General features: G+C 37.0%; 1 long non-coding RNA gene across 1 annotated transcript; it reads left to right on the top strand.

The window, feature by feature from the left end:
• The first annotated feature begins 71,479 nt into the window (after nucleotides 1-71,479).
• Nucleotides 71,480-131,444, top strand: LOC137849758 (uncharacterized). The gene is made up of 4 exons (XR_011092062.1): nucleotides 71,480-71,728; nucleotides 76,549-76,587; nucleotides 128,193-128,316; nucleotides 128,403-131,444. It is a non-coding gene; the product is annotated as an uncharacterized lncRNA (long non-coding RNA).
• Nucleotides 131,445-144,179: the final 12,735 nt, after the last annotated feature.

The following is a 144,179-nucleotide window of genomic DNA, read 5'->3' as shown; positions in this document are numbered from 1 at the left end:
ATAATTGTTCAGGACTAAAAATCATATAATAAAGTAGATTTCTAAGTGTTCAGTGCCCTTTTATACTTACAGTTACGCTCCATTTTCTGAATTTCTGATTTGCATCTGACCTGCAATTTTTTGGCACTTTTGGAAGTATTTTTGTAGTTCAATGAATTGTTTAACTCCTATATTAGGTGATTTGGAGGGTACCTACACTTACTTGTTTGCTGACTTGTTTCCATTTAAATTTGTGTTCTATATGAAATAAATTACATGTTTTATTCTCATATCAAAGATAGCATTAGCCCACAACAGAAAGTTGGGAAGAAAAAGAACTATTTTTGAAGATGTAAAATAAATAAATAAATAGAGTGTTAAAAGTGAAACCCAAAGAAATAGTCTCCAACTCAAAAAGCCCCCATATTAGCTTTCCTCTAATCCAAACAGGATTTTTGGAAATTCATATTTCCAACTTTTACTTGAATATTTAACTTTATGATAAAAAACTACATAAAATCCAGTAGTAAATCTCATGATTAATGGGGCCACATCTGGCCGGTGGATGGTCACTAGTGGGGTCCCTCAAGGCTCCATTTTAGGGCCAGTCCTCTTCAATGTCTTTATCAATGATTTGGATGTAGGACTAGAAGGTGTTTTGAGCAAATTTGCCGATGACACCAAACTTGGAGGAGTTGTGGACTCTGTTGAGGGTGGAAATGCCTTGCAGAGGGATCTGGACAGATTGGAGAGCTGGGCGATCAACAAGCAAATGAAGTTTAACAAAGGCAAGTGCCGCGTCCTGCACCTGGGATGGGTCAACCCTGGTACAGACTGGGTGATGAGACACTGGAGAGCAGCCCTGCATAGAGGGATCTGGGGGTTGTGGTTGACAGCATGTTGAATATGAGCCAGAAGTGTGTCCAGGCAGTCAGGAAGGCCAACCATATCCTGGGGTGCATCAAACACAGCTAGTTGGTCGAGGGAGGTGATTGTCCCACTCTACTTGGCGCTGGTCTGGCCTGACCTTGAGTACTGTGTGCAGTTCGGTGCACCACAGTACAAAAAGGACATTAAACTGTTGGAGAGTGACGAGGATGGTGAAGGGCCTAGACGGGAAGACGTATGAGGAGCGGCTGAGGGCACTGGACCTGTTCAGCCTGGAGAAGAAGGCTGATGGGGGACCTCATCACTGTCTACAACATCCTCACGAGGGAGAGTGGAGAGGCAGGCAACCTATTCTTTGTAAACACCAGTGTTAAGCTGAGGCAGGGGAAGTTTAGACTGGACATCAGGAAGAGGTTCTTCACCGAAAGGGTGCTTGAACACTGGAACAGGCTCCCCAGGGACGTAGTCACTGCACCAAGCCTGTCTGAATTTAAAAAGTGTTGGACTGTGCACTTAGTTACATGGTCTAAACTTTTGGGCAGACCTGTGCAGTGCCAGGAGTTGGACTTGATGATCCTTATGGGTCCCTTCCAACTCAGGATATTCTATGATTCTATGATTCTATGATTCATGTAGGGAATTTTTTTGCTACACTGAAATATTCTGACTCCTAGATAAGACTAAGGAGTGTGTGTGCTACAAAGCTGCCTGTAACACTTGACCTAAGCCTTCCAGGGATTTATTGAGAGCAGAAGCTTAATCGCCATACAGAGTGATTCTTAGAATGATCCTCTCTCTATTTACAATAATGACATCCAGGGATACTGGACTCACTAAACTAAAGATAGCCTTGGTTCTTACCTTTCACTCATAGAAAAAATGCAATGTTGGTTTAGAAACATTTTTACATTAAAGAATTACAGCGGAGAAAAAAAAAATAAAAAGGTTCTTCTGTAAGAAGTTAGAGAGTTTGAGGGTGCGACAGAAAAATGCAGGAGTCAAACAATTTTCTTCTACATCCTCATTTTCACTACCCTCAAGAAAATTGTTTTCTGACATTGTGTCTAATGTCAGTGGTTTGTAAGATGAACTCCAAGCACTCCTAGATATGGGACAATTATTCAGTCCTGGTACCATCTATATATAGTTTGACAGTTTGGAGAAACTGTCTTTACTGTAGACACCAGGATATGCATAGTATCCAACACACCATGCTGCAAATGGTGAATGTCATAATATAAAATTGTCTGACAAATGTCTTAATATGTTATTTCATTTTTCTGTTATTGTTAAAATTTAAATGAGAAAATTTTGCTTTTTTACTGGAATTCACTAACATTTCTGTTAAATACTTGAAAACTTTTGCTTTTTTGTTAATGTAAATATAAAAAAAATGTTATATTTTTATTTTTCAGGGAGCTGTGGGATTCAAACATCAAAAAAAAAAGTTTTTTCATTTTAATGTTTGTGAGCAGTATTGAGCAAAAAAAATATTATCCTGAGTTTTGTTCCTACATTCTTGTTTACAGGACACTGAGTTATTCAATCTGCAAATAAATGTAGAAACGACTTAGACAATATATCAGAACCAAGAAATGTAGAATAATGAGCAGACAAAGTTGTCTTTGAAGCATATTTTATAGAAATCATAATTAGTGAGGGAAAAAAACAAAACACTCTTCATTTCCTAGTTAAACTACTTGCAATTTATTATTCTTCATTATATGAGTCTCTAACTACAGTGAGGAATCATCTTTGCTTAAATTATTCCTTCCATTCCTATAGTCATTCTTCCTCTTTATTTTACCAAAACAGATGCACAGCAATTTCCTGTTATTTAAATACCCAAAAGGCTTCTTGCAGATAGTATAACTGTTCAAAATCTTCACAAAACTACATTGAGCCAGTATGATTTTGATTGTGACAGGCAAGCTGTAGTGATTAGAAGGCCTGTGAAATCCTAATCGTCAGGGAGTTGGTATTAGTTACTCATTTTTTCATCACATTCTGTCTAAATTACAGCAATCCAATAGAACTGGAGAACATGGAGCTGGCAACCTCTAGAAAACTTATCTACAACCTCATCAACAAGAACTATGGCACAAGAAAGCTATTCTCTGTTTCTCACATTCAAGAAGAATGTTAAGTCCAGTTAAAAATCTCTATTCTTACCTTCCATAGCATATACTGATACTTTCCAAAAATCGTCTAACACCTCAGAGCTCAGCATGTGGCTGATAAACTTGCAATTTCATTACAAAAGAACTTTCTTTTGGAAATAAAAAATTCACTTTTCAGGAGACAGATGTTTTTACTATGATATGCAAACAGTTGCTTACAACTTTAATTGCAACCTATTTGTGTAGGCAGTCTTCAAAGTCAAACACCCTTGAGGAACATAGAATCAGTGATGACGTAGATGATCTGGAAGCATCTATTCAGCTTGCATACTTCAGCTTGCAGTAATTTAATTCCATTCACATGGAGCTGAGGCCAAACTAATAGGTTTATGACCCCATAAACATTATTATTTCTGGTGCAATGATGCAAAAATATATATAGCTTGCTTCTTAATTTGAGTGGTAAAATGACATGGCACTTATGCGATGTGTCTCGTGTCTCATGTCTCAAACATGGGTCTCATTTTTACATTCATTGAGAAATATTAACAATTGTTTTATAACTTTCTTGTCCTTAACTACTTTATTTTCTTTAACTAAGTATCTCTAATGCAGACTGTAGTGCATACTCTTAAAAAAGGCTGAAATAAAACTCTGGATAAATAAGATACCTCATGCAAAGTTCTAAAGACGTTCTGGCCACTCTGAAACAGAAAGTGAACAAGTAACAGATATAACTGCATCAATAAATGAACTTCCAGATGGTTCTGATAGTCTTAATATCAAAGAATGAATGAATGAATGAATGAATGAATGAATGAATGAATGAAAGAAAGAAAGAAAGAAAGAAAGAAAGAAAGAAAGAAAGACAGAAAGAAAGAAAGAAAGAAAGAAATTTAATTGTATAACAAACCAAGAGAAATTAACTACCTGCCTGGTGAACCTATTGTCTGACTTTTCCAATCTCATGCTTGGTAGCTATTCATATTTTTAGAAAACTCTCTCACTGCTGGGATTCTTATTAAGACATCCTAGTTGAGCAATGAGATTTTAAAAAACCAGGAAAGCAATATTCAAACATATATGGAATGTGTTCAGCAGTTACATCCCCCTCAAAAAAAAAATAAAAAAAATATATATATATATACATATTTTTTTCAAGCATAAAGGATCATTACTTTCAGTAATTAAGTGAAGATTCCTCCAGGATAGAATTGTATGCTGTTGTTTTCACTAATTACAATTTTGTTAAGAGTACTAGGCTTTAATTTACCACAGATACTCTATTCAACTTGAGTATAAACAAACATTTTATCTTGGATTATAATTGCTCTTTTCCTCATGCAAATTATATTTTTTGAATGACAGTTATTTTCTGTTGAGAGTTATCTATGCTAGATCTATTGTTTCTACTGAGATTTGCACCTCCTAAGGAAATTTGTTTTTATCTGCTCTTTATTCACATGCTGCAGGATGCAAACACATATCATAGATGTTTCCTTGAGTCCACGAGGAACAGTCACCCTCAGACCTAGCGGACTCTACTTTTCTCTTAGGCCAGTTTAAGGAAATAATTGTTGTTTATTTGTATAAGGATATAATGTGGTCTTTTAGCGAGATTACTAAAGGATTTGATTTACACCTCCAAGATGTATGAAATTTGTTTTGTTAAGTTTCTGCTGATTTTCAGCCATAAGCAAGATGTATACCCTTGCAGGGAAAAGTAGTTGTCAAGTTTCCTACCTGTAGGACTGGGACATACCTCAGAAGATCACTTAGTTCACCTTGTGCCTCAAGGCAGGAGTGTCTCTAACTAGGTCGTTTTTCAGAGAAGTGCTTCTTGTCATGTCTTGAGACCCACAGCTGTACAGGCAACACATTTCAAAACTTCGTTATCTTTAATAGCATTAGAGTTTTTACCCACCATCTAATATAAATCTGTCCTGTTGCAATTTAAAGCAGTACTACTTGCCTTGTCTTTCACAAGGATGGAAAGTAGTAGTATTTATGTATATGAAAATTGTCATTATGTTCAATTTTCCTTTTTTTCTCCTCTTCTCAAACTAAAAATCCTTTTTCTTTCATGTTTGACTTTTAATCATTCATATTATTCTTCAGCAGACTATCATCAGTTATTCTACATCTTTAAATTAAGTGCAACACAGAGCAGGAAACAGTGTTTAAACTGAGACATTTTCAAGAACTAATGAAAAAGAACTATTTCTTGTTTTGCAACTGATTTTGCCTTTTTTTTTTTGGGGGGGGGGGGTGTATCAAATCTGACTGTGAAACAATTTTCTACACCATGTTTGTTTCTGAGTTTCAAAGATGTAAGTGATTCCAGAGGCTGAAGATCAGTGAGGTATTCAAATAACTTAATCTGATGCCTCAATGCTACTGAATACTTCAAATCACTTTTAAAATCTAGGTTGGGATAAACATTTGCAGGTATTTCAGTGCCTAAAGATACAGTAGATGATTGGACATGTTTTCTAAAGTCACTAAGAAGACAATCCTGATGCAGATCCTTATATTTCTTTGAGGATCTAGACACAGCTGAATGATTCGCACTGATAAGTGCAGGATATAAGAATCTAAGTGTTTCTTAACAGAAACTATCTGCATCTTTTCATATCAAAATACCACCAAAAAACTGCTAGAAAGCAGCTCTGCAGAGAAGGGCATAGAAATCTTGGTGGACAAAAAGTTAATCATAAGTTAGCAATGTGTCTTTGTGGCCAGTGTTATTCTGAGGTGCATTTGGAAGAGTGTTTCCAGCAGGTTAAGAGATGATATCCTCCCTCTCTGCTCAGCCTTGGTGTGGCCTTATCAGTACTGTGTCCTGTTCTGGACTCCCTACTCCAAGGGAGACATGGAGCTCCTAGAGAGAGTCTAGCAGAGGGCTATGAAGATGATTACGGGACTGAAGCATCTCTCTTATAAGGAAAGGCTGGGAATGATCAGTCTGTTTAGCTTGGAGAAAATAAAGCTGAGAGGGGATCTTATCAATGTATTCAAAAGAGAGTGTCATCCTCTTAAAGAGGATGGGACCAGATCCTTTTCAGTGGTGCACAGTGACAGGATAAGAGTCAATGGGCACAAACTGAGACGTAGGAAGTTCCATCTGAATATGAGGGGAAAAAAAAATCTTTACAGTGAGAGTGCCAGAGCTCTGGAAAACACTGCTCAGAGATATCTCTGGAGATATTCCAAACCTCCCTGCAGGTGATTCTATGCAGTGTGCGCTGGTGCTTTCGCAGGAGGACTGGACCATCTCCAGAGGTCTCTTCCAACCTCAACCACTCTGTTTCTCCATGACTGGTTTTTTAGAAATGTGTTTGGAATTTTTCTCTAATTTTGTTTTAAATGTATATAAAATGAAGGGGAAAAGTTAACAAAATTTTAAATAACTCTTTGGAAAGCACTTTGTTATCTCAGATATAAAGAGTTACATGTGTCCTAATTACAAACATTTAAATAAGTTTCTCTTTAACTGCAAAGAAGCAATGGTTGGATGGTAAAATAACCCTAAAAATGGTAAATAAAACCATCAACAGTTTCTCAAGAATAGCTACCAAAATTTAAAATGTTCATATTCATTGTCTGCTGCTCTGTTACAGGTAAGAGAAATTTTATTTTGATTTCAAAATATGAAATTCATTAAATTGAGACACTACCTACTTTAATCAAAAAGATACTAAATACATTTTAAATTATAGAAGTTTTCACAGCATAAAGTTATCATAGCTTTCTAAACACCTGAATGGATAGTAGTGCATGCAGTGGTGAATAGAAGGCAATTCTAAACTGAGTTACTGGTTTCCCGAAAATACATGTAAGCTATTAAAAAAAAAAAAAAAAAAGAGAGAGAGAGTGCTTAAGAAAAAAAAAAAAGTGCTTGAAGTCACTAGAAATAGAAAAGAAAGAGGCATGCTAAGTAAAACAGGAAAATGGACTAGAAGTTACCTGCCTCCAAGGTAGTGTTTCTGAGATCCAAATATAATCAGGAATTTCCCTGAAGACTTAGAATTTCTTCTGACTGCAGAAGACACAATTTTAAAGAAACGGATCAAGGTACTCAACCTAAAGATTTCTACAAGTTTTACCACTGTGATAATTTAATGAATCCTCATCTTACTTGCTGTACTTTATAGCTGCTGATAGTTTGAGAGAATTTGAGCAAACCAAAATAAGCCCTCTTTTAAAACAAAATGTTTCCCATCTCCTTTTCTCTATTATTCTCCTGCCTGCTTTCCCCAAACCATATCACTCAAGAAGTCACATACACAAATCAATTTATCTGACACTGTGATCCTTTCTAGTACATTTCTTCAGATCATCCAAATAATGGAAAAGATGTCTCATCCCTATCACTATCTCAACAAAACTCTCTCCTAGAAGAATATAGATGGATATAGAATATAGATAGATACAGAATAAAGATTGTCAGATTAAACTAGGCTGTAGAGGGATGACTTCTTCTACCCCTATCCGGTTCATAAAGTCCTATGACAAATTGGCCACTGATGGCCTCCACGTTAACTATTTGAACTCCTAACTTTCTAGGAAGGTGGAAATAATATATCCACATCCTTACCTGTAGAATACAATATAGAGCATGTACCAGTGTTCACATAAATCTTTCACAAGGTTACACCTTTCTGTCAAAGTAATACCCTTCATTCTGCATCACAGTCCCTGAGCTACCATCTACAAGCCTTTAGTGAAATGTGCAAAAAGCTAAGAGATTGAAACTCCTATTTTCTTTTGAGAGTCTCTTCTGAGCTTAAGCAGCTACTTTGCTCTTTCTGTCATAAGAAGAAATTATGGATTTGCTTCTTTCTGCTGATTTTTTTTTGTTCCAAAGGGGATTGGACCAGGGAAATCTATTAAAGTTATAGAATGCAGAAGTTGCAAATAAGCCCATGATGACAGAGGTATCCCATGGGAAGAGAACAAGTGGAATTTGTTCCTTTATTGTTCCTGTTTTTAAAGAGAAGTGAGTAGCTAATGCACTGCCATAACACTTAAAAGTGGAAGAAAGAAATATTCCTATTAATGCAGTAAAGTATTTGAAAGTGCTTTCCACATGTTTACCCACTTATAGATATCAATTTTGAACGATACATTTATCAGCTTACCTCACAAGATCAGGTTAAAGCCACAAAAGGGCAAAAAAATATACCTACATTTTGCTGGTCCATTGACTAATGGGGAAACACTTTTTTTTTTTTTTTGAAAATGTTTATGTGCGTTTATTTCAAATGTTCTTGCTGGGTTTATTGTAGCAGTCTTGTTGCTCTGATTTTTTTTTTCTTCTTCCTAGTATCTATGTTACTTCTCAAGATTATTATGAAATGACCTTGTTACACGTTTCCATTCCTTCATATGAAATGTCCCATTCACTCTCATTCATTAGATTTCTGCCACCTGATTTTGTATCTGTGATTTTTTGTTACTGTCATTGTTTTTTTGAAGGATATAACAGGCTACAATCAAATGTTTTCTTCAAAGTGAAAGTCTGCTCTTTGGAGGGTCACAACACTTCTTCACAACTTGTGAGAATAAATTTTATAAAAAATCTATAAAAATTCAAAGATTTGATACTTCAATATCTACCTATATATAAATATATATCTACCTGTTTAGAGGTATTTTCAGTTTTGCAATAATGCAATATGTTACTTGTCTATCAAGCACCAATACTATTCTTAAAAGAATACCTCCTGAAAGTTGTTTAATTTGAATATGAACAGGCAAACAAGATGTGAAAACTCAGTCAAAAAAGCTGAAACTCTCTTTTGGTTAATGTTTTTGCAGTGGTAAGCCTAGGGGGAAGCTGGCCTCCTACAATTAACTTACTATTTTTTGGAAACTTTGGATTTATCAATTGAGTTTATCCAATCCCAAAAGTTTATTCACACAAGACTAAATTCCAACACTGTGATGCTCAATGGATATGATTGAAATTAAGAATATTATTAGTACACGTTTAAAAAAATGAATCATCAACATTCAGGTTGAATGAATTTCAGTAGCATCTATGAAACTCCTCTACTAACACAACTATTACTAACTAACTATTACTACAACTATTACTAACAAACTAGGGAAATGAGAAACTACAAGAAGACTAAACAACACTTTCCCCCCATCCACCTACTTCCGCGTCCTCTCCTCAAGCATTACAGACAAATGGGGAATGGGGGCTGTGATCAGTACCTAACACTTCATCTTTGCTGTTCCTTCACTCCCTGCCCTGGCTTCCTGTGGGGTCTCTCCCACCGGGTGCCGTCCTTGCCAAACTGATCCTGCATGGGCTTCCCACAGGCAGCAGATCTTCAAGAACTTCTTCCACACAGCTCCATACCATGGGGTCCATCCTTGAGGAGAAAACTACTCCAACATGGGTCCCCCACGGGCATCAGCATTCCCCAGGCCCCCTGCTCCTGTGTGGGCTCCTCTCCACTGGCTGCAGCTCTGGCCCGGGGCCTGCTCCTGCAGGGGCTCTCCATGGGCCACAGCCTGCTCCAGGCCACATCCACCTGCTCCACTGGGGGCTCCTCCACCGGCTGCAGTGTGGAGATCTGCTCCATGTGGGACACATGGGCTACACAGAGACAGCCTGCTCCACCAGGGGCCTCTCCACAGGCCACAGGGGAACTTGTGCTGCGTGCCTGGAGCACCTCTTGTACTCCCTCTGCACTGACCTTGGTTCCTGCAAGACTGATTCTCACTCCTCTCTGCCAGCTGCTGTTGAAAAGCAGTTTTTGTTGTCATTGTTTGTTTGTTTGTTTGCTTTTCATTTCTTAAATCTGCTTTCACAGAGGGGTAAACGACATCTCTTACTGGCTTAGCTCTGGACAGCAGCAGGTCCCTTTTGGAGCCAGCTGGAACTGCTTCTTGCCTCTTCTCAGAGGCCACCCATGCAGCCCCCTGCTACCAAAACCTTGCCACGTAAACCTAATATAGACAGAAAAAGACAGAATTTTCCTGATCACTTCTTATGCAATTTAATATATTACCATACACACCACAAATAGAAAAATAATAACATTTTCAAATTAAAATCTGTCTTATCTTAGGTGATAGCCTGCTTATTGTCAGAAAAGTGTCTTAATCATGGAAAACTGAAAGTAAGAAAACATAAATTCAAAGAATAATGCAACACCAGAGACATTAGAACATATCCAAAGAGTGGTAATTTCTTTGAATTAAAGGGAAGAGAAAAACTTGAACAGGTCTGATTGAAAGGGGTGGATAAATTTAATTAACACCTTTTATTCATTTCCTCTCTTAAATCTTTAATTATTCAGACAAATTTGGATATCATGTGAGTTGGTGTAAGAGGCTTAAGCTCTTAAATTAGTTGCCATTTTTAATATTGTTAAATCCATGCATTCATAGTGTGGCAGGACTGCTGTAATGAGCTATACCAAAATAAATATATAAATAAATAAATAGAAATCTGTATCCTTTCTGTGTACTAGACAGTCTTTGCCAACTCTCAGACACTGTGGCAGCAATGATTTATTCAATCCAATCAAATATGTAGGACACAAAAGCAGTTCTTCAGCCAAAAAATCTGGAACAAATGGATAATTGAAGGGAAACCTAGGGACAGCCCATTGGAAGACAGTACAAGGTAGGTTTACATGATTTGGTTTAAAATTCCTACCAGTCAACCATTCCCCCCTCCCCCCCCCCCCCAAAAAAAAAAGTCCTTATTCATTTACATATGCAAATTACTGGTGTGAGGAAAACTGTTGCATTGGTAACATTTTCATCATGTACTTCACAGATGGAACTGGACTTGTGCATCCCAGAAGAGTGAATAATCAAATGAAAGGGTTTAGCTTCTGTCTGGAGGACTTCAAAATCCCATAGCCTTCCTTGGCCTGATCTACTTTCTAGTGTGCAGTGACCTTAAGCATTATCGCTAAATCTTTAGCCTTAGAAACCCTAAGCCCTTGAGAGCAGCAACATGCTATATGTGAAGTTGAAAAGTAAAGAGCAAAATATATGAGAGCTTTGACCTTTATGTTGATCTACTAATCCTAGCACAAAATTTATAATTGCGGCCCATTGCTAGAGCCTTGGAAATTTGCCTGTTCAGTTGAATCACAGGCACAGCCCAGCAGCTGTTCTAGGTAGCTGGGCAAAATTGCTGCAGTCCTCCCTTCCCATGAAATATACACATCACTCAGACAGCATCATTGGTGTTTGTTCCTAGAATACATGAATTCAGAAGAAAATAGACATTTTAGAAGAAAACCAACAAATTTGTGAACATTTCAGAAGAAAACGGACAAATTAATAACTCCTGTTACAATTATATCCTGTAAATCTTCTTAGGTTCCCAGATCTTGTTGCCTATCAGTGTTGCCTATAGGTGATAGGCAACACTGATTCTATGATTTGTCAGTGAAGATGTATATCACCATACTTTTTCTGACTCTACTGGCTCTATTCTAGTATGTGAAATACATTTAACTATTTTTGAAACTCATTTTAAATGTGGTGGCTTCTGTATCATTTAGCTATACTCTAAAGTCCTGACAATGTTAAACTTTCCTTTAGAAAAGAAGAACAAGAACATGACCTATATTAGCTTTGATTCTGCCTACTATATGCTTCCTGTTTTCAGTGGAGAGAACCAATATAAAATCCACAACAGCAAGAGAAGGTAATACAGAAACTTTTGAAACCACATTTTTCTGATGAAATGTTAATCATTTTATGATTATTATTTTTTTTCAAGAGAAAAGAAGATTTGGTGTTACTGAAAGAAGATTACTGGATCATTAACATACATCAGAAAATATAATCACTTTGATGAAATCAATGAAAGTTTAGGAGCTTTCAACACCTGATAATCTGATGCATTCCTTGTATCAGTGCAGCTACCATTACTGTCTATATGGGATGCGAATAAAAGGTTTGTGGCATGTTTATAATTCATATTGCTAGAGCCTATCAGTTATTTAAATTAAACAGATGAAAAGAAAGGAATTGACAATTTACAGCCTTTTTAGTATTTGATAATGATAAGTACTAATGATAGTTAAAAACCACCTACAAGGAAAAACAAAAAAAAAAAAAAGAGAGAGAGAGAAAGGGGAAAAAAATACTATTTGAAAGTGCACAGTTTATTTTTGAGGCTGTTACATAACTGTAGGAAATGATTATAAACTGAAGTTACAACCCATTTGATTTAGCTGTCATTGGATATGATACTTGTAACCAGGCATACTATCATAATCATCACTCAGATGTCTCTGCATTACACATTATATTTTTCATGCTTTTAACCATCCACTCTGAAATGCTGTAAAATGAACCTTCAGAGATCATACAGAATACAGTAGTGACAGTTACATTATGTTTCTTTGTGGATTATAAATGTACAGATATAATTTGTTCTAATATACTCCTGTGAAAGGACTGTTCAATATGTAACAGTGACCCTGAAGGTTTTATTGTTTTCTTTATTTGCAGGAGAAAAAATTGACATCATAGTTCATAGACAAGCTTTTGCATATTAGAGAAGTTTGTTCAAGAGATGCTAAAGTTTCACTATAACATTAATAAAATACCCCACCTCACTCCCCACTTCAGGAAACGGGTATATTTAAAGAACAAACTGTAAATACCAACTGTATACATTTTTCCTCAGAATAACTGATTTAATTTTCAGGCAAACAAAAATATAATAGTCTGCATGTCTCTGAAATGTCAAGAACATTTTCCTTTCAATGTTTGTATAGATGCCATTGCCAGACTGCCTCAAACTCTGGGTAATTCTTTATTTAGACAATAACTGTCAAGCCAATAAAAAAGGATTCTAAATGACCTGAAAGGCCTGAAACCCTTGAACAAAAGTGTTGTGTGTGTGTGTGTGAGAGAGAGAGAGAAAGGGATGATGGCTAAGACAACTATGGAGTACAATGGAATTAAAAAAAAAAAAAATCACTCTCAGATCACTCAGAAAGAAGTTTGCTCTCTCTGATGTTGAGCTTCTGAAGTGATGGTGCATGAGAAGCAAAAGCGTAATTGATAATCAGAGTTGTGAGAAGCTGCTTTTCAAACTGAGCAGAAAACTCCATTTTACATCTATTTAATCACAAAAAGTCCTAGAACTTCTGATGTGTCAAAAAATATGCCAGTGTACACATTCTATCAAGAACTTGCATCATAGTTCTGCAGTCAGGGAGGCTCTCCTACTGTTACTCAATTCCTACTGCCAAAACAGCATCTCAGTGCTATCATCAGTATGTCAATGAATGAAAGAAAGAATACTACCGCCTTTATTGTGGGATCAGGTATTTTCTTCTGAAGCAGAGTTAGAGGTGTTTCATTTCAAGTATTTATGTTTTCAAGTTGCTGTGGAGTATGAGGCTTTAGGCAATTAATTAAATACATAGTGGTGGAAATAGGAGGCTCACTAATAGCTTGTAGATAGTTCTATTTTGTGAATCCTAGTAGCTACAAAATGCTGTACCAAAGCACTTAAACTGTCACTCTTTCCACCTTGCCCACCCCTAAGAATATAGCCATTTTTCTAACTGTATGAAGTAAGCTTTTTTCTTACCATTTTCATCAGGAAGATTTATTATTCTCCACTATTTTGAAACCAATACAGTCATTTGCATTTCTGCAGTAAATATAAAAGGCAACCTTTCAGTTGTTCAAGAGCACACCACAAAATAATAAAACATACCTTAGTTTCTTGATGCCAAAATGTCATTAAACTTAAGTACACCAATGCATAAAGGAGTGTATCTGCTTAATTGTTTTTTGAACCAAGGCCCAAGTATCTTACCTAGAAAACATTTAAACACTGGAAAATCTTTTCATTTGTTTTAGTGGCCTTTGGATAACTTCCAAAATAACTAGACATCATGAAAGTTCTGTAATACATCTGCTTAGTTAACTAAAGTAGAAATCCATTGAGCATGGATTTTGTCTTCCCATTTCTCTTTCTGAGCTCTCATACCTCATATTTAAGGTCTGCGTTTACAAAAGAAACTGAAATAAAAGTTTGTAGAAACATTGTATTGTCTGATCAATTGCATTGTATCTTAAATTCTGCAGTATTACAACGAACAGCATTGCAATGAAACTTGTAGTGCAAAACAATAGTAGATATTTACTGTTACTTTCATTATATTTAATTTATTAGCTAAAAACTAGCTGCCCAGAGAAGTCGTGGATACCCCATTCCTGGAAGCGTTTAAGGCCAGGTTAGATGGGACTTTGAGCAAGTGGTAGATGTCCATGTCCATGTCAAGTTGTTGGAACCAGATGATAGTTAAGGTTCCTTCCAACCCAAGCCATTCTATGATTCTACAATTCTGAGTGCTCACACCCCATTATGTGATTATACTGCTCAGTAACAGGCTTAATTCTGGCACAGACACAATGGTCCTAGACTATGTCTGACAATGGTTGCAGAAGTCACAGAGCCCAGAAACTATTTCCTGTGGGCAACTCAGAAATGGCCATCCTCTTTGGGGATAGGCAAGCTGGCAATCACAGTTGATAAGATGGCCTCAGGACCACCACAGAGTGCACTATGACCATTTTTATATTTTATATTTTTAATGGCAACATAAAGGGACAAGGACATCAATAACATTTGTTAAAGACATTTGAACCGGGTTCTTAAAGAAGACTTTCTGCTACTTAGGAGGATGCTGTATCATAGTGGAACACCACAAGACAGCATACCCTGTGAGTCAGGTCCCATCATGAACTTCTATCAAAGCATTTAGTACTGAAAATATTATGCTCTGAGCTGATTATTGACTCAAATGACCATACATTTGCTCTCAATTGTAATGGTTTTATTGTGACTCTCATTTAGATATTTTCTCCAGAAAGACAAATATCATTATAAACACATCACAGCTTTCCTCAGAAAAGTAAGGTCTAAGCCTTGATTGTTGCAGGGGAAGGGTAGAAGACCTGGTCACAGTCTGATGGTTTAGTTGAAAACCAATTGATATAAAGCTAATGTTATAGTATTTTCCTGTCTAAGCCTGTGTGTTTTGAACATTACAGATAGGATCACAAACCAGAATAACATTGATTTATTATGGTTTATCAAATCATTATTTTTCAGCTGAGCCATAGGCAACTGACTGGGGACAAACAGCATCATCTCCCAGCTGTAAATTGAAACATATTAAATATAAACCATGCTCATGATTACCATGTGTGTTTTTTTTTTTGTTTTGGTTTGGTTTGGTTTGTTTTTTTTAAGGATTAGAGGAAACATTGGTCCATTACCTAAAGAGAACGGTAACCTCACAAACAGGGACATAGACAAAGCAGAGTTGCTTAATGCCTTCTTCACCTCTGTCTTCAACATTGATGATGGTCTCTGGGACCCCACATGCCCTGAGTGGGATTGTGACTGTGAGAATGATAAACTCTCAGCCAACCCCAGGGTTGTGAAGGATTTCCTACTTCACCTGAATGCATCTAACCCATAGGGCCCAATGGGATTCAATCCAGAGATTCATCAGAGAGCTAGCTGATGTCATCATAAGACCTCTCTCAATTTTTTTTCTATGGTCTTGGAAATCTGAAGAGATTCCCGTTGACTGGAAGCTGACAAATATTGTACCAGTTTTCAAGAAGGGCAAGAAAGAAGACCCTGGTAATTACAGGTGTGCCAGTCTCCCTTCAGTGCCTGCTAAAGTTATAGAGAAAACTATTCTGGGAGTTATTGAAAAACACCTGAAGGTCAATAAGGTCATTAGTCATAGCTAAAATGGTTTCACAAGGGAAAGGTCCTGTTTAACAAACCAAATTTCTTTTTTTGAAAAGGTCACCCATCTAACTGACAAAGGTAAGCTGGTTGGTGTAATATTTTTGTATTTATGTAAAGCTTTACATACTGTTTCTCACAGTATCCTTCTCGACAAAATGTCCAGCATAAAGCTAGAAAAATACATAATATAAAGGAGAACAATTGGCAGATGGTTTGGGCTCAAAGTGTAAATGGAGTTACATCTGGCTGGTGTCCAGTCACTAGTGGGGTTCCTCAAGGCTCCATTTTAGGGTCAGTTCAAACTATTCAATGTTTTCATAAATTACTTGGATATAGGTCCGGAAGGTGTGTTGAGTAAGTTTGTGGATGACACTAAACTGGGGGGAGCTGCTGACTCCATCAAAAGTAGAGAAGCCTTCCTGAGAGACCTTGACATATTAGAGGGCTGGGCAATCACCAACAATATGAAGTTTAACAAGATGAAGTGCCTGAATCTGCACCTTTGAAGGTGCAACCCTGAGTATATCTACAGACTGACAGATGAGAGGCTGGAGAGCATCCCCACAGAAAGGGACCTGGGTGTTTTGGTTGACATCAGGTTGAATATAAGTGAACAGCATGTCCTGGCAGCCAAAAGCGACAACCATATTCTGGGGTGTGTAAAGCATGGCACTGTTATCTGATCAAGGGAAATGATTGTCCTACTCTGTTCTGTGCTGGTGCAGCCTCACCTTGAGTACTGTGTACAGTTTTGGGCACCACAGTATAAAAAGGACATAAAACTATTACAGCATGTCCAAAGGAGGGCTACAAACACGGTGAAGGGTCTAGAGGGCAAGATGTGTGAGGAACAGCTGAGGTCACTTGGTTTGTTCAGCCTAGAGAAGAGGAGACTAGAGGAGTGGAGACCTCATTGTGGCCTATAGCTTCCTCATGATGGGGAACAGAGGGACAGGAACTCTCTCTTCTCTCCAGTGATCAATAGGACTTGAGGAAATGGCATGAAGCTATAACAAGGGAAGTTCAGGTTGGATATCAGGAAAAGATTCTAAACCTGCCATGTCAGCCCCCAAATACTCAGTTATCTGCTGTTTCATAAACAGCTTTTTCAGTCAATTTAACCTTATTTTATTTAATCCACGTTGCCTGTTCATCTTGTCGTTTTGCTATCCCAATCCATGCCTTGAGAATTAACCCCTCTTCTCTATCAATAACTACACAATTCACATAGTTTCTTCCATTATGCATCAGCTTCACATTCTTCTTTGTATTAGAAGTTCAGATGAAGTGTCTTTAGCTTAAAAGTACAGATGCAGAGGTATCTCATCCAGAACATAAAAGGTTCTTTTATGCCCACAAGAGAACCTGTCAGAAATATGGGCATCTGTTACATTGCTGGCTAGCAAGGACACTAAAAAGGTGCATATATATTTACATACATACATACATATATATATATATATATAATGTATAAAGGATCAGAAAAAGAAATAAAGAAAAAAAAATGTTCATTAATGTTGGCTTGCAGTAACAATTTATTAAGAACACCAGGAAAATTCCAAAGTGGTCCAGTTACAGTAGATCGATGAATTACCACAAGTAAATGCCTCTGAGTTTTCTGCCCCTTTCTTTCCAAATATGAAGCAAATGAACATAGTGTAAAAAATCCCAAATAGTTATTTTTATTGTCCCCTAAACTACTGGCCAGCTTCAATTCTAACTGAGATTTAGCTACACAAATTTTCTCCCTACAATGCTGAACAGCATCCCTGTAGTCTTCCTACAACCTCCCTTCCTCCTATTACTAAAGGCTTCAAACTTGACTACTTCATGGTCACTATGGCCAAGACAGCCTCCAATCCTCACTTCACCCTTGAGACCTTTTCTGTTCAAAACCAACAGATCTAGGAGGGCGCCTTCCCTAGCTGTCTCCCTTTGTACCTATACCAAGTTTTAGGAATTTCCTGGACCTGTTATTATCAGCTGTGTGGCTCATGTCTGGTAAGCTAAAGTCCCCCATAAGGACAACGGAAGCTGATCTTTGGTGTCATAATCCTAGTTGGGTGGTCTATGGTAGACTCCACAATGACATTCCCTTTATTTGCTTATCCCTTAATCCTTACTCAAACCGTGTCATCACCAGCTGCAAGCTCCACACAGCCCAGCCCCAGCACCATCCCCTTGCCTTGCCTGCCCTGCCTGTCCTTTCTGAAAAGCCTGTAAACCATCCATTGTAACACACCAGTCACAGGATTCTTCTTACCAAGTTTTGCTTACGTCAGTGATGTCCTAACTCAGATAGATCCAAAACTTCTAGTTCCTCTTGCTTGTTCTTCATGCTGCATGCATTGGTGTAGAATCATGTCAGATGTGCTTCATTGCACCCAGTACTTCATGGAGCAGACCAAAGGATCTCACTATCACACAGCCCCTCTGATTTTGGCATGCTATCCCATAGTTTATCGTTGTTGGACCTGGTTTTATCCTTTTCCCCTTTCAAACTTAGTTTAAAGCCCTGTCAGTCAGCTCATCTAACTCCTGCACTAAATCCTCTTGCACGTCTGAGAAAGGTGCATCCCATCAGGTGCCAGTAGACCTGGTGTCAAGTAGACCATGATCAAGAAACCCAGAATTCTGCCTCTGTCACCAGCCTCTGAGTCATATATTGATCAGCTGGGTCTGCCTGTTCCTTTCAGTACCGTTTCCTTCCACTGGAAATGTAGAAGAAAATACTACCTGTGGACCTGATCCTTTAACCAATTGCACCCAAACCCTGAAGTCCCTTTTCATGACCCTTGGTCTTCTCTCTGCTACTTCATCACTACCAATGTGAAAAACCAATAAAGGGTAATAATCAGAGGGGCATTTAATCAATTAAATGATTTTACTTTCATAACATATGCATAATGGAGACCTTTTAAGAAAAGTTTAACTTACATGTATAATTATGTTTGTATACATAGGACTATAAGTACAATCACTATTTCAAAGGTTTTGTTTAAACTTGCTCTTAAAACACATAACATGCTTTAATTACATGAAAAATATATTGGAAGAGAAAGAATGGTCCTATCTTATTTCATTGGTTTGCACTACTATAAATCCTTTGCCTTTTTTTTAATCTCTTTCTAGTGTGCCTTCTTTCATTTTCTGCAGTTTTTTTTTTTTGTTTTTTTGTTTTTTGTAGTTATGCAATAAAATAAAAAGCAGGCTTCTTTTCACTTGTTTTTCATCATAATTACTGTTTTCATTTATCTTCATAGAGGCTTACTTTCAGATTACTTCAGACTTCCGTCCTTCCTCTGTATTTAAAACTCTCTAACTGTTCAGATACCACCTTGTGAGGAGAGAAAACTATATGTAACTTTATGTGTTCTTTCTTATCACTGCTGTCTGAGCACTTTTAAGAAGATGAAGCAATGAGTCTACATACTTGTCATATACAATCCATACCCTCATTTTCTTCCAAAGGGAGAAGAGTTACATATGTAGCTGTGCTTTTTTGTGATACAGAATTAACTTCCAGAGTTTATATTAGTTTGTTGTTTTTATTGTTGTTGTTGTTGTTTTATTTTGTTTTGTTTTTGACAGAGCACTACGAACTAATTCCTCTAGACCAACCATGAGATACATTCCCTCAAGAATACTGGGGAGTACATGTACAACCCTGTCTTTTCAGGCTATTCTCTTTGTCTTTTGCTGCTTTGCAGCAATGCATAAAGAGAAATATAGCTTAATGTAGAAATGGAAGGCACTGATTAATTTATTTTCAGCAAACCAAGATAAATATTTGATCCCTAGCAAATGTATTAGGATATTTAATTTTGTTCAAAAATTGGCAAGACAAGACAAGTCTTAGTTTACATATATAAATGCCTATATATGCTCACTTCACAGGACATTTTCAAATTCACCTTTTCATACTACTCAATAATAATAATAATAGTAGTCTGAACATATGAAACAGGCATTTTGACAATATGCTGTTATAAGGATAAGATATAATCAGAATAACAAATTAAGAAGAAATCCCGTTCTTTTGTAACTTTGCCTAAAACTGCAACATTGCAGAGCTGAGAAGGTAAATCAGCTTGATCTATTTTCAGTGTAATTTACATTTTATTATATTTCATACTTATTTCATGAAAAAAAGAGTTACAGCAGCAGCTCAGAACAGACAGAATCTTGCATAGCATTTTCTGGGCTTTGCTTTGAGACTTTTCTTGATCTTCTAGAGACTTATCTGAGATTGTTGAGAGACTCAGGAACACGCTGAAGAACCTGATGGTACCACTGCTCCCAGGTAATGACAGCCACCTGAGCTCTTACTTCTGGCAAGTTACTTAGGAAGCTGTAGCAACTTCTGAAAAGCTGCCGCCTGACCTTGACCAAAAAAAAAAGAAAAAGAAAAAAAAACAAAAAAAACAAAAAAAAAACAACTTAAAGCCTTTATTGCTGATCTCTGATTAGGGATGTTAAAACATCTTTTGAGCCAGTGCTAGGACCGTAGGACCTTTAGGCTTACAGTACAGCTAACGGATAATGAAGAGTTTGTACAGTAGTTTGCAAGAAAGGAGTTGGCAAGTCTGCTCAGACTGGCTCATGCAGCCCCAGCTATGGCAATGATATGCCACAGGGCCCAGTCCCTGTAGTTTTTAGAACATCTGCCCCTGTTATCTGGAGGGCTTTGGCTCAGATGGTGGTTCAGAAAGAGGGTGAAGCTCTGCAAGTTTCAGGTTGTAAGGGAATGCTATTGGATAATGCTTTTATTCTGGCTGAGTCTGACACACACACTCTCAAAGAAAGAAACAGGCAGTGACAGCAGTGGGAGAGTTCTTGCTGCAGAGGATGGAAGCCCCTATCTGTTGGCCTGACCTGTCATCTAGGGTGGTTTGCTGCTTTTCAAAGCCATGCATGGGGGATGTTGTAGACAGGCCACTAAGGCTCATCAAGCCCTCTGTTATCCCCTGCTGCTTTTCCTTGTGGCCTCCAAACAGCACTGTCACTATAGGTGACAAAGAAAATATCAAGCATGACTGTATGGCTCTGGGATCAAGACTGTGGGAAATGAGGTGATGTGTACTCAGTTCATTCAGGGAAAAGCAAGGACAGGATGGATCCTGAGGATCAATGAATGGTTGCTCAGCTGATGTCAGAAATCTCTGAGGATTAACAATTGCATGGAAGAGACAGGATCTGCCTGATCAAGTGGGGCGAGTCTCTTTGCCAGTGGGCTGGCCAATCTGGTAGAAGAACTTTAGACTAGGAATCACAAGGGAAGGAGGAGAATCATTAACAATCAAGTAAAGTAGTGGTGGACAGTGTTATGTGAGCAGAAAGGATCTCAAAATTGACAAAACAGGGATGAAGTGGTGTTACCCCAAGGGTAGATGTGGAAATCTTGTTTCAAGACCAAGAACATGCTGGCTGATCAGTAATTCTTGCACTGGTGTATTCATCTGAACAGAATTATTTCAAACACCTACCGTGTGTACTTTTGCCACTTGAAGAGCCTCTGCATAACTTTGGCTGTTTTCTTCATGCCAAGGTTTCACTGTTTTCCACATGTTCATTAAGATTACCTTAGACTTCTGGTCATGTGCAATTTTCACATGCAATTGAGTTCATTGCAATTTTTGTGTGATGACTAAAAGTTTGCAAAAATCACTCTTACTTGTACTGATAAGATAAATTTAAAAAATCATAGAAAAAAATATTTTTTACTCAGAAATTGCTTTGCAGATTGGTCTGCTGACTGTCCTGAAATATCCCTGAATATACCCATTTTCCCAGGACATTCAGAAAAAAAAAAAAAAAAATATATATATATATATATATGTGTGTGTGTGTGTGTGTGTGTCTGTGTTTCTGAGTTTTAGGAAGAAAAAAAAAAAAAAAGATGAGCACAGCTTTTTCATTTTTTTTAATATTTTATGTATTTATGATGTTGGCTTGCTTTTGCCTGGAGTAAAGGTATTTGGGCACCACTATGACATTAATTGGAAAAGAGTTTAGACTTCATTCCTAGAGATTGCAGTACGAGTCTATATTTAAAATAATAATTATAACAACTTTAATGCCAAAATTTTAATTTCCCTCCCTCTTGAAAACCTAGGTGTTCAGCCTAAAGGCAGCAAAACACAGAAATATGAATATAAAGTGAGAATATCAGAAATAAGAATAAAAAGTGAGATCTTTAGTCACCTAAAAGAAAAACCTACAACTTGAATCTTTTGTTCTTATGTATGTTCACTAGCAGTATTTGCTATTGAGAAACAGGAAACATCATTACTTATCAAACTAGGGAAATCAAATTTTGTCTTATGAAAGCTATGTTTATTCAATACATAAAGGACAAGCACTGTTCAACTTCTGTTTAGCCATGTTTTAGATTGTACTCACACCAGCAAAATGTTAAAAGAATTTTCCTTCGAGAAACTGGGACAAAGTCCAAAAGCATGGCTAGCTATCCTCAGTCTGTATCTTCAAATCACTTCTCTGTTAATTTATGTGCTAATTGCTGTGAGACTACTACTGATCACTGCTGATTAAAAAAAAAAAAAAAATCACATTAAAACCTATTTCAACCTTTCACTTATCAGAAAATAATTTTAGAATTGTTCGGGATTTCTGTCTGTCAGGATTTCTTCTAAACTGTAAAATGAGCCCAGTTCCCATTTAAGAAAGTAAATTAAGTTCTGCAGCATAATTCCTCTTCTTTGTAATAATACTCCACAGTGAAAGATTTACACTTGAAGTTTGCCTGTTCTCTTTTATTAGTACAAACTGTCAAAATGAAGTAGTATGAATTTGAAGACAATAGGGCCAGAATTGCCTGCAAGTGGAGGGAAGAAGGAGACTGTGTCAGGTAAAAGAGTGTGTTTTAATTTTGTGATTGTAATGAAAAAACTCTGAAGTATGGATCATAAAGTTAGGTTGGACACCATGTCTCTCTTATATGTCATGTCCTTAATGGCATAAAGAATTATGATTACGATTATCCATGCTCTATTTGAGCATCATACTCTGTGTCAAGCCCTCCCACTGTAATAGTAATTTTAAGTAAGAAATTTGGAGTGCAGAAATTGTGCTGAAGAAATCTATTTTTTAATTAAAAACAAAACTCATTTTTCAGAGGCTTTTCTGTGAATGTATAAAACAAAAAATATGAATGTGTGAATTAGAACCTTATCTAATGCTGGATCTATTTTTTTCCATTTGTATTGCTGTTAAGGAAATTTCAAGGAGGAAATGTTTCGGAACAGTTATTTAGTATCACGAACAGAAAATGTTTGCCACATATCAGCTTAATGTATTTTACTGAAAATTTATTGAATGCTGTCCTTAAGAATTGATTTTCAGATACAGTGACAAAGACAATTTCACCTAGCAGGGCCTAAAGATTTCTGGGAACTGGCCTTAACAGAGGTCATAGTTTCATATACAATAAAATTACTAGAAGAGTCCAGACCTGAGCGAGTGTTGATATATTGTGCTATTTGTATATTATGCGCTGCTGAAGACATTATAGGAGGAAGGAATACTTCAGAGCATGCCATGGAATTAAAAAAGAAATTGTCACTTTGAGTTGAGAACAAAGAAATAATAAGAATCTAAAAGACATCTGGTAAGCCTCTGAATACCTGTCAGAAAAATAAATGGATCATAGACTGTCCAGGATCCTTTAATCCTAGTTTAACTAATCCTGTGGTTTCCGTAATCATAATAATCATTTATGTAAACATAGGAATAGTTTATTCCTATGGACACATTCAAAATATAATATCTTGCATAAATTTTGCATCCAAACATTTAAATGTGCACAAAATATTTCAGTTACAGAACAGAATCAGCACATAACTCTAAAATTATCAAGTGTAGTCTGTATGTGAAACAGCAGACAACATCCATTGGTTCAACGTTATCAAGTCCAAGACAAATTGTATTATCTAGAGGAATGCTTAGTTCTTTGGGGCTGGTATACTTTCCAAGGTAAATTTTATCTACAACTCAAACTTTGTGCACTCTCAAGAAAAGGATTTACAATCTTTCCTTTTGCAAGGTTAAAAAAAAAAAAAAAAAAAAAAAAAAAAAAAAAAAGGATTATTTCTAGCTTCAGTGTATGAATGTCTGTTACTATATTGAATGAAAACAAGGCAGAAATTTCAAGGTAAGCTTCAAAAACCTCACTGATAAACCATCTAAACCATATTACTGCAACACACAAAGTAGACAATTTTCACAAAACCCCATAAGATAGTTTCTATGTACCTATGTTCACATTTTGAAGTCAAGAAAAAAACTGAAGCAGTCAACTGTTAAATTCAATCAATATTGAAGTATTGGCTTTAGAAAAGATTGTGAAAATAGATTGATGAGTATCTGTTAATGTTTCAGGAGTCTTGCATAAATAAATAAAAAATATGTATCAATTAAACACAAAACAAAGATTAATAAAAGACATTGAAATTAAATCTTAAATTATAATTAATTAATCTTTTAGTTTTTCCTTTAAGAAAATGAAAAATGTGTACTTTACAGAAAACTGTGATATTTTAAGTTGTTTTCCATTCAGAAAATTTTCTCAGACATTGAAATAGAAACCTTCATAAAATTAGTGTAGCAGGATAAGAGCATCGAAAATCCAAATCACCTTCAATACATGTTGCCTAGCCATCAGCTTCACCTTCAACTAGGTAAAAAAAATTCTATTCAGTCTACATGATCATATCATAAATTTTCACATAAAATTATCAGTGTTCTTTATAGTGATAGAAAGTGTCAATTGAGGGAAATATCTATATCTTTTCTTAATATATATATTAAGTTTATGCTAAATTCTGTTTATACTTACCACATGAATGTCCAAAAATGTATGTAATGAGTGGAAATCCAAGACTTACCGAATTTATTGGGTTTTACCCCATCTAATTCAGATACAAATATGTGTGAGCTGACATGGAGGGGAATTTGTGGTTTGCCACTGTGGTAAAGGCACATTGGCAATATTTTCTACTATAGTTAAACAGAAAATAATTAGCATAACTTTGGAATATCTTTTGTCATTGTGTTTTTACTCTCCTTTATTCAAACTAATTAGGCTGAGCTAGTTAAAAAGCTACTAATGGTTTCAATGACCCCAGTTTTGGAAATTTCCATTTAAGATAGGGATTAATTGATCCTTTGCAGAGAGGACTGTGGTTTTTCTGATTTTGGAAATCAGACCATTCTGATACTTCCAGATGGGGCCCAGCACGTAGCATAATCAAAATTACTAGTCACATTTTGAAAATCTTGGTTAGAGGTGTCTAGACCTCATTAGGAGTACTTTTATTATTCAGAACTTGACACTTCATTACAAGAAGCAATGTGAGTCCAACGTGTTGTTGTTGTTGTGTTTTGTTGTTTGTGGTTTTTTTTGTTGTTGTTTGTTTTGTTTTTCCATAGTGCAGATTATTCTCTGAACAGCAGCAACAGCAAAACACTCTGCCCTTGGTGGCTGCATCTTACAAAGTCATGACAGATGAAAACCAGCAAAATGAATTCATGTCTGATGGGCTGTTTTTGCCACAACAGCTGTGCTTTGAAGGTGGGCAGTCCAAGGAAGTTAAGTTTGGCTCACACAGAGTATTTGGCTCTGAATCAGTTCTATGCCCATACGTGTGAGCAAGCCAAGCCAGTAGGAATATTTTGGCATTACCTTCTGGCTGTCACAGTGACCTTATATATCACTTTATGCGTTCGCCCTGTTGTACGCATATAATCAGTTCCAATGGATCGACTAATGTTTTGGCAGGAGTTTACCTTGGCTCTGGCTTTAAATTTTCTGTCTCGTTTGTACAAGTTGCATTCAGCATTCATTTGAAATTCATTAACATGTATTTAAGAATAATATATATATATATATATATATATATGTTCTAGTAAATGGGAAAAGGGATAAATCAGAGAATAAGTTATTAAAAATAAAGTAAGCAAAGAAATTGATATTGGAATAATATTAGTTATTTTTTGTACATCAAAATCAACAGAACACTAAAAAATTGTTCTATTTGCTAAGTTTACATGATACGTAAATCAAATGTATAGGGGTGTGTATGTATTCATGTGTATACATATATTCATAAGTAGGCATTTAGATGACTGTACTGAATGATGGTATAAGAATGATAAAAAACAACAAACAAAAAAACATTAAAAAAAAAAACACACACGTAAGAGTAACTTCTTATAAAGAAAACAGTGGAGTTTAATACCTTTTGTTGCCAGTACTAGAGCTTGTTTCAATATTTCACTGGATATTATGTTCTTTACTCAGCAACTGTCAGCTGTGGATTTAGGGTAGGTTCAGTTACATAGATGATGTTGTTTTGACAGAGCAGTGTCCTAAATAACCCTTCCTACTGTTAAATTAATCTGTTGAACAATTGTTATGAAGGTAGAAATATTTACTACATTGATTGCACATAGAGTATTAAAAGAAAGATCTTTGTGAGTTCCAAGTTTTGTCATTGTGTTACTGATATTATAGTTACTGGGATGAGAATTATTTGTCATGTGTTTCATAAATTGTTAAATTCTTCCAACTTCTTTCTTTTCTTTTCTTTTCTTTTCTTTTCTTTTCTTTTCTTTTCTTTTCTTTTCTTTTCTTTTCTTTTCTTTTCTTTTCTTTTCTTTTCTTTTCTTTTCTTTTCTTTTCTTTTCTTTTCTTTTCTTTTCTTTTCTTTTCTTTTCTTCGCTTCGCTTCCCTTCCCTTCCCTTCCCTTCCCTTCCCTTCCCTTCCCTTCCCTTCCCTTCCCTTCCCTTCCCTTCCCTTCCCTTCCCTTCCCTTCCCTTCCCTTCCCTTCCCTTCCCTTCCCTTCCCTTCCCTTCCCTTCCCTTCCCTTCCCTTCCCTTCCCTTCCCTTCCCTTCCCTTCCCTTCCCTTCCCTTCCCTTCCCTTCCCTTCCCTTCCCTTCCCTTCCCTTCCCTTCCCTTCCCTTCCCTTCCCTTTTCAAAAAACCTGTGTGTTTTAACTTGTTATCAGAGATTATTCTGTTTTTAACTTATTTGGATACAAGATTTGAATTGATACAACTAAGCAAGGAATGTATAACTATGGCATGAACATCCCGCGGAAAATTGTGCATTCACTGCATTTGATATTTCACCTAAAGTTCATATTCAGATAATATGAAAAATGAAAAGTAAACATGGAAACTCATAAAGGATCATTACTTTAAACGATTTGTTCCTCTATTAAAATACATGGAATGTGTTTCATGATAATTATAGGAAAATAATACTCTCTACACAAATAAAATAATCTGAAAGAAGCTTCTTTGCTTTATTTTACAGTATATTTTACCTCAGTCTTGGATAAAACATCTCTTGAAAAGTTCAAAATCTAGGTCCATTGAGTGCCTCTTCACTCTTCTGAATTGTGATGAGGACACACAGCAGGGATTAGATTGAGGTCACCAATTGATTTGATTTAGGATAATTCACCATCAAATAGTGGTAACCTTTACTGTGACCTTGAGATGGACTGAAACCAGTAAGCTGATGACTAAGAAGAAAAATAAAATGAAGAACATGTCCTTTCTCACTTTCTTGAGCAATAATGAATGAAAATAATTTAAGCAAAATTTTAAACAATCACTTCTTTAATAACTCTGAAATCTGAGAATGAGCTTTCATTGTTTCAACTAGTGTAGCTTGTTGGTTACTTTGACTCAGGTTCATCCCGCCAACAGTATAGTTGAAACAGAGAAAGACATCTCTGTAGTGGAATTCAGACCTTAAACTCTAAAGACAGTTACTGAAACTTAGGAAAGATGACTCCAAGTTCAAATTAATTTTGTATGTATTACTAAAAGAGATCTCAAAGAAAATATTTACAGTGCTATATTTTTTCTTTGAGATGTGAGATAATGAGTATCTCATACATGCATACATGGTCTGTTCTGAAAGTAGTAGGAGTGGCTTTTTCCTGGGTGAACAGGTGGATGAGAGGCGATCTGAACATGCAGGATCGGTGGGGGGGGATATTGGGAACGCTGGGAAAAATCGACAGTCGGCTGTCAGCTGTTGAAGAGAGCAGGTCGCTTGTACTGTGAACACCTGTCGAAACACCTCGTCACGGAGAATCATGGAGCGTTTACTGGAGCAGTGATACACGATAAAATTTTGTGTAAAGCTTGGTAAAACGGGCAAAGAGACTCACAATATGATTAAGGAGGCCTACGGTGATGCTGCCATGGGTAGATCAGGTGTTTTTGAGTGGCACAAACTGTTCTGAGAAGGTAGGGAAAGATGGAAGACGATGTCCGCTCTGGACACCCTTTGACCAGCAAGACCAATGAAAATGTGTTGTGAGTGAATAATTTACTGAACCGTGATTGCAGGATGAGTATCAGAATGATTGCTGATGACTTGAGCATTCCTCAAACCCAAGTTTTTGAGATGGTGAAACAAAACTTAGCCATGAGGAAAGTGTGTGCGAAGTTTGTGCCGAGAGTGTTGTCAGAGGAGCAAAAGGCCAACCGGAAAGTGATCTGCCAGGATCTTCTTCCTCATATGAATGAGGAGCCCGACTTTTTGGACAATGTAATGACCGGTGACGAGATGTGGGTGTTTGAATACGACCCGGAGAGTAAGCAGCAGAGCACAGAATGGCACACCCCTTCTTCCCCATGCCCCAGGAAAGCACGAATGAGTAAATCCAAGCAAAAGTCCATGCTCATTTTTGATTGACATGGAGTCATCTACAAAGAGTTTGTACCACCCGGACAAACAGTTAATGCAGTTTTTTACATGGAAGTCCTCACAAGACTGCGACAACGCATTGCTCGTGTCCGCCCAGCCATCGTCAACAATTGGCGGCTGCACCATGACAATGCGCTGAGCCACACAGCATTCCGCATAGTGGAGTATCGAGTATCTTGTCCAGCACAAGGTGGCAACGCTGTCTCAGCCTCCCTACAGCCCCGACTTGGCCCCGCCAGACTTTTTTCTATTCCCAAGAATAAAATCGACGCTCAAGGGGAAACATCACGCATCGGTAGAGGCGCTTCAAGAGGCCATGACAAGGGAGCTAAACAGCAATCCGGTCCAGGCGTTCCTGGAGGCATATGAAAACTGGAAAACTCCTTGGCAGCAGTGTGTAGATGCAGAAGGGTGCTGCTTTGAAAAATTCTAATCTTTTGTTCTACATGTAAATTAATAGAATCACAGAATCACAGAATCACAGAACTGTAGGGGTTGGAAGGGACCTCGAAAGATCTTCAGGTCCAACCCCCCTGCCAAAGCAGGTTCCTCAGAGCAGGCTGCCCAGGTTGGCGTCCAGACAAGCCTTGAATATCTCCAGAGAAGGAGACTCCACAACCTCCCTAGGCAGCCTGTTCCAGTGCTCCATCACCCTCACCATGAAGAAGTTCTTTCGCATGTCAGTGTGGAACTTCCTATGTTCTGAGGAGATCCCCTCTAAGTCTTCTCTTCTCCAGGCTGAACAGACCCAGGTCAGACCCCATCAGTGGGATGAGGGGAGAGAATCAGAAGTGTAAAATTAATCCTTGATTAGTTTCATTATGTAGCAAAATAGTTTTTCTTAGGAATATTTTGCAGTATGGACTTTTATGGATTCAATGGCCTTCTATGGACTTTTGATGAACATTTGATAGGGGTACCCTCAGACACAGATGAAGAAATTATATCTGTGTATATATCACAGGATGGGAATGGAGGGTGGTGCTTAATGAAGATTTATTGGATAGAGTAAGCCCTAAGTATGTTGCAAATGATATGGAATAAGGAGTAAATATTGTACTATGCCTGTTCAGTATGAAATAATTTTTCTTCGTAGCAGTCCATATTGTGCTGAGTTTTGGATTTGTCACTAAAAGAGTGTTGATAACACAACAAGGTGTGTTATCTCTCACTGTATACTCTCAAGTATGCTGCAGGTGGGCAACAGACTGAGAGGTGACACAGCCAGGACAGCTGAACCAGGTTGACCAAAGGGATATTTCATAACACATGATAGCATGCTCAATAATAAAATTCAGGAGAAGGAGGAGGAGGTGGGGCTGTTCTTGGTTATGAAGTTATCTTCCCAGGTAACTGTTATCCTTCTTTCAAAGAAGTGTCTAAACATCTTCCTGTTGATGGGAAGTAGCGAATAAAGTCCCTATTTAGTTTTTCTTGCACATGCAGCTTTGTTTCCCTTATTAAATTGTCTTAAACTGAATGAGTTTTTCTTAATTTTACACTTCTGATTCTCTCTCCTCATCCCACTGACGGGGGAGCTAGTGAGTGACTGGGTCATGCCTAGTTATCACATAGGGGTAGCTAGGGTCAATTCACTACAAATGCACACAGTAGAAAAGTGGCCCGCCTGACATAATTTGATGAGAAAAAAAATAGATGTTATGCTTATATGTGTTCTTCCTGTTTTTACTGCTCTGTTGGTATAACAGATTGCCAAAATTTTGACTAAAGATAGTAAGATGAAATGTAAAAGACATTTAATTTCCACTGTGAATTGGTGTTTTCAAAACCAGAATGGTTTTAGGACTTCAGTATGCCTAGATGGAAATTTGTGATAAATTCACCTATGAACTCCAGTGAAAGAAGACAACAAAAACACTGTTTAAATTATCTATATAAACACAAAAATTTACATTTCCTAGCTTAAAGCTAAAAGTCAGAAGGCTAGTCTAATTTAGAACCTTGAATCTCAGTAAGAATGGAGAGTTTCTCCAAAAGGTGGTTTGTTTCACGTAGTTAGACAAATAATCACTTTCTTCCATCATCTGTCTTTATGCCTTGACTATTGATGTCTGGTACACCCATGATTTAGTCTACAGGCTAAGGTCAGCCTCAGCTCAACTACGATCTGGAGAAAATCTGTCATCTCTTTTAAGCTAAGCATCTAGGCTTTCTCTAGGTCATTTCTAGTCAATGAAGAGAGAAAACCCTTTGAAAGATTTATCCTCTCATTAAAGAGGTACATAACACAGGTAGAAAGAAATGTACATTCAGGTTGCCTCTTTGTCATTGACCACTGAGGCAATGTAGAGACCTAAATTAGGCTATGTTCCCAGCAAGTAAGCTGGAGGACATGAACTCAGGAGTGAGAGCGCACAGTAAGACTCAGTTCCTCCAAAATATTTAGATCCGAAATATTTTGGTATCAGTGAAGTTAGCCAGGTAAGTTAGCCAACACTTTTAAGGATTCAGGTTGAAGTTATTTTTTAATATTTTCAAGGTTAATAAACAGTTCTCTACTCAAGGATTCATGTCTGTTGTCAATACATGGACCAATTGTGAGAGCACAATCACGTGGCTTCATAAGAGCAAACACTTGAAAAGTTTTAATATTATTCTTCAGTTCTGTATAGTACTTGGGATTTAATTCTCAGTTACATGTAGTGACTATTTCTACCTTTTACTTTTCAAAAAAACTTCCCCACACCTAAAGAAAACAAACAAACAAACAAAAAAATACCAAAGATTTGTGCGATTTTGCTTTAGTAAGTTTATCATTCTGTATGCAATATCTAAAGCAGCCAATTACACTTTGGCAAACTCTGAGAAGCAACATATCTAATGAAAGAAAATGCCTAATATTAATGGATTGAGTAGTAAAAGATAGGCTACACAGATTAACTACTCAATCTGGAACAAACTACAGGTATTTCAAAAAGATTGAATAAGTACCCAAACTGTATGAAAAAGAAAGTATTAAGAAATATTTTAATCCAATAAATAAGTAAATAAATGGAGGAAAAAGACAGATCTTGGTCTTTCTGAACTCACAGGGAAAACTGACTCTTTCTTGCCTTATTGAGACAGAATTTGATCCTCAAACATCAGATGTGACTTATTTAGTGCTGTAAATTATACATTGGTAAACTGATATAAGTGCATACAATTTGGTGATGGTTAGAAACCAATGGGTGAAAGGTTAGGTTTCAGCAAGAGAAAGAAACCAATCAAAGGATTTGTGAAAGGCTACAGCAAGATTTCTGTAGAGTTTTGAGATGTTTTAGATAAATCTGATTTGCCCTAACATACACAAACAATTGCCTAAGAGCCTAAGGACAAATGCTTTACTATTTCTGAATTACCATTTCACTTTGATAGATTAATAAAACTGTTTCTGAGGTTATGACCTTAGGAAAACATGTGGAAAAATAATGGTCTGCATTAATTTTCCAGGAATAGCTAAGTCAGATCAATATAATTAATTTTTAAGATGAGCAACAGTAACAAAAATTAAAGAAAATGCATAAGAAACCATACATGTAACTTGACCCAGGAAAGCTTGTTTTGCTCTGATGATATATTTTGTTAAGGTAAACACAGATAATATCAAATCAATACAAAAAGAAAAAAACAACAACAACAACAACAAAAACTCATGCCCAAACACCATGTCCAAACACAAAGATTAAAATAATGCAGGGGAGATCTAACAGATACTAAGGAAATTTTTCTATTGCAAAAGGAGTTGGCATTGAAAACTCTTTGCAGTAGTTCTGGAACCTCCACTGCTCCTTGTAGCTTTTTGTTAGGGACGGTTAGGGTATATTTGTTTCCTTATTAGGGAAATGGATTATACTGAAAAATAGTCATACTGTCTATATTTATATTAGTAAACTAAAAAAGACCAGGGATGGATGAGATGACAAGCTTACAATCCTGTGACATACACATTTCTGTCAAGCACAGAGAAACAGACAATCCTAATTTTATTCATTGTATGGACAGATCTATTGTGTATGATATTATGGTTCTAGGAAAATACCAGATAAAAGAGGAATGTTATACCAGTACTATCATATTAAATTTATCAGGAATGCATATGTATCCATCTAATCCTATGAATCAAGAATTAGTAAATCACAGATTTACTAATAAAAATAGTGTAAAGGAAATTAAAGGAAAAAAAAAATGAAGAATTTTTAAGGATGGAAAGCTCACAATCAACCCTTGCATTACTAAATTACTAAATTACTAAAACTACTATATGCTTCCAGGCTATAATATATACTAAAAACTGAAGTTTCAGTTTCAACATGATTTTCCTTTTTCTTCATGATTTTCCTTTAAGAATGTTTTCCATATGAAAGTGTTTTGCCACCTTTCTTATCAAATACAATGTGAAGAGGGACCACATTTTTCAGCATACTTTCTCTATAAGCCTGCTGAAGATCTGACCATTATTATTATGGTATAATAAAAAAATAACAAATATGTCAGAAAACATAATGCTGAGAAAAACAGTATTATCTTAAAACATTTATATATAATCCATCACTACTTGTTTTTCCTTCTTTTGTTACAAATATAGACTTGTGGAATCTGGAGAACAAGACATCAACTGCTTCAGAGGAAAAAAGCAACATGTAATAGGAAAGTAGTTCAGACGCATTGAGGAAGAATAATTGAAAGTAATGACTTTTCTGTATCAACAGAAAACTATTTCCATAGCAGACCCAAATAAGTACAAATGGAGTGCTATGTTTTTGTTTTGTTTTGTTTTACCCAGTACACAATTACATTTAATATTTATAACACAAGTTTCTTAAATGCAATCTAGCACAGAAGATGTTGGAACTTGATCTGACTTTTCCTTCTGTCAAAGTAAAAAACTGCCTTTAAGATGAGTGAGAATTATTTCAGACTCCTAGATAATTTTAATGTATATATAGATGATAATAGTTTTACTGAAAGTTGGTTAGGCTTATGAGTGACTTCCATTTATCAATTATTTATCAATTATTTCTCTTTTAGTACCAAGAGACGGTAGAATTATTAGATGTTACAGTCATTACATATTACTCTAAAATCAGATGAAGGGCATATAAAGTTTCTTTCAAATTAAAAGATTTTCATTTTAGCAGATTGACCTAAAGCATCTCTCATCAATGTTTTATAATCAAAAAGTTCAATGTCCTCCCTCATGTAATTTCACTAGAATAAGTTAAATCTAGTCAAAAATAGTCAATATATTAAAAATTTTGCATATCCTTGATTCCTACAATGCTTGAGATATTCTTTCTTGTAAGCATTCCTATTTCCAATGGGAAAAACAAAGCAAAACAAAACAAAACAAAAAAAGTGATTTGTGTAAATTGCATGCATGTTACCCCTGGACAAATGAAATACTGTCTATGAATAGTCTTTAAGTTGATAGATGAGATTTCTCATTTCCATCTGGATTTGTTTTTTACTTCGATTGTATAAATAAAAGTTATATCTGCACAATCTATATACCAGCGATGCAATTCAGCTCCTATTATGAAACATGCTATATGTTTTCTGGAGTCTTAAACATGAATTACCTGTCTTGCAAATTTCCTAATTAGTTCAACCAATTTTCTTTCTGTCTCCAGGTAATATGAGCCAATGATCTGAATCTGATGTTGTTAACAGAATAGAGTGCTGAACAAATGTTTTAGGTCACAGTCTGTTTACAGCAATAGAAAGAGTGCCTTATTTGTTCCCTAACTTTTACATTTGGATTTCTTTATTAGTCAATAAAAAATAATAACCTTACACTTTCATAATGATTCACATCTATTTCAGAGTATCCAGCCATCAGCTTTCAAGGGAATACTGATTTTAAATGTAAGACTTCAGTATCAAAAGACAAATGCATTTCTACAGCAATGTCCACAAGACTGCCAAACTATCTACTTGTCTGCGTTAAAAATATGAATTTGAAAACCACAGTTTCATTTCATCCAAGTTAGTTTCTGCTCATCTACAACAATTAAATTGTCTACAACAATTTAATTTCATAATTAAATAAATAAAACTAATAAAAACAACCAAACAAACAAAAAACAGCACTGATGAATAGAACCTGAATTTGTGACTCCATCCAGTCATCTTTTGGAATATGCTGTATGGTTTTGCCTCTTGAAGTGTAACTCATATTCTGTAATGGAATATTTCCTTAATAGAATCACTGACTGTAATGCAAAGCTGATTAAGCTTTGTGGAAGTTCATACTGTGAGTATTTTTGTGGGATCAAGGAATTAACATAAAATTCTTTTCAGGACAAGATTCATTCCCATGCCTAACTTCAGCAGTGAAAATAAAAAATAAATAAAAATTAAAAAAAAAAAAAAAAAAGAGAGAAAAGTCATAAAATCCAGTTCTATGTTATTTAGTAATAAAATGGTGCAGGTAGGGTGCTGTTCCATTGATCTGCTGGTGGGAGGAGGTGAAGAATTTCCCTTGTATCACTTCGGTTTTCAGTCACAGAATCACAGAATCATAAATGGCTTGGGTTGGAAGGGTCCTGCCATGGGCAGATGCCACCTACTTAATAACGGTGACAAGGACCTTGTCCAACCTTGCACTGAACACCTTCAGGGATGGGCATCCACAACTTCTCTGGGCAACCTGTTCCAATGCTTCACCTATGACTGAAGCATTGGAACAGGTTCCAAACCTCTATAATCTAAATCTCACATCTTATAGTTTAAAATCATTCCCCCTTGTCCTGTCATTATCTGCTCAAGTAAAAATTGTTCTCCATCTTTAGAGACTTTAATATTAGACTATTAGATGTAGATGTAGACTTTACTCCCTTTAACTATTGAGAGGCTAGAATGAGGTCTCCCTGGAACCTTCTCTCCAGCAGGCTGAACAGTCCCAGTCCCAGCCCCAGCCTTTCTTCATAGGAGAGGTGCTTCAGCCCCTTGCGGCCTTTCTCTGGACACATTCTAACAGATCAACATCCTTCTTGTGCTGGAATCCCCAGACCCGGCTGCAGTAGTCCAGGCGGAGCCTAACAAGGGCAGAGTAGATGGGGACAATCACCTCCCTCGACCTAATGGCCACTCCTCTGTTAATGTAGCCCAGGATGCAGTTGGCCTTCTGGGCTGCAAGCACACACTGCTGGCTCATATCAAGTTTTTCATCCACCCACAAGTCCTTTTCTGCAGGTGTTGTGGTTTAAACTGGACGGCAGCTAAACACCACGCAACAGTTTGCTCACCCTCCCCCCTCCTTCCGTGGGATGGGGGAGAGAAATGGAAAGTGAAGCCCGTGAGTTGAGATAAAGACAGTTTAATAAGACAGGAAAATAACAACAACAACAACAACAACAACAACAACAATAATAATAATAATAATACAATGATGATAATAATAATGTGTACAAACAAGTGATGCACAATGCAATTGCTCACCACCCGCTGACCGATGCCCAGCCTAACCCCGAGCAGTCTGGCCCCCCTCCCCCGGCTAGCCACCCCTATATATTGTTTAGCATGACGTCAGATGGTATGGAATACCCCTTGGCTAGTTTGGGTCACCTGTCCTGGGTCTGTTGCCTCCCAGCTCTTGCTGCACCCCCAGCCTGCCCGTTGGCAGGACAGAGCAAGAAGCTGAGACGTCCTTGGCTTAGTATAAGCACTACTCTGCAACAATTAAAACATTGGGTTGTTATCAGCACTCTTCTCATCCTAAGCCAAAATATAGCATTCTACCAGCTACTCGGAAGAAAATTAATTCTGTTCTAACTGAAACCAGGACAGCAGGACTGCTCTCACATCTAAAGGGCTGTTCTTCTCCCTGTCTGCACTCACATCATAATTATCTGTCTGCTAGTATATCTAATTGAACGATTCTGATCAACCCTTTGAGACTTTTCACTGTTTTGGATATTTGACATACGTATATCAAATCATAAAACTTGCCAAAAAAAAAAAAAAAAAAAAAAGAAGTTCTTTCCTTTGTGAAAGAAAAAAATATCTTGACTCCTTTAATTGTTTTTCTCTGTGATTTTGTCTTTGGCACAGACAACAGAATAAGAAAAAGGAATATCTCTTTTATTGTGTGAAAATTTAAGTTTCTTTAGTTTAGTGCAACCAGGGCAGAGCAAAGGGATTTTTTTTTTTTTTTTTTTTGTTTATGTGTGTGTAGGCATTTATGTTTTTCTTGGTTGGTTGTTTTTTCCTCACTTAATTTGTCTTTACCTTGGTACACAAGTTTTTTCTTAGTTTTGCTCTTCCAGTTCTCTCCACCATCCATGAGGAGTAAGCTAACATCTGGGCTGGGGTCAACCTACTACTAGTTGAAATGATAATTTTAAAATTACATTAAAATATAAATTTCAGTTAGATCATGCTCATGAAATTCAGTTCCAAATCTCAATTTTGAATAATTCAAAAGTTTGGTATGCGTTATTCTATATATCGTTCTCTATTATAACAAATATTCTTTGGTTTGCTTAAGTTATATGATGTTAATATACATACATGTAAAACATTCAGACATTCATTCCACAGACTATGTACCAATGCAGAGGAACTATGTCCAGCTATTAGATTCCTAAAGGATTCTCTGTTGGCATAGTTGTACTGATAATTTTAAGATCTTCTAATATTACTGATGTGAAAATATTGTTATGGATTTTAAATTGTTTTGCACATTTTTGGAGTCTCACTCAAATGTTTTATTTCATTTTTCCTTGCTACAGGGTTTATTTTTGAGTCAACAACCATTTGCATTGTGAGAGTGACTGACTTGACAAAAGAACATTATGCTGTTTGGATTTATTCATAAATGGAAATATAAAGATTTAAAATGGATAATTGTATATTGGCATATGTTTGTGCAATTTCACAGAAGATTATTTGAAGCAACTTAAAGAAAGGAAGTTGTAAAAACCTTTGGTACCACCACAGGCATATTCAGAGGGCAATCTTATCCAATTAAATTTAAAATAAAGGCAAGATGTTTCCACAAATACTGTGTATCGTATACTCGTGTCTTCCTTTCCATGGAAAGAGAAGGCACTCCTAGTGCTATCAGATAGTCACCACCATGGCTCCAGCAGCAACCTGTTGCAGGGGGACTGCAGCAGTGGCTTCCGTGAGAAGAGCCCAGCAGCTGCACCATGCTGGAAAAGAGCCAGTTCCAGCTAGCTCCAAAGGGTCCTGCTGCTGGCCAGAGCCAAACCAGTGAGTGACACTGGTTGTTGCCTCTGTGAGAGCACGTTATAAGAAAGTGAAAAGAACTGCTTTTCAACAGCAGCTGGGAGAGAGGAGTGAGAACCAGCCTAGCAGACACCAAGTCAGTGCAGGAGGGCAGGAGGTGCTCAAGGCACTGCAGCCTGTGGAGAGGCCCCTGGAGGAGCAGTTTGTCCCCCTGCATCCCATGGGTCCCACATGGAGCAGATCTCCATGCTGCAGCCCATGGAAGAGCGCACACAGGAGCAGGCCCCAGGCCAGAGCTGCAGCCCATGGAGAGGAGCCCACGCAGGAGTAGGGAGTCTGGGGGGAGCTGCCGCCCGTGGGGAACCCGTGCTGGAGCAGTTTGCTCCTGAGGGATGGACCCCATATTACAGACCCATATTGGAGCAGTTCTTGAAAAGCTGCTGCCTGTGGGAAGCCCATGCAAGACCAGTCTGGAAAGGACGGCATCTGGTGGGAGGGACCCCACATGGAGCAGGGGCAGAAAGTGACCATGAAAGAGTGGTGGAGACAAAGCGTTAGGGACTGAGTGCTGCCCCCATTCCCCACTTCCCAGTGTCGCTCAGGAGTAGGAGATACAAGAGGGTAGATGGGGGGAGGGTGTTTTTAGTTTGCTTTTAGTTTCTTACTGCTCTAGTCTGCTAGTGGTAGGCAATAAGTGATATTAATCTTCCTTATGCTGATCCTGTTTGGCCTGTGACGGTAACTGTTGCATGATCTCCTTGTCCTTATCTCAACCCCTGAGCCCTTTTCCATCATATTTTCTTCCCATTTTTATTTGAGAAGGGTGAGTGAAAAGTGGCTGTGATGGAGTTTAGCTGCCCAGCAGGGTAAAACAACCACACTGTTATACCAGCATTATTTTCAGAATTAAAAGATCATCAGGCAATGTTTACTAGACATTTCTGAAAGCAGCTGTAAACCTCTCAGGATTTGTAACCAGGAAGCAATCTCTCAAAGCAATCTTTCATGAATACTTTAAGTTTTCTCTTATGGTGGTTGTACCCTGCTGAGCAGTTAAACTCCACCACAACTGCTTTCTCACTCCACCTTCTCAAAAGAAGAGGGGGAGAAGAAATTCTGATAAAAAAAAAAAAAAAAAAAAAAAGAAAGAAAAAAAAAGAAAGATCACAGGTTGAGATAAAGAAAATATAATTAAAGAGAAAAAAAAAGAAAAAAAAAGGCAAGCAAAAGCTACACAGCTACACATAAGCGAGGAGGTAAGAAAACAATTATTCCCTATTATTCCCTATATCCAATCACCAAGCAATATTCAGCCACATCCTGGGAAGCGGGGCCTCAAGATGCATAGCATTTCTGTGGGGAGGACAGACGTCTTCATAACAAGACTCCACTGAAAAGAGCCTGTCTCCATCTTTTTTATACTCCCCCTTCTGCATTTTAAAGACACTGATCCACCTGAACCTTCTCTAGGCTGAATAGTCCCAGCTCTCTCAGCCTTTCATCATTAACATAGGTGCTCCAGTGCTTTCATCATCTTTGTAGCCCTTTGTTATATTTCCAGTATGTCCATGTCTCTCTTGTTCTGTGGAGCCATGAACTGGACACAGTACTCCAGGCATGGCCTCACTAGAGCTTAATAGAGCTAAAGGATCACCTCCCTGAGGCTGCTGACAATACCTTTGCCCGATGCAGCCTAGGATATTGTTAATGTTCATTGCTGCAAGGGTACATTGAAAGCTCATGTTCAACTTAATGTCCAGTAGGACCCCCAGGTCATTCTGTCATTCTGTAATTTATCACTTAATAGTTATAAATCAGCAGCATTAAATAGAAATGTGAACAGGTTAAGATGAGCATTCTTCTTACCATCAAAGATAATTTATAACAATCTTTCTTCTCTGAAGCTTCCATACAGACAAGTATTTTATTTTATTTTATTTTATTTTATTTTATTTTATTTTATTTTATTTTATTTTATTTTATTTTATTTTATTTTATTTTATTTTATTCTAAGAATCTTTATTTTGATGGAAATACAATATTTTGTACTTTAAGACCTATCAAGCTGATACTGCTTATGAAATATATATCTGAGCATATATTGCCAGATGCATGCATTCTTTCACAGGGAATGTGAAGCTCATTAGACTACATAAAGATATGTGTGGTTTTTGTTTTGTTTTGTTTGTTTTTGTTTTGTTTTGTTTGTTTGTTTGTTTAACTTTTACACTTAGTTAGAAGCAGGCTTAAGTTGCAGATTACACTCAGTGAGTATTATACTGCCAACACCTAAGTACTTTAGAGGAATAGTAGCTGTGTATCTTGAAAAGCTAGAACCTATTAAGATTAAATTAAAGAGAATTACTAGACTCATAGATAAAATCTCATAGTCTCAGAACATTCATTCTTCCTCTTATATTTAAAGAGAATTTAAAGAGACTGAATTTCATTCAGCTAGAATTTCTAGATGTTCCTTTAGTACGGGAAATTTGAAATATGTGTTAAAAATGATGTAGAAGAGCCACAAAAAAAAAAAAAAAAAAATCTTATTTAATATTTGCAGTCTATGAAGTCATCATATTTTTTCTCCTACTGTTTGTTTAAAGAATAAAAGTAATGGTGTATATTTAATGTATATTTGATAAACAAAGCAGAATGAATGACTAAGCTGCAGTTTCCAGTCAATCTGAAGTATAAACTGTTGATAGAATTTCCATGATACAAACAAACAAAGCTGCATTATGATCGGTGCAAAAGGAAAACAAATTTTTAATTTTACTACCTATTATAATACAGTGTGCATTCTTAAATTGCTGATAAACACAATGAAAATCTGGAACTCTTTCTCAGGTCTTTATCCATGAAGAACAAGTCCTGAGTACTATCAAATTGTGTTTAAGAAGACTACAGACACCTTGGATTCCCTAAGTTTGGTGAACCCTTCTGACGATCATGTGATGATTCCAGGAAAACTTCCAGTATGTTTATGATTTCAAGTGAAGAAAGTTTTTGCTGTGCTGGGTTATGGGCAAAAGAGCAGTAGGGACTCAGAGATGTCAGACAATTGTGTTTCCTTTGCTTACTATCACAGCAGTATTTTAAAAGTTGTGATAAAGGAACATCAGTGCCATAAAGTCTGGGCTTATAAATATCAAATAAATTACACTGATACAAAAGATACACTGTGTACTGTGAGTACAGATACAGAACATCAGCGTACATGATATTTATTCTGATATTTCTTAAGAACAGGAGTAGGAAAAAAGATAATTTAGAAGAGTAATGATGACTTTTGTCTGTAAATTTGTGGTTTAAGACAAAGTAAGTTTTCATGGCTACCTTCTGATCTACCTAGCAAATCAGTGTCTAACATCAAGGATAAAGTTGAAGAGTGTGTTCTTGTTTGTTCTTGTGATGATTCCTCTGAAATGGAGTAAAACAGCACAGATCCATTCTGTGATTCTGTGTTATGTATTACAAGTAACTAGATAGACTACTGAAGTCCTTTCTAGCAGGACTTCCAGCAGAGTTGCTCTGTTGTTTACAGCTTGTTTAGGAAGCTAAAGAAGCATGTTGTCTTATAAAATGAATAACCTTGAGTTTGTGGTTATGTACCCGTGTGATCATGAGAAGAAGACTGTAGCTTCAGCAGACACAATTATATTGAGATGATGGAGACCTGACTAATACATATAATAACTATATAGCTATTCATATGACCAGCCACTACAGGAGAGATCCAGTTGCCTAAATATAGTAATCTTTTGCTATTACTATTGCTATTGCTAAAGTAATCTATACAGTAATCTAAGTTTAGGCATCTTAAGGTATCTGAGGGCTGTTCGTAATCTCATTGCATATTACAAAAGACCTGCAAAAAAAGATTCAAGCCCATATGAAGTGGCAGCAGTTCAACAGGCAGAATACTTTAGGGCATGTCAAATTACACTAGATGCTTGTGTTTAGGCAATGAAACTGAAAACCATCTGTCAATGCAGTGTAAGCCAAAGGGCTAAATTTAGCCATGTTAGCTGTGTGCCTCACCTCCCTTTTGGTTCTTTTGGAAATAATAAAATATTTTTTCTAAGATAAACTAATTGAATGTTTCGTATTTAATATCTGTGTATTCACTTTACATCTGTACAAAGCAATATATTAGTATGTACTCAGCTAATGTTTAGATTCTTCTTTATGAGAATATTGAGGGGCCACAGTCTGGCACACTGGTTAATGTGGCTACAGAGAAATGAAAATGTAATAATATGTGGCGGAAGTCATGGCAAAGTTGTCTCCTAAACAATCAACCACAATTTCATCTACTGAGCTTCTGTTAGTGGGATTAAACATTGTGATTTAAAAAAAAAAATACTTCAGGAAGCTTGTGACAATTTGATCCCCACTAATTTTTTCCTGATTCCTATGGTCACTTCATATCCTATTAAGGTTACTTAGTTGGAAATGAGGTTCTACAAGATCTTCTGTGAACCATTTTTACTATGGCAAATTAGAGATCTGAGCAACTAGAGTTTTCTTAAAAGTCTTCTAGGTAGATGCCATTACAGCTGAACACTAAGCATCACTCAACTAAGAAAGGATCTAGATAACAGAATGTCCAAACAGGTAACCATTTGTTTGTTAAAAGGGACACTTAACAGTAGTAACTAATAGTAGGACAGTGTGTATTTGGCCTGTCAGCAACTGCAGAGAAGACAAGCCAGGGCTCTAAGAATGTGATTCCCAGTCAAATGCAGTGCCTGCATCCCTTCCCTCATGCTCTCATTCCTTACTATTCTAGATCACATACAGATTAAAAATGAAGTAGTAAATTCTTAAATGTCTACATTACTTTTTCTCCCTGTTGTTTTTTTCCATGGATAAATAAATAAATAAATAATATCAGCAAGATTAGAGGGATATTTATAAAGCTAAACAATAAAATGAAAACAAAATTCATAGTTCTCCTTATTAAAAGGATACTTAATTACCTCAAAGTGAAACATCTATTATATTTAATCTGGTAATAGAAATAGGGAAAAAAAAAAAAAAAGAAAAAAAATGAAAAAAAAAGAAGCTTAATTAATCAGAGTAACTGAATGCAAACCTGAAAGCAGTATCTATTAACTAGGAAAGAAAAATGACAACATAGCAAAGTGCTATATGCATTATTAATTGTTATAGCAGATTCTATTAGCACAACTGGATTGAAAGGTCCTTTGAAGTTGTCTTCATAAGCTCCTATTTTCAGTAATCATAAATCAGTTATGAAATATGATCATTAGGTAAAATACTTGGCATACTTAATCTCAGCTGTAAAAATTATTTTAATTTGTTCAGATCCCTACCCCTAAGGTTTCATTGAATTGTTTCTAGGATTTCTCTCTTTTTTTTTCTTTTTCTTTTTTTTTTTCTTTTTTTGTATAAATTCTGAGATGGAGAGGAAGGAAGGAAGGAAGAAAAGAAGGAAGGGAGGGAGGGAGGGAGAAAGGAAGGAATTTACCAGCTTCAGATAACTGATTTTCAATCTGCTCTCAGAGAACAGATTGTACAGAGCATTTTATTCTTACTATTATTCTCACAAAGAAGTCTTCAGGGTGGTTATTTGGTATTTTAAAGCTGATAACTCTCAAGAACTAACCTTTCAAAATTGCATAGCATATAGAATGTACTATGGTATTTTAGAATATGTATATGATTGGAAAAGTTTTATAATTCATGTTAGACAATAGCTAGTATTTTAACACTATTTGCACATTAAATTATTCATGAAACAGCCTCCAATCAGGGAGAACTGAGGACATTTTTCCTAACATAGATGGATAAAATAACAAAACTGGAAATTCTGTTATTAAACCTAGACAACAGGTACAAAAACAACATATGGCCATAACCTTTATGGGGTTTCAGCTATATATTCCTCTCACCAAACTGTTTCTTTCTTTTTTTTTTTTTTTCATTACAGTATTTAATCCCATGGTTTGTATGTGTGTGTGTGTTTTGTGCAAAGCCCGCGCATGCCACTGTGAGTTCTAATTTAGATTACCATTAAAGAAAATTAACTACAAAAATCATTTGCTGGCTGAACTTCAAATGCATCTTCCATTATAAAACATGCTACCGGCTGGTAGTTGAAATGAAGATTCAAAGCTGATTTGAGTTGATTCAGAGTTGATTCCAAGTTGAAATTAAGATTCAAAAAAGATTGTTGTTAAAATTTGTTTATTTTCCAAATAAAAACAAATTTTTCTTTCAATTGTAATCACGTCACCTCTTCTGTTTCTTCTCAAATTATTGGGATATTCAAAAGAAAATGTCTTTACTCTGTGAGAAAAAAAACTGATTGGCTCCTGCTGTTCTATGTATCCATCTGTAGTCTGGAGGACCTAGACCAGGGGATGCAGATTCAAAAGATTTAATTTACCTTCTTCTCTGGTTGAGGAACAAACGCAATCTGTGAGCATGTGATACTCATTTAATGCTCCCCAAATTCATGCATGGAATAGATTTGATTTCATACATATAAAGTACATATAAAGCTGAAAATTTCACCAGTGATTTTGAATTAATCTTGTTTTCAATGATTTTGACTGACATTCTTATTGCTTTACTGCTAGCATAAAAGCTTATGATACAGCAGAGTCAATAAGTGGAATGAAAACAGTAGTTTCACTGACAGTGAACTTCACTCAAGAGAGGATGCCTTGATTACTCTCTGTGTGTGGCAATGACAAACATTTTCAACAGCAGAGAACACTTCACAAAGGCAGGGATGCAGCACACAGCGACACTGTGCTTGCTGTCTGCTAGGACCTTACAAGGTGGCCTTTGGGAAAGAGCAGTGACACATCTATCTCTGCTTTTGAATTTCGCTGGCTGTGATTTTACCCCACAAATCTGGCAAACCAACAGAACATTTGTATTCTTGTTCCAAAGATTACTGCCTCCAGTTTTTCATTGATATTTCAAGGAAGAGTTTCTGAAAGGACATACTACCACACATACATACGCAAAGATTAATATGCAGGCAATTTCCTCAAGAAACTGGCTGCTCTTGGCTTGGACTGGCACACGCTTCGTTGGGTTAGAAACTGGCTGGATAGCCGGGCCCAAAGAGTCGTGGTAAATGGAGTCAAGTCCAGTTGGAGGCCAGTCACTAGTGGCGTCCCCCAGGGCTCGGTGCTGGGGCCGGTCCTCTTTAATATCTTCATCAATGATCTGGACGAGGGCATTGAGTGCACCCTCAGTAAGTTCGCAGATGACACCAAGTTAGGTGCGTGTGTTGATCTGCTCGAGGGTAGGAAGGCTCTGCAGGAGGATCTGGATAGGCTGCACCGATGGGCTGAGGTCGACTGTGTGAAGTTCAACAAGGCCAAGTGCCGGGTCCTCCACCTGGGATGCAATAACCCCAAGCAGAGCTACAGGCTGGGAGATGAGTGGTTGGAGAGCTGCCAGGCAGAGAAGGACCTGGGAGTGATGGTGGACAGTCGGCTGAATATGAGTCAGCAGTGTGCTCAGGTGGCCAAGAAGGCCAACAGCATCCTGGCTTGTATAAGAAACAGTGTGACCAGCAGGGCTAGGGAGGTGATTGTCCCCCTGTACTCGGCTCTGGTGAGGCCGCATCTCGAGTACTGTGTTCAGTTTTGGGCCCCTCGCTACAAGAAGGACATTGAGGTGCTTGAGCGGGTCCAGAGAAGGGCGACGAAGCTGGTGAGGGGCCTGGAGAACAAGTCCTACAAGGAGCGGCTGAGGGAGCTGGGCTTGTTCAGCCTGGAGAAGAGGAGGCTCAGGGGCAACCTTATCGCTCTCTACAGATACCTTAAAGGAGGCTGTAGTGAGGTGGGGGTTGGCCTGTTCTCCCACGTGCCTGGTGACAGGACGAGGGGGAATGGGCTTAAGTTGCACCAGGGGAGTTTTAGGTTAGATGTTAGGAAAAACTTCTTTACTGAAAGGATTGTTAGGCACTGGAACAGACTGCCCAGGGAGGTGGTGGAGTCACCATCCCTGGAGGTCTTTAAAAGACGTTTAGATGTAGAGCTTAGGGATATGGTTTATTGGGGACTGTTAGTGTTAGGTTAGAGGTTGGACTCAATGATCTTGAGGTCTCTTCCAACCTAGAAATTCTGTGATTCTGTGATTCTGTATGAATGTATGGGGTAACTGGAAGGACAACAGTGATGTAGCTGAGGATACACCTAGCATTGCTAACATTAAATCACAACAGAGTAGCAGATTTCTGACTATAAAATAAAATTAGCAAATAGGCACTATGTTGATGCAAAGCAATTTTAATAACATGCTAATGATGTCAGTGTAACTGCTAGGTATTAATAAAAAGTAGTAACTAATGTATAATTTCTGTATGCATATGTATCTATACATAGTTGGACAGAAAATATTTTCAATTTTTTTATTTTATTATTTTTTTTGTATACTGACCTATTCCATATCACCCCAGAATGGCTGCTTCTTCTACATTTAGTTTGTGGTAACAAAATACTAGTTATTATCAGGAAACCACAGCACAAAGGCTGTTGAAGATAATAAAGGGCTAGTAACCAGGACCCCAATGCTATAAGTAAAGATCATGGTGTAGGCCTTGAAAACACGTGCACATGATGCTGGTCACCCTAGGGCTATAAAAATGTGTCACAAATGTTCAGTTAGTGTTCACTAAAGGAATGTCGCTTTGTGAACTGGGAAAAAATGGTTTTGAGGAAGTCAGAGGAATCAAAGAATAAATATGCAACATACATAAAACATCCATATATAGTAAGACTCATGTACAGCAAGGAAATGTGAATCAGTGAGGAAAGATAATGAGACTGTTAGCAAATATAGTTCTAAGCAAACCAAAGCACAAGAGGGAAAAAAACCTCCATCAACATCATATATTTCTTGCAAAATGATTCAAAATGTTGATAACACTGTAGTTGCATATCTTCCAGAGGAAGACTAGTGCCTTTGACCTTAGCAACCTGGGCACACTGCAGATTGCCTAGCACCAGGGAAGAGGGTAGATACTAGAGTATTTGTCTTTATTGGTTTTAAATCTGTCATTATAAGCTGTAATAATCATTCACTGAGACTGGCTGAACAATATCTCCTTGATTAGATTGATAATACATCAATTAATCTAACAATAAATCCTTCTGTATATAAGGCATGTTTCTTAACCCACATAAATTCCATTCAGTCCTTGGTCTAGTACCTTGCCCTTGAGCTTGCTTGTAATTTACATGTGTCACTGTGATGCCAAAACAGCAGAGTGACTCAAAGTGTCCATAATTTTATTTATGATTTAGCATTTATTGTAAGTATTATTTATTTAATTCATTTAAATCAATCCCTTAGAAAATTGTATTCAATTACCGAACTGAATTGTTCTACAATAGTCTCATTAATTATAAATGCAATTTCCATGTCTACTACATATTTATTTCCCAATACTTGAGGCAATTTTAAAAGCTTTATGGGGCATTCTTTGGTCCACATTTTAATACAGGCTGTGGCTTGTAATCACTTCATCAACACAAATAAAGCATTGTTTCATTTTATATTAAAATTGTTTTAGTATACATTGTTCAGAATGTATATTAACATTCTGAATTTTAGAAACACAATCAGGGAATAACTCAGCAGATAACAAAACTCATTTATAACTCTCAAACGTTTAGAATTTGAGTTTATATAAAGAATATAAATAAATATTCAGTTTAAAAGAATCAATGTAAGTTGCACACAAATATCACAAATATCATAAAAATCTTGTAAATCATCATGGCCCTACTAAAACAATATTACAATGCTCATTTATGTGTGTGATGTCAGTGACTATGTCCGGTTCCAAATGTACTGGCTACATTTTGGCTGTAGGAAAAGCAATCTATTTCTAAAAATAGCTGATGAGGGTATTGCACCTCCAGCTTAACCAAAAGCAAAATGCAAGTATAAATAAAGAAATAAAAAGACTCTAAGAAACTAAAATAATCTGAAACCAAACAGGGGGTTGTGCTCAATGAAAATAAATACAACAATATTAAAAATATTTATTTTTTTACAAATAATTTTCACTTGTCTCAGATTTATTTGCTTTATTTTTGGAGTTTCTTAAGAAAAGAAAGTGAAAGTGAAGATCTCCAGAAGTAGAGATGTTGAGCATGCCTGTTATTTTACTTGATGGGTGCCAAAAGCAGTAAGAGAAGAGTGACTATTTGTGCTACCATCCCCTCCTGGGCAGCAGATCTGCCAAACATAACCTTAGACTTAGCATAAGCCAGGTTATCTGTAGCCTTTTCTCCACATCTCTATCTTCACAACTACAAGTCAGAATAGGATGTGAGCATGCAGCACTCAGTGTCTGAGAGGCTGAGAAAGCTGTTAATTCAAGCCAAGAATACATTTTTATTTTCAGGAAAATGTGCACATACTCTTGGATGTACAAACACATTCCTTTGAATGGAACCTAAGGGAAGAAATTAGCAACATGCTGTTTTCTATATGGTTATTTCTCAGAGTGAACTGTTGGGGGGAGGAGTATGGAAGAGAAGGCATCAGTGAAAAAATCACAGCTTTCAGGACACAGCCTTTGCGGTTATAGAGAGAAATAGAAGTACTGTTCTGTCTCCAAACTCCTTCTTTTGTCTTTGTCAGCTGATTAATACAAAAATAATGCACTGGTTCATATCTTTGTAATTTTAATGAAACATGTATTTATACATATTCTGTTTATACGTAGTCTGAAACTATACTGTACTCCACTCAGTCCTCTTCCTATTTCAGTATCTGAGTGGCAGATTGAATCACTACTATGCAAATTCTGGATTGAAATGTTAGACTAATAGTCTGATTTCATTATTCAGACTTGACAGAAATTAGATGAATGTCATGGATGAAATTAAGGAGTAAATAACTTGAAAGGGATAATAGGTGTTTTCGCCCACCCCCAAAAGCACTTGAGAACAAAACACACACCAGGTTTTCACATGTTTTTCTGTCTGTTCTTAAATAGTTGGATCTGAAAGGAATTAATGTGGAGCTCTGTGTTTGTTTGTTTGTATTGTATTGTTTGTTTGTTTTGTATTTTTATTTGTTTGTTTTGTATTTTTTTGTTTGTTTGTTTTGTTTTTATGGTAGATGACACACACAGGCCCACCAATTTCCAGTTTTAGAGAAGTAAAGTGACAGCTGTGGTTCATGTTTTAAAGTTATACACTGTGATACATTTTGGCTTACTGAACAACTTGGAGTAGAAGATAATTCTCCATTCCTTCAGGAGCAGCCATTGGATTTGTTTTAGCTCACAGATTGCTCCTGGAAATAAAGAGAAATGCAGCCATACAACACTTACATGCCACCCATGTTGGGACACTGATGGAGGGATAGGTACTGGGTCCACAAACTTGTTCTCCCTGAAGAACATAAAACAGAAAAGAGTAAGCCTTATAAAAGCCTTCATAAACTTTCAAGATTGCGCAGTGTTAGAGACTCCACTTTTTTTTATCTTCTACTGGATTAAAGACCAGACTCTGCACACCTGACAAACATAGCACAAGCTTTTTAGTGAATTATGGAGAATGAAGTTAGTTCTCTCATTTAATTTGTAATATTTTCAATATTTTTTTTCCAAGTTGGACATCTGATCAGTTTTTATGAATGTCTTTGTATAGGTCTTTCTACACTAATTAGACCTTAATTCCACAATAATTTAAAATAAAGTGTTCAACACATGAAGGTTAGCACTATGCCTTGGGTATTCATAAATAAATAAATAAATAAATAAATAAAAGTTGGTATTCTGAGCAAGAAATAGAAGATAGCTTTAGAAAGTGTGATTTTTAATGCCATTCTGCACTGTCATTCTTACTATCACATCCGATCTTCCAGCTTTTAAACAGCTGGTTTAATAGGTTAGTTAAATAAGCTATTTAATAATACTTTTTTCTTTCTAAAAAAATACAAGGACACTATTATAAGAAATTAAGATTTAAATGTCCTCATCCCTATTTAATTTCGTTCTATGTTACGAAAGTTTTTATGCACAACTCATTCTTCCTCTGTCAGCTCAACTATTCAGTAAAGCTTGCAATGCTTTTCCAATAGTCAAAGTACTCTACTGCCATCTTAAGGCAAGCGGGATGCTCTGACTGTGCAGTAGGTGCTGATGCTGTAAATGCCCACTACTTAAATAGACCAATTAACCTCACTGTTCAACCCACCAAATGCCACTTTGGTCCTTATGTCACTGCGGAATCTGTGCACAAATTACTATGGTGAACAGCACATTTAGTACTTTCAGTGTTACCGGGCTGCCTGGATAATCTTCAAAATGACAAATCACTGTCTGAACGATTAATTTTCTTTCTGTCAAGTCTGGAAAGATGAGAGATTTTGGGGACATCGTACAACATGTCAAGGAAATGCCAGCTGTCTCCATAACATCTCAGTGTTAACAACGGAGTGAGATTGATGATTCCTACATAGTGCTATTTTTCATAACTTTAACAAATCTGAATTCCTCAGCAGATAAAGTAATGGGATCTGTCAGTCAGCATGAAAATACTCAGAGCAGCAACAGATATTTAAACAATCAATATTTTAACACTTGAAGGTGGTTGCAATAAACTAAAGAAACTTAAATTTTCACACAATAAAAGAGATATTCCTTTTTCTCATTCTGCATGTTGTCTGTGCTAAAGATACAATCACAGAGACAAATACTTAAAGGAATCAGTATATGTTTTTCTGTCACAAAGAAAAGTACTTCTTCTGGCAGGTTTTATGATTTGATATACATGTGCCAAGTATCCAAAGCAGTGAAAAAGTGTCAAGGGTTGATCAGAGTCATTCAATTAGGTATACTAGCAGTAAGAATAGATACTTAAGGTATTAATGCAGACTGGGAGAAAAACTCATTGAGAGCAGCCCTGCAGAAAAGGACTTGTGGATGGATGAAAAGCCAGCAGTGTGTGCTTGCAGCCCTAAACACCAACTGAATCCTGGGCTACATCAACAGAGGAGTGGCCATTAGGTTGAGGGAGGTGATTGTCCCCCTCTGCTCTGTCATTGTGAGGCCCCACTTAGAGTACTGCATCCAGGTCTGTGTCGCCCAGCCAAGGATGTTGATCTGTTAGAATGGGTCCAGAGGAAGACCATAAAGATGATCAAGTGGGTAGAGCACCTCTCCTATGAAGAAAGACTGAGAAAGCTTGGGCTGTTCAGCCTGCAGAAGAGAAGGCTCCAGGGTGACTTCATTACAGCTTTTCAGTACTTAAAGCATGCTTATATAAAAGATGGAGAGTGACTTTTTACCTGGGCAGATAATGATAGGACAAGGGGAAAGTATTTTAAACTAAAAGGGGAGATTTAGATTATACATTAGGAGGAAATTCTTCTCTCAGAGGGTGGTAAGGGACTGAAAGTTTTAAGTAGTTGGAAGTTGTGGGTACCCCATCCCAGGAAATGTTCAGTGCCAGGTTAGATGAGGCCTTGGGCAACCTGGTCTAGTGGGTAGCATCCCTGCCTATGGTAAGCGGATTGGAACTAGATGATCTTTAAGGTCGCTTCCAACTCAAGCCTTTCTATGGTTCTACAATTTGCAGACACATTTTGATAGTGAGGTGATTTTTATTTTTTTTTGGTAAAATTTAGTTATGAAAGCATGCACCTTTGAAAAATATATTGCTCGGATGATATACTTTGTGCACTTTTTTGAGCCCCTCACCATCCTCCCCTTTTTTTCCCTCTTTCTCTCCTTTTGCCTTTACTATTACTCTTTACTATAACAGATCTGAACAGGATTTATTTATTTTTTTCAGGGCTAAATTATTAAAGTTAATGTAAGCTGAACATGTTGTTTTGATTTATCTACATTCTGAAAGGGATTGTATTGTGTCTCATTCTTATATAGATTGTTTGTGAACATCTTCTGTACAATAAAGGACAGATAAAACTGCAGACCTATTGAAGGTAACAAGCACTATCAAAAAAATTGTTAGTGTCCCCCACACCCTTTGACAGGGTGTCCATTGTCTCAGAAAGATGGACTTTCTGTATAGTGGTAAACATATTGTTTTGGAATTCAAAAAATATTTCCATATCAAGAGTTCTTATGCTCTTAATTATCTCTGGATACTATCAAAGGCAAGAGGTGGGATAGATGTACCTTTAATCTAATTCTGTTGAGTGGCTTTTTTATTTTTATAGAAGAAACAAGAGTGATAAAGAATACCAGAAGTAAAGAAATATTTGTAAACAGATAAGCTGTAAAGATATGTAGAGACTAGCTACAGAAAACAAATGCATGTTATTTATGCTTTTGAGCTCTTCAAATGGGATTCATTTTGAAGTTAAGATGCTTGAAGTTAGATGGCAGTATGTAGGTGACCACATGAGATAAGTCTCTAAACAAAATTACAGTCATTGGAGTGCTGAGATCCTATTGTATTGTTTCACTCTTTTCCCTTTTCTCTTTCTTTCTTTCTTTCTTTCTTTCTTTCTTTCTTTCTTTCTTTCTTTCTTTCTTTCTTTCTTTCTTTCTTTCTTTCTTTCTTTCTTTCTTTCTTTCTTTCTTTCTTTCTCTTTCATTCTCTCTTTCATTCTCTCTATATATCTTTCTCTCTTTCCTTCTTTCCTCCTTTCTTTCCTTCTCTTTCTTTCTTTCTCTCTCTCTCTCTCTTTCTCTTCTCTCTTCCTCTTCTCTCTTCCTCTTTCTCTTCCTTCCTTCCTTCCTTCCTTCCTTCCTTCCTTCCTTCCTTCCTTCCTTCCTTCCTTCCTTCCTTCCTTCCTTCCTTCCTTCCTTCCCTTTCCCTTTCCCTTTTCCCTTTCCCTTTCCCTTTCCCTTTCCCTTTCCCTTTCCCTTTCCCTTTCCCTTTCCCTTTCCTTTCCCTTTCCCTTTCCCTTTCCCTTTCCCTTTCCCTTTCCCTTTCCCTTTCCCTTTTCCCTTTTCCCTTTTCCCTTTTCCCTTTTCCCTTTTCCCTTTCCCTTTCCCTTTCATCTTGTTTGGTATCATTATTTTTTTTTTTATTTTCCTTTCTATCTGTGAGCTTTTCTTCCCACCAACACTATCAACAATATATATATAAATATATATATAATTTAAATGTATAAAATTCCTTTATCCTTCCATCTCTTAAACCCCAGCTTGCCCTATTTTATTAGGTCCTTCATTATGCAACAAACAATGTGCATAATGCAACCAGGAATGCACAAAGTGTTAACACTTCATAAATTTCTGGACATTTTGTCCTTGTTTCTTCTCTATGAAATCTTTAGCCTTTTTACTTTTACCTCTTTCATTTTTACCCACAAGTGCTTTGTAAAGATGAAATACAAAAACAAAACAAAAAAACAAACAAACAAAACATCACTCCTGTCTGCTTTTTTTTTTTTTTTTTTAAATGGAAATAGCAAAATAACAAACAGCCATAGAGCCATGCAAAGCTAATTCTGTGTACCATACAAGCAGAGTATGAGTCCCTTCTTTCTGCCTTCTTACTTTCTCTTATTAAAAAGCTAGAAGTCAGTCTTAAACTCAGGGAAGGAAGGAAAATGAATTCAAACCCCTGAAATATAAAAAACCTCAAAAATATACCTGCAAAACATGGAGTCAGGGTTGAAAACATTTGCTGAAGCAGTACCAGACTAAAGATAGAGGCATCACTTAAGCTCTTTTTTTCCTACTGAAATCTCCACAGCTACTGACCAGAACCAACTTTTCTGAGCTGATAAGATCTGACAAGATCACAGTTTGTTGTGGAATAGCTTCAGGCTACATTTTTTGTTGTTCTTGTTTCTTTACTTGCAAAGATTTGGAAAATGAGATAACAGCAACAGGAAACAAACCCAGATCTTGTACATAATGCTGCAGACCTGTAGAACTGGTTTAAATGGCAGAAATAAGTTTTATTTACTACTGTATTTAAAAGACAAATACATATATAACATAATGTTCAAATGGATGCTGCATATTCAGTTCACTAGACTTTCTGATGGAATACACTGGTGTGTCATCAGAGAAGTAAAAAGAAAGGGATGGATTTACACCATGTAAGAATATTATTCTCTACCCCTTGTTATGAAATCTTTCCTTAAATGCCCTCATGGATTATTCCATTACACATATAAAGAGTTCACAGCCTATAATAAACTGGCAACTGTTCCTCTGAAACGAAACCTCTAGAGAGAACACACACAAATATTTAGAAGAGAGACAGCTTGTTCACTGCTGTCTTTTCATATGATTTTCTATTTGGAAATGAAGATTTGGATTAATTTAAACTAATTTCAGATATCTGTTGGAGGTATGCAGTTTCTCTAGCTCTTTAGTTCAGGTACCAGAATTTCTATGTGGTCAATATATTCAGAGTAATGGCTTCTCCTGGCTTTTAGTCTTTACATTCAGTTACAAGGCAACAACCAACCTAATGACTATTTTTATGTTTTTTCTTTGTGTGTGTGTGTTTGATTTTGTTATTGTTTTTAGTTTTGTTTTGTTTTTCACTATAATGCTGGTCACTGGTAGGTCTCATACTCTCTTTTAAGAGTATTTTAGAAATTGGACCAGAAGATATATTTACAGAATCACAGAATCACAGAATCATTTAGGTTGGAAGAGACCTCCAAGATCATCGAGTCCAACCTCTGACCTAACAAATCCTCCACTAAACCATATCACTAAGCTCCACATCTAAACATCTTTTAAATGCCTCCAGGAATGGTGACTCAACCACTTCCTTGGGCAGCTGATTCCAATGCCTAACAACCCTTTTAGTAAAGAAGTTTTTCCTAATATCCAAGCTAAAACTCCCCTGGTGCAACTTCAGCCCATTCCCCCTTGTCCTATCACCAGGCATGTGGGAGAATAGACCAACCCCCACCTCGCTACAGCCTCCTCTAAGGTACCTATAGAGGTTGCCCCTGAGCCTCCTCTTCTCCAGGATAAACAACCTCAGCTTCCTCAGCTGCTTCTCATAAGATTTGTTCTCCAGACCCCTTACCAGCTTCGTTGCCCTTCTCTGGACTCTCCAGAGCACCTCGATGTCCTTCCTGTAGTGAGGGGCCCAAAAGAGAACACAGTACTCAAGGTGTGGCCTCACCAGAGCAGAGTACAGCAGGACAATCACTTCCCTGGTCCTGCTGGAGGACTAGCCAAGGAAGCTGGAGGACCATCCTCCAGTCTTGCTGGAGGACCATCCAAGCCAGGATGACATTGGCCTTCTTGGCCACCTGAGCACACTGCTGGCTCATATTCAGCTGACTACCAACCAATACTCCCAGGTCCTTCTCTGCCAGACAGATAATTACAGAATGATCTCCTATATATCACTGGCCATCAGAAGTGTTTCAGAAATCTTAAGGAATCTTACAATAAATCCACTGACTTCTAGCGAACTTAAAATTTAATACTTAAAAACAGCGTGTCCCAAGGATAGGGAAAAACGAACAAACAAACAAGCAAAAATCACCAAAATTGAAGGCTTAAGGGAACCTCTAAAGGCCATCAAGTTTGACACCCTGCTCTATACGGACCTAGCTTCAAAATCCAGACAAGTTAGGAAAGCCTTTATGGATGAAGATTCCACAGCATCTCTGCTCTTATGCTTGTCTCATTGTGAAGATTTTTTTTTTATACAGGATTCTAATTTCCCTGTTGCAACTTGTGACCATTGTCTTGTTGTTTACCTTCAAGAAAAGTCTGCTTAAAGTCACTTTCATCCAATTTTTAACCTTCCACCTTTAGATATATGGCTATTATTAGACTCATGATCCATTTCTTCTTGAGATGAACAAACCATATTTCTTCAGTTGTTTCTTGTATGTCCTGCATTCCATTTATCAGCCATCTTAGTGGCACACTGACAGTTGTCAATGATATTTTGCTGATATCTCTTTTATAACACTAGGCCCCAAACTTGACTATTCCTGATGCAGAAGGGTCTATTTCTTTTCTTTTTCTTTTTCTTTTTCTTTTTCTTTTTCTTTTTCTTTTTCTTTTTCTTTTTCTTTTTCTTTTTCTTTTTCTTTTTCTTTTTCTTTTTCTTTTTCTTTTTCTTTTTCTTTTTCTTTTTCTTTTTCTTTTTTCTTTTTCTTCTTTATATCTTTTTCTTTTTATCTTTTCCTTTTTCTTTTTCTTTTCATTTTCTTTTTCTTTTTTCTCCTTCTCCTTCTTCTCCTGCTCTTTGTGGAATATTGTATTTGTGGGAACATGTCTAAACTGTTTTCATCATGTTTCCAGGAGTCTAAAAAAATGAAAGAAAAACTATTAAATAATCCCATAGTAATCTCTAATCTTTTTATATATACAGTGCCAAGTTGATCACATAACCTAAAATGGATGTCTTTTGAATCTTATCATTTTGATTTTTTTTAATTTTTTTTTTAACCAGATGGTGAAAATGCCACAAGTATGCTCCAGTATTTTATAATGTAAGCTGCATGTATTGCCTCATGTACAGTGACATACCTTTGTTAGTGCTCATGGTTTGCCAAAGAGTGAATTTTATTTGAACAGTGGATTGCTCACACAGTGACAAAAGTGGTATTCATAAAGATACAACTTATGAATCAAAAAAAATAAATAAATAAAATTAAAAAAGAAAAATATTTCAGTTTTTCATTTATCTGCATCAAGGAAGAACAAGACTCAAACTGAAGAGTCTATAAAAAAGGTCTTTTTCTGTTCCATTATTTCAAAATATATGCATATTAAAGTGAAAAAGGTATGTGTGTGAAAGTTTATGAATATGTGCACGTATTTATATAATTGCTAATGGACCCACCTTTTTCACATGTATTGAAGAATAAATTGCTCTAAGAAGTCTTAAAAAAGCTATATTCAGCTAAATCTTCCAGGACTTGGCCATTGTTTATAAATTCTTTTAGACACAGAAATTATTTTACTGCCATCTTTGTAACAGCTTACTTCTTATCAGAAACTATTCTGATTTTTATCTTTTGTACTTTATATTTAGTGTTTTATTGACTTCTAGACACAAGAACTAAAAGATATATTTCAAGCAAAAAGGACAGAATCTTTTTTTAACAACACAGCTTGTGTTTCTGATCAGATAAAAAAAGAGTACACTTACAAGAGTTAAATAAACGTGTAATTCTGGAATATGTTTCTGTCTGAAAGTCAGAATCAGCATATAATAGGTCCCTTGCTGATACATCAGCCACTCCACTTTCTCAGTTCTACTTAGACCCTAACGCATGCTTTCTCACTGTTTGGATCACTCATAGCCAAATGGACAGAGATATGCTGAAGCAAAGAGTGTTTCAAGTCCACAGAGATATCACACTATTGAATGTGGGATCAGTCCCTTAGAACTGACTGCAGGTCGAACTGAGAAGAGTTGTGAGGCTGCTCTTCATGACAATAACGAATCCTTCACCATACACGTTTACAATTGTTTGCCAGGCATAAGAATTAAATTGTTATTTCAAATTTTGTCATTGTTGTGTGCATATTATTTTACAAGTCTGTATTCTTTAGAAATAGAATAGTTTGTGCGAGTCTAGATCTATTAGTGTTGCAGTTTATACACTCTTAACTGTTCATAGATTCTTTCATGCTGTGCCAATAAAAGTTTTCAAGATCATAACAGATGCCTCCAAAACAGTATTATTGATCCATGAAACATTGTCAGTTTCTTTTTGGACATGTATCCCTTAGATGAAATAATTCTTTAGCATATACTCTAACACAAGATTCATCTGTATGGGTACTGTATGAGAACAAAACATCAAATACTGCACCTTTAGAGGAACACATTAATTTCAACAAGAGACATCATTAATTTCAACAAGAATACAATCACATCTCATAGGCAGTGTGATACTTAATCAAAATAAAATTTCCAGGCTGCTACACAACCACATGATTACTAGATGTACCTGTTCCTGATATCTTCTGACAGTTTTAACAGACAAAATTCCAACTGTTTAATGAAGGGTTACACTCAAGAAAGGAGGTATGTGGACAATACCTTACCACATAACATGGATTAGTTAGAAAACAGAAGAAAAGAACCTAATTTCAGTTTAGTTTCCTTTCTTCCTTTCAGAGCCTGTCCAGTTGTTGTATATAAGCTCATTCTCTCTCATCAAGATTCTTCTTCAATAAATTTTAAATTACTTCTTTACTCTGAATATTCAAATAGAAGTTAAGAATGTAGAATTTATCTATGTGCAGTCAGTTGAACAGACAGTATTAACACAGGGAGTTGTTAAGTGTGAAATGAAACTTGTGAATGCAAGGACAGACTCAATTTCAAGACATAAAGACAAAGAGAAAGATTTGCAGGTCAAGAATGAATAAAATAGCATATGAATCATTACTACTTGTACCTCAAAAGTTCTGCATGGTAATTGTTAGCTGATTTATAACACTTGCTTTTATTTTTGGTCACAGATGAGATAATCTGGAAGTTTAATGAGTTATTTATAGCATTCATAACAAAATAAAAAACACAGATATCTTAGGGAGAGATTTACATCCAAGATTCTCTGGAAAAAAAAAATGTCATGTAGTATTAAAAGAATAACAATTTAGCTAATATTTAAAAAAAAAAAAAAAAAAAAAAAAAAAAGAGTAATATTTCTATTTCTGGCCAGACAAAATAAAATCTGCAAGTTGTTTTTTGAATTTTATGACTGTAGTTTTAGAGTCCTTAACTTAATCATCTAGCCCAATAAGTTATCAGCAACTCTGTGGAAGTATGATGAAATGTGAACACAGCTGCCAGTGTCAAAAAAGTTTAAATAAATAAATAAATAAATAAATAAATGTTAGGAACTATTAAAAAAAATAATGAAAAGCTCCTTCTAAAATCCATGGTGAATTGACATCTTGACTGTTATATGTTATTCCCTCTTTTTCCCCACATCTAAATAAATAGGCAGTGAAGAGAAGCAGGAAGCTGCCCACAATTAAGCTTCCAAAACAGTTCCATGGAATGATAATGAACCCAAACGTTCATCAGTTCAAAAGAAAGCTGATAAATTCATAGAAAACATGCTAATCAATGAATAATGAAGAAACAATGAATAATGAAGAAACAAACAAACAAACAAACAAACAAAACATAAACTCTGTTTTAGATTGTCAGAATTTATTTAAGAAAATATGGGGTAACTTTTAGAGTTTCTCTATTTCTCTAAACTTGATTTGTTGACCATTTTCAGGGACATACTACTGACCAGGAAAGTAATTTGGGATATTTATGGCCTTTCTTATGCTCTTAAATTAAGGCAGTAGGAAAAGATAAACCAAAGAACATAGATCAAGGAAGTAGTCTTTTGCACATTCATAGGCAGAAGTACATGTAGCTAAATTTTCTTAGGTGTCATTATTAGGAATTCAGACGTAGAAAAGTCACTGAAGGACAGATACAAAACACATGGAACTTGATCAGATTTTAAATACATGAAAACAAATTATGTTAAACAATGTGGTTCTAGAATTACAGGAGATGGCCCCTTTTTCATGCATGGGAGGAAATATCTGAGTAAGAGACTTTGACTTGTATAAAAATAAATTCTCCTTTGATCTGAATGCATTTAAAATCCAGTGATGACCTGCTCCCAGTAGAAAAGATTTGAAATTGTCATGTCTTTCTACAATTCCATGGGAATTTGTTATCGCTTTGGAGTAAGGGTATTAATACAGAAATACTTTTGGCTCATTCTCAGGACTTGTTTCATAGTAGACTGTCTGTTGAAGTCTAAAACAGCCTTCACTACAGTTTTAAGATGTCATGCTATCACCCCAGTGATGGCAGAAATATAATATCAGTAGTTAATTTCAGCCTAGATAACTTGTATCTATTGGAAAAGTAGAATATATCTAATCAGAAATGCAGTGGGGAATAGAAGTGAAGCAGACATTTATCTATTCACAGTTCATTGACTGTCTGAATGAATTTCAGGTGTGTAGGCTCATTTGTGAAAGATGAAAGAGCCTTGGAAATGATACATAAAATACTTTTTGCTTTCATAGGAAGTCTTATAATATATTTAAGAGATTGAGTTTTATTTTGCAGTGAAAAACAAAAGAAAAGAAAACAAAACAAAACAAAAAGGTATTTTGTTTTAATCACATAACTAATAAACACAACTGTATTACAATCTACTGGAAAAAAAAAAAAAAAAAAAGCATAGAAGAAATTGGTGTATTTTTACTGCATTTGCCTGCAATAAACACAGTGACATATGGACTGGGATGTTTTTCTCTTGAACCACGGCCAATTTAATTAGAAAAATAAGAGGAAAATATTGGCAAACTAAAAGAAAAGTAACAAAAAAAAAGAGAGAGAGAGAGATACACTGTTGCAAGAGCACAAAGAAATGATATGACTCTATTCTTACAAATCACCCATTTGGGAAGCTGACAGAGCATTCATATCTCATGCAGTTATCCCATGCTGTCCCCCACTGAAATAGAGCAGCAGGGGGCTCAGCAGCTCACACTGAAATCAACAGTAGTTGACTTTAAGTTCTTGTTTTCCTACAGTCTTCATATCAAGACCTGCTTTACTGATACAATGGAGGGAATACTGTTAATCATTCTAACTTCACCCTTCATGCAATTCCTACAAGACTTGCTGAAACATGCTGCTTGTTTAATAACTGTCTGAAATATTCACATTTAAATAAAAAGAAGAGAGACCAAGGAGTATGTATCTGGAATTTAAGATGGATTTAAGATCTTTGCTGAGGGATGTCTTGTGTGACTTTCTGGTTTCAGTAATTGCCGACATGCTTGCTCTTACCCTGTAGTAAAGTGCAGAAGCTTCTTTTCCAAAGTATCTTATATTACCTCATATTTAGCAGACATCAGCTGACATAAATTCACCATATGTCTTACTCTGTTTATAAATCTATACTCCAATACCTCACTTCAGCTCCTCCAAATCTCTGCTGAGCTGCCAATAAACTCCACAGGGTTTTACATTTCTACCAGCAAACGTGTGAAGAGTTGCAAAGACTTGTGGCTACTATTACACAGGGAGTGCTAATTGACACCTACTGAACTTCAAGCAAGGTTTTCAGGCAGTGTATTTCCTTCCAAGTAAGGTTTAGCTCTGTAAGTGATCTGAGAGCATGCCTACACTACCAAATCAAGGTCTACACAAAAGAGCCACAGACAAAACATTTGGAAACTGGTGCTTGTGCCCCTTTATTTCTTGTAGCTAAAGACACATTCAGAAAATGTATTAGTGATTGTTATCTAAGCACTGTTCTGTCTGGTTTGTAGCAATCGTGAAGATCTGCTACCACCAGGATAATGAATATTCTGTCATAAGAATTGTTAATTTGCTCATACCTCTTGATCTTGCTTACATTTTACATTCAGATGAAAAGCATGAGAGGGGCATTTCTCCTGCACAACATGCAAGCCACGGGGAACCCTTGGTCTGTCTGTAAGGCACTCTTTTGTCCTGCTTCACTGACCCATGACAGACTATGAGCAGACTTCCATCCCACAGCACTGCTCCTGCAGGGTACTGTATCATGCTACATAGCACCAGGGTTACTGCTAGGACACACCCTCCAGCTGAAAACAGAAAGTGGAGAGGAATTAGGCAGTGCATCTTAGGTGTGAAATAGAACTAAAATTTAGATTTATGAAAATATGAGTTTGTGCAACATGGGACATAATTGGAGCTGGAGCTAGCATGATGGTATGTAATAGAAGGTGAACAGATGTTTCATTCACTGAAATTTTGGGTTCTTACTTATAAACTGAGATTAAGATTCAAAGATTTTTCTTAGATTGAAGAAGACAAGGTGACAAGAGTTTAACTTCATTTAATAACTAGTAAGAAACAAGGGGGCTTTAATCTTTTTGTAATGGAAATACAGGACAAATTGATTTTATTATAATTCTGAATTTTTAACCTGCTTTTAACTATTTAAATCATCTGAAAATAAATTCTCAAAAAAAAAAAAAAAAAATCTGATGAAGATTTTTCATACCTAGCTGATTTAGAATACCTATGACTTCTTCCTTTCCTCATTTTCTTCTGATTAACTAATACAGAATAAAGTGGCTCCCTATTCTAGCCACTAAGACTTTTAAATGTCACACTTCGGGGTATTGTGTGGTTGTCTGAATAACATGAATTCTCTTAAGAATTTATAGCTGCAGAGCTTTTGTGTATGTTTCATTGCATGTATAGCTTTGCAGATGTTTCCAAAACCGACAGGTACATTTAGATTCTCACTTGTATTTTGACTCCTAAATTCCTATTTATTTCAAAAATATGTTAGTAATGGAAAGATTCATAATAGGTGTATGTGACAATACAGCTTCCTCTAGATTGCTTTAGAAGGAGGTAATACTTACTGCTAATAAGTAGCAGAGTATCACTCACTTGAAGAAATTCAGACAGGGACCACAGAAACATGAAATAAGAGAGAAGGAACTAATGAGCAGCTCTGGTGTTGTTTCAGGAGTCACCACAATGAAGCATGGCTTCTTTAAGGTATGTGTTCTGCAGACTCTCTCCTTAATAGTGGTAATTCTTCAAGCAAGAAAAGAATGAATTCTCCTGCATTCCAGGTGTGTGTCTTATATTAACTCCAAATTTATGTTCATTTTGTCTCTTTTATTGGCAGTGATACTTAAATTTTTTCCACACTGTAACAGCTTATTTGGAGATCAGTCTATACCTTGATGGTTAAGAGACAGAAGACAGAAGAGTGGCTGTGAAGGGCATTGGACCCAGTTTTTCTACACTGTGTTAAGAATTCTTACTTGTAGCCTATTATGCAGAGGGAAGAATGCAGTTTTAATTTTTTCTCATCTGCGTTTTACCAAAAGCAGTTGCAGTTGCTTTGTTCCATAAAGACAAAGCCATCTGGTACGTATGATCAGATGCATAGGGTCCCCCTGGGGAATTAGATGAAGGAATGGATAGTTTGTGAATCTTGATAGGATTTATACATAATATAGATATGAAGCTTCTCAGCTCTTATGAGATGAGACAAGTTTCAAGAATACTCAGATTTAGAAACTGAAGCAAATAGGGAGTGTTAATAATGCAAATTTGGTTGTGTACTTATGAACTTTAGATACTTCTGAATGTTCAGTGCCCTAACTGCAATAGGTAAGGAAAGAGGATATAGGCTTTAACTCGCAAACACTGTGTGAACAATGAACTTTGAACAAGAATACAATTTTTTATTTTTTTTTAAGGAGTTTAACTGAAACAATTATAAAATATATTCCTGTTCTGTATAATTGGATAAATGTTGTATGACAAATACTAGGAACAAGTCAATAAAGATAAGTGTGTATGCTGTGCCAGGCACTGATATTAGTGATACCATTCAGAGATATAAAGGTGGTTTCAAAAACTATTGCAGTACATATGTGGTAGAATTGTGTTCATAAAATGCAGCTTGTGCTATGCATATAATTAGAATCAGGCTTTCTTGGTCTTTTGAAAAGGAGTAATTTCCTTGACTTGAGTAAAAACAGAAATACAGGAAATAGTACCTTTTCAAAAATATCATCCCAGTGTTCTTAGGTGTTTCATATATTTTGCAAAACCGAACATTATTTTCTTCTTTGCTGATTTTTTCTTGTGGACATATGTATATGAAATTTCTGTTGAAATTAGATTTTTGAGTCTGAATAAGGTTAAAGTTTTATTGTTAAGTGCATATGTGGTATACTACTGCATGGGAGTTGCCTGGACTTTTCTGGAGAGAACTGTTAAACATAAATTTCCCAAACCAATAGAAGTCCAAAAGTATTAAAAAATATCTGCAGGACATTATACATAGCAGTGGGCATTTTATTTGCAATACTTTCTGGTTATTTTAAAAATTAAATAAATAAATACTAAAGAAAAAACAACAACAACAAAAAATACTATGCCTAAAAATAAGGCCCAAATGTTTTAATGTCACTACATATTTCTAAAAAAAAAAAAAAAAAAAAAATTCTGAAAGAAATTTCACAAAATTGTTTTCACCAGCAGCAGTTTGAGAGGGTTTCAGTGAGGTGTCTTCCATCCCAAAGTCTTTACCACAAGAAATATGATGGTGAGGACTTCTTCCTTCTGTTCATTGGTAGGAAGAAGATGATGTTTTCTTCCTGCTCAGTCTTACAACCAATAGATTTTATTTTATACATTTTCTTGCACCAGCCTACTGCACTGTGGTTGCTCCTAGTCTCAGACCTCCCTGGCAGAAGTTCTTTTTTTGGGGGCAGTGACTCCCTGGCTTTGCCAGACCCTTCCCATGAAGGCACAGACAGAGCTCAGGTCAGGAAGGGGAGGCAGCAAGCACTTGACCCCAAGTCAGGCGTGAAATCCGGGCAAGGAGAGCCCAGGACAGTCTTAAACCTTTCAGCTCAGGGTAAAGCCCCTGGACTTTTCATAGAAATGCCAGAAGTCATATTTTGATATTTTGTGGTAGACATAATAGACAATGTCTATTTTCTAGCATTTCTTCATTCTCTAGGTATCTAGTTCTCTAGGGTCATCCCTGCTGCCTGACAGGTCCCGTATCACATGAAGTCAGGTTCCACTTTCAGTGTGAAACGCAGGCAATTAGAGCATGCAGTCATGACATGCACCAACCTAGTCTCAGAGAGCTCCTGAGTGGATTTGAAGCTCATTTCTCATTTGAATGGAACTTATTTCTTCCATGTACTGGAAATGTACCCCAGATATACTTTAGTGCTTTCTCAATTAGGATCTTTGTGCAGACAGGAAGGCAGGAGTCATAGAGCCAGAAAAAGGCCATGTAAAAGGAAACCTGATTATTGTGTTGCATGGCAAATTCATCTGTCTTATGTAGACTTAAGATTTTGCTTCCTAGCATTGAGAGCTGTCTCCCTCTCTCTCCTTTTCTCATTTTCTTATACCTACTCCAGTGTAATATCTATTCTAGAGAACATGCCCATTAGAGGAACTATATTTGGAACCTCTGCCTTCTCCATGTCAAAGTTTACGTTCCCTTTTTCCTTCAGGTCCCAGGACTCTCATTGCACAGGAGTTACTGCAAGATGTGCAGTGAGCATCTCTCCATACCAATGGCTCAGTGACTACTGCCTTCTTTAAAGTGGTAGATTTCTGTTCAAGCTGTACCTGATTAAGGAGAATTTCAAACTCCTGAACCTCATTTCTTGGTAGATTGCTCTAACACTGTGACACAAAAGCAACATGTTGCTAACACGTTCTGAACTAGGCCACCACATATTTTCACATAATCAGCCAAAAAAAACTGATTCCTAGACTTCTGTACTCTTTTGAAAGCTTTAGACAACTATGTCTGTTCAGACACTGCAGAAAACTTAGGTCATTAGTTAAGCTTTTGTCATCTCCTACCTCTAATGCCTCCAAAGACTGCTCACTTTCTACTGAAACAAATGGAAAAATTAGTAAAACAACAACAGCACAATGGTAATAAACCCCTAAATACTCCCTTGTATAGGTTCCATCTATTTGGATTTGAGATCATCTGAATTTTGGGCTTTATAATAGCAACTTTATAATAACAGGTTTTACACAGTATCTTACGTATATGTTATAAAAAATGCTAGTTTAGGTCATACCTGAAGTTATCTGATAGCACATTATCATATAGAATTATGTGAGGTAAAATAACAAATTGTCGTATAAGAAGATGTAGGAAAAATGCAAATTCTTTTAAATAACTTCCTTTTTTTTTTTTTTTTTTTAATTCCTTTAATCACTTCTTAATATTGATTTCTAAGCTCACAAGGACTTAAGCTCAAGAGGACTTGGATATGAATATTTTCATTTTTGCGGTTCCTTTTCCTTTTTCTTTCCTACATTTATTATAAAGAATTAATTTACTTAGTCTACAAAATTAGTAGGTTTGAAATGATGATCACTAAAAATTCCTGACGGCAATTGAGCTCGTATATTTTGTATGACCGTTTTGGATTTAAACACTTACTATGAATTTTAAATTTGTTGTCTTCTAAAGCTCTTTGGAAATAACATGTTTTTATGGGCTTTTGTTTTTCTTTATGCTTGACTAGTTCTGTACAGAATATATTCAGTTTAAGATGACATTTGCCAATTCTAATTCTTTGGGATGTTTTCACAACGGAGTTAGCTATGGAACTGAAGTTTTGCTGGACGTATACAAGACTAAAATTCTGGGTAAATATGAAAAGTAAGTATTGACTCAAATTTCATTTTGTAAATGATTATTTACAATTAGTAATTTATATTCTGTTAATTCTATGTGAATTAATTTTGCATGCATGTATAGGCTTCCTATGCCTGTTAAACCAGTGAAAGTGTCCTTCATGTACAAATACTACAGACAATAAAAACTTTAAAAACACTTTGTCACTTAGTTTACAAAATTAAATCTGAGATTTTAATTTTATACAGAATAATATAATATATATATATATATATAATATAATATATATATATATAATATATAATAGAAAATAATTCTATACAGAATAGACATAGTTTTAGATTGTTTGCTTAGTTTTTCATTACTATTTATGTAAACACATTACATGGCCATGTGAGACAGTAACCACGGTGAAAGGACACATAGATCTAATACTCAGTTTCATAAGTTCAATATTATTAGACTACAGACATTATTGAAATAATGATTATTTTTTTTCAAAAGAGTGTTTGTATAGGATTTCTGAAATCTAATATTTGTCTGTTTTGACTGTTCATTAAAATTAAATATTTCAACAGAAGTGAAAATGCCTTGCTTTGCTCATAGGTGCTGTGGTTAAAGTGGTTCTAAAGAAAAACTTGATAAAAACCAGTATCAGTCTAAATTGTATTGATATGTATTATATTATATATATATAGACATATATATATTATAGACATATATATTATATTTTAGACATATATATTATATTTTATATATATATATATATTGTATTGATATATTTAACATTCCAACATTCAGTGGAATGTTAAATATATCAATACAATTGATTATATAAACACTATTCCTTTGTCTTACCTACATTATTCCTATTTAAATACTTTATAGTATTTTACTATATATATACCATTGTAAATATACTATGACATCATTTGGTGCTAAGACTATGGTATATCAACCCACAGAGAGTCACTGAAGAAATATTTTCCCTTATAATTGCTTGCAAGCTAAGCAATTCAAACCTTTGCCAACCTATTAGCTGTTATGTTGTTAAATTTATGAATGATCTTAAAAAATTTCTTTAGATGGTTTATCAGCTATTATAATTCTATTTTTCTAAAATTTATATGAGTAATTTTAACAAAAAATGGTATAGATGTGCAATTTGATTAATCCATATTCAATCATGCACAAACTCTTTACAAGTATAAAACTTTTAAAGTATTTTAAGTAAAAAGATTTTTAACATATTAAAAAACTTTTAAAGTACTTTAAATTAAAACTCTTTACAGTGTAAATTAAGTCTAAGTATACCCTCTGTCATTTGTGTTACATTAGAATGAATTACTCTATCTTAAAGACACTGAAGCATTACACTCAAAACATTTTGCTATGAAACAAAGTGAATAGGTTGTATCTGTTGATCTAAGAGTTTACTGTTAGTCTGATTCATGTTGCTCAATCTGAAATAATAACATATAAGTTATTATTACTTAAGTTACAATTATATCAATAAGTATAGTCCAAATTAATTAGACTACTGTATTAATTATTATAGAAGACAACCCAGAAGAAAAATTATATAGAGAGGAAAATAATTATAAAGTATTTTATTTATATTAAATTATGTTAACGTTGTTCACAAACTTTGTAATCTCAGTTTGTCAGTGGTGTTGTGCTCCCACTCCCAGTGATCAGCTGTGTCCCAGGGTCACTCCAGGTGAGATCTCTTAGAGGTTGGAGGCCTTCATCAGGGATAACATGATGTTCATGGGAGACCTTCTTCTGTTATGAATCCATTTTGAGGTATTCTTATTCATTTTCTAATGGTCTGTTTCCTTGTTCCTTGTTCATTCATTCTCAGTTCTGCATTATACTTGTTTTTCTTTCTGTTCTGCTTCTTATCACTAGCATGTTTCACCTGACTTACAAACTCTGCCTAAAAGCAATTGGCCATCACAATTTGCGCTTACCGTCTGGGGCCACCAGTAGTAACTTGTTCATCTTTTATTCTACACCATATTTTTCAATCTAATGTAATAAAAAGTCTCAACAGAATATTTCTTACTACAACCTATAAACTAGCATGAGATATTGCACTACACAATGGCACAAAGCTAAACTAATGCTAAAACCAATTTAAGCAACTGTCTGACTGTTAGAAAATAATCCTGTGATTCTGTAAATTCTTCCTGTACAAGCAAATAAATAAATAGAAGCTTAATTTAAAATATTAAAAACATTACAAATTTGCCTAAGAATGATTAATAATAGAATTTAAACCAACATTTCTGAATGTGCAATAAAATAAAATCATTTATTAACAAATACGTATATCCATGTATTTTTATGTATATATAGTAAAAATAAATAAATAAATAAATAAAAACATAGTTCTCTTTAAAAAAAAAAAAAAAAAAAAAAAAAAAAACATAGTTCTCTTTAACATAGTTCTCAAAGCAATAACCATTTAATATGAACTTAGAAAGACCATACATCCTTTCTGGCTAGATTCAAAGATGCATACAAGCACATGAATAGCTTTAAATGTATGTATAGTCCCACAGAGTTAATATTACTCTGTCATTTATAGAATGTTTTCAAGGGATCTTTTGAGTTTTCAGTCAAAGCTGCAAATTACTAAGCCTAAACTTCTGAACTAATTCTTTCTTATTCTAGAAATATTATAAATTATCTGTAAGTATTATGATGCAATGATGGCAAAAGTACCACCTCATCCACTTCTATTTTCATGTACTTTTCAATCCAGAAAAAAAAATTAAAAAATTAAAAAAAAAAGCCAATATATGCTTCAGTTTCCCTGAGTACTTCAGTATTATCTTGAAATCCAAACAGTTCTTTGACAGGATAATGTCAAAGAAGAATGATAATTAGGATATTATTTGATGACTGTACTTGAAATGTGTAAGAACAAAAAATAACAGTATTGTTTTAAATCTAAGCTCAGCAGAGATTTAAAGGTAAAGCATGTTTCACAGCAAGAAAAAATCTGCAGTGTATCTGAAAGGTTACAAATGTGATTAACTATGGCAGGTCTCATGTGTTCCACTCATAAATCTCACACCTGGTAATGCATTAGGGATGGCAGGTGTAAACATGATGAAAAAGTGCAGTTTCATAATGCCATACAAGATTAACAAAATTAAATTGGGATTTGGGAACATGTAAGAAGGTATTTCACTTATTTTATTTTTTAAAACTTAATAAGACGTTTAATGCTGCAGCTAGGTTTAGCTTCAAAGGTTAAAAATATAGGGTAATGTAAGGTAAAGTCCTCAAAAATATTTTTAATGTCAAATCACAGGTTACTGATATCCATATGTACCCAACATATGTGCTCTAGAAAAAGTTCACTTAATAGATTTTATGGCAGATGTCACCTTGGCAAGGAGGGCAATATATACCAAACTCTTTGAACACAGTGTCTTGCATTTGTGCACTATATATGATTTAGATAAAATATTATGAAATAAACCAAAAGGAGTTTGATATCACACATCCCAAATAAGTTTTCCACCAATTGTACACTTAAAACTCTTTGTAGTTTTAACAGAATTATATTCCTTTTTGACCTGAATTTGCTGATTTTAGATACATTTCCAGAGTCCCAGTAAACACAGTGGTTCTTCACTGTCTAGGTGGTAAAGGGGCTATATCGAGATCAAACAACATCCCCCCAACTCATTAGACACAATTTTTATTTATTTTTTTTAAGAACAGTGCTAAAACATTTGTCATATTTTAGTTAAACTGAAAAATTTTATAGAATTTAAGTGCTAATTACTTGAATTTTAATTGCACAATACAAATTGCACATTTGTGGTTTTTTTTTTTTTGTTGTTGTTGTTGTTTTTCTAAAAAGATGCTTTACTTTATTTCAAAAAATTACTCTTTCTTCTTTCATTCCTTTCCTTTCAGGTTTACATCAATGCTTTGCTCTACACTTTATTTATTTATTTATTTATTTATTTATTTATTTATTTTTCTCCCTGCATTGGTTTTACATGGCAAAGTTTTGGCTGCAGGGTAGCCTCTGTGAGAAGAGACCAGAAGCTGCACCATGTTAGAGCCAGTTCCAGATGTCTCCAAAAGAGACCTACCGCTGATGAAACTTGAGCCAGTGAGTGATGTTGATTGCACTTCTGTGATAACATATTTCAGAAAGGATAAAAAACACTGCACAGCAAGTGGGAAAGGAGTGAGAAAAAGTGAGAGAAACAGCCCTGCAGACAATGAAGAAGGAGGGGGAGAAGGTCCTCCAAGAGCAAAGTTGACTTCGACGACACACTTGACAACCTCTTGACAGCCTGCACCCAGTTATACAGAGCTATGCTAGAACAGTTCTTGAAGACCTGCAGCCTGTGAGAAGGACCCATATTGTATCAGTTCGTGAAGGACTGTAGCTTATGGGAGGAACACCAAACAGGAGCATTGAGAGTGAAGATGACAGTGACAGAAATGAAGCATTATGGATTAACCACAAACTTCATTCTCTGTTCCTCTGTGATGCTCAGGAGTGGAGGTAGAAGAAGGTGGATGAGAGTGGTGTTTTAGCTTGCTTTTAGTTCTCACTGCTATATGCTGTTATTGACAATACATGAAATTAATATTCCCCAAGATGTCTGTTTTTCCCACAACAGTAATTGGTGTGCAAACCCCTGTCCTCATTTGAACAGGCAGTTATTATTATTATTATTATTATTATTATTATTATTATTATTATTATTATTATTATTATTATTATTATTATTATTATTATTATTATTATTATTAAATCATCATCATCATCATCATCATATTTTCTATCCCTGGCCTGTTGAGGAGGAAGACTGAGAGAGCACTGTGGTAGGCAGCTGGCAGCTAGCCAAGGTCAACCCACCACATTCCCATGGTGTATTCTTTTCTCCCCTTTACTTCTTTAATCTCCTCTGTTCACTAGTTTTACACCTTTATGCCACTCCTGTTTCATGATGTATTCCCTTGTTTCTCCCTGCTCATTAGCCATCTCTATTTCTGTATGTATCATGTGATACATACAGTATAGCATTAGTAGCTTGAACATTGTTCAAAGAGAAGGATTGCTCTTGAGCATTGCTCAGAGAAAAAGAATGTTGTTATGTTAATTGCTACTTGGAAGAAAAAATGATTGAATATTTAAGAATAAGGAAAAAAATACTCTCTTGCTCTTAAATAAAATTTTCACTAGACCAGTGGGTGTCTTACAGCTTTGAGTTGTTTCACTTTATTCCACAGTTTGTTTTGGCTGTCAAACTTAGAAGGTAGTTCATTCACTGGTTACTGGTTGGAGGTCATACCATCAGTGTTGGCCCTCTGTCAAACAGATTTTGTTTCATGGCATCCAGGAAAGTACAGTAAACCACTTCTGTAGATTCCAGGTATTACAAAGATTCATCTTTTGCAGACATTCAGCTCATTAAAGATAATTAGAAAATCGTGCCTTCAGAAGGCATTTTGAGGTATGTACAAGTTATTATCAAATGTGAAAACTGCATCTAACTTTCTGTCCTGGTTTCAGTTAGAACAGAATTAATTTTCTTCCTAGTAGCTGGTGGAATGCTGTGTTTTGGCTTAGGATGAGAAGAGTGCTGATAACACCCCGATGTTTTAATTGTTGCAGAGCAGTGCTTATACCAAGCCAAGGACATCTCAGCCTTTTGCTCTGTCCTGCCAACAGGCAGGCTGGGGGTGCAGTAAGAGCTGGGAGGGGACAGACCCAGGACAGGTGACCCAAACTAGCCAAAGGGGTATTCCATACCATCTGACGTCATGCTAAACAATATATAGGGGTGGCTAGCCGGGGGGAGGGGGCCGGACTGCTCGGGGTTAAGCTGGGCATCGGTCAGCGAGCGGTGAGCAATTGCATTGTGCATCACTTGTTTGTACATACTATTATTACTTTCCTATTATCACCATTGTATTATTATTATTATTATTGTTATTATTATTTTGTTATTATTATTTTCCTGTCTTATTAAACTGTCTTTATCTCAACTTACGGGCTTCACTTTCCATTTCTCTCCCCCGTCCCAGAGAGGGAGGGGGGAGGGTGAGCGAATGGCTGCGTGGTGTTTAGCTGCCGGCCGGGTAAAACCACGACACTTTCCATTTGTGACCCTCTAGGGGTCACTGGTTTTGCCTGTAGTGTAGTGGGAGTAATGTACTTGCATTAACAGTCAAACACTTGACAAATGCATTGATCGTTTCTGTTTTCAGAAAGTTTAACCTATTGCCCTATAGTAAAGCTGGATGTTTAATTCTAAGGATGTGAACTTATATGATTCCTATAAAATTAAAATAATTCTCTAAATTTCCAACACTGAATATAGTTCTGAGTTCATAAGTTCAATATATAAGTTAAAAATAAGAACTTAACATTTTGTAGAAAAGTAGTGTATATTCTAGACTGCTGTGAACATAGAAAGTTTCCATCAAAGTGAAATTCTAACAATATTCTTCAGCCCTATTTTCATTTAGAATAAAGGATTACTGGAAACAAATTAACCCATAATGTTTCTCCATCAAACAATATTTCATTCCAGATATTACTCACAATGTACCATCTGTGGCTTTCTTTTTCTTCTCTTTTTAAAATCTCAGAGAAATATAAACTAACTAATTCATAAAATTATTCAGAAATTCTTTCAAAAATAAGATATTTATTGCACAGCGAAGTATATTATTCTCCTGGACATTTTAATCATCTTCATTAAATTATTTTTCCACTGTTAAAGACTATTTTAAAGTAGTTATGAAAATGCAGTCCTGGAAGAAATATAGAATCTATGTTTTATTCTCTCATTTAAATTAGAAATGCTTTTCTCACTAATTTCTATATTCATTATTTTTCTCTTTTCTTTCTGGTTTGTTAACCAGCTACAAAATTCTTTTTAAATTATTTTTTTCCCCACTGTGTTAGTTTTTGTTGATATTTCTTCCAGAACAACATATTTTTCTACGATTAAGAGGAAGTTGGTACATTTACTTTTTAAAGAAAGATGTCTATGTTCCTAAAGCTTCCTTTTCTGGATGCAAGTTTTAAAAAGAGCGCTGAGATATCTATACAAAATGTATATGTGGTTGATGAAAGTTTTCATCCTCACAGCCCTGGGCACCTCCCTGGAAGTGGAGACTGGCAGGGACAGTGAGGCCTCATTTACAAAGAAAATGTATAGAATGCTCTGTCACAGACTGTAACGGGTTCAGGATTAAAACCTCAGAGACAATACTGCAGGAAATGTCATAGTTTATGAAGTAATGACTATGTCATAAAGGTTAGAAAATCTAAAATGGAGACTGCTTCTTTACAATAAGAAAAAAATACTCACCTTTCTGAATTTTCACTGGCAAGATATTTAACCTAATGGAGTTCCTTAATGGACAGAAATAAATTCATAGGAAAATTGTCCCCCACTTTGTGAGAGTCACAGCCAAAAAGAGCACCTAGCCCGAACATCTGTCTTTTCCATAGCTAAAATGGTAGGAGATTAATGCCACTCTAAGTGGTCTGTCAGTCTGTCATAAAAAAAAAAAAAAAAAAAAAAGCAGTATCATTTTGATAACAAATTTAAATCCCATTTTCACAAAGGCAAACACTGCCAAATCCTTAGACTGAGCTTCTTCAGCTTCCCTTTGCCTTCACTAACTCCAGAGAACTGCTGATGTGGATCCCATTTGTGAGCACCTATGCCTTTTCACAAGGGCATTTGTCTCCCTGTATACAGGGCCACACAGGTGTGCCTGTTTCTGATTTATTCATACAAGATAAGAAAAAATAACTTGTTTTCAATACTGTCTTAAGAGGTCATGCTCCTTGCTTACTCATTTGAACGATTTCTATGCAAAATAGAAGTCTTTATCAAATGTGATAATTATCTGATTTATATCTGTAGAAGTGTTATTAAGGTTAAAATCATGTCACTCTTATAAATTCAGTAGGGTTATATCTGATACTTGGAATGAAAAAAATTGAAATTAGTCTAATCAGAATCAGAATAATCCACTGTTTTAGAAGTGCTTTGTCCCAGCATGATCCTGCTTTATATAGAGATGAGAGAAGTGCCTGTTTTTAACTAAAACTTGAGGACATGCTTTGACCATTTACAATTCTGAAATATGTGAGGTGTTATTTATAAGAGTTGTGACTATGTTAGCAGATTTCTCCTTGCTTTTCTTCTATTGGGCTAACTATTTTATATAACTCCAACATGAAACTTGACATTGCATGTTTTCCTCTCAGATTAAAAGTCAGTGTTTCTAAACATTACAAACTAACTCCAACCTGCTAGTGAAAGCAAGCAATTCTAATGGCAGTATGATCTCCATACATACTAGGTAGTTTATTAAACATTTGTAAGTTAATATTTATTCAGGTGTATTTGTATATATATAACATACATGTATATAATATAGATAATTTGAATTTATCATTACCTAGATTTCTTATCTACACTTTTAATCCCAAGAAACTGAGTTCTTTCACAATAGTTCAACTCAATTATTTTAATTGAATTCTGTTCTATTACTGTACAAGTACATTCAAAACTGTAAGACCCATTGTTATTCCAAATGTATATTTGGAATACACTTTAGTTATTTGGAATAACTTTAGTTGCCATGAAATTTTGTCTTTCCATTTAATAAATATAATAGACAATTTCTAAAACCTCACTTTAGCTGCCATATATGCCATATAGTCACTTTCTTCTAGAATTCTACACATTTTCCAGTAGACATGTACACAAACATTCCATCTGAGTCAAGTAGCCAGAAACCTCATCCAAAATAAATAAATAAATAAATAAATAAAAATTAAAAATAAAAATAAAGTGTAGTTTAGAAGCTATAAGTGTGCTTAAAGTTTCCATTAAAGAAACTATCTGAAACTTAAAAGTGCAGCCCACAAAACTTCTACCTAATTCATTAAGGTGAATAGGAGATCCATGTCACAATTACATCTCAGTATATTTCCATTGATTTTTTCCCATCAAATACACCAACATTTCTATAGCAGACAACATTATCAATAGATAACTCTTAATGGCTACAATGTGGCTTCTCCTCATTTGTTCATTATTTCTGTGTTGTCTTAAAAATCAACAGAACAAAATAAAAACCCTCTGCTTTTGAGGCCTGTTCTTCCTGAGGAAATGTTTATTTGATCTGTGTTGTATATCCATGTTTGTATAATTCAACAAGACCTCCAGCCTACGTGCAATTATATATATATTAATATATATATTTATTCAAAGATGAGTCATCAACAACACAAAACTCAATTAACATGAAAAAATAGCCTTTTACTGTTAATGTCTTATCATACTAAGATACAAAAGAAGTATATTAATTCCATGTTTTACCTTGCAAGTTAAATGTTCTAAAAAATGGAACATAAATGACCAGATGCACAAAATTTTCTCAAGGCTGAAAAAAGGTTGATAAGGAACGAAGGTCAGTGAGTAAGTACTGCATAGACTTCATTTTAATTCACTCTTTGCCTCATTAAGGAGTGTAAAAAAATACCAGCTTAATAGTTTAGATTAGATAGCTTTATGATGGAGCCTATTTAACATTACAAAGTGTCTAGATAAATTTAGAAATTAAATACAACAGTTCTACTCTACAGCAGTTTCAGTGTTGTTGTTGTTGTTGTTTTGGCGGTAAGGGGGGGGAGGGGATAGTTTCTTGGTTGGTTGGTTGATTTCTTTAATGGTGGGATCAGGAATATGTGGAGAATGCATTCAGTAAACCTGAAAGCTGAATTCTCTTCTATATTTTATAATAGCTTCATGGTCTGTTTCACTAACCTGGTAGTTTCTATCCTTCAATGTTTTGATATACTCAGTAGCAATCCTCCAAAGACCTACTAGTTTCTGTCTTGTTGAAAGAACTTGAGATAATCCATAATGGTGAAACTTCCTAAATTCTTCCAGCCTGTGGCTATGCAGTAGGGCAGTCATGAGGAACAGAATAATGGCTCACCTTATACAGCCTTTGTGGAAAAATGAGAAAATACAGCAGCCACAAATCACAGCCATGCATTGAACTATGTGAGAGTCTTCAGCTGCATTGTTGTTGGGTAGCATTCTGATATTGATTCTTCCCCATCTACATTTCCCTCTTTAACAGTTTCTTTTGAGAGGAAGAATGTAGCTTCAGTGTTCAGAGAGACTCAAGAAATTTAATTTTTCTTGGTTCCTATAGATGCAATTCAAAGTGATTTCAGTATTCTGTGAGTGTCCTTAGAAAGTAACAGCAATCTAGACAAGAGAAAAGGACAGTAGGGATTAGGCTCCATGTGTTTTTTTTTCCTTTTTTTTTTTTCTTGTATTTTTTTTTTTTCATTTCATCACCTCTTCTCCTGCAAAGACCATAATGTTTCTTATTAGTGTTTTTTTGTTGTTGTTGTTTGTTTTTTTTTCTTCTTCTTCTGAGAGCTACTTAACACTGAGGAGTTTTAAGAATAGAAGCAGGGGGCTTATCAGGTTTTAATATATATTTGTTTATGTTTGTGTTTTTCTTCTGAATGTTTTAGACATTGAAATGAATATAGTTATTTATATACAGCTAGTTATAGAATGTTTTAGTTATAGAAAAATAAGAACGTTAACTAACTGATAAATAATTTCCTACTAACCAGCTTTCTGTTATTTCTTTGCTTTTTTTTTTTCAGTGATTCTAAGAAGTAAATGATATTTAGAAGCTTCTGAGAGTAAGTCCACAGTTGTTTTTATTTCGGTTTGTTTTTCTTTGCTGTCTGTGGTGTTTTGTTTTATTTTGTTTTGCTTTGCTTTCCATTTACATTTCTGTAATGTTGTTAAGCTATTATAATACTTTCCCTCTGATCATTACAAATGATGAGTCTCTATTCCACAGACATGGAGTAGAGAGCATCATATTCTAATTCTCCTCTGGCAAATAATTTTCCATCATGAATTGTTTATATTTTTATTGACATAATATTGACAAGTGTTCTTCATGAAAACCTACTCGTTTTCATGATGTAAAAACCTTATTTTGCAAGATTTTCTAAAACCAAATAACATTCCTAGTGTTGCTGCTACATTTGATAAAAGCTTCCTCCTGTTGACAAAAGCATTTTCTGGTGGCAGGAAGGCTTTTTTTCTTTTTTATTATTTCTTTATTTTATGTTTTATGTGTTTGTATTTGTTTTTATTATTTATTTTTATTGTTACATCATGTATCTGTATATCTACATGTTTTCAGTGCAGTACCAGGGTAGCATTGGATTGTGCATTTTATACCTTATGCATTGTATACATCTTGTTACCTCTGCAAAAAAAAACACAGAGAATAACCTATGTGGAAGATGTCTGATGACATTGTGCTTTGTAATTTTCTATGGTTTTCTTGCTTATATATTCTTATACAGTGTTAAACTGTTGTTATTTTTTATGAAAAAGCAATACTGAAAATGCTGTCATGTCAAATTTACCTAGTAAACACAGTAAAAAAAAAGAAAAAAAAAAAAAAAAACTAATTTACCCAGATTTTTTTTTTTAAAAAAAGGACCAAAAAAAAAAAAAAATTAGGTTTTCTACCACTTTTCCATAGTATACAAACAGTTCTTCCAACTTGGAATAAAGTAGGAATTGAGATACTGTCAGAAGAACAAATAGCCAGGGAAGGCAAAAAATGATTATGGTCAGAGGCAAGAAATGAGAGTTGAAGTCATCAGCTGTGCTTTAATACCCTAAATCTATCCTCTATTAATGTAGAAATGGGTGGAAACCTAAAGGCAGAAACAGGAGGTGACATGAGTCTGAATTTAAGAAACGTAAAACTCTGTGCAGTAGTCAAAACATAGGTTTCTAGAGCCATCTGTTGTGACTGACACTATCACACTTAGGTCCATCTACTCCAGAACAGCTTGAATCTGCCATAGGCTTTGACTTATAGACAAAGAGGATTTAATTCAATATCATAAGCATAAACACTTACTAATATTTGTGATGCTACAGGGTATCTAAACAATACCACTCCAACAAAGGAGAGGCAGACTTATTCGAGTTAAATGGCAATCACAGGCACACTGGCACAAGTACAGGGAATCTCAAATGCCGGTCAAAAACTGTAGGTATGAAAGCAAATTAAAATTTAAGCAAGGACCCATGGGTAGTGCATACAACGCATGACAACAGTGAGATCATTACAATCAGAATCTGAAGCACATAGGACCAGCATCACAGTTTTCAGGAGTTTAGACAGATGATTTTGAAATGAAGATGTGAAAAAGGCTATTATGGAGAACTCAAAAACATGGAGAATAGTATTAAAATAATAATAATAAAAAATAAAAAGGTTATTGAAGTTCTTGTAGTTCCTAAACTCTAGTCAATTCATAATTTACTTGGGAACTTGTCACTTCAGTCACTTCATCCTGGAATCCTGCTATTTGGGAAGCCTGTTGGAACATCAACAAACTGTATGGCAAATGGGAAGAGCTCCCCTGTATACAATCTAGAATCACCTAATTCCCTAGAGCCTTGAAATGGTTCCTAGCAGATAAATGTCTCTGTGTGAACATGCAAACATCAGTTTTCTAAGTAAACAGTTCTGATTTAGAGTCTGGGTATAAACATATAAATGTCTGCAAAATCTAGAATAAGCTCTGAACCAATAACTGTTGTTTAATGCTGATAATATAACACTTTGTTAGAAGCCCACTGGATGCCATTAAGTTTCTATCTTTTATGCATTTAGCATGTAACTTGAGTACTTACTCAGAAAGTCAGATATATGAGGTGTTTGAATTCCTGAAAACAAAAAGCTATAACTGGACTTTGTAGCACAAGAGTTGGAGAAGGAGCAAATTCAGTGTGAAGATGATGGACATCTGTGAAATGTAAATAGGCTGGAGGAAACTATGAGCTGGAATACAGATGTACCTTTTCTTAACATCATTGCTGCAAAACTTTCTCACTGAAATGTTTTGAAACTTCTCCTTGTGGGGAAAGATAAACAAACAAATAGTCTCTACAAGCTTATTAATAACTACAAAGAAAAATAACATACAATGCTGAGATAATTATTACCATGTCCTCCAGAACAACAAAGGTGAACACTTCAGTAGAAACAACATCATTTCCCTGATGCTCAGAAACCCAGCCCAAACTCTTCACATGCTTTCCCTTCTGTCTCTAGTTCCTGTCCTTTCTCTTGCCTCTCATCTGAAGGAAAAATGACAACTGAACTCCAATGCATGTTTTTTGTCAGTAGTCAAAATATCTTAAAATCGAGTGTCAGAGCAACACACACAGCAGAAACAGCCTCAAGGCATTCTAAGGTGACAGAGAGGTCATGTATCAATGTCTCCGTATACTCGATACCTATGAGACTGACTTTGCAAACTAAGGTGTTGTTGACAGATCAGCATAAGGACAACAGCAGCCATTCTCATTTAAAGGGTGGTAATAACAACTTTCTTTCCTGCATCGGACAAGTTAGCATGTAGGTAACTTTTAATCAACATGGTCATCTACATGTTTATGATGTGCTTCCCTCTTTTTTATCCTCCCATACAAGCTCCCAGATCCAAACATGAGTAAATTCTTGGTTACTTCTCAAGGCATGCAGTCCTTTTCTCCCAGAGATTCATGTAGAATTACATAGAAGAACACCTCCAAAAAATAAAAAGCAAAGCTGGATTCCAGAATTCTCAGCTGATGTAAGGTTAAAGTCACACAAACAACTTATGCATATGGAATGTGGAACACTCAACAAAGCTCCTAAAAGCATTATCATGCAAGCAAAGTCTTGCATAGTTAAATCCTTCTAGCCTCCACTGCACATGCAAATCATGACTGTGAATGCACAAGCAGGGTAGCAATTCTTATAATGTTCATATTCTCATAGCACTTGGGGAATTTTAATGAATACATGTATAATTCATTTAAAAGGAGATAACTGACATGTGGCATACCAGGAACTGTGACCTGTTCTATTGATGTTAATGATAACAGCCTTAGCCAACTATCGTGATGAACCTCCTTGAACCTTACAATACCTCATATATTTTTCCCTTGCTATAAATGTTTTATTTTACCTGATACAATAATGAAATTGTCAAGATAATGAACAGAGTAATCATTTCACACAAATGGCTAACTTTAATTAAAAATCACAGTGTTGACGGCTAAAATATGGGGGTAACAGACCATTGATCAGATTACAGAGCACAGATAATAGAGATTTGGTTATAGATGCAGGGACCTGTGAACCCCATCTTACTAAAGGATGTAATGTTTGCTGTCAGTAAGTAGTGGTCTCAACACATCATTAGTCCATATATATGTAATTCTTTACTCAGCAGTTAAATCTGCAAGGACAAATAATACCTGTAATACCAACTCCTAGCTGAAATTAATGAGGCAATTGCTAAGGTGAGGGATGTCAGTGTTCGAAGAATGTGGTTCCCAGAAGCAATGAATATAAAAGTGTACTTGTTCTTCTTAAGGTATTTGTGCACACTCAGCAAGTTTGCCAATGACACCGAGCTGTGTGGTGCAGTCAACATGCTGGAGGGAAGGGATGCCATCCAGAGGGACCCGGATAAGCTTGAGAGGTGAGCCTGGGTGAACTGCATGAAGTACAACAAGGCCAAGTACAAGGACCTGCACCTGGGCCGGGGCGATCCCAAGCACAAATACAGGGTGGGTGGAGAATGGATTAAGAGCAGCCCTGATGAGAAGGCTCTGGGGTGTTGGTTGATGAGAAGCTCAACATGAACCAGCAATGTGTGCTTGCAGCCCAGAAAGCCAACTGTATCCTGGGCTGCATCCAAAGAAGCATGGCCAGCAGGCTGAGGGAGGTGATTCTCCTTTGCTCTCTTGGGACCCCACCTGCAGCAGTGTATTCATCTCTGGTGTCCCCAGCACAAGAAAGACATGGATGTATTAGAACAAGTCCAGAGGAGGGCCACAAAAATTATCGGAGGATGGGAGCATGTCTCCTACTAAGACAGTCTGAGGAAGTTGAGCTTGTTCAACCTGGAGAAGAGAAGGCTTTGGGTAGACCTTATTGCAGCCTTCCAGTACCTAAAGGGGGAAAGCTGGGGAAGGACACTTTGTCAGGGAGTGTACTGATATGACAAGGGACAATGGCTTTAAACTAAAAGAGGATAGATTTAGACTATGTATAAGGAAGAAATTCTTTACCATGATGATTGTGAGGGACTGGAACAGGTTGCCCAGAGAAGCTTCCATCCCTGGAAGTGTTCAAGGCCAGGTTGAATGGGGCTTTGAACAACCTGATTTAGTGGGAGGTGGTCCTGACCACAACAGTAGGTTTGGAACTAGATGAACTTTAGGATCCCTTCCAACCTAAACCATTCTATGATTCTGTGATTCCATGATTCTTGATATTATATTTCATAGAACCATAGGATCATAGAATGGCCTGGGTTGAAAAGGACCTTAAGGATCATCTAGTTTCATCCCCCCTGCTCTGGGCAGGGTTTCCAACCACTAAAGCAGGCTGCCCACAGTCACAGCAAGCCTGGTCTTGAATGCTTCCAGGGATGGGGCATCCACAACCTCCCTGGGCAACCTGTTCCAGTCCCTCACCATCCTCTGAGTGAAAAACATTCTCCTAATTTCCAACCTACATCTCCTCTGTCTTAGTAAACTAAGAGTATTCCCTCTTGTCCTATCACTACCAACACGTATAAACAGGCATTCCCCTTTCTGTTTATACACTCTCTTCAAGTACTAGAAGACTGCAGTGAGGTCTCTCCAGAGCCTTCCAGGGTATGTGGTAGTGAAGAGTAGAAAGACCACTGCCACCCATCTTATGGCGTGCTGCTCCATGGCTATCTAAGCAAGTAATACTCACTACAGAGGGACAGAGAAGTTGGCTTGTCCAAAGAATATCTCAGACCTACACTGTTCTGTGTGTAGTGATCAGTTTCATGTTTTGCTAGTTTCTGTTCTTGCACTTTTCATTACAGGAAAAAGTTTAGAGACTCATCACATATCATAAGGACAGAGAGGATATTACTTTTGACAAGCTCAGGTTCCTCAATTAGGAAAAGCATTGATTCTCTTTCTCTCCATCTGTTTTGGCAGGTGGTGAGAAAAAAGGAAAAGAGAAATAATAAAATTTGGATTACAAATCAAAATGATGAAAATGATGCTGAAAGACCTGACAGGGTCCAGAACTGTTTGCAGATGTGGATATATCACAGAATCACAGAATCACAGAATTGTCTAGGTTGGAAGAGACCTCAAGATCATCGAGTCCAACCTCTGACCTAACACTAACAAGTCCTCCACTAAACCATATCCCTAAGCTCTACATCTAAATGTCTTTTAAAGACTTCCAGGGATGGTGACTCCACCACTTCCCTGGGCAGCCCATTCCAATGTCTAACAACCCTTTCGGTAAAGAAGTTCTTCCTAACATCCAACCTAAAACTCCCCTGGCGCAACTTTAGCCCATTCCCCCTCGTCCTGTCACCAGGCACGTGGGAGAACAGAACAACCCCCACCTCGCTACAGCCTCCTTTAATGTAATTATAAAGAGCGATAAGGTCACCCCTGAGCCTCCTTTTCTCCAGGCTGAACAAGCCCAGCTCCTTCAGCCGCTCCTCGTAGGACTTGTTCTCCAGACCCCTCGCCAGCTTCGTTGCCCTTCTCTGGACCCGCTCAAGCACCTCGATCTCCTTCTTGTAGTGAGGGGCCCAAAACTGAACACAGTAGTTGAGGTGCAGCCTCACCAGAGTCGAGTACAGGGGGATAATCGCTTCCCTAGCCCTGCTAGCCACACTGTTTCTTATACAAGCCAGGATGCCGTTGGCTTTCTTGGCCACCTGAGCACACTGCTGGCTCATATTCAGCCAACTATCAATCAATACTCCCAGGTCCTTCTCCACCAGGCAGCTTTCCAACCACTCATCTCCCAGCCTGTAGCTCTGTTTGGGGTTATTGCGCCCCAGGTGCAGGACCCAGCACTTGGCCTTGTTGAACTTCATGCAGTTGACCTCAGCCCATCGGTGCAGCCTATCCAGATCCTCCTGCAGAGCCTTCCTACCCTCGAGCAGATCGACACACGCACCTAGCTTGGTGTCATCTGCGAACTTACTGAGGGTGCACTCAATGCCCTCGTCCAGATCATTGATGAAGATGTTAAAGAGGACTGGCCCCAGCACCGAGCCCTGAGGTGTGCCACTGGTGACCGGCCTCCAACTGGACTTGACTCCATTCACCACGACTCTTTGGGCCCGGCTATCCAGCCAGTTTCTAACCCAACGAAGCGTGCACCAGTCCAAGCCAAGAGCAGCCAGTTTCTTGAGGAGAATGCTGTGGGAGACGGTGTCAAAAGCCTTGCTGAAGTCAATGTAGACCACATCCACAGCCTTTCCCTCATCCACCAAGCACGCCACTTTGTCATAGAAGGAGATCAGGTTCGTCAAGCAGGACCTGCCTTTCATAAACCCATGCTGACTGGGCCTGATCGCCTGCTTACCCTGCAAGTGCTGTGTGATGACTCTCAAGATAATCTGCTCCATGAGCTTCCCTGGCACTGAGGTCAAACTGACAGGCCTATAGTTCCCTGGGTCTGCCCTCCAGCCCTTCTTGTAGATGGGCATCACGTTTGCTAGCCGACAGTCAACTGGGACCTCCCCTGATAGCCAGGACTGCTGATAAATGATGGTAAGTGGCTTGGCCAGCTCCTCTGTTAGTTCTCTCAGTACCCTCGGCTGGATCCCATCCAGCCCCATCAACTTGCGCACATCCAAGTGCCATAGCAGGTCGCCAACCATTTCTTTGTGGATAGTGAGGGTCACATTCTGCTCCCCATCCCCTTCCGCCAGCTCAGGGTACTGGGTATCCAGAGAACAACCAGTATTGCCGCTAAAGGCTGAGGCAAAGAAGGCATTAAGCACCTCCGCCTTTTCTTCATCTTTTGTAACAAGGTTTCTCCCCACATCCAGTAAAGGATGGAGATTCTCCTTAGTCCTCCATTTTGTACTGATGTATGAAAAAGATTTTTTGTTGTCTTTAACAGCAGTAGCCAGATTGAGCTCTAGATGAGCTTTGGCCTTTCTAATTATGTCCCTGCACAGCCTCGCAACACCCTTATAGTCCTCCTCAGTGGCCTGCCCTTTTTTCCAAAGATTATAAACCCTCTTTTTTCTCCTAAACTCAAGCTGCAACTCTCTGTTGAGCCAGGCCGGTCTTCTTCCCCACTGGCTCGTCTTTGGGCACGTGGGGACAGTCCGCTCCTGTGTCATTAAGATTTCCTTCTTGAAGAGCGCCCAGCCTTCCTGGACCCCTCTGCCCTTCAGAATCGCCTCCCAAGGGACTCTACCAACCAGTGTCCTCAACAGCACAAAGTCAGCCCTCCGGAAGTCCAATACAGCGGTTTTACTGGTCCCCTTCCTGGCCTCACCTAGAATAGAGAACTCCACCATTTCGTGGTCACTCTGCCCAAGACAGCTTGTGACAACCACATCCTCCACCAGTCCTTCTCTGTTTGTGAAGAGAAGGTCTAGCGGGGCACCACCCCAGGTAGGCTCACTAACCAGCTGCGTCAGGAAGCTATCTTCCACGCTCTCCTAGACTGCTTTCTCTGGGCTGTGTTGTGCTTCCAGGATATGTCAGGGAAGTTGAAGTCCCCCACGAGAACAAGCATCGATGATTTCGCAACTTCTGTCAGCTGCCTGTAGAACTCCTCATCCGCCTCCTCATCCTGGTTTGGTGGTCTATAACAGACCCCCACCAGGATGCTAGCTTTGTTGGCCTTCCCGCCGATCCTAACCCACAGGGACTCAACCTTGTCATTCCCAGTCTTGAGTTCCACAACATCGAAAGATTCTCTAATATATAGAGCCATACCACCACCCCTTCTGTGCTGTCTGTCCCTTCTGAAGAGCTTATAGCCAGGCATTGCAGCACTCCAGTCATGAGACTGGTCCCACCACGTCTCCGTGATGGCAACCAAGTCATAGCCTGCCTGCTGCACGATGGCTTCCAGCTCCTCCTGTTTGTTACCCATGCTGCATGCATTGGTGTAGATGCACTTCAGCTGGGCCATTGCCTTACCCCCCAGCCTTGCCATTGTTCCCCCTGGCACAGCTCCAACAAGCCTTGTTTCAGCCCCATCCCCCATCTTACCTAGTTTAAAACCCTCTCAATGAGCCCCGCCAGCTCCTGGCCCAGGATCTGTTTTCCCCTTAGAGATAGGGACTCGTCAGCGGCCATCAGGCTGGGTGCCAAGTAAAGCGCCCCATGGTCAAAAAAACAAGATTTCTGTGCTGGCACCAGCCTCTGAGCCATGTGTTTATCAGGTGGGCTTTCCGTGTCCTCTCTGTACCCCTCCCTGCCACCATAGGGATAGATAAAAACACCACCTGTACTCCCACTTCCTCCACTAATCATCCTATCCGCCTAAAGTCCTGTTTGATAGCCTTGAGGCTTCTCTCTTCAATGTCATCACTGCCCGCCTGGACTATCAAAAGAGGAGAATAGTCAGAGGGGCGAATCAGGTTGGGAAACTTTCTGCCAATGTCCCTGACCCTGGCCCTAGGGAGGCAGCAGACTTCCCTACGGGTAGGGTCAGGCTGACAAATAGGGCCCTCTGTTCCCCTGAGAATAGAGTCTCCCACAACAATAACCCTTCTGTCTTTCTTGGTGGAGGCAGTCCTGAGGCGTGGAGTCGACTTCCTCGCCCTAGGCATCCTCCTGGGTATGCTTTCTACCTTTTCTTCAGCTACCAGTCTATCAAGCTCCAGGGCCTCAAACCTGTTGCATAAGGGCACCTGGGAAGGCAGGGCCGGAAGGGGAGGGCATCGCCTGCCATGTCGAGCAGGGACCTGTCTCCATTCCTCCTCAAATCCCAGATCCCCTCCCTCTGCCCGACGGTGACAGGGCAGGGGATCCACACCCATTTGTGGTGTCTCACCCTGGTACCTCTCCTTGAGGCCCTGCAGGGAGTTGCTCCACAAGTCTATCTCCCGCTCACACTCCCTGATATCCCTCAACCTCTCCACCTCCTCCTTGAGCTCTGCCACTGTGCAGACCAGATCATCCACCTGCTCATACATCACGCACGCAGTTTCTCTGCCTCCAGCTGATGGCAGAAACAGGCTCAGACACTCCCTGCATCCAGTGACCTGAACTGCCGCATTTTTGGACGGGTTGTCAGTCTGGGTGTGTACTGTTTTCCTGGAGAGAGCACTGTGCCTGGTGGAGATCATTGCAGCCTAGCTAACGGGAGGCTGCCATTACCGGAGGGGTTCATATGCCCTTCCTGCTCGCCCTGCCTGCGCACAATTTCACATTATGGCCTTTATGGCCATAATGTGAAATGCCAAGATTTCATGAGATTCAACAATGATACTATCTTCTCAAAACTCTCTTCTTTCATTTATTACTGACAGAATAATCACAGCCTTTCCTCTCAGCTGCATCTACTACCTTTTGGCTATAGTATTACACTAGCCTTTTTGTAATAAAAAAGTTCCCCAGCTTTCATGGTAAGATACAGTCACTGGTCCACAGTGTATCTGAGCTCTCTCCTCTGAACTACCTACCAGTTTACCGTCAGATGAAGAATCAACATTTGAGATTTCTATGTAAAACTCTAAATGTTATTTTGTTTACAAATAAATTTACTAAAAGTATGGGTCTCTGAATTGGTATAAAATGTGCATTAACTTACCCTTTTGGAAGACAAAGCAAGCCATATGGCAATATACATCTCTACTATGGACAGTTTGATTAACTGTTATTAAAGACTTGAGACCTATGAAAGGGACTTCATCTGAGGGTATGTATAGATGGAGCCACCTTAAGTTCTAAATAAAATATGTGGTATTCATGAATTAAACAACTCTTTCTCATCATCAGAAATATAGGCTAATCCCACAGAAGCAGAGGCAACTAGTGGCAACAGAAAGAATTAAGCAGTTCTAATGAGTGAAGGTTAATGGTTGGCCTCCTTTAAAGCTGCATTCATTATCATTACAAACAGAAAAGAAAAGAGCTGGTGATCAGTAAGACTGAGGATACATAAATTGATTTTATATACTCACACGAGCAAAGGACGTGTTTAGCTACCCAATCCTTCTGTATATATGGCCATGGAGAAGAAGATTTGCAGCACACATATGCTTGAGAGCTACAGTTAGACCAATTCACTTAGTTGCCACCAAACTGTAACAACATTCAGTCATTATCAGTCAAGATGAATCTGAACCAACAACCAAAAGGTAAAAGATTTTGTTACCTATTAGGTTGGTCTTTGTTTTTTTTTTGGGGGGGGGAGGGTGAGGGGAAGTGAGGAGGGGTGTTTTTCTGTTTTGTATTGTGGTGGGTGTTGTTTTTTTTTGTTGTTGTTTTGTTTTTGGTGGGGAGGTATTTTTGAAAACATGAAAGTAATTCTACTTGGGCAATAAATATTTAAACACAATTCATGGTACATAAATATGTACTGATTCAAGATCTATGAGTCTTAAAAGATTTGATTTTAAAACCAAATAAACAAATTTGCCTGCCTTTCAGCTTTAATAAACTGGGCTATCAGAGATGAATTTCAACCAACGCCATGCTTAAGTTTTAGGATACATTAAATGCATTAGAAGCACAGTATGAGGCCAAGCAAACTGGAAAACCAGTGCCTTGGAATGTCTCTAATAATATTATTTGTGCTACATTTCAATCTGCTCTAGGATAGTGAGTGTTTATAAGGTATGCCTTAAGAAATTTCCATTATTTTGTATATAAATAACAATAATAGTGATTACATACAGAGCATTTTATGTCTTTAAAAAACAGAGATGGTGGCAGATTTTTTTTTTCAGAAAGAGATAGTTCTCTCTTTGAAATTAAATATGATACTAATATGTATGATAGCATTGTATGCATTCTTTTTATGAATTATATCACTATTTAATAAATGTTATTAATAAAAAATTAAAAACTCACACCGTATATTAACCGATAAGAGCAAATCAATTCACTTTGAGTGGTAAAACCGAAACCTGTTTCAAGCAGAAACCTGGATAGGGACAAAGGCATAACATTATGTTATACCTACAAGGAGAGACTTTCAGAGAGACTTTCAGGAGAGACTTTTTAATTTTTCCGCCACATAGTGACAAGCATACACGCTTTCTCCCTTAAGCAGTGTAACCAAATAAGCTTCCTTTTTTTAAGCCCATTAACATTATCAAAATTTGTCAAGATAAAGAAACTTTGAAGAGTCTCACTCTGTTACATCTGAATGCCACTTTAGCTCTTCTGAATATAAGAGCTAAAGCTGACTATATAGCTTGAAGGTGAAACATTCTGAGAAGAAATATGTTTATTTTTCTAATGTCTGTTGATGGTAAATATTAGCAACATGATTCATGAGTATTTCTTTATTATGACTCGCTAAATATTAATATTACCTTATACATGTCCAAAGAAGGTTAAAGAAGCTGTGAAGTGTCTAGAAAATTAGTCCTGTGAAGAGCAACTGAGGAAACTGCAGTTGTTTAGCTTGCAGTAAAGAAGGCTCAGGGAGACCTTATTGTACTTTACAATTACCTTAAAGGAAGTTATAACAAGGTGGGGATTGGGCTCTTCTCCAAAGCACAAGGTGATAAAATTAGGTGAAATGGCCTCAAGTTGCACCAGGGGAGGTTTAGGTTGGGTATTAGGAAAAAAAAATCTTCCTGACAGAGTTGAGTGGAAAAAGCCCTGCCTGACCTAAAATCTGGTCATTACTGGTGTCCCACAGGGCTCGGTACTGGGGCCAGTTCTTTTCCAATACCTTCATTGATGATCTGGATGAGGGCATTGAGTGCACCCTCAGTAAGTTCGCAGATGACACCAAGTTAGACGCATGTATCGATCTGCTCGAGGGTAGGAAGGAGGATCTGCAGGAGGATCTGGATAGGCTGGACTGATGGGCTGAGGTCAACTGCATGAAGTTCAACAAGGCCAAGTGCCGGGTCCTGCATCTGGGGCGCAATAACCCCAAACAGAGCTACAGGCTAGGAGAGGAATGGTTGGAAAGCTGCCTGGTGGAGAAGGACCTGGGAGTATTGATTGATAGTTGGCTGAATATGAGCCAGCAGTGTGCTCAGGTGGCCAAGAAGGCCAACAGCATCCTGGCTTGTATAAGAAGCAGTGTGGCCAGCAGGGCTAGGGAAGCGATTATCCCCCTGTACTCGACTCTGGTGAGGCTGCACCTCAACTACTGTGTTCAGTTTTGGGCCCCTCACTACAAGAAGGAGATCGAGGTGCTTGAGCGGGTCCAGAGAAGGGCAACGAAGCTGGCGAGGGGTCTGGAGAACAAGTCCTACGAGGAGCGGCTGAAGGAGCTGGGCTTGTTCAGCCTGGAGAAAAGGAGGCTCAGGGGTGACCTTATCGCTCTTTATAATTACATTAAAGGAGGCTGTAGCGAGGTGGGGGTTGTTCTGTTCTCCCACGTGCCTGGTGACAGGATGAGGGGGAATGGGCTAAAGTTGCGCCAGGGGAGTTTTAGGTTGGATGTTAGGAAGAACTTCTTTACCGAAAGGGTTGTTAGACATTGGAATGGGCTGCCCAGGGAAGTGGTGGAGTCACCATCCCTGGAAGTCTTTAAAAGACGTTTAGATGTAGAGCTTAGGGATATGGTTTAGTGGGGACTGTTAGTGTTAGGTCAGAGGTTGGACTCGATGATCTTGAGGTCTCTTCCAACCTAGACAATTCTGTGATTCTGTGATTCTGTGAATAGGTTGCCCAGGGAAATGCTTGAGTCACCATCCCTGGAGGTCTTCAAGAAACGCGTAGACTTAGTAGCATGTTTTAGTGGTGGGCTTGTCAGTACTAGGTTAAAGGCTGGACTAGATGAACATAGAGATCATTTCCAACCTGAACGATTCTGTGAGTCTATATGATACTGAAACACTTAAAGGATCCGTTTTTTTATATAACAAATGTTAATGTCATAAAATTTGTTCATAATTTCAGAAGATATAAAGCACTGTTAATGTCTGACCATCTGACCATGCTCAATATCCCCGTAAAGTCTCAGATTATATATTATGTCCATTATATTTTTTCTTTTAGCATTACTGTTTTTTTCATTTAGTAAAGTGCAAATGTAGCCAATTTTGAAGGTAGAAACAAGTAACTTTGGCAGCATTTATGAAAAAGACTGCAAGACCAAGCTATATCTTGAACTGATCTGTCAGACCTCACATGCTAAGAAGAAAAGAAATGTCACATAATGCACAAGTTAACATTAGAAGTCTATGTTTTACAGCAAAGTAATCCTAGGTAAATCAGTGGACTTGTTTTTGCTCTAGACTTGTTCTTGATAACACAGATGTTTTTCAGTGCCTTTTTACACTCCTCATGTCATGTTTTTAACTAACATTAGCCTGCCTTTAAAAATTACATATATTTTTCAATTCCCACAGATCTTCATTTACTAAACAGTCTAATTGTACAATCTTCATTGCTTTCTGCTCTTCGTCCCTCTCACAGAAAGCCAAAGTATCACAGGCTGTCAAAATCAATCTGTCATTATCTTGGGAAATAACATTGCAAGTAAGCATGTGAAAGGGTGGTCTTAGAATATTTCTGTCAATTAATTTTCACTACAGACAGTCACACATTTGGAGTCTACCCTAGCTGGGATTTCAGTGGTCTTCCCATGTTAGTAGAGCTACTGTGTCCATTGCCAGCAATGCAAGTTTTCACAGAGAAACCTAGAGCTAGCTGGAAGATGGAGGCAGCTGTGCATTGTTTCTGTGTTTTGATAAACAGAATACTTAATCTCTTTTTTTTTTCTGAAACACTCAGAGATATTCATAATGCAACATCATATGTCTCTCAGTATTTTAGAGAGGCAGGTTGGGATGGAGTTAACTTTCCCCACAGCAACTCACAAAACAATGTTTTGTCTACTGCTGAGCAATGTTGGCACTGCAAAAGTCTCTCTAAGCACCACTTAAGGCCGGGAGGCTGGGGGTGGGGAGGAGGTGGGATGGAGAAAGCTGACCTAAACTAATCAAAGTGATATTTCCATACCATATGATGTCACGCTCAGAAATAAAAGGTGGGAAAAGGGAATGGGAGACGGAGCTCTATCCTCCCCAAAAATCACTATGTGTATTGAGGCCCTGCTTCTCCCAATACATGGTTGAACATTGTTCATTGATCAGAAGTAGAGAAATTTTTCTCCCTCTTTGCTTCCATGCAGCCCTTGATTTATTTTTTTTTTCTCATTCTTTTCCCTTAATTAAATTATCTTTACCTCAACCCCTCAACCTGTGAGCTTTTTTGTTTTCCCGTCATATTTTCTTTCTCCCCCTTCCCTTCCTTTGAGAAAGAGAAGTAGGAGAGACATTGTGGTGAAATTGATCAAGATGAAAACACCACGTCTTGTGGCTTATCCTCTCATTTGTAAATGGAAATTAAAATTTCCTCTGTCTGTCCTTTCTGCTTTGAGCATGACTTCATGCAACACAGGACAGACACAAGCTGACTTCATGTATATCCTAAACACTGCAGTCCCTGTAATGGAGACAGTCCAAGCAGGTTCTCTTCCAGACATTTTCACTGGGAAGTTAAATAGTACTTTTGACAAAAACTAACTTTTGTACAGAATGTGATAAGGACAACACAGCTTTTTACCTATTAAATATATTTACCACCATAGACCAGCCCAGAAATAAGCTCTGGGTGAGCGATCTTTCTGTCTACTTATTTTTGTTTGTTTGGTTGGTTGGTTGGTTGGTTTATGTTACAAGATTCAGAAGAAATACATCATGGTTGCAAAGCTGAGATGAAATTCTGCAAGTCATGTAACATTACTACAAGATTCTACTTTCACATTAATCAAAGGATTGTTCTTTTCCAAATATAAAAACTAGAAAGGTTTCATTTGGTTTTGTTTTATCAAGCTGTACTTAACAATACTTATGATTGAAAAGGTTAATCATTTTCCTAAATAAACTTAATGCTCACCACCTGTGGAAGACACACAGTGGAAAGAAAATTCCCAATTCTTTGGTTGTAAGCAACCAAATGAATAGCTATTTTGCTCATGTTTCAATTTATTTAAACATAAGTTGTAAAAAAAAAAAAATCTTCTGACGTTTGTAAAATATCCATATTATGCTACAATGCACATGAAACTTGTTTGTAACTGCCTATTAAAATATATTATGAACTATAAATAACCCTTGTAACAAAATGATATTTTTTCAATGTGTACAACACATTATTCTACTGTTAATGTCCATGATGTCCATGATCTATTTATGTTCTTTCTGTCAGGTGCAACCTTTGGTCACTTACGCTACTTGGAAATGGAAGATGGTGCTCATTTTACTCACTGTTTAAGAATTCAATCCATCATATGTTACATGCTACAAATTTTCACAAATTCCAGAAGAAAGGAAATACATGCTGAGATAGCTAACAATATCTCTGATTTTGCATTGTTCCAGAAATATATGAAGAATGGGAACATGGGAAAAGGCAATTTTGAAATTTTGGAAACATTACACAAATGCTACTATTTTATCAATTACAATAAACACTAGATAAGATCTAAAGCATTTCCCAGGGCTATTCAATTTACTTTGCTGACTGTTTTGCCAGCAAACTCAGAAAAACCTTTCTAAGGCTGATATTCTGTTGTCATTTTCAAAATGCGTTAAAGCCTTTTCACCATTTCATATTCAATTTGCAAAGAATGCAAATTTTGCCACTAAAGTTTAACCATCATTTGAAAAACAAAGACAGATCAAAGGCAAAGCCTTAGTTCTGAATCATCTTTTCTTATCACAGCCTCAGAATGATCACCTGTATTTATATTTCTGTCAGATCTCATCACTGAAGATCAATTCTACCGTTTCTGCCCTGGATCTTCGCACTTTTAATAGTTTTGAAAATATTTTTCACAAGTGATAAAACTACTTCACTTTATTTATTTATTAGTAAGGAAGTGTTATTTTAATCTGTTACAAATTCAAAACAGAGCATTCTACTTTGGGTCAGATTTTCATTTGCATATGTTGTCACAGAGAGCAATTAAAAGATCCAAATTTTCTCTAACTAATGATCTGATATGACACATAAAGCTATTGTTTTGTCTACTGTCAAAATTAACTTCATTACAGCCACTCTGCTGTTAAAAGGCTAAATACTAAAAATATTAGATGTGTTCTTGTGCTTTAGTGTCACTGGTGGCTTTTTTAGATCCTCTTTGTTCTCTGTTATAATAAAACTATTTGTTTTCAAATATTTGTGCATTGTGATGGCTTTCCAATAGAATTGTTAATTAGATCGAGCAAAACCAAGTTATTTGTAAACTGGGGGTAATACAAGCTATTATGCATGAGGTTTTTTTATTAGTACAAACTATATTGCATGAGATGCAATTTGAGATGCCTGAGGAGAGATGCTTGAGAAATGCCAGGTAATAATACCACCTAATAATATTATGTAAAACAAATATATCAGGAATGTTAATATTAATGTCACTTTGGGATCCAAGAAATGTCCATGGCTTTGACAAGTAGTTCAAGTCATTAGCAAAAGCTGAAGTGCGTGCTCAGACCCACAGTGTCATATGCATTTTCTAATAGTCTAAGTATTTTGTAGTTTTATAGTATTTTCTCTATCATTCCTAAGTCATACTTGATTTTTATTTATTTATTTATTATGTAAACAGCAGCTGCATGCAGTTTGCAACCCCACAGTATCTGAGGAAATATATGCTCCCTAAATTTACACTTTTTTTCAACATATGTAGCTATGTGAAAGTGGACATTAGTAACTCATATGGATAAAAGCATCTTTATATCACAAGAGCTATACTCATGGTAGTGTGTTGACCTAGTACATGCAGATGATCCTTGCTAAAATATTGCATGAATATTGACAGGTTTATTCACCTCATTGACAGGAATATATCAAACAGACACAATTTAAATATTTCAAAAAACCTTCAGATTATGTGAAACTGTAAAAAAGGATGCAGTCCTGAGAATGAATCACTTACTCTTCTCATCTTCCCCATTAACAGTGAATTCTTGGTTTTGCTGACACTGCATTAGAAAGACTCACACATCTATCACTATTAGCTGGGTTTCTCAATGCCACCATCTTAGATTACTCTTTCATCTACAGACAGCACTTCGAGTGAAGCTAACAGCTAACAAATTATATTTCACCTAAAATACCTGCCTGTACAGTACCCCTGGAAGACACATATCTAATTCAAGCAGATGTTTTCTCATATAGAGAAAACTAACATTTATAAACCTGTAGAAACATAACTATATGTTAGGAATGTCTGAAAGCTAAAACTACATTGACAAATGGGTCTTATATATGTTGTACATATAGGAGCAAATACCATACATTAACATTGCTAGTTTTATGTTTGTTTGTTTGTTTTCTGAGATTATACTCAAAAGAGAGTGTATACAGCTTTCAACATCACTGAAGAAGCCTAGGCACTCCAATAATTGTTCTCACAATGCCACTACACAACTGTTACATAAGAGCTACACTTACTCACAAAAGAATTTATGAAAACGTCATAAATTATTAAATATGCTGTGTTTCAAATTGTTTCAATATTCATCAATATGGCTGTCAGTCTTTGATATCTACTGTAATAAGTATCAATATATTCATTTGCAAAGCAGAAAGCTCTAGATAGGAAATTAGTAGACATTAAGGTAATATGATCCCTTTGTTCAAAACACCTTCCCTCAGCTCATGCCAGATAGCTTCACATGTACCAGGCACTGGGTAAATGAGGAAAAGAAAAAGTTTTGGAAGACTTTGGGACTCTGATATCCAGAAGGATTTATGCAATGACAAGCTATACAATGACTGATTTTATAGGAAATACTGTCTCTTCACAGTACTCAAAACACCAAATTATATCTCCTGTAATGAACATACAGTATTCCCACTGATCCTGGCTAGTTCTAATGAATTAAAGAAAAACATCATCAGCACATTACCAACACTGATTAGTAAATCTTTACCTCTAAGACTTCCTAAATTTTGTAAGATGGTAATATACAGGCATAATACTGCTACTGGAATAAATAAATAAAAGGTTTTAAAGATGACAATGGAGTAATATACTTCTAACCATAGAAAACACAGAAAGCACCAGTACTACCTTAAGACATTCAAAGATCTTGGAGCAGAAGCCTTCTCTGTGAATATGGTGTGAGATGGTCCACACCATTGTTTCTCCTCTACTAAAGTGTCTTTTTCAGTGGCTTTACAATTGCAGTTGGCAGTGCAAGATCCAGAATAGCCAACTGAATAGAGTTTGAAGATCTTAATTGGATTAGGGACAAATTATATTCATTATTAAAGTTCATTCATAATTGTAATTTCATACAACACCAGTTGTAAAAAACAATGGCTTTGGACAAGCTCTTTTCAAGATTCTAGAAGAGAATGTTGCAAATTCTCATACAATCAAGATGTTACAAAGATAGAAAAGAGTCGTGACTCAGAAAGCATTTCAAGTCATCAGAAATCTTCAGATTTTGTAATGCTCTCTCTGGAACAAGCAAAAATTGCAAAACAAGCCAAAGAAGCACTAAATACATTTAGTTGTAAAAACTATTATGTCCAGACTGTAAACAGGAAATGCTCACAAAAGTTTTGCATGTTATGCACAAATTCAAAAGATAACTAAGATACTGTTCGAGAAGGAAAGATAAATTGCATAAAAGTCATAAGGTAACAATTTCAAGAGCGCCTTTCAAGAGAATACCAATAGGAGGGTTTAATTGCCCTAAGCTCCATCTGTAGTCTGTACATAAGAATGATTTCTCCAGAAGGCAATGCAGAATGTCTGAATTGGCTTCTGCTCTGAATCACGTCTAGAGAGGCCCATTTCCACTGACGACTTTGGGAGCCTAGGGCAACACAGAAAAAAATATAGAATCAGATAAAACTTTTCAGCCAAATATGCTTTTCCACAAATATTATTATTATTATTATTATTATTATTATTATTATTATTATTATTATTATTATTATTATATATAGCAATATTAAATAATAATAATAATAATAATAATAATAATAATAATAATAATAATAATAATAATAATAATAATAATAATAATAATAATAATAATAATATATGTGTTAGAAAGAAAAACACACTGACCTTGTGTAGACTGTCATGTTTTTGAAAATGTTAACGTCCTCAGACTGTGTACTGGGGAAATGTAGTTCCCTTCTTTTTTTTCAGTAATACTCATTCATCATAGATATTACTGATATATCCATGCTAATCAATAAACATCAGAATCAAAATTATGATATACATCCAAATGGTAACACAAAATAATTGCAATAATCCATAACTTATTACAATTGTTATTATCCTGCAAGACTGGAGTCCATAGAGAGTACTTACAATCTGAAACAATACTTTGTACTAAAGCATTTTTATTCTTTCATATTATTGTTTCCAGGGAATACTTAAGGGTTAAACATATCAGCCTCATTCCTATACATGTCATCACCTAGAGAATGGAGGAGCATAGTCTTATTGCAAGCAATACCAATTTGGGAGTAATTTGCTTCCAGTAGAATCCCTAAAGACAGAGCTATTAATATCTCCTTGGTAGATGAAATTCTCCCTGCAAATAAAAATTTAAATTCTGGGATAAAGTACCTAGAAAATCTCCATATCTTTATGTGGTTTCCAGACATAAATGGAGCAAAAATATTCCTGTTACATGCAGTTAAGTCTGTAAAACTGATAGGAAAGGAAAATTTGGAAGAATGTCTGTCACTATAGTTTCATTTGTACATTTATTATTCTATAACCAATGCTTTAGAATAAGCCTCTATTACAGTTACCATAAAGAAACATTTATTTTATTTACTTTCTCTGTATGATCCTTCAAAAGGGATCTAAGGGTTTTGGTCAACAGCAAGCTGAACATAAGTCAGCAGTGTGCCTTGGCAGCCAGGAGGGCCAACAGTATCCTGGGGTGCATTACATAGCATTGCTCACCAGACAGGGGAAGGGACTGTCCCACTCTGCTCTGCACTGGTGCAGCCTCACCTCAAGTTCTGTGTGTAGTTTGGGGTGACAAAGTATAAGAAAGATACAAAACTCTTAGACAGTGTCCAAAGGAGGGCTACGAAGGTGGTGAAGGGTCTGGAGAACAAGAAGTATGAGGAGTGGCTGAAGTCACTTGGTTTGTTCAGCCTAGAGAAGAGCAGACTGAGGGGAGACATCATTGTGGTCTACAGCTTCCTCACGAGGGAAGCAGAGGGGCAGGTGCTGAGCTCTGCTCTCTGGTGATCTGTGATAGGACCCAGGGGAGTGTCATGGAGCTGCAACAGGGGATCAGATAGATATCAGGCTAGATATCAGGAAAAAGTTCTTCGCTGAGATATTGGTCTGGAACAGGTTCCTCTGGGAAGTGTTCATGGAAACAAAGCTGCTGAAGTTCAAGAAGCACTTGGACAGTGTTCTCAGACACGTGGTCTGATTTTTTGGGTGGTCCTTTAGGGACCCAGGAGTCCCCAGATATTCCAACTCAGGATATTCTATGATACTATGATTCTGCAATTCAGCGTGGGATTTATAGTTATGTTGACAGTATTGACAGTGTAACTTCAGTGATTAAATACAGAAGTTATTTAAAATACAATGAAAAGGAAAAGAAGAAGAAGAAAAGAAGAAGAAAAGATGAAGAAGAAGAAGATGAAGAAGAAGAAGACAAAGACGATGAACAAGAAGACGAAGAAGAAGACAAAGAAGAAAGAATGTTGTTTTGAAAAGGTGTTGTGACATTTCCAAGTTTATTTTAATGACAAGATCCAAGTTGTAGGAATCACAAAGTAAAATAATAAATGCTGATCAGACCTGTGAAGACAACTGTATGATTCAGAGTATACAGATTAATAAATGTTAAACTCCTGGGAGCAGAAAGACTACAAGACACAGAAGAAAAAATGTGCACGTGTCCTGTGATAGAAGAGAGAAAGTAAAGATGTTCAAATCATTACATCAGTCTCATTGAACACGAGAAATTCAAAAACAGTTTGTCTACGTCTTTGAAAACTTAATGAATCAAGGAACAAAATCTTAAAAGATCAATCCACCATGTAATCTATTCAAAATAATAACACTTCCATATCTAGCAATGATTTTAGTACAGAAGATTGAAAAATGAATGGCAATATTTTCCTAGAATTTCTCTCAATTTCCAGGTATATTCAGTCTATGTAAAGCTGTAATTTTCAGTAAATAAAATATCTACTAAAATATAATAGCAGTCTAGCTCAAAGAGTACACTTGTAATAGAAAGGAAAGGATACTTGTCTTTATAAAATACCTTAATGTCTGTGTGTCTGACTGTAGAGCTCAAAAGCTCCTATTTATCAGCCTGGCAGGTCTTTTTAAACCCTCTTGAGATCCTCACATAAATTCATGTCTGATTTCTATATAAATATGCCTCAGTAGTGTGAGTAGCGTCGTATGTGTCTGCTTTCAGAATGTAGTTAACACCCTTCACTTTTATACTTTGGTGCATCTGCTGTTTTTCCCCATGATGAAGCTGATTCACTGCTCACTTTTGAGAACCTCCTAGGAAAGGCCAAACTCCTTCACCATGAGCTTTATCCACAACTCCGGAGCAACCCAGTGCTCCAAAAACTGGTCCATAACTAACATACTTTTCTGACAATGCACTGCAGAAATTTGTGCTCAAAACACAGAAATAAAATATTTACCTTTCTGAACACACACCATTAATGCATCCAGATAAATGATCCTCTCCTTAGATATGCAAAAGCCATTTTTTATTGTTTTATACTAATTATAACAAAAGATGTGACATACCTCTCACTGTGACACACTAGCTACCCTGCTGATAATAAATGCTCACATTCAATAAACTTTGCCAGGTCCTGGGAAGACAGAAATGGACATATTTATACCGAGGCATCATTAGCTCCAAGCAATGCCTTGCTGTACATTAAAAATACTGATGACCAAAAGATATCAAGTACCAAAAGACCAGCAGAAAACAAGCAAATTTAAAGTGGCTTCAATAGCCATTGCAAATACACTATTTCAAAACTACTGTCAGTTATTACAGCACAAACAGATGAAAAGTGCTGCCAAAGCAAAAGAAATGAATGTTAATAAATAAATAGATAGATAGATAAATAATCTTGCTGTATAAGATGCCCTGTAGCTCTGGTAAATAAACTTTTTTTTTACTTTTTTTTTTTTTTTAATGTTTCTTTTAATGTTAGAGGTCAAAAATAAAAATGCTCTTTTTTCAAAATCTCCCTCCTATTTTGAATTTTTCCACTCCCTGGGCACATAATTAAGAAACAACATGCTCTGAATTTTTCAAAAAAGCATTTTTTAAGTTACATAAAAATAAGGCTTTAGATACAAAACTGCAATTAAACTTTATGATGATAGCATGGAGCCAGGCAAAATAAGTTGTTTGTGTCCTTTCTCTTTCTGTTTTTTGCTATGACTATGAAGAAATATGTATGTCCGTCAAGCAAAAAGTACCTGTGCAGACTTCAGCATGCAATGCATCAGGGTAGAAATTTAAAGAAAGTTAAACCTTACTCCTTTACATGTTATGATAAAAAATTATAGAATCATAGAATCATAGAATATCCTGAGTTGGAAGGGACCCTTAAGGATCATCAAGTCCAACTCTTGACACCGCACAGGTCTACCCAAAAGTTCAGACCATGTGACTAAGTGCACAGTCCAATCTCTTCTTAAATTCAGACAGGCTCGGTGCAGTGACCACTTCCCTGGGGAGCCTGTTCCAGTGTGCAACCACCCTCTCTGTGAAGAACCCCCTCCTGATGTCAAGCCTAAACTTCCCCTGCCTCAGCTTAACCCCGTTCCCGCGGGTCCTGTCGCTGGTGTTGTATTGGGTCTGGCTGGAATGTTAACTTTCCCAGCAGCAGCCCATACAGTGCCGTACTCTGTACTTGTAGCTGGAACAGCAGTGTTATCACACCAGTGTTGTGTCTGCTGTTGAGCAGCAGTGGCACAGTATTAGGCCTTTCTCTAACCCTCCTAGGGGGTGGGCAAAAGGTGAGGAGAGAAACATCACTAGGGCAGCTGGCCTAAACCAACCAAAGGGATATTCCATACCATGTGATGTCACACTCAGCAATAAAAGGTGGAAACAGGAAGAAGAGGGGAGGGGTGGGCTCTCGTTTGGAAGACGTCGGTCCTCCTCTCGAACACCGGCTGCGTGCGTTGAGGCCTTGCTTCAAGGACGTGGTCAATCATCGCTCATTTGTGGGAAGTAGAGAGTAATTTCTTTCCTCTGCACTTCCATATAGCCTTCATTTATTTTGTTTGTTTGTTTTCCTCCCTTCTTTTTATTTTCCTTTTTTTCCCCTCCCTTTCCCCTTTCCCTTTTTATTTCCCCTTAGTTAAATTGTTTAGTTCATGGTAGTCTTTAGTTAATTATTATAATTATTTCCCTTTAATTAAATTATCCTTATCTCAACCCGTGAGTTGTTCTTTGCTTTACTTCTCCCCCTCCTCATCTAAAGGAGGGGGAGTGAGAGAGCGGTTGTGGGGTTTAGCTGCCCAGCACGGTAAAACCACCACAGGTGTTAATGGAGAAAAGGTCTCCTGCCTCTCGACACCCCCTTACGAGGAAGTTGTAGACTGCGATGAGGTCTCCCCTCAGCCTCCTCTTCTCCAGGCTGAACAGGCCTAGTGCCCTCAGCCGTTCCTCGTACGTCTTCCCCTCCAGGCCTTTCACCATCTTCGTAGCCCTCCTCTGGACACTCTCCAACAGTTTCATGTCCTTTTTATACTGTGGTGCCCAGAACTGCACACAGTACTCGAGGTGAGGCCGCACCAGCGCAGAGTAGAGCGGGACAATCACCTCCCTTGACCTACTAGCGATGCCGTGCTTGATGCACCCCAGGACACAGTTGGCCCTCCTGGCTGCCAGGGCACACTGCTGGCTCATATTCAACTTGCTGCCTACCACGACCCCCAGATCCCTCTCTTCTAGGCTGCTCTCCAGCGTCTCATCGCCCAGTCTGTACGTGCAGCCGGGGTTTCCCCGTCCCAGGTGCAGGACCCTGAACTTGCTCTTATTGAACTTCATGCGGTTGGTGATCGCCCATCTCTCCAACCTATCCAGATCCCTCTGCAAGACCTTTCCACCCTCATTCGAGTCCACAACTCCTCCAAGTTTGGTGTCATCAGCAAACTTGCTTAAAATACCTTCTATTCCTACATCCAGATCGTTTATAAAAATATTGAAAAGTACCAGCCCTAAAATGGAGCCTCGAGGGACCCCACTGGTGACCGCCTGCCAGCCTGACGCAGCCCCATTCACCTTAGCCCTTTGGGCCCTGCCCGTTAGCCAATTGCTCACCCATCATATGATGTTTTTATTTAGCTGTATGGTGGACATTTTGTCCAGTAGGATCCTATGGGAAACCGTGTCAAAAGCCTTGCTGAAGTCCAAAAAAATCACATCAGCTAGTTTCCCTTGGTCCACCATACGGGTGATCTTATTATAAAAGGAAATCAGGTTAGGATTTCCTACCCTTCACAAACCCATGCTGGCTGAAATGTGTTTCAAGTCTTCTGAAATTATGAAATATAACTTGTCCTCACTTTCTTATTGTATATGGTTCATAAAGTAAATCTTTAAAATACATAAAATTTAATCCATCAAAACTACAGCTGACACTTATTTTAACCCTATGCCTGACATTCAGATAATGCATACTTTTTCCGTGTTATCAGAAACACACATCTTCTTAGTTTTCAGAATGGAAATTAAGAAATAATTACACATTAATTTAAAGGCAGAGTTTAGCAGAACTATGTACTTATATACATATACATAATAAAATGTTCTTAAACTTGCTGTTGTTATTGATAAATTTGAAACCTAAATAATTGATTACAAAAAATCAGGTTCTAAAATTATGAACTAATGAAGTGACATTCTAGAGAAGAGGGAACAAAAAGGTGAAGATCACAATTTTGTTTGCAAAGCCTTTTCCATATATCTTAAAAGCCTAAAACGATTTCAGAGGATTATCTTTGTCTAGATTGCTGTCACTCTTACTAATCAGTCTTTATTGATTTTCTGGTCTTGTGGTCTTTTCAAGTTCAACAAAAAGTCTATAACATACTGCCCTTGAACACATACATAAATCTACTTGAATGACGCTTGGTTTGAAACTTAATAAAAATATTATTTTTATGCCTTTCTTATTTACAGGCTATGAAAGAGTTTACAATATTTTTAACAGATTTTCTCAATATATTAATCAAATTTCAGCCATTCATTATATATCAACAAGCAGAAGAATTGTGAAGTATTCTATACATTCTATGTAAGATGAATCCACACTTAAACGATTTAAATGGTCAAACAAACCAAAGCAAGACACGAAGCAACTGTTCAGAGGATAGTGTTTTTCATAACTGTTCTGTGTACTGATGCAGAATTTCTGTGAAGTATTGATCTTACCAGTAAAAGTCACTAAGTTAGAGAAAAAAATAATGATAATAAATAAATAAATAAATAAATAAATAAATAAATAAATAATCTTCGGTTTCAGACTTCAGACTCTTCATGTTGTTACTTATATTTGCTTTTCTATGTACACTCATACAATACGTATAAGTGTACTTCTACGTACTTCTACGTACACTCAAAGTGCTTCATACTTTATTTGCTGAATGTCCACAACAATATTTACAGAAACTTATTTCATGCAAATGTGTTTTGGGAGACTTCTATGATTACATGAAAATGGTGGCATTTAGGGTATGTTAGTCAATTTAGGGTATGTTAGTCAATTAAAAACGATTCATAACTTTGTTGACCCAGTAAAAAGTCCAAATATAAATATTTGATAATTAAATACTTGGATCTGCAAATTATCCTCAGTTCTACCTTGTAAATAAATTAATTTGGGGATTTGGGGGACCATTCTGATAAGGATCTGTGTTTTCTTATCTGCTTTCAAAAAAAAAAAAAAAAGAAATGTCTTAAAGTTCTTCAAAAGAATTAGCTTTTGTCTGTTGACCATCTAGCATTAAAATCATAGAATATCCTGAGTTGGAACGGACCCACAAGGATCAAGTCCAACTGCTGGATTGACACAGGACCAACCAAAAATCAAACCACATGTCTAAGAGCATTATCCAAATGCTTCTTGAACTCCAGCAGGTTTGGTGCCATCACCATTTCCCAGGGGTAACCCTTGTTGAATAAACTACATTAAAAATACTAATTAAAAAAAAAAAAAAAAAAACAAACAATGAGTATATGAGTATATACATATTCTTTAAAAAATATAATCTATTTTATAGATAAGTTCGAGAAAGTCTAGTTCATAAGAACAGCTGAGGCTGATTAAAAATTCAAGATAGGATATTTTTAATGTATGGTTTTACCTATGACAAAAGAAAGCTTCCAAAGTTATGAAGACAATGACAAAGTTTAAATGCACAAAGTTATGATAAAACAAGTTACGACTCATATTTTCCTAGATGTCATTTTAATGTTATTGCTTAATGACACATCTGATTTCATTTTATGTCATTTCCCATAAAAGGGGGGAAATGACACTAGAAAAAATGGGTAGTTTTAGCTTTTATATACTTCATGTATGCAAAACCTGGAACCAAAATAGTTATACATAAAACCAAATGTCTTCAAAAGTAATAAAATGCATGCTCCACAGGAGGCTTGTTGATCTTTAACAATTCTTGAAGGAAACCCTCTCATAACATTTTTAAAATAACAGATTTACATAAGACAGCGTAAAATAAAGGCACATATGACTAAGAACTTCCCCACGTACATTCTTAATAAAATATTAAGTTTAGATCTTATTTTCAGAATATGAACAGGGAGACCTTCCAAATACAATATCTACTTACACTACTACAGTTGAAAAGAATTAACACTGTGGTCATTACTGTAGTTCCATTCTCTTTTGAAATTCTCATAAAACTTTATTTGCCATATGTAAATCACTGTGATACATTTGTAAGGAAGATCTGTCCCAGATAACTCAAATGAGACATCTTATCCTTGAGTAATATTTTGATCTACTTTAAGTTTTCTAGGGTATGCATCTGATTTTTTGCATTACTAAGCTAAAAATTATTTCCACTTTGGATCAGTTTTGTTCTACATAGCATTAGCAGTCTCCAGAACAATGACTGGAAAGGCACAAGATGAAATTGAAATAAAGAAATAAATTGGAGAGTCAGGAAAAGAGGAAACAGTGGGAGACATTTACAGGTACATCTGTCATGGGTTGAAAAAGGAATGAGATGCACTTCATTCAGGTGAAAGAAGCAGCAAAATGATATATAGATAACAAAGCTTGTGTAACTTCGAGATTTGATGATGGCAAGGTACACCTGATTATAATTGGAAGATACACTTTATTACATACTATATAAAAGAAGCTATATACAACTCAAAGACAATAAATGAAAGACATTACATACCACATAGAGACTACATAAGAGACTGGATTTGATGACATTATGTCAGGAAAACCCTCCCATTGAGTCATGAGGTTCAGAATGGCCTCGCTTTTTTCTAAACTCCTTGAACTGGGGAGGTAAGGAAGACTCTTAGATAAGGAAGAGGGGTGTAGCTTCCTAGACTTAGTCAATATTTTATGTCTAAAGGATTATATGCATTATGCAAATCCTTTTTGCTACTTAGCTAAGATTATAAAGTGTGATCAAAAAGCACCATTACAGCGTGTTATTATGCTGCTACTTTTCTATTCTGCTTACTGACTATCTGTAACAATAAGGGTCTTCTCAATCTGCAGACATAACCCTGGGAGGTGTCTGTGACCAAGGTCCTGGTGTGTAGCCTGCTATTGTTTCAGGAGAGCTCACTGTTCACACTAGCCATTGGCTATTTGTCTTTTGTCTCTGCCAAATCCAAGATACAGCCATAATGACCAGACACGTCCATCACAACTGCCAGTGATGGTTATCTACTCATGCCACATGCTCTATTGAAGCTGGGAAAGAAGAGTGGGTGGGAGTATATCGTTACAACATCCCACCTTATCTTAGTCACCTGCAGAAAGTGTCTTAAATAGGAACACATTTCTCCCACTCCCTGTAGAAACAGGAAGGACAGAAGATGCCTCTGGAGGACAGTTAGCTGATTTTAGAACTGAATTGCACATTGGTTTGTTTTGACTTTAAAGAAAGCTGAGGCTAATTAGGGTCCTGATTTAGGTTCCTCAGTTTAGCTTAAATGGGCTGAATTTGAGTTGTACTGGTTGAAAAAAAAAAAAAAAAAAAAAAAAAAAAGGAAGAAAAAAAAAAAAAGGAACAGCCAATATTAGATTAGATGGCAACAATGAATGAGCACTGTGTGGCCCTGTGAGCTGAGCTTTATGGTTTTGCCTTGATGCGATTCTACATAGCTTCTTTGCTTCTTTTATACAAAGAGGTCCACACAAACTTCAATTTTGATTAAGAAAGGATTAGTGTATTAAAGTGTTTGTTAGGGATGTCAGTGACTTTGTATCCTCCCCATTTTAACATTCAAGAGAGAATTATAGGTGAGACTGACAGAATTGATTCCAGTTTATCAGATATCAGAGAATTACAGAATCAGAGAATCACAGAATGGTTGTGGTTGGAAGGGACCTCTGAAGGTCATCTGTTCCAACACTGCTGCTCAAGCATAGCCACCTAGAGCAGGATGCCTAGGACCACGTCCACATGGTTTTGAAGGAGGTAGACTCCACAACCTCTGTGGGTAACCTGTGCCAGTCCTCAGTCACCCTCACAATAAAGTGCTTCCTAATGTTCAAACAGAACCTCTTGTTTTTCAGTTCATGTCCACTGCTTCTTGTTCTGTCACTGAGCACTACTAAAGAGAGCCTGGCTCCACCCTCTTTACCTCACTTTATTATATATTTATTTATATATATTGATAAGATCTCCCCTCAGTCTTTCCTCATATGTCTGATGTTCCCATCCCTCCATCATCTTCATAGCCCTTCATTGGACTCTCCAGTAGATCAATGTCTGTCTTGTACTGGAGAGCACAGAACTGGACATAGTACCCCAGGTGTAGCCTTACTAGTGCTGTGTAGAGGGCAAGGATCACCTACTTTGACCTGCTGGAAATAATTTGCCTAATGCAGACCAGGATACCATTAACCTTCTTTGTGACAAGGGCACACATGTCCATTTCTTTAAAAGTCTGTTGTCTTATGCTTATGACACACACTGAGACAGAAAATGTGTTTTACTAGTTGAACATCATAAATTTTGTCTTCACTTTTTAGAACCTCTTAACATTTTTTTATTAACAGAAAGAAATATGAAAGGCTTCACTTTATTTTTTCTTTTTTTTTTTTTTTCCTCACGAATTTAAGAACTAGTATTACAAGTTTAAGGAAACAATAAGATTAAATGTCAAGCTGAGGCAAATACTTCAGTACATTGGAAAATGTAAACATGTAAGGGAAAATGTATGTAAAAGCTGTAATATAGATGAAAGAATTTAAAAATGTGTGAAGATTCCCTCTCCCCCATGTTTATAACACACTGAATTACAAAAAGAAGCACTTTGATAGTACTAATTCTCATACTACTTCTCTAACAAGGTTCATTTCATTCCCCAACTATCTTCATAAAGGACAATACTGGAATAATTTAGTAATTGCTTTCCTGCCACAGTGCCCAGTATTTAGGTAGTTTTAGTAAGAAAGCATCATTTATGCTGCCAATGTGGGAGTCTTGGGAAAGTCACAAACAGAAAGCACTTAAAGATAAATCATAGAAAGTAAAAGAAAGAACAAACAGTTTCCTAATTCATTTCATATTATTTTATGGGAAGAGAAAAAATAGTTAAATTACAAATGGTTTGAAAGTTTAGGACTCTGCATCATAACATATCTGTCTTTTGTCTATGTTTTGTCTTCTAAATTTTAAAATACATTATAACAACCAAATCATCAAAACTGTGAATATTATTTTACAAATGAATAGTCCAGCACCAGCAAAAATCTGTACTATGAATGCTACCGCCTTTCTAACATTACAGTTGGAAAATGACTCAGGAAATTGAAAATCTGATGTCTTTTTTCCTCCTTTTTCCAGAAATTTACTTTTATTCTAGTTTCAACTATCTCTGCCCACTCATGTGACTAGTTTCTATGTGATCCCATTTCCTGCAATAAAGGTATTACAACTTCAGAGATTGTTTAGTGGCACAAGAACTGATTTTTATTTGGAAAAAGAAAAATACTATAAATTGTAAAGAAAATCAGAAGTTTTATTTTTCCCCAGAATAATGTAAGTGTATATAAGAACACATTTAAAATAAATGTGTGTGCATGAATGCAAGTGCTTTCCATATGAAACACTATAAAGAAATTGTTAAATGTATTGCCCTAAAAAAAAAAAAAAATCATAATGAATATGTTTTGAAAATAGAAGTTGTATATTGTAGTGGTTTTACTCTGCTGATCAGCTAAACTTCACCATAGCCACTCTCTCACTCCCCCTCCTCAAAGGAAACGGGGGAGAAAATACAATGGAAAGGGCTCAAAGACTGAGATAAGGACAGGGAGATCACTCAACTACCATCACAGGCTAAACAGACTTAACATATGGGAATTAATATAATTTGTTGCCTATCACTAGCAGACTAGAACAGTGAGAAACTCAAAGCAAAATAAAAACACCTTTCCCTCATCCACCCTGTTCTCACAGAGGCCACCCCTACAGCTTCCCTTCTACCAAGCCCTTGCCATGCAAACCGAATATGTAGTTTCACAGGAGTTTTAAATTTCAAGTTATGGATGATATACAGAGTCAGTCAAGGACAGATGGCCACAGAACCAAAACTATTGTGCCTGCCTTGCTAGGCTGGTTTTAAGTTCACAGGATGACTCAGTGAACTTGAAATGTCATGCTTGAGTCTAATAAGAAAACTATGCAAGGCTTGAAAAATTATCATTAGCATCTTAGCATCCTGGAACTAATTAGGAACTTATGGACAACTCAGAATTCAAGTGTTCTTTCTATTGACTTTTTCATACAGAAAGAGAGGGTTCAGAATGGAGAATGTGTCATACCACAACCTTTTGTTCTTGTCATAGTAAACTAAAAGAAGAAGACACTTACGTGGGAGACAACTACAACTTTATAATTTTCAACAACATTGTGGTAGAATATGAACACAGACTTGTTTTTACCTTACTTCTTAGAATTACTAATCTCAATATAAAAACACTGGAACAGTAGCAGTGAAAATAAAAAGGAAATTTTTCAAACATTCTGACTTTAAAGTAAAATGAAATACAAGAAATGACAATCAAATCTAAGATGTAATAAAAAACATCTCCACAGTAAATATTTTTTTTCAATCTCTAGTAGCTAATTATCTGAAGAAGTCAGCTTTTTTGTTTGTGTTTGAATATTATGATCTTTGCATTTTTTTATTTGATTGTTTTGATATTTTTTTCAAAATAACAAGGTATAAATTCTAAATTCTGCGAAGTTCTAGCCTGTTAATTCTCTTTGTCAACAGTCACAAGTTTTCCTCATGGATTTAATGGAATTATGAGTAGAGGGCAGAATTAGATGATTGTAACTAGAGGGCAGCAGTATGAATCCATTGTAGAAGAGTCCAAAAGCCAATATTAATATCCCATCTATCTACTTATCGGTAACAAATCACAGAATCACAGAATTGTCTAGGTTGGAAAAGACCTCAAGATCATCAAGTCCAACTTCTGACCTAACACTAGCAGTCCCCAATAAACCATATCCCTAAGCTCTACATCTAAACATCTTTTAAAGACTTCCAGGGATGGTGACTCCACCACTTCCCTGGGCAGCCTATTCCAATGTCTAACAACACTTTCGGTAAAGAAGTTCTTCCTAACATCCAGCCTAAAACTCCCCTGGCGCAACTTTAGCCCATTCCCTCTCGTCCTGTCACCAGGCACATGGGAGAACAGGCCAACCCCCTCCTCGCTACAGCGTCCTTTAAGGTATCTGTAGAGAGCCATAAGGTCACCCCTGAGCCTCCTCTTCTCCAGGCTGAACAATCCCAGCTCCCTCAGCCGCTCCTCATAGGACTTGTTCTCCAGACCCCTCGCCAGCTTCGTGGCCCTTCTCTGGACCCGTTCAAGCACCTCGATGTCCTTCTTGTAGCGAGAGGCCCAAAACTGAACACAGTACTCGAGGTGCAGCCTCACCAGAGTTGAGTACAGGGGACAATCGCTTCCCTAGCCATGCTAGCCACACTGTTTCTTATACAAGCCAGGATGCTGTTGGCCTTCTTGGCCACCTGAGCACACTGCTGGCTCATATTCAGCCAACTATCAACCAACACTCCCAGGTCCTTCTCCACCAGGCAGCCTTCCAACCATTCCTCTCCCAGCCTGTAGCTCTGCTTGGGGTTATTGCATCCCAGGTGGAGGACCCGGCACTTGGCCTTGTTAAACTTCATGCAGTTGACCTCAGCCCATCGGTGCAGCCTATCCAGATCCTCCTGCAGATCCTCCTTCCTACCCTCGAGCAGATCGATACAAGCACCTAACTTGGTGTCATCTGCGAACTTACTGAGGGTGCACTCAATGCCCTCGTCCAGATCACTGATGAAGATATTAAAGAGGACTGGCCCCAGCACCGAGCCCTGGGGAATGCCACTAGTGACTGGCCTCCAACTGGACTTGACTCCATTCACCACGACTCTTTGGGCCCGGCTATCCAGCCAGTTTCTAACCCAACGAAGTGTGCACCAGTCCAAGCCAAGAACAGCCAGTTTCTTGAGGAGAATGCTGTGGGATCATTTTAGTTCTTTGTGTCTTTTTGAAAACATAAGTTTTTCGAAGAGTTTTTTAAATCCTACCCACTCTGCCTTGTTTAGGTGGCTGAACCATGATGATTCAACATCCATCCAACAGTTCCATGCATCCAGCAGGCTCAGTCTTGTAGTCCATCGGTTCCCTGTATGAATGGAAACTCATGATCAGACTGTGAAAAAGTGCGTAAGTGCAGATGAAGAAGTCTAATTTAAAACCCATAGTTAAGAAAACATGCACTTCTTCTTAGAACTAAACAAGTTTTTGCTTTTTGGGTATAGGAGTTGTTAGCATGTTTGACAGCCATTCTTTTACAGTGCTAATCGCTACATTGAGCAGAGCTGTGTCCACATGAAAACATGCAGCTATACTTAGCCAAACTGAAGTCAAAAAGCAAGGAAGATAAACAAAACAGGACTACTTGGAGAAAAGCCATTGAAGTGTTTTCAAGTGAGCTTCGAATGGAAGCATTAACATTCTGGATTATGTATTTCAAATGATTTTTGTCCTAAAAGGTCCTTTTCAGTGTTTCTGTAAGAACACTTCTATGATTTTTTCAGGTATTCATTTTCAGGCTTTCAAGTTATTAAACTACATACTCTTATCCAAAAAATAAAAAATAAAATAAAATAAAATAAAATAAAATAAAATAAAATAAAATAAAATAAAATAAAATAAAATAAAATACAAAAAAATAAAATAAAATAAAATAAAATAAAATACAAAAAAAAAAATAAAGAGAGAGAGAGAGAGACAAGCAACAGAAACAGTAAATCCACTTATTGTACCTGTGTCAAAGTGACCATGAAAAAAAGTCTTTGTCTGACTGAGTCACATCATTTTAAAATTTCAAGCTGAAATTGATGTTGCATGCACAAGGAAAACAGAACAAAGAAAAAATACTAAAAAAAAAAAAAAAAAAACTGCTGACACTGGTATTATTGGTCATGGATAGCAATGCTCAGAATAAAATGTTGTGTTTTTTTCTCCTCTTTTCATCCTTGCTGGATCACAATGGTGATATAGCCCGGAATAATCATCAGGGTGGGTTAAGGAAAGTGGAAAAAAAGTTTTAAACCCTACTTGTTCATTCTTTTCACTCTCTTCATTTCACCGTTATAAACATACAGTGTGCAGCCTTTCTCTTCCCATCACTTCCTTTTACAGGAGAGATCGATTTTTCCCCTTTCTAATACTACAATAAGTGCAAAGAATTTTATAAGATATTTCATCACTTTGTCTAAGATTAACAGCTTCCACAATTTATTAGACAGGGAGAATGAGAACGGTTCTTTGTTTCTGACGTTAGATGACTCTGGCTCAACAGAGAGTTGCAGCTTGAGTTTAGGAGAAAAAAGAGGGTTTATAATCTTTGGAAAAAAGGGCGGGCCACTGAGGAGGACTATAAGGGTGTTGCAAGGCTGTGCAGGGACATAATTAGAAAGGCCAAAGCTCATCTGGAACTCAATCTGGCTACTGCTGTTAAAGACAACAAAAAATCTTTTTACAAATACATCAGTGGAAAATGGAGGACTAAGGAGAATCTCCATCCTTTACTGGATGTGGGGAGAAACCTTGTTACAAAAGATGAGGAAAAGGCGGAGGTGCTTAATGCCTTCTTTGCCTCAGCCTTTAGCGGCAATACCGGTTGTTCTCTGGATACTCAATACCCTGAGCTGGCAGAAGGGGATGGGGAGCAGAATGTGACCCTCACTATCCACGAAGAAATGGTTGGTGACCTGCTATGGCACTTGGATGTGCGCAAGTTGATGGGGCTGGATGGGATCCACCCAAGGGTACTGAGAGAACTAACAGAGGAGCTGGCCAAGCCGCTTACCATCATTTATCAGCATTTATCACTAGTGGCGTCCCCCAGGGCTCGGTGCTGGGGCCAGTCCTCTTTAATATCTTCATCAATGATCTGGACGAGGGCATTGAGTGCACCCTCAGTAAGTTCGCAGATGACACCAAGTTAGACGCATGTATCGATCTGCTCGAGGGTAGGAAGGAAGATCTGCAGGAGGATCTGGATAGGCTGCACTGATGGGCTGAGGTCAACTGCATGAAGTTTAACAAGGCCAAGTGCCGGGTCCTCCACCTGGGATGCAATAACCCCAAGCAGAGCTACAGGCTGGGAGAGGAATGGTTGGAAAGCTGCCTGGTGGAGAAGGACCTGGGAGTGTTGGTTGATAGTTGGCTGAATATGAGCCAGCAGTGTGCTCAGGTGGCCAAGAAGGCCAACAGCATCCTGGCTTGTATAAGAAACAGTGTGGCTAGCAGGGCTAGGGAAGCGATTGTCCCCTGTACTCAACTCTGGTGAGGCTGCACCTCGAGTACTGTGTTCAGTTTTGGGCCTCTCGCTACAAGAAGGACATCGAGGTGCTTGAGCGGGTCCAGAGAAGGGCCACGAAGCTGGCGAGGGGTCTGGAGAACAAGTCCTATGAGGAGCGGCTGAGGGAGGAGGCTGTAGTGAGGTGGGGGTTGGTCTGTTCTCCCATGTGCCTGGTGACAGGATGAGAGGGAATGGGCTAAAGTTGCGCCAGGGGAGTTTTAGGTTGGATGTTAGGAAGAACTTCTTTACCGAAAGTGTTGTTAGACATTGGAATAGGCTGCCCAGGGAAGTGGTGGAGTCACCATCCCTGGAAGTCTTTAGAAGACGCTTAGATGTAGAGCTTAGGGATATGGTTTATTGGGGACTGCTAGTGTTAGGTCAGAAGTTGGACTTGATGATCTTGAGGTCTCTTCCAACCTAGACAATTCTGTGATTCTGTGATTCTGTGACTTTTTAGTTAAAGATGTTTTTACCTCATCAAATTAATATTTCAGGCACCCAGCCTGGTTCACAAAACAAGAAATAGCATACAGTACCTAGAAGATCCAATTGAGTTTAAGACTCAGATCCCTTGCTAAATATAGCTTAATGGACAGCCTAATATCACACATAACATATGTCTTTTCTGCTTGCATCAAGGTGAATATGATGATGATTGACGATTATAATAATAATAAAAGTAATAATAATAATTTTTAAAAATGAGAACAGAATTGTGCCCAGTATCACAGATTCCTTCCACAACACGTTTTTGGCAAGACTTAAGGACATTCTGTGTCAGGGTCCAGTAAAGCTATTTTGTTGAAGCACTGGAAGCTGTTGACCAATAATGTATTACAGACACTCTGGCTCTAAACCATGCTCTAAGCCATGAACCGGAAAACATCAATTCATTTTAGAAGTTACAAATTGGTGCTGTGTTTTCTCCCTGCTTCTTACAATATTGAATTCATCAGTAAGAACTCAGAAGACAGACAAATATAGATATGGCAGGTATTTATCTCCAGTATATGATGGTGAAGTAGATACCAAGGTTCAGTCATTTCTGACCAAGGAAACAGCAGTTCAAAGATAAGTGTGGGAAAAAAAAAAAAAGTCTTAGAAATATATAAAAAAAGTATACCTGATAATTCCAGGCACCATACCAAGTATGGATCTAAGAGTCCTGCAGCCTGATTCTCATAGCTTGATACAATAAACATTTTCAGTAAATGAATGGAATGAAATGTACTGCCAAAGTGGAATGCTACGGGACTTGTTCATGTTAAGCAATATCACAACTTTTGATTTCAGTGGAGTGGGGAGGGAACAGCAGGACCTCTATTTCTTGCGATACTAGTAAAAACCTAGATATTTGAGATTTTGAATCCTACAATTAACAGGGAAGATTGTACAGATAGCATTGTCTGTACTGGCAGTTAACTGAATTAGTTCAATAAAATGTAACATCTATTTTGGAGTGTGCTTTTAAAGTAAATCTCATTGCCCCACTCAACACACTTTAATTTGCTTTGTGGAGAAGTCTTAGAAAGTGAAGATGCTGTTCAGGAGTGCATTTAAAATTTTAAATACTAACAGGATTTAAGTCCATTGTACAGAAGCAAACTCCTTATCTATGAATTCAGCAAACACCATTAGTCATTAAAGAATCAGTTATGGAAAATATTTACAAAACTGTAGTAAGAGCTACCTAAGATTACTGCATTTTTACTTTTTTGTTTTGTCTCCACATTGCCTTTTATTTCTTTTTGGTGTAGTATATACATGTATACCTGCTGTATTATAAACACCTGTTTAATGAAATCGTTTAACCAATAAGATATGTTGTTGTGTTCTCTTTCTTCCCTCAGTATCCATTCTGTAAAAGAATCTTCTGTTGAGGTGACAGAAACTGAAGAGAGGAACAGATGACATGGCCTGGCATAAGTTTTCCTCTCCCATACTGCTTAATAGGTAGAAGTCTAATGGCTTATTGGTACTCTCTTCTGCTCCTATGAACTGAAAAGCAAAAGCATAGTCTTCCTTTAGATAAATGGGAGCAACTCCTGATGATAGAGGATTCTCAGAAAACAGAAGTAGGCCCCCTGACTGACTACTGATAATAGACTCAAGGAAACATACTTACAGAGATGTAACCACAAGCAAAACCTTTCAATTAATTAATCTGAATTTTATACTATTAATAACATATCTTCTTTGATCTTTGTATGCAAATAAAGACATTACATATATAACTTTAGTCAATAACTACTAAAACCGTCAGCCACCATTTTGGACTATGCTAGCTTTATACTTAAGTAATTACTGTGATAAATTTTTAGGAAAGCCTGTAATACCAGTATTAATCTTAATTACAATAATTAATACTTTCTATATTGCCATTGTGTCAGTAAGTAAGTAAATTAGACCAACTAACAGATGCAAAAGGCTCACAAAACTAAATCAGCATATTGTATAACATGAACATATTGCAAAATCCAAAATGTGTCTAAACCTTGAAGTTCAAATCCAAATCTGAAAATTCTCTCACTTAGAAGCATTTTAATGTCATGCTGCAATGTGGTGTGTTCACGAGGCTCTTTTCTGAAACTGAAGCATCTCATCTTTTAAGCAGATTGTTCTTAAAGTTTTAAAGCTTGATACCCAGTGTTCCATACAAGTTTTTATCTAGGTGTAAGTGAAATATTTAAAGGCTTCTTCTGGTTCTTTCAGAGAAGGATGGTAGTGTGCAGAGATCCAGATTAAGCCTTTCTTGTCACTCAGCAGGAAGGCGGCCTGCTCTACTTGCCTGCTCTGCTCACCTGGAGATATGGACTGCAGGCCTGACAGCCTCCCCAGCCAAAGCAATGCATTAAACTGTTCTGTCAGGTCTCAACAGCAAGGAGGCATGGACATAGTGACTATTCAACAGAAAGCATGTCTGCTGATTCTTTTCCTCTGGCACCTGCTTGGGCTAATGCCCTACAAGATGGAGCTCCAAGCAGGTTGTGTGACCACCCAGCTCTCAGGCTGTGGGGTGGGCCTGACACTACGCACTGAGATGGAGACCTAGACCAAGCACACCTGTGCAAGGTATGCCTGGGAAGATGAACAGCTCTACCTGATGACCAAGCTTCAGAAAGAGACTGAGAAACATCTGGGAGTCTGAAAGGTCAATGAAGCCACATTCTCCCTTCTCTGCTATGCACATGCCAACTTAGCACAACCACTACTGAAGCAGGACAAATACCTGATCTGCGTCATTGAGGTACACTGAGGATTAGAAGCAAGTTACTACTTGAAACTGTAAAAGGAGACTCTGTCTGTCTATTCAAATTCCATTAATGAATAGGAATGAGGCTCTGGGTATGGAAGACAAAGGATGTGAAAAGATAGAAGAAGAGACATCAATATAAGTTCTCCCTTCAAGGTTAGATCAACCAATGCTTCTTAGCAAGTGCAGCATCTAGACCAGTGCCATGAAGAAATGGCAGTGAGTTGCAGTCATAGGTGACTCCTTCCTGAAAGGAACAGAAACTCCCATCTGCAGACCCTCTTCCCAGAGAAGTTTGCTGCCTCCCTGGAGCTAGGATGAGGGATGTTACCAGTAAGCTTCCAAGCACAGAAGAGCCTTCAGTCTACTACTCGCTCCTCTTTCATGTGGGCACCAGCAATATAGCAACAGGAACCCTGAGGTCTATCAAAAGAGTCTTCAGAGCCCTGGGGAGAGAACTAAAGGACTGAGGAACACAGACAGTGTTTTCCTCAGTCCTCCCAGTAATTGGGAGAGACAGGGAAATAAACAGGTGAGCCCAGGTTATCAATGCCTTTCTCCAGGATTAGTGCCTCCACCAGAATTTTGGGTTTTATAATCATGGAAGATTCTTCAAGATGAAAGGTCTTTGGGGGGGTGGGGAGAGGGATATCATTAGGAACGATTAGTTACATTGAGGTTAAGCCATGGGATGGTATGACACCATCTGAGGGTGGAAAGGCTAATGGGACCATCTGTGTTGCCCCAGGGAGCACTACAGATTCAGGAGAATATCTGAAATGGTTCTATATCAATGCATACAGTATTAGGAACAAATTGAATGAACTGGAATCTTTGGTCCTTTCCCAGAGATATGACATCATTGGTATCGAGTCCCACAACTCGAGTGCTGGGATGGAAGGCTATTGACTGTTCAGGAAGGATAAGCAGGACAGTAGAAAGTAGATGTCAGCAAAATAAGTAAGTAGAGGTGTTGTGCTGTATGTAAGGGAGAGATTAAAGTATACAGCCATTGCTGTTAGGGATGACACAGTAGAGAGACTCTGGGTGAGGACTGATGGGACAGATAGCAAAGCAGATCTTGTCATGGGTGTCTATTACTGACAGCCCACCTAGGACAATGGCAATTAGGGTAAATCTCAGAATTGGTTGCGCTTGTCCTTATGGGAGACTTCAGTTTCCCAGACATAAACAGGGAATATCATACTTCCATGACAAGTAAGTATGGGAAATTCCTAAAGAATGTTGTAGAAGTTCTGTCACAAGTACTGATTGAGCCTTCTAGGCAAATTGCCGCCCTGTTCTTTGAGAATAGGGAAGGCATTGTGGGTGATGTGATGGTAGGTGTCTGTCTTGGTCGCAGTGATCATGAAATAGTTGAGTTCAATAGTTTTGGTAAAAGGAGAGAAAATTTCAGCAGAGATGCCACACTGGACTTCAAGAGAGCAAACTTTAACCTTCCATGAGAACTGTTCACTTTTCAAGAAGCACCTTTTAAAAGCCCAGGAGCAGGCAATACCACAAAGTCAAGAAAGATGGACAAAAGACCATCCTGTCTGAACAGGGAACTGCTCCTGGAACTAGGGCAGAAAAGCAAAATATATGACTTCTGGAAGTAAGGTCTGGCTTCACAGGGAGAGTACAGAGCTGCAGTTCATACTTGAAGGGAGAAAACAAGAAAAGCCAAAGACCAGCTTCAGTTGACACTGGCCACTGTGGTGTCAAAAAAAAAAAAAAAAAAAAAAAAAAAAGGGCTTTTTCAAATACATCAATAGCAAGAAGAGGTCAAAGGAAAGCATTGAACTGATACTTGAAGCAGATCATCATAGTAAGGGTAAAGAAAAGCTGGGGTCATTTAATGTTGTGGGGTTTTTTTGTTTGTTTTGTTTTGTTTTTTGGTTGGTTGGTTTTGTTTGTTTGTTTTTCCCCTCAGTCTAGTATTAGACCCATAGACCTTGGGTTGCCCAGTCCTCAAAAGTAGAGGACCGTGTCTGGGAGAGCAGTGACTTTCCTTACGTGGTCACCAAAAATGTAAGGGAACAGTTGCATCAGTTCAACATTCATAAGTCCTTGTGTCCTGAAAAGATTCTCCCCAGAGTACTGAGGGAGCTAATGGACTCATGCATTAGGGTTATAGCCAAACCCCTCTCAATAGTTTGCCAAAGGCTGTAGGAGACTGGGGGGTCCCTCCTGACTGGAATCTAGCCATTGGTAAAGCCATCTACAAAAAGTGCATAAGAGAAGACCCAGGAAACTATAGACCTATTCATTTAACTTCAGTTCCTGGAAGAGTTACGGAGAAGACTATCCTGGATGTTATGGAAAGCTGTTATCAAGCATAGTTAATATGGGTTCATCAAGGGAAAGTCCTTCCTTAGTACTTTGATCTCCTTCTATGATAAGGTCCCACCTCCACTTGGTGGATGAAGGGAAGGCATTGGATGTAATCTTTCCGGATTTTAGTAAGGCTTTTGATACTGTCTCTCACACATCCTTTTGGAGAAATTATCCAACTGTGAGATGAAGAGATTTGCTACACTGGGCGATGAACTGGCTGAATGGCAGAGCTCAAAGGATTGTAGTGAAAGGGGCTACATCTGGCTGGCAGCCAGTCACTAGCAGTGTTGTCCAGGTCTCAGTTACCAGGACAGTCCTGTTCAACATGTTTATCAATTATCTGGATGCAGGAGTGGAATGTATCCTCAGCAAGTTTGCTGATGAGACTAAACTGGGAGGTGCTGTTTACTCTGGAGGGGCAAGAGTCCTTGAAGAGGGATCTAGATACATTGGAGAACTAGACAATCATCAGTGGCATGAAGTCCAATATAAGTAAATGCCAGGTTCTGCACCTGGAATAGAGTAATGCTGGGCACAGGTACAGACTGAAAGACTAGTGGTTACAGAACAGCTAAGAAGAAAGGAATCTGGGGTACTGGTCAACAGTAGGCTCAGCATGAGTCGTCATTTACCCTGGATAAAGGATGAAACTTAATACAGTAGAACGGAATACTTTGACAGAGATTCAGATACTTGCAGTTGGAGGTATATAAGCAGAGCAGATAGTATTTCATAACTGACTTTAAAAGCACAGTAACCAATTCAAGGAGAAACAACAGGGAATAGTAATACTTATTTTTTCGCTATGTATTTGTGTGAATAAACACTTATTGAGAAATATTGATTTTCCTGGTGCTATAAATAGTTTACAACTAAGGATGTCAGATGCCTTTCATGTTACTTTTCAACTGCAACAAATTCTAACCTACATTATATAAAGCACAGAGAAAGGATAATTATTTGCCTTACGATACTCACAGTACTTGGATTTTTGACATGTAGGGGTTCAGAGGAATGAGTTTGTCTTTTAAGAACCTATTAATATAGAAGTCCTTCTAATTCCTGTGCTTTACACTGCAAGTGCTTTTAGCCATTTGCTTTTCAGTATCTTTTCAGACCCATATAACAATATTCTTTGTTGGTTTTCTGCATCAGTTACATTATTATGTGCACTCTTATAATACTTTATGATACTTAATAAGCTAGTAATTGTTATTATATTTTCATATTTTTCAATTCCCTTCACTGCCCTTGTTTTGTTAGTTCTTCCCTCACAACCCCTGAGACATGCTGACACTATTGTCTGCAAAAAAAAGAAAAAAAATAAGAAAAAAGAACAATTTTAAACATTACTGCTTTAAAAATAAATATTTTGTATAATAATTCAGCATAGTCTTGTCCACCCCACAACCACACAAGCTGTTGTTGTACCATTAAAAATGGGAAGGAAAAAAAAAAAAAAAAAAAAAGCGGTGGTGGGAACCAGAAATTCAGGTTCAGAAAGCTGTACCTGAGTAACCTAGCACTGCTGCCAAAATCAGTAGAATGGCCTAAGGCTAGTTATCTATATCTCTCAGGCACAGCATACTTGAGAGTCATTCAAATGGAAGCACCAACAGGATGGCTGCAGCTGGAGGGAAAAGTTATGCCATATTGTCATCAAGATCTCAGCAAGCAATGAAAAATGACAGCAAAAAATACAAAAGGCATAAAGACATTTGCTTACTGAGTTGCAAGTATGATTTGTGATTGCCAAATCTGCAAAAGACATTTCAGATGTATCTGCTTGAAGGGCCAGAAAGACATGACAGAGCTATCAAGGCTACCTCAGAGTCACAGGGGGGGAGTCCGAAGAGGATGTACTTAAACAGCTGAGAATAGTAACTGATCCAGATGAGTTGACTGCATACATGCTAGGCAGAAGCTCTATACTCAGTAAGTTCATCTGAATTTTCTATCCAGTCCCTAAAAAAATGTGGCATTGTGTAAGATACAAAAGAACCTCCTGTGAAGTCAGAATTAATGACCATCAAGGAACGAGGCAGCTGATCTGGAAGACACATGGAAAAGTATGCTCTGAAAAGATAAATCTTGGAATAAAAATTTATGCTTCAGAACTCTCGGATCTGCAACTTTTCAGCTCTGTGGGTTTGCCTAGAACTGAGCTTCTAGCACATCTTAGTCTGGTTCTACTTCTTTGCTGCCTTTGGAGATCTGTAACATTAATCTACTGATTATTTATCACTGATCATAGAGCTTTTCTCAAATGCATTTCCACAAAGAATATACTAAATAACATTTGTATTATTCCCATAGTTTCAGAATATTCCTAGTACCAAACAGAAGAGACAAGGCCAGTTTAGGGCTCCATAACACACTGTGCTCCTTTTTAGATATACATTAACATAAGAGGGCACATGACAGTGGACCATGGAAAGGAGCATCTACCAGAAGCATATTGATCTAAGCAGTGAAGGGAACCAGGCCTAGGCAGCATGAAAGTGATGAGCAGAAGATGAAAGACCATTAAATGTGTCTCTCAAACATGCCTATCTCCATGTATAAAAGTGGAAGGAATAGGAGAAAAAAATTCATTCCATCATATGTAGACAGGCTACTAATGGCACTCAGGAAACTTTCTCCCATATTTCTATATTTTTCATGACCATTGGATGTGTTATCCAGTATGCAATATCTGAGAAAACTGAAAACTCCTCATATGACACAAGAAGATATTGTGCAACTTCTGTGACAGATGATGCTTCTCTAACAGCTCTAGCCCTGGCAGAGCCATATACTTTAAGAAAACTACCACAGAACATTCCTTAGTATATTCAGACAATGATGAAAAGGTTGTTACATTAACACTTTGCAGGTTTTCTTAGAAAATGGAAAATAAAACAAAATAAAACAAAACAAAATAAAATAAAATAAAATAAAATAAAATAAAATAAAATAAAATAAAATAAAATAAAGTGAAAAAAAGAGAAAATCTGACAGAGGTAATAACTTTTTTTGGTCAAATTTGGACAAGGTTGAAGTAGAAGCTACCAACAATGAAGGCTCATGACATGTGGTAACAACTATAGAATGGAACAGTATATGATGAAGATCACAGGGTGTCAACTATCACAGTCCTCCAGATTAAATCAATATACATTAATAATTTATAAATATTCATATTTTTGGAATATCAGAATTTCCTTTTTTTTTTCCAGTGTGGTGTGGATGGTCTTGAGTTGCAAAACCTTTAGGTCATTACTGGTGTAGATACATGACAGATAAAGGTTGGGCTTTAGATTAACTGTGACTGAGGAAAACTGGTTGTATAATTTCGCAGGTATAAAATGAAATCATGACAATCAATTCATAAATTAGCTTCTCCAAAGCTAATGACAATGTGGTGTTATTTTGTTGATCTTCATATAGGATGTTTTTGACAGTTCATCTATGACTGACTATCAAAATAAAAATCAGTGTGGGTGTTCTTATCACACTATATTGACATGATTTTTCTGCTGACTATGCAGTTAGTAATAGTATGTACTCTTAAATAATATGCACTTAAGGTAATCTAACGATAAAGACTGAAATTTAATATGTTTACTCTTTAATCAAAGATATCACGTAATGGTGTCCAAACCTCCAGAGATTTCTTAGACTTAACAGAAGAAATATTGCAAAGCAACTGTTAACACTGTGGTGTTTCATATAAACTTTTGAAGCAAAACAACCATATCCCTTCCATTTTCCTCACAAGTGCCAGCTCAGGTGATACCTCAGAGAATCTTTTTGCAAAACAAACCAAATGGTGTAGAGTCTATTTGGGTCCCTAATCAATTAAGATCAGCACAGCACCACATGCTAACAGCCATACAAAGCCAGTATCAATCTAGAAGTGGCAGTTATTGGTATCCCTTCTGAGCACTTTTTGCTCAGAAAAGTATAGGGAGGTCTACCTTCCATGCATCTGAAGTTTGGTCTTCTCCCAAGGAGAAACTGTTTCAAGAGTCCATGAGTGTAGCTGTAAAAATAATGACTAGAGCAAGTTCGTAACAATCAAGACACAGATTTCAACACAATTCTTCTCTGTGGACTTCATTTGTTTTCCAATCTTTTGTTGACATTGTTCAGCCAAAATCTCCTCTACAAGGAATTATTCTTACTGTCTTCACAATAATGAGCCACCTGCAAAAACAACTTGGCAAAATCCAAAGTTGATTAATTTAGTTTTGTATTGGATTAACTGTACTATCTCCCCTGGCTAGTTACAAAAAGAGCTTATATCAACAGAAAAGTTATTGTTCCCCAGCCAGATGAGTCTTACGAACTCTCATATGACTACTGTCATGGGAGAACAGTCACTTACAAGGTTATGACCAAACGAAGTTCAAAACCTTGAATTATCTACTAAACAAAGAACTGTGAGCTGCAAATTCTAGATATGGAAGCAGTCCCTGTATGACTATCTTATATCCATCCAGCATTCCCTGGAGAAAAATATATATGTGCTTACACTGCATGCATAAGAGATACAGTGCCTTTGGCCTCAGTCACATATAGTACATTTGTGCAAACTAACCGTACAATATGTGATCAGTAAATTTAGATTTCTGGGAGTTCACACAGAGACAGGCAAGTTATCTAGTGATTCACAGAAGCTCCAAAAAGGCTTTCAGATGCTCTGAAATATGGATAAATAGAAAATCATACACATATTAAACCTGCATAAACTAACATTAAAACAAAACAAAGGTTAGAACCTGAGAAATCCAGCTGCATGGTAGTCTTGATAGTAATAATCCTGAAGTTGAATGTGATTTTTTTTTTTTACCATAAAATTGGTACCCAAAATTTTTTTCAGAAAAAGGATACTTAAAATCTTTAGTTTGTTAAAAATAATCCCTCCACAGTCACACAGAAGGAGAGGAAACACCCACTAAGAATGCCAAGAATATTCCATAGAATGTATTTATGCTGGTGGTAAGTGCCAGATGTTAGCACTTGCATATGTTTTCAGTGTTAATGCAGATTGCAGCACAGTGGACACAGCTTTAGTAAGTAGTGGTCTTTCTACAATTCATGACAGTAAAGTGCTGGTTCCTGCACTTTGGTCATGACAACCCCATGCAACGCTACAGGCTTGGGGCAGATTGGCTCGAAAGCCATGCAGAGGAAAAGGATCTGGGGGTGCTGATTGATACTCACCTGATCATGAGCCATCAGTCAGTGTGCCCAGGTGGCCAAGAAGGCCAAAGGCATCCTCACTTGTATCAGGAATAGTGTAGCCAGCAGGACCAGGGCAGTGATCACCCTTTTGTATTCCACTCTGGTGAGGCTGCACATTGAGTATTGTGTTCAGTTTTGGGCCCCTCAGTACAAGAAGGAAATCAAGGCCCTGGAGAGTGTGTCCACAGAAGGTCTACAAAGCTGGTGAAAAGCCTGGAACACAAGTCTTATGAGGAGCTGTGGGGAGTTTGGGGTTCATAAGTTGTGACAGAAGTTGTGGGGAGCTGGGGGTCAGCCTCTTCTCGCACATAACTAGCGATAGGACTAGAGGGAATGGCCTCAAGTTGCACCAGGGCACATTCAGTTTGGAAATTAGGAGACTTCTCAGAAAGAGTAGTCAGACATTAGAATGGGTTTCCAGTGAGGTGGTGGAATCACCATCTCTGGGGGTGTTCAAGGAAAGGTTGGGCCTGGCACTCAAACTATATAATACGGATCAGATTGAATTAATGATAATCTCTTCACTTGATTGAATTGTGTGTGAATTCTTGTGGGAAATTTATGCAAATCCACATTTAACTGGGAGAGATTTTATCTTTTTTTCATCATATCTGTAAATATCCACTTCTTTTCTACTATTATTATTAATTTGAAGAGTGAATAAAATAAAATTAATATGTCTGTTCCCTGATAGTTACGTAGTAGAAATAAAATTCAGCTATGTTTTCATAAATGCAACTAACTCATTAATTTATACTGCTTTTGAAATAAGTAGTGGTTAAGCAGTTCTTGGAGCTAACAATGCTGGATTTCTTCTGCTATTTCAAGTGTGGCCTTGGGCAAATCACCTCCCCATGCCTTTCAATCTCCACCCAGAAAAAAAGGACTAATAATACTTATCTGCCTCAGAGGTGGTATTAGGCTTAATTCATTACTGTTTGTAAAAGCTGATAAACATCTAGTTTCCAGGGTACACATTATCACTAATAGATTAGCTCCTATTAGATACACTATATGAGTTCAAGCTCCCTACAATATTGTCATTTAACTGGAGCTAAACAACTGTGACTGTCAACTGCAAAATGTCAGGAAATACTTTCCTTTTAATTTTCAGCCTGCAGGAAAAATATGAACTTTGCATGGATGTCTCTCAAGAAAATGTTGTTCCCAACAAATAATTCATTTTTTTTCTACATGCTGATCCTTACAAATAGCTCTGACATCCTCACTTTTATGAAGTTCAACATTATACATAACATGAACCATGTCAGACACATTAAATGAGATATATATTATTGTGTCAAAAATGCAGATTTGATTCTTGACAAGAGATAAGGGTTAAAAAATAAATACATCATTGAGGTGAAACTGTAACATACAAATTAATCTCCTGTCCCCTAAAAATATAATATAATTTCTTAGCAACTGCCAGAGGCACTATCGTGTAATTTCTGGTCACAAGGTGGTATGAGACTAAACTGAAAGAGTGTGATTCAGCCACCCTGTAAGGAACTGTAGAGATCTGATGATTACCTCCAAGTACGGAAGTCAAAATGGAAGGTAAATTGGGATGTGTGATTCCAACTGCAGTAAGAATAGGGATTTTAATGGAGCTAGAGGATAAAACATTTCTTTAAAAGAGATAGAGAATAATTTACATGCTGAATTCAAGGGAATTTGAGTCTTTGAGGAGAATAATGTGATGACAGACAGGAGCAAGTAGTAGAAGAAACAAAATTTAATGGAGGATGACAAGATTTAGTCAACTCTACTACAGACTTGCAGACAACTTGTATGTGTTATATGCACTGTGAGTATGACTCCTAGGTAACAGGTCTTTGAGTGTAAGTGCATCACAACAACTCTAGGGAAACTCTAAGTTTAACCAGAGCTCAGTAAAATTGTGGTCAGTAAATGAAATCTTTACTCTGAGGGGCATAATTGTCCAGCATCTGCTGAGCTCAAAACTTAATAGGGTATATGATCCAATAACATCCGTTTGTCCCAGAAGAAGATAGTCAAAAATTTCCATCTTGCCTTCTACACTGTGCTTACAGATCCTCAGAGAACACATTGGCTGACAGTGAGTTCCTGCAAATATTAAAAATAAAAATATCTATCTCATAATTAAACTATAAAGGTTTAATCATTGGTTTAGGCAGAGTAACTTCTTGCTTCACAAAGCCAGATAAATGTTGAATCAGGAGATAAAGTGAATAGTTTTACATGGATATAGCAATTAATTGCAGATTAAGTGGTAGTCTGTTGAATAGCTTCATTCCCAGATCATTAGAGGAGGGAGGCTAATTTACTTTAAAGTCATGTAACTAAATAATAATGCCTTCAGATGTGTATTTACTATAAAATGCAACAACTTTGAGTACTCAGCATCAGGCATGTAGCAAAGCCTTGATAAAGTGCCTTGATAAAGATATTGATATTTATCTAGAGTAGACTCAGGCTTTACTCAAGACCACTACAGATTACTAAATCTAGTAATCATGGAAGAACTGTCTGCACTTGAATAATTGAGTCTGGGACCTTACTATAGACTGGTTATTGGGGTGAATTGCAATGTGAGTTTCAGCTGACTGAAGTTGCAGATGGTGTTTCTAATTCTTTCCTAGACATGTTAGGTATCATCTGGGTCACAAGGACCTTTTATGAACAGGACAACAACTAGGAGTAACTGCCCCAAAAAATAAAAAAAATAAAATAAAAAAATAATAAAAAAGATGCATACTAACTCTGACAGACCTGCTCAAAAGATAAATATAGCTATAGTGAATTTTCTCTTCCTTCCTTCCTTCCTCCTTCCTTCCTTCCTTCCTTCCTTCCTTCCTTCCTTCCTTCCTTCCTTCCTTCCTTCCTTCCTTCCTTCCTTCCTTCCTTCCTTCCTTCCTTCCTTCCTTTCTTTCTTTTTCTTTCTTTCTTTCTTTCTTTCTTTCTTTCTTTCTTTCTTTCTTTCTTTCTTTCTTTCTTTCTTTCTTTCTTTCTTTCTTTCTTCTTCTTTCTTTCTTTTTTCTTTCTTCTTCTTTCTTTCTTTCTTTCTTTCTTTCTTTCTTTCTTTCTTTCTTTCTTTCTTTCTTTCTTTCTTTCTTCTTTCTTTCTTTCTTTCTTCTTCTCTTTCTGTACATATCTCAAACTTTCAACTCTGTAAATTTGTCTTCTGGTTTACTTCCTGGTACCTTGACCAGGGAACCTTAACAAAGATGTGGATCATGTAGTTTTTGGTGTTTTGTCAAATTAGCTATTTGTTCACACTGTTTGTATGGTATTTCTGTCATGGGTTTACTCCTCTGAAACAAAATCTGTGTGTTTCTGGGAGTATAAACATTTCAGAGATTCTTTACTGTAAGCAGTGTAGATAAAATAACATCAGGCTTAGCTCCCACTGTTCAAATGGGAACAGCTCCCAGTCCATATGCTGTATACCACTCTAGTGAGCTGCATAATAGACATCTTACTAATACAAGTACTTGAAGATAACAATCACAAAAATAAAAAAATAATAAATAAATAAATAAATCACAAATCATGTCATAGGACCCACACACAAATTATCCTGTGTGGATGTGGTCAGCCAGATCTGGTGGGTGGTAGCCCTGAAAAGTGCAAGACAAACTGATTCATACTATATTGCATGTGGACCAGAGAAATCATTCTTTGGAGTGAATGATGCCATTACTAGCGATGAACCCTTCTTAACTCCTGCCTTGTCTTAATGTTTTCTAACACAGACACAGTCTGATATGTAGCAAATGCAAACTGCAGAGCCCAAAGCAATGTCATGAAGAAGCTGCCAGTGACAGGGCAGATGAGGCCCCAGTGATATCCAGCACCAAAGGCAATCTCACTGACTCTGGACTTCAGAGATTGGGATCACTTTTTGCCCCAAATTTCACATGGGCATAGATCACCTAGAAGGGCTACCCAGCTCCTGCCATTAGATATAATTTTCACAGTTTGGTCTAAATGGCAGATGGGCTAGCCATGCAAAATATTATAATAGTGCCACTCAGAAAAGTGACATAAAGATGATTTTAAGTTATTCTGTAGTCTGAATTCTGTTTGGTTTTGTTCTGCCATACCTGCTCTCAAGAGTCAAACACATGAGTGCAGTGACAGAGAACTTAATCCAGCTTGGTTTATTTATACCTGAAAAGATGCAGGCAGTTTTAGGAAAATATAAGTTTAAATTTTTCAGTAAGGAAGACTGAATTCATCAAAGAACTATCTTCCCCTCAGTTTCTCATCTGGTACATGGATTCTGGTGAAGATAACAAAAAAACATATTGCATACCTATTTGAAATTACACATTTCCTATCACAAAGAATGCAATGTTTTTGCACTGACCTAACATTCCACAATGAGCATTTTTTCTTTTCTTTTTTTTTTCAGAGCAAGAATTTTGTTTTTCATTCCTATCACATTCTTCACATTTCATTTAATGAAAAATACTTCCACAATGTTCCAACTAATAACTGATTAAACCAGTAGAAGAAACACATTTTTTTGTTTATTTTCTTTTCTGACAACCTGTGACTATACAGACATAAGGTACTCTACCTTCCTTTGAAATGTCATTATTCATGAGTATGAGCTTCTGCTTCTAATTTAAATACTCAAGACTTCTACCATTTTATTTTTGTTTTCAAATGACTTCTGTATTACAGTTTGTTTTGGGGGCATTTTTCATATCAGCAGGGTAAGATTAGCATTGACATTTGTCATGAGCTATTGAAGAGACAGCAGGAATGCAGTGTTAATGTTGATAGCAGTTTTCGATTTCCATCATACCAGCCTCAGAGCTCCTGCTGACATTATAACACTAACTCAAATATTAACATAAAATATTGAAAATACCATATGGATGCTGTTTGTGAATACTTGCTGTGAATGCTGAAGAGATGTTTTGCTCACAATAAATATTTATAACACTGTATGAAATGGCACAGACATTAACTGTAAAAAAGAACTTTCATCATAGCATTGAAGATGTGGCAAAGCCCTTCATTTAGTGAAAGCACATTAAAATGCAGCAATAGTCTTCACTATTCTGAATATGAACAAGTTTCTTAGGCCTATATTCTGGTCTCACTGAAGTTGAAGGTAAAACATCCCTTTGTATTTGTTGGCGAGAAATGGGTCTTTACAAGCGTAATATGTTTTATAGTTGTAGACATTCTAGAGGTCAGTAAGTAGGTTAAAAACTGTAATTTATTTATTTATTTATTTATTTTTACTTAGTCAATAAATGACACAGTCTGATGAGGATCTATTCTCATTTCAGTAAAGACAGTATGTTGTCATCTGTGTGAACCACAATCTCCTTTTCAAAATCGGAAAAACAACAACAAAAAAAAAACACCCAACAATTACTTCCTCACAATGTTTCTGTAAGCATAAATTTCAAGGTTAGTATGGCATTGGCACACTATTCATGTGGTACAAAACACAGCTGTTCAATTGATTCTTTCTTTTTCCAACCCAGTGTTCACAGATTTGTGAGTACAGTGATACAAGCCTCGTTGCAAAGGATTACCCTAGCCAAGCTGCAAAACTTCAGTGCTACCTATCACAGATGGAAGACTGATGCCAACATAACCTTTACATCTGGGAAACTGAGATAATGTGAAATATAAAAGGACTGGCTAGTGCAAGGGGTCCAGACTCCAAACATTACTGGATTATGGAAATACCTTATCTACAATGCCAGATCTCTTTTCTAAACTTAGGAGCCAGGTTCCTGAACTAAGGTATTTATTTAGCTTTTTGTTTTCTTAATTAATAAAAAAAATAAAGAGAGAAAAAAGAATAAAGAATAAATTAAAAAAAAAAAAAAAAGAGAGAGAGAGAGAAGAACTTCAGAAATAGAAGTGATGCTGCAAGCCCAGTCTTCCTTCTATTCTGGGTATGTTATTGTTATGCTTAGGCTCTTGTTTCATGTAGGAAAACCTGGGGATATCGTACCTTAAATCTGCTATATTCCTTTTTAAACAGGGCAGGAAATGCACCCACTAGTACCACTACTCAAATTCTGCTGCTGGGAATGATGTTCTGCACCTTGAACTGTGGAAATGGTGATAACTAACCCTTTTATTCTACTGCTGATATAATTTAGTTAGTCTGACTGTTTACTGAAATGATTTCTGTGAACATTATGAACTGTTATCCTGGAGCTAGTAACATTTCGTGCACCTGTATCTGCTCTTTGGATTCCTGTTAGGCACACATATCCCTTTGAATCTCTTTATATAAACACATGTGTATGAAAATCATAATTGTTTTACAGATACATGTTTGCCCTCATCAAAATTTGAGTCCTATGCTGGTGTGAATCTGGCATGTTGCATCCTTTTGTGTGAGCCTGGGAGCACTGGTTAATCTAACACAGACTCATGCAGGAAGCTGTGGCCAGAAGTTGCTCTAGAGTACTGCTTCTGCAGAAATCTATGTTCTTACTAATGCAAAATTCAGAGAAGTAACTTAGGAAAATTGAAGAAAGCCACTAACACTAACACACAGAAAGCAGTCACAGTGACACACAAACACTTCTTTTTCACTGCAAGGATTTCCTACTGATAGCCTTCTCCCATGCAGAATGACTCTATCATTACATTAGCAGAAATTTTGCCATAAAGAACCTACTCACCTAATTTAAATACAGTATAATTTACTTTATTTTTATTTGAGCCTCAGATTACCCTAGAAGCATAAAATATCTCAGAAACATGTTGTTTATTTGTGTTTAAGCTTATAGAACAGTGTAGCCCGTTAGCACATATATAGAGTAGATCTATCAAATGAGAAATAGACATAAGGCCCATTAATGATAATGTGAGCTCTGTGCATGAAAGTGTGAAACAAAACACTTTTGCCTGCTTTTGGAAGTATTCTTTTTCTATATTAACTGAAAAGCCTCTAAAACAATAGGAATGCTTAAGCCCAGCTCTCTAAATATGTAGTCAAACCAATATAAATATGATTTTGTTTAAAAGAATACATTTGGGCTGACAACCAGTGAGCTGTGGCTCAGCGATAAACCTTGGCAAATGGGGTTTATAATGGAAACACTGACAGATTCCCTGCCCTCACAGCACTATCGTTATCTATTGCATTGCACATTAAACACACATATCACCTGATAAATACATAGCATGTTAAATCTGATAAAACTTTTACTGAATCAAACAGACAAGGAGTTGAACATGATAAACAAGCTCCTTTATCTGATCCATCAGTTTCAGAAACAGATAAGTAAACAACTGAACATGATACAGTATATCACTGTCATGTGATTAAGGTCACCCCTTGGGAATTGCCATCCTCAGAGCAAAAGCTGTGGTTTAAAAATCTATCCATGAGGTTTTATGTATATATTTTTACTTAAGATAACAAACTTTAATAAGTAAACTTTGTGAATTGACTAATTTTCAGCTAACATTGAAAATATAAGGAGGCTCCTGCATTAGCAGTACTCAAAAGAGCATGCATGTACTCACCTCTTTCAAAATAGACAATTCCTTTATACAGAACTATTTATTCATTTTAGCATATATGTTAATTTTTAGTTATTTATTTATTTCAAGGATATCCCAGAAAACGGAAGCTAGCTAGACCAGGAATTAATTTGGCCAAAAGACAGATCTTCATAGGATGGAGTGAAAATTATTTCATTAAATTTATGACAGCATGGTTGCTCCTGGTGGAAGAAGTTATTTTATGGGTTCAGTTCTGCAGGAGTGTGGAAAGCTGCAGTAAGAGATGAGTAGAGCTGCCGGCAGGATACTGAGGAGGATAGGTTGTTAAATGTGATAGGAAGGTGAGCAGATTAGGTACTGCAGTTTGGTTTGCAATAGAGAATAGTGTGCTGATTACATGTCATGTGAGGCTAAACTGTTGGATGTGAGAGTTAATATTTCATGGAAACCATGGAAGCCTGTTCTGTGTGTAGCCAAGTTTCATGTATTTCTGTGCTTTTTTTTTTTTTTTTTTTTTTTTTTTTTTTTTTTTTTCTGAATGCATTTCTCAAGTACACTTGAATAAGCCACTGGTTTTAGCTGGTACCAGGATCAAATGAAAATACTTTACCTAGCTGCTGTGCATATCAGTTCTGCACATTGGATTGTACTTTAAGTACCTGTGTTCTAGCCATACTCTTTTTTTCTGCATATCACAGTCACCATCTCCCTCGGTCATTGATGTTCAGAGCTGATTAACTGCAATTTTGGAGCATGGCAGTCAGACTCCAGGACATCCAGAATCATGCCTCTGTCTCTGGTGAGCAACTGGTCCCCAGAGCAAGGTGAAAAAATCATCTGCATGGATCATTACAGATGGAACTAACCACAGGGAGAATGTCTGATTTTCTTACATGTCATTTAATGCCTTGATATATATTTTCATATCTATTTTTATCATTAGATATTTTGTTAATAATCCTATACCTATTGAGTCCTGGTAAACTGTCACTTCAATTCTCTCAGAAAAGTGAGAAAAAATATGAAAAAAAAAAATACATATTTCTTTTCCTGTATGAATGTGTGCCCCTAAATTTCTTTGAGAGCCCTCAGGGAAAAAAAAAAAAAAAAAAAAAAAAAAAGTTATCTGACTTTTAAACATTGATTAATACTTTTTCTTTCATTTGTAGTTCTCTAGTTTGGTTTTCTTCAGAAATTTTTGGATTTTAGCCTCTGTTACCTCTAATGTTTAATGTATTTTCTCATGCAGTTTCACAGTATTAAAAAAATGCCAAAAACAGACTATTTTCATATAAGTACAAAGTTGATTCATTTTATAAAAATCCTTTGAAAATTAAAAAATACTTTGGAATTTTATTTTGCATCATTTTATGATTATAAAAAAAAAAAAAAGCTGTTGTGTTACTTTGAAGAGCCTCCTTTCAATCCTCCTCCATATAGAATCTAATTGGATGGACAACCTGACAAAGACATATTTAGCCTGAGAGCTTGACAGTATCTGACAAGGTCAGAGTCCACCACTCAAGCTTTTCTTGTTTAGTCTTGTAATAATTTATTCTGTTTTTCTTCTTTAACCATAAAATTTTTTTGGTGTGAAAGATAACCCATAAAACAGGTGTCTCAATTGCATGAAATAAAATAAGGAAAAAATCTAGACAAAGACATTCACTCTTCTCCAACCTATTAAGGAATACTTTCCTTGCAAATATGAACAAATGGACACTTTTCTTACATCCATTTAAAATAAAAATCTGCATATAAAAATTCCTGAATATCAAGAATCTAAACTCTCTAGGTATATATTTCCCTCTTAACTCCTCAGATTTACAGGTTCTTCCTATTTTTATTTATTTATTTATTTATTTATTTAAGAAGGAAGTTTGTTTTTGTTTATTTCATTGGCACCTCCTCCTCCAAGAGGTTTCCTAAAATCATTCCCTCTGGAGTAGCTGTGGATGAGGATGGTTTAACTAGATTAGCAACAACCCACCTAAGAAGCAGGATATAGTAGTACAGCAGTGGGCAAAGGTGTAGGATGTAGAAGAAGGGCCACCTCCAACCTAAGGATGTGTATGCTCCTGGGATAAGCAAAGCCATAGGAAGAATTGAAGCTTTCCAAAGCAGTTTTTAACACTCATTTTGAATTCATCTTTAAGTATTCATCTTTAAGAGATGCTTCATAAAACAGCTGCGAGTGTACCAGCTGCTTGAAAATGGACTGAAATTCTTCAAGCACAGCCCAAAATCTGAATCTCAATGTGTGAAAACATATTTAATATTCAATTAAGCTTTTTCTTGGATTATTTCTACAAACCTGTTCGGAGGCTGTATCTTCACAGCTGATTTTTAACTCTGATTTCTGCATCTGTTTCCAATCCATCCCATAAGTGTTAACATCAAGTTTTCATTAGTTGTGGCTGTCTCTTTTATTCAACCTTCAGAAAAAAAGAGTGTCTATACCAATGATTACTCATTGAAGTAAATAGAAACTCTGTTGCTGGTTTTATTCTGTTTTGGATCTAGCTATAAATTTTCATTATTTTTCTGGAGACAATATTTTTAGATACTAAAAAAAAAATCCATAGATCTGCATACAGCTGCCTCTTTTCTCATCACTGATGGCTTTATTATGTTTGGTATCCAACATAATATCAAACTGAATACCTCTCTCCCGTCTTTTATGTTACAGTGTGTAGCTTACTCAAATCTAAATAAATAAATAAATTTATGCCTCTTAAATTTTTCATATCCTCTTTTTTATTTTCATGGAAGTAGGGTCATGGCATTGTAGGCTAGATTACTAGGTGTTACAGAGAAAATCAATTTTCAACAGAAAAATAATTCAAAAGAAGTTATTCTTATGTGGATATTTGCATCTCTAATTTGCAGGGACTTGTCCTCTCTATCAAAAGGGACCCATGATGCAGACAGAAAAGCAGTGTTAAGTGTATGAGCACTTCTTATCTGTCCAGCATATATTTCTGCAGTCTTTGTCACCCTAGTTCTGAATGAGAGACAGCACTTCACTGTACAGAGGGAAAGGGGAGCTTCACTAGTTCATAAGAAAAAGTAAAGGCAGCTGCCCATCACATAGAAACAATTTCTTTTGAGTTGTTGCTACTGAGAAGAAGGGATTGTGTGAGAGAAGCGTGTCTCAATGATAAGCGAATAGGCCAAACTGATAGCAAATCCTGACCTAAACAAATGTAGTGTGCCAGTTAGCAGGCAAGACGGTAGCTTTTACTAGTGCTGCCAGTTGTGCTGTAGAAGACATAGAAGACACAGTGAATCACAAAGAACTGTGTGTGTGTGGGGGGGGAAATGTAAAGAGTAAAAAAATAACTGGAAACATAACTACTGCATGATCAAGAAACAAAAATATTTGTTTCTTGGGGAGAGGGGGAGAGACTACATGGCAAAACAAAACAACAGAAGGAAAAATTAGAATCACTTTATTAACATGGAATTAAGAGAAAATCAAAATTCAAAGTGCTTGTCTCAGAAGTGTGAAAAATACCCCAATACTTGTGTTAGTGGATGACAACTGAGGAGGCTTTGGAATTAATTGCTTTGAGTATACTGTTCTTTATGAGGTATAAAGTTTCCAAAACATGCAATGTGATAGCACTAAAAATTGTCTTGTGACAATGTTGTTCAAATGTAACTCAAATAAAAACAAGATGCAGTAGCAAAAGTTTTTCATCAGTCTTCTGTACATTGTTTGAAAAATGGCAGAATGCAGTAATAAAGATAAAGGCTTAGACATTAACTTAACTAATGAAACCTAAATGATATGAAGTTTCATTTGTTCGTGTCAATCTTCTTTTAATGCTTTAAAGACAAATATTTATCACCATAGATTATTTTATTTTTTTTTCAATGATTGCACCATATTGCCTTCCAAACAAAAATAAAATTAAAAGACTCTTAAACCAAGCCACCCAACACAGACATTTTTTAGTTTGAATTGTTCTAAGATTTTAACATGGACTTTTTCTAAGTTGGAGTTAGTCTAAGATTTTTAAGTCAAATTTGAGACCAGAATAGTTTTATAGCTGACCTATAACATCTTAAAAATGTTTGTCTGTAACAGAAATGATCACAGAGCCTGGAGTGTATTAGAACCTGTGAGTATAGCAATAATAAATACATATTGGTACTATCAAATAAATACATGTATGTTACAGCAGTTCTACTTTAGTAGTGTACTTTGAACTCAAAGTTTTGTTTGCTGGTGAATCTCTGGGCTTGTACATCTTTTCACTCATAATACAGAAGTTAAAAAGAAAGTCTGTAAAAGCAAAATTAATTGATTGTGAACATAAATATTTAACATATATTTATAAATATATGGGAGGGTTTAATTCTAAAGATTCACAATGGAGAGGAAGAATGGATTGTTAGAAGAACAGGCATTACTATGGCAGGTGATTTTTTTCTATTTAAGCATTGATTTACCATAAAACGAGAGACTGATTTTATTTTTTGAATTAATCTTGTAGAAATGTGGTTGGTTTAACCATAAACAACTTCTAATGAGCAATAGTATTATATATTTGAAAAAAAATAATAGAAAATAAAACTTGTAATATCAACTCACATTTTACCTTTGACCAGCATTATATCCAATGGCTTTTTAACTTTATAACAACACATATACAAAAAATTTACTGGAATTCTTTTTTTAAATGTCTAATCAAATCAATAAATACTCATTTTGTGTCTAAGCTCAAAGATATTTATAGTTTACAAAGAGTATTAACTCTTGCAAATGGCAATAAATAAATAAATGCACACATACATAAAAACATAAAACATGGTAGAATTCTTTAAATGTCTTTCTTTGCAATTAAAAACTCAAACACTTGCTATAAGAAAACTCCATATGATAAAAGATGGTGACTGAGAAAACAGGAGCTTGAGAGAGGACTTTCAATAGGACAGCATACTCTAGCACTCTGTTCCAGCAGGAACTCTAAAAGCTTCTCTTTTCTTTAGAAAGTAATAACTCATCTGTGGTAAATGTTCCACTTCCCCTGCCTGGAATATGAACAGTATTCTCTATCTGCAAGGAATTCTGACAGAAAAAAAAAAAAAAAAAAGTCTCTTTTCTGAGATCTCAGAAGTGTATTACAGGACACATTCACATGTATGGCTGAGCAGCAACATAAGCAGGACCAGCTTCATCAGCTGTATGAACAAATGTAGAAATAATTCTTCACCTCTGGGAGTGAAGTAGGCCACAATTCTTCATGGAATATATTTATACACAAACTTTCATACTGTTTATCTCTCAGGATCACCATAAGTAGCTTAATTCTGTCCACTGGATAGAGCTGGTCTCACTGGAAACAGTGTGGTACTAAACAGATATAGGTTGGAATTTTCTGATTATTTCTTTTTTTTTTTTTTTTTTTTTGACAGAAAATTCCTCTGTAATTTGTCTAAATCTTCACAGTTTTACATGCATATTCATTAAATGAGTATCAGAAAATATTTTTGTACTGGATCTGGCTGGAATGGAGTTAACTTTCCTGACAGCAGTCCATACAGTGCTGTACTCTGCACTTGTAGACAGAACAGCACTGGTATCACACCAGTGTTGTGTCTATTGCATGAGGACTCCCTCCAACCCCTCCGAGAGCCAGCAGGCTAGGGATAGCTAAGAAGTGGGAAGGGGACTCCACCAGGGCAGCTGACTTAAACTAACCAAAAGGATATTCCATAACATATGATGTCATGCTCAGCAATAAAAGGGAAGGAGAGGAGAGGGACAGACTCCTGTTATGAAAATGTCTGTCTTCTCTCTCTGTGCTTCTCTTTTTCCTTTTCCTTTTAGTTAAATTATTTATTTTTCCCTTAATAATAATTTTACCTTTATAATTATTTTCCTTTAATTAAATTATCCTTATCTCAACCCATTTTTTTTTTTCTTTTCTTCTTCCCCTCCTCTTCTGATGAGGGGGAGTGAGAGACCAGTTGCTGTGGAGTTCAGCTGTTTAGCAAGGGAAAAGCACCACAGTTTTACAGATTCAGTATAGAATTTCTGGTCAAAATCAAGCATGAAAATTGTCATTCACCAATATGAAAGGCACTCAAACTCACTAAAAGAAACAAAATTAATTGTTTTATTTTCTGGTCCCATAAATATTTTATTACTTGTATAAATAGTTCCAAAAGCATCACTTTGAATTCCTTAAGATTATAATGTGAAAAACAAAAATTCAGTTTACAGATCTGACTCAAGAAGTCTTGAAAACTTGAAATAAGATTTCTTATTCCTATAGGGTTGATCAGGTCTCTGATCTAGGATTAGATCTTTTTACTATTTTTTCAGGTGTAATGTAAAATTTGGGAGCTTTTTAAATATTTGTTACTTTTTTGAAACATCAGTTATTTTTATTGGTAAGAGAATCAGTGTTCAGAAGGTATATTCAGTAGGAAAGTGAGTAATAGCAGCAGGTATTTGGTTGCACAAATTATATAAGGATAATAAAGGTGGAGCACCACAAAATTAAGTGGGAAAGTCTCCAAAAGACAGTCCTGCACTTTCTTTCCCGTTGATCTTTGCAGTGAATCCACAGACACCCACAACAGTTTTCATTGTTTGCCATCTTCTGGATGAAATAAAACACCTAGTGTTTAATATTGCTTTCTATTAGTGAAATATATATATATATATATATATTATATTATATATAATTATATGTGTATAGAGAGAGAGAGGGCTAGAACTCTTGATGAATTTATGATATTACAGTTAAGGAATCCTATTGATGAGTGGGGTATAAATAGATTGATGTGTCACTTTAGTGAAGATTCTTAATGTCATTTTAGTGTGAAATAATTCTGGATTTCCCCCCCCCCCCCCCCCCCCCCTCGGAATGCTAAATTCAAAAGAAGAAAAATATATTTTATGGCAGTAAATGAGAGATGGGATAATTTTAAACACTCAGTGAACTGAGGCAGCTACATTGTTTTTAAAGTCTAATTTTAAACTGCATTATTTAGCATAGAACCATTACAATCTATCATGTCATTGTGCTGCCATATAGAAAACTAAATCCATATACTAAGTTCCTTGTGATTTTTTAGATGATTGCTTACGTGCAATAGCTGCTTTTCAGGCACAAAATAATTCACATGGGCATTTGTCCTTATGTTTAAAGAACTTGACTGAGTCTGAACTGCAAGCACTTAAAGAAAAGGAAAGGTAACACTGATATAGAAATGATATTAGGAGTGAAGAAATATTTCCCTAGTTATTCAATTAGTTGTACAGACTCTTTGTTGTATTTCACACCAAGGCCATGAAGATCCATTTTATATATATCATTTCTTATGCTTTGTTTGCCTATTTATCTTGTGTACTGCAGCAAGTACAATGGTGATCCATGGCTGAAAGTGCTATGTAAAGAACTTACCCTGGGCTGGCACTTCACAGCCCATAGCTTTGCACTTGCCCTTGCCCACAAGAATGAACACAAGAGAACATCCCATAGATGTTTCCAGGATAAGTAGCTATGGGTGTTGATGACAGAAACTCATTTGCTGTTCCATTACTACCAATGAGAAACATAAAATTATGTCACATGCATATGTGGTTGATATTGACATTAAAGGACATAATGGAGATGAGAGCAGAGGAAGGAAAGAGACAAATCTTTACCCATGAGATATTTGTACATACAAGTGAAAAGAATACAAAAGGTGGCAAATACAACAGTCTCAAAGGTCTGTACCCTCAGAAATATTTGTGCATTTCCCTGAAAAGCACTGCAATAGAGCCTCTGTGCACAGCTTACTGTTAAGGGGTATTTTCCATCAGATTTCCATGTTTCTCTTAGAGTACGAAAGGTAGAGAGAGAACTTGTCATTAGTCGATAGAGGATTTAAATGGGAAGCTGCTTAAAATATCCAGAAATTATATGGATTGGGAGAGGAAAATGAGAAGTTAGCAAGGGAGACTTGCTTCCCTCCAATCAAAATCTTCAGCTACATAAACCTCTATTGATATGTCTGTAGGCTGAATTAATCACCTATATCAGTCACACAGATTCCAAAGCTGGCTTCCCTGTTCACCTTTACTTTACCTTGTCTACAGCTATTCCTGCTGCTGGCAGTGGCCCTGCTCATGCAGGGTCTAGCAGACAATAGCTGTTACACATGTTTTGAGCTCACCTCTGAGATGGAGATCTCTAATGAGATGGCTTGATTATGATACTGAAAGCAATATAAATCACTGTTGTTTGTTTGATTGTTTGGTTCGTGTGGTTTTGTTTTGTTTTGCTTTGCTTTGTTTTTTGCTTGTTTGGTTTGATGGTTAAAAACAACAACAACAAAATATCTAAGTAGCAGAAAGAGATTTGAACCTTCATCACCAGGAGAGCTTACTATCATCACAAGATTATAGAATAATTTAGAAGTGAGACACTGTGCAGTCTCTTTGCTAAAACTGAATCAATTTGAAGCTAGACATCCAATCAAGGACTTGAAGAGGAGAGTATGGGGGAGTCCAAAGGACATTAAGGTTCCAACATTTAATATTTTAATAATCTTAAAGCCATTTTTTTCTCCTTTTACAAGTTCAGTGTGTTGTTGTTGTTTTAATTTGAAGGAATAGGAACTGCAACTCTTGATATTTCAAATTAAGTGTTACTTCACAGTCTTACCACAGAAAAAAATAATCTGGATTTTCTCCAAGGTATCACTTACAGATACCTTACTCTTTTCATACTAAAAGGGGAGAAGAAAGGGAAATAACTCACATCAGCAGTTGAAGCTGACACATTATCTGCCTCTTTCTTATTTTCCGTAGCAAAATGAATTTGGACATAGGCACGCTTGCAAATACTGTTGGGAAAAGAGATACTAAAAAATACAGAACCTACCAGACACTTTCTTAATGTCTGACATTTTCTTTAAAGCTTCACTGTCTGCATTGCGACAGTAATGAAAGCTGCTCCTACATTTGGTAAAATCATCAACAAAGGTTAAGGGCATGTTTAAATGCCAAAATTCCAGAACATTAGCTCCACTTAATGTTAAAAATGTCTTTCTTATTTGCAGTACTAAACCATATTTGAAAATCTGGCAAAATACATATTCTAGACCCATTACTTTAACATTTGGTATGTTACTTATATCAGAGTTAAAACTTTTTGCTTAGAGTATATATTTCAGAGAATTTTTTTTAAGTATGCAAAAGCCAGATTTGTCCAATGGTCTAACTACATTTGTTAGCAATATTATCTGTTACTATACTTATGAAAGAAAACATCAAATGTCTTTTTTATTATTTTCATCATCTGTCCCTCGCTTTCCCTTGTAGTGTTGTTGTCTCAGAAACTCTTTAATGTTAGACACTGAAACCTTGTTTCAGACTGTATCTTCATTCAATGCATATAAATAAATAGGACATTATAAGAAAGATATTAAATATTGGTCATTACCACTTGCTAGAATTACAGCAGAGCAGGGCAGCACAAGAAGCAGAAAAGTCCTTGGTTCTGTGTAAGCACCACACTGCAAAAACTAAGACATCAGTGTCTTAGTCTTGAGAGATTTTCTTGTTTTTTTCAGTCCAACATAGCTGAGAGACCAGCCCAAAAGTTATGGAATGTCTTATGTTGTTGGGTGCTCCCACAGCTCCCTGGTTTTCATGTCAACCTTTTCAAAATGTGTGTGTTTGTGGAATAGAATTTCAAAGTAACTTTGTTTTTCTTGAAGATAATATTCTCCACATTTATTTCCTACATCCACAATAGTTCTATAAAATAACTGATTCCTGCTAGGGAGCTTGAAGAGAGGTATGACATAAAAAAAGATCTGTTTTTCCATCAAAATTTATTTCAGGTTTCTGTGCATTTTACTCCAAAGGTCTTTGTACCTAGCTTTACTGGTTCCATGCAGCTTTGATTTTGTTTTCAGTAGCAACTTGTATATAAAATGCTCTGCAGGAGACAGACAAAATAGCAATTCTGAAAAGACAGATAGAAAATGGCAAACTAAAATCCTATGAAACACCAGGGAAGAGAAAATTTCTTTATCATGTTCTTGAACACACAACATAGGAATATTTGCTCAGAGTGGCTGTGGAACCTCCACTCATATTCAAAATTCAAAATTCAATTTGAATTTGAAAAACTCAATATTCAAAACCTGAATGGGGACAGTCTTGTGCCACCCACTCTGGCTGAACTTAAGTTGAGCAAGGATGTTGGACCAGATGATCTTCAAAGGCTCCATCTGACCAAAATGTTCCTCTAATTCTGTGATTTAATTTCAGGTTGCTTACTTTTCCAATTTACTTTTCTAAGTTTACCTGATATGACTTTTTCTGAAGCTAATTATCCTAATAAAGTATTAAGCTTTAAAATATTTCAGCTAAATTGTACTAAAGATATTTCAGTTATATTTCACAGAATCAAAGAATTGTCTAGGTTGGAAGAGACCTCAAGATCATCGAGTCCAACCTCTGACCTAACACTAACAAATCCTCCACTAAGCCATATCACTAAGCTCTACATCTAAACGTCTTTTAAAGACTTCCAGGGATGGTGATTCCACCACTGCCCTGGGCAGCCCATTCCAAGGTCTCACAACCCTCTCAGTAAAGAAATTCTTCCTAATATCCAACCTAAAACACCCCTGGTGCAACTTTAACCTGTTCCCCCTTGTCCTGTCACCAGGCATGTGGGAGAACAGACCAACTCCCACCTCACTACAGCCTCCTTTAATGTAATTATAAAGAACGATAAAGTTGCCCCTGAGCCTCCTTTTCTCCAAGCTGAACAAACCCAGCTCCCTCAGCTGCTCCTCATAAGACTTGTTCTCCAGACCCCTCACCAGCTTCGTCGCCCTTCTGTGTGGGGGCAATCTCTCAGGGGGACAATCGCTTCCCTAGACCTGCTGGCCACACTGCTTCTTATACAAGCCAGGATGCTGTTGGCCTTCTTGGCCACCTGAGCACACTGCTGGCTCATATTCAGCCAACTATCCACCAACACTCCCACGTCCTTCTCTGCCAGGCAGCTTTCCAACCATTCCTCTCCCAGCCTGTAGCTCTGCTTGGGGTTATTGCGCCCCAGATGCAGGATCCGGCACTTGGCCTTGTTGAACTTTACACAGTTGACCTCAGCCCATTGGTGCAGCCTATCCAGATCCTCCTGCAGAGCCTTCCTACCCTCGAGCAGATCGACACACGCACCTAGCTTGGTGTCATCTGCAAAATTACTGAGGGTGCACTCAATGCCCTCATCCAGATCATCGATAAAGATATTAAAGAGGACTGGCCCCAGCACCGAGCCCTGGGGAATGTCACTGGTGACCGGCCTCCAACTGGACTTGACTCCATTCACCACGACTCTTTGGGCCCGGCTATCCAGCCAGTTTCTAACCCAACAAAGCGTACGCCAGTCCAAGCCAAGAGCAGCCAGTTTCTTGAGGAGAATGCTGTGGGAGACGGTGTCAAAAGCCTTGCTGAAGTCAAGGTAGACCACATCCACAGCCCTTCCCTCATCCACCAAGCGCATCACTTTGTCATAGAAGGAGATCAGGTTCATCAAGTAGGACCAGCCTTTCATAAACCCATGCTGACTGGGCCTGATCACCTGGTTGCCCTGTAAGTGCTGTGTGATGACACTCAGGATAATCTGCTCCATTTCTAACCTCATAGTGAAATATGCATTGTTAAGCATTACCACAATGAAAGCGTTCCCTGGAATACCTTGCAAAGGGCAGCTGTTATTACTGGCCACAGTCATATCATAGACTTCACTTCCCCAGATGGATCTGGTATATAACACAATATTGCTATAAACTGACAAAATACCACAGAAAAAGCGCCCTTTCAAATTTCTCATGAGGTTAATGCTGATCCCCTTCCAAAATGACTATCTGTATAATGTAAATAGATTTTTTTTTAATGTTCTTAGGTCTGTATTGTGAATGAAACTACAAATTCTCAGATAGTGGCTCTGTGCTCATATACATAAGACCAGCTGAGCAGTTTATATAGCAATTTACATACCATTATATTATATACCATTATATTATATACCATTCAAAAATTACTTGGATACCAAGGATCATCCTTGTATATAATCTGTTGATCCTTAAGGCCTGAACAGAAAGGAGAGTGGAGAGAACATTTTATTCATTAGCCATCACAATCACAATCAAATCAGTACAGAAAAGAGTTAAAAATAATTTTAAAGGCAAAAGAAAAGAAGAATGAGGGGACTTTGGTCATTTCTGATTCAGTGTGTTGATCAACTGGCTATGCTAAATCAATTAATATGCCATTCATTTCACATCATTATAGTAAGTCAGTATAATGTTAGTTGGTAAACCACTATCAGAACCATAGAATCATAGAATGGCTTGGGTTGGAAGGGACCTTAAAGATCATCTAACTTCAACCCCTCCCCCCCTCCCCCCCCCCGCCATAGGCAGGGGTGACACCCACTAGATCAGGCTGGCCAAGACTTCATCCAGCCTGGCCTTGAACACCTTCAGCGATGGGGCATTCACAGCTTCTCTGGGCAACTACTGCCTCACTACCGGTACAGTGAATTTCTTCCTAATGCCTAGTCTAAATCTATCCTCTTTTAGTTTAAGACCATTCCCCCTTGTCCTATCATTATCTACCCAAGTAAAGAGTTCTTCTCTATCCTTTTTATAAGACCCCTTAAAGTACTGAAAGGCTGCAATGAGGTCTCTCCAGAGCCATCTCTTCTCCAGGCTGAACATCCCCAGTTCTACCAGCCTTTCTTCATAGGAGGGGTGCTGCAGCCCTCTGATCAACTTTGTGGCTGTCCTCTGGACTCACTTTAACAGCTCCACATCCTTCTTATTCTGGGGGCCCCAGACCTGTATGCAGTACTCTAGGTGGACACTCATAAGGGCAGAGTAGAGGGGGACAATCCCCTCCCTTGACCTGCTGGCCACTCCTCTTTTGATGCAACCCAGGATGCAGTTGGTCTTCTGGCCTGCAAGCACACACTGCTGGCTCATGTTGAAGCTTTTGTCCATGAGAACCCCCAAGTCTCTGTCCACAGGACTGTTCTCAATGAGTTCTTCTCCCTGTCTGTAGTCATGTCTTGGATTGCCCCGACCCTGGTGCAGCACCTTGCACTTGGACTTATTGAACCTCATTTAACTCACATGGGCCCACTTCTCTAGCCTGTTCAGATTCCTCTCAATAGCATCCCTTCTTTCTGTTGCATCAACTGCACCACTCATCTTGGTGTTGTCTGCAAACTTGCAGAGGCTGCACTCAATCCCACTGTCTATGTCATTGATGAAGATATTAAAATACATTGGTTCCAAGACAGGCCCCTGAGGAACACCCCTCATCACCAGCCTCCACCTGTACATAGAACCATTAACCAATTCTCTCTGGGTGCAGCCATCATCATTTTTCACAACTTGGTCACAAGTTTGGTTTTTTTTTTTTTTCAATTAAATTGTACTTATTTTCATGTGAAGTATGAGACATTCAAAAATAGGTGTCAAAAAGAACAATAAGGTGGAAGTGATCCTGTCCTGGGACAGCACAACAAACTACTACTGTTGTGCTGTCACAGTACAGTAGTAGTAATTTAAAACTACTACAGTAGTTTGTTGTGCTGTCCCAGGTCAGGATCACTTCCACCTTATTCAGCCTTGAAAAGTTGTCAGTCTGTTCTCAAAAACTTTCAGTAAAGATATTTCCAGTCTCCCTAGACAGTCCTTTCCCATGATTTATGGTTCAAAATCTTTTCCTAATACATAATCTAAATTTTCCCTGCTCT

The sequence above is a fragment of the Anas acuta genome, chromosome 1 (assembly GCF_963932015.1).
Source record: "Anas acuta chromosome 1, bAnaAcu1.1, whole genome shotgun sequence".
Taxonomy (NCBI): Eukaryota; Metazoa; Chordata; class Aves; order Anseriformes; family Anatidae; genus Anas; species Anas acuta.
The sequence above is the reverse complement of the archived record's forward strand: the minus strand, read 5'-3'. Positions and strand labels throughout refer to the sequence as shown.